The sequence below is a fragment of the Lepidochelys olivacea genome, assembly GCF_965140295.1.
Source record: "Lepidochelys olivacea isolate rLepOli2 genome assembly, chromosome: 2".
NCBI lineage: Eukaryota > Metazoa > Chordata > Testudines > Cheloniidae > Lepidochelys > Lepidochelys olivacea.
Genome location: NC_140412.1, coordinates 134,473,665 through 134,595,560, shown reverse-complemented (window position 1 = coordinate 134,595,560; position 121,896 = coordinate 134,473,665). Strand labels below are relative to the sequence as shown.

Sequence of the window (121,896 nt, the reverse complement as noted above, 5' to 3'; positions counted from 1 at the left end):
TTAAACATGTCTTTGTTGAAATGAAATTGAGAATATAAGAGCTGACATGGCAACTAAAAAATGCACAGCCACTGAGTTTTCTCAGCTGCTCGACTAAACAGTTAATGAAGGACTTGTTTCAGTCACACTTTCTGCTCTTGGAACACACATAGTTATGCCAACTGTGTATACAAAGAGGAGAGGAACACAAGCCACAAAGACTAGAACTGGATCCAGATCCAAAATCCCTAATAAATCAGTGGTGGAAATGAGATTTTGCTATAGCCTATTCCAGAGACAGGAGTTACCAATGAAGTTTGGATGTGAAACTAAAGTCATAACCCAGTTTCCAGGAAGCTTGGGGGTGTCTGTATACAGACATTTGATTCAGGCAGTTTTTCAACAAAAAGCAAATGTCCTGGTAGTATTTTACTTTTCACTGTGTGGGTTCCTGTCACTTGTTTTTACCCTCCTTTTAATTTGCAGATTTTTTCCTGTTAAAATAATTTTGTAAAACATTTGTATCTGAAGCAATGTGAAGCTAATAGCTTTTCCTTGTATCTTTCCGTTGAAAACATCTTGATCTTTTGGTGAAGGTCCATTTTAATAGGTCAAAATTAGAGGACCACCAATATGTCTTGCCATTGCATGGAGATGGGATCCAATTTGTCTTTTCTATTTCTAGGTACAGTACTATTATCCTGTCAATGCTAATTTGGAATTAATTGGCCATCCAGTGCAGTATCCTGTCTCCTACAGCAGCACCTTACAGATGATTCAGTTTGCACAATGCAGCAAATTGTACAATATTGTGCTATGGTGGGTATTGTTCAATACTAGAGATCAGTTTATAACCTGAAGCATAGACTGCTACCCTGTTTTCCTCTTGCTTTTTACTTCTGTTACATTTTATGGTGAAATAATAGCACTCCAGAGGAAGGAAAGGAACATGACATAAAATCTACAGTGAGTTCTAGCTGAGAGAAGGGTGCATAGGGTGCTGAGCATAGAGGCCAAACCATGCTAAAGCAGCAAGCTGCTATATAGGTTGTAATTGATAAGTAAGCCAATCTGTAATTAACAAAGCATTATGTGTCCTTAATACACTAGTTATGCTAAAGTCTTTAGTCTACAGGGGAATGACACTTCTGTAAAAATCTAATGTTGTGTGTGTGCTTACTTACAGCAATTATCCTGCACTAAACTACTGTGGTTCTGAGCAAAGAGAACCTATAGGTTAATTGCATCAGCCTATGTGGCTTATGAGTACAATTAACAGAGCCCTGTTATTTCCCCTTCGGGAGGAGGTGTTTCTGGATGAAATGTGGTGATTGGGTCTTTCGCCAAAAAGCAAATGTAATAAGATGAAAATGTGCAGGAACGTGCCGCATTGTTGAGCTACGGGGACTGGAGGTTGTGGGGAAATGGTAGCATTCTAGGGTCCTGATTCAGACCAGGGCATACTCAGGTACCTAGGTATTTTGTTCCAGAATCTGAGTCTCATTTTTTATTGGCACTATCATAGCAGTGTCTCTTATTGTGCAGGACACTGGTTCCAGCTATTAAAAATGTATAGTGGTAGGTGAAGATGCAATAGGCAGATGTATTTTGAAATATGCCTCTAATACTTAGAATGGTTCATGACTATTTAGTCAGGGATGGGAAATGTAAGGATAAATAGTCAATGCATGAGGAATGACATTCTGGAATCACAAACCCTGTCTCCAAATCTGAGTAAAAATTAAGATGAGAGAAGCAGTGGCATGATCAACAGAAAAACAACAAAGAGTGATGTCCAGAGCACTTCCAAAAAGTGCTACATGGATTAACACCAGAAGAATATATTGACTTTTGACAAAGAAGTTAAAGACCTAAAATTAGACATCTTAATGTCTTACATAAAAACCCCCAAAAGTGAAAAAGGCAATAAAAACTTGGGAAATCTGCCGGTAAAGAGCTACTCAGAGGGGAAATGCTGAAAGTTTGTGATGAGACTTTTGATAAAATCATAGAACTCTTCAACAAAGATTCCAGAAGAATGGAAAATGGTATTATACTCAAACCACAGCAAAAAAAGATCTACATGATTGCAACAATTGGAAAGGTGTTGCATTCCTTTCAGTGATAAGTAGTCTTGTGCAGTATCATCTTAAGGGAAGCAGTCAAGGTGTACCTTACTGAATAGCAAGATGGATTTCGACCCAGAAGATCATATGTCTACCAAATTTTCACAGTAAGTGTAAACACTGAAGAGAGCATTGAATGGCAAAAGCCACTCATTATAATCTTCATAGATTTCAAGAATGCATTTGATAGCCTCCATTGTAATTCACTCGGGATAACCTTGAAGTGTTATGGTATGCCTACAAAATAATTAACATAATGCAGGCTTTATATCAAAGTGCAGCATACACAGTTAAAATAAATGAAGGTTAGACTGAGTGGTTCAGCATCAAACAAGAATGCATTCTGTTTTTTGTCAGAGGAAACACAGATGGTACAATGCAGGCATTGCCTGGCTCAAACAAGAAAGTAGAAAATCTTAATTTTGTTGACATCATATTCTTAAGTGACAGCCCAACCAACATTCAAGGAAGGACCAAAAAAAAAAAAAAAAGAAAGAAACCCCAACCGCATCCAGCATTTAAAAAAAAATGGGGTCAATAAGCATTTATGGAAAAAATAAATCTAATGAGAATCCCAGCAACTCCCAACTCAAACATTACTTTAGAAGGCAAAGAAATAGAGAAAGTCAGTTAATTCACATACTTTGACAGTAACATGCAAGCCAATGGGGAAGCCCAGGAGTAAATAATATCACAAATTGGCAAAGCAGCAGCTGCATTTATCACCTTAAACAAGGCTTGGTCATAGAAAATCTACAATTTAAAGATCAAACTGCAAATATTCAACTCAAATGTTATTTCTATCTTAACATATGGATGTGAACGTTGGAAATCCATGAAAAGTATAAAGAGATGTTTAAATGTCTTTGAAAACAAATGCCTCAGGAAAATACTAGGTATTAAATGGAAGGAATTTATAAAATAATAAGATTTGTCAGAGAATTCAACAACTGCTTATCTCTAAAGATATCCAGAAAAGGAGATTGAACTATTTGGGACATGCACTAATAATGAAGCCAGAGCATCTGTCATGGCACGTGTGCCATTGGGCAGCTAGAGGAAAATGCAAAGGGGAAAAACAAAATAATTCCTCCATCAAACACTGCTTAGAGAGGGTAAACTTGTGTGACTTAACCACATAACTGACATGCACAGAGTGGCCCAGGCTGGAGAGGATGGTGAGCCTTGTTCATGCCTTAAGCAACGTTTGATGGCACGAAAACAATTCAAATTTGATGTAATATAGCCAGCAGGAAGAAGTTATATTAATGGTTCTCCTAAAAGGCCAACCCCTCTAATAGTAAGATCATTACATCCTGAGACAAATAAGGTATCTTAAGAAATGAATTCAGGGTACACTTCAACTTATGGACCTTATTTGTTCTTGAAAGCCATCTTGCCTTTTTGTGTCACTCTGACTGCTTGAAGAGGCTGGAAATTGATTAGCGCTTTCTAGCTGAGAATCTCCCCAGCATAAGGGAGTTGTCAGAAATCATAGAGCCCTGGCTGAGAAGAGAGAGAAGACATACCCCAAGTCCTGATGTTCTTTGGCTAGTCACAGCTGGCAAAGGCCCTATGTGGGCTGTTGCTAGCCGGCACAGGCTAGAGTGGGGCCAACTAAAACAGTTTAGAGTAGTCTAAACTCAAACCATTGCCATAGACCCAGCCTGTGAACCTGGAAATAACCACGGGCCCTGTACCCTGCAGCAGAATATCACGCCTTGTCTCTCTACCTAAGAGATGGTATAAACTCTATACTTACCATATAACTGCAGTTTATTTGATGTGTCTAACTATTACTAAAATCAGATGGGGTGTTCACCATAATAGCGTCACATCAAGAATCAGGATTCACTGAAAAAATATCAGTCAGTGGTATCATTACAGATGGCCTAGTATTGAAATTCCCAGTCCATTTTGGTACATACAAAATGCCTGTGGATTGTCAGGTAACCTGAACCTCCTAGAAACTGAAAATGTAGAACATCTCTCCAGTGATCTGTATCTGCAATGCACAGGAGGGTGACCTCATTCTTGCCCCTGTGGATATTACATTAAAAACAACGGCATCTAGACCTGGTATCTCAATTTATCTCCTCATAAGTCCGCCTACAGTATGTATAAGCATTAACTATACAAAGCTGATTTACACTTGTTGCCTGAGATTCAAAGAACTCCCTCTGTTCCGACAACCTCAGTACTCATTAACCATTATGCCACTAGTTTATCCCTGACAGGACCTGTACCTGGTGTAAACGTTCCAGATAGCAGCTTGATGAACTGATAGTGTTTCACTGTTACATCTTTTAGCAGCTGCTTCAGTTTCTTTGGCAATGTAATCCAAATATTTCCTCTTGTCTCTTCACACACTGCTTTTTATTGCTCCGATGTCTGTTTTATACAGATTGTTTTGCTGCTTCTTTTTCCATTTTTCAGTTTTCTTGTTTTTGAAGAGGAGTTGTTTGCTTTGACTTGTTTCCTTGTTTCACACATTTCCATGAATCCTCACTTATCCAGGCTTTAGGTTCACTTGTCTGGAAACCTGCTACAGTTATGTGATATTGTCAAGCAGAAAAGACCATGATATATCAATGTAACTTTTTGTACTGTGTCTAAGTCTTAGAGCATCGGAAGTCTGTTCTTGTAACGTCTTGCTTATTAGCCTTTTACTGTCCATTTTCTTAAAGCATTTTTATAGATTCCAAGGCCAGAAGGGCCAATTGTGATCATCTAGCCTGACCAGCTGTATAATGCAGGCCATATAACTTCCCCAAATTAATTTGTAGAACATATATTTTAGAAAAAAAATCAATTTTGATAAATACACCTTAGTCTGAATTGATATGTAGCACTGATGCCAAAGAGATTTCCAAAGAATGTGCATAACACCTGTAGCCTTGCTGATTGTGTTTCATGTCAGCAAGGTAACATCTCTTCTTGGGGACAACGAGATGACTAATCCAACTTCTTGTCCATTAGTTACAATGGGTAGGGGTAAAGATCCATCAGCCACTTTCATCAGTTTGGTCATCTTCCAGTTGACTTAAAGACCAAGCTAGCTTACTTCTTCCTTAAATATATTCAGACCATTGATGAGATTAGTTTGTGAGGATGCAGATATAGCTGTGCCATCCACATATTTCATGTCTGTTATGCAGAAGTCATGCAGTACCACCCCTGATATGTGGCTTGTCATGGCTTCCATCATTTGGTCAATAATGGTGTTGAACAGATCAGGGGCAGCCATGCACCTGTGACAGATGCCACAGTTGTACACAACCCTTTGGACACCCTAGTACCTAAGAAGACATAGCTCTCACTTTGGCGATGCATTTCTATGTAAACGTTCAGGAGCTTGCCAGGCACGCCAGAAGCTTGCAGGCAGAACCAAAAGGAACAGTGATCAACAGAGTCTAAGGCAGCTTTTAAATCAGTAAAGTCTATATACACCTCATCTTTCCTGCACCCAAACTCTTGGCTTTTTCAATAATTTGTCTAATGCTAAAAATCTGGTTCAACGTCAAGAGAAAAATCCAGCTTGCTGTAGGCAGCGTAGATTCCTTATGGTGGTCTTAATAAACTCAAGGATCACCCGCATGAAGAGTTTGCTTGGAACAGAATTGGAGTGGAAAGATTCCAATGGAAGCAATGGCTTCTGTCCCTTTATATGGCTATTAAACCTTGGCCAGCATAGAGATGCAACTGTGCCAGCTGGATACAGTCAGCAGAAATCAGTAATGACTTTTTGAAGGCACATGGTGATTTCATCATGTTATGAATGAGAAGGTCATGCTTTGGACCAGCTAGCCTCTGGTGTCTTCCCAAGTGACTCAGTGCAGGCTCTGGTGACTTGGCCATCTGCTCTGTATGTTGGGGTCTATACCAGCATGCCAACTTTATCAGTTTGATCCAACAAAAGCTGGATGGAGAACACCATGCAGATGGCCCTGCACATGCTGGAGAGATGATGTGGCTTCCAACATTGCACACTTCACCCTTAATATAGAGTAGGCTGCAACGTTGGCAGGAGATTGGCATTTCCTTTCTGGAAACAGATGACCTGAACTATGCATGAATGAATCCATTGTTGATTTAAAACCCAAACCCTAACCCTTGGTAATTTATTCCAATAGTTAATTACCATCACTATTAAAAATGCATGCCTTATTTCCAGTCTGAATTTGTCTAGCTTCAAATTGCAGCCTTTGAATCATGTCATATCTTTCTCTGCTTGACCGAAGAGCCCATTATCAAATATTATCAAATGGGTACTTACAGACTGCAATCAAATTACCCCTTAAACTTTTCTTTTTAAAGCTGAATAGTTTGAATACCTTGAGTCTATCACTATAAGGCATGTTTTTTTAATCATTTATTCATTTTCATGACTCTTCTCTAAACTCTCTCCAATTTATCAATATTCTCCTTGGATTGTGGGCACCAGAACTGGACACAGTATTCCAGCAGTGGTTGCACCCATGCCAAATACAGAAGTAAAATAACCTCATTTTTTCTACTGAAGAGTCTCATGATTGCATCAATTCTTCTGCGCACAGTGTTACACTGGGAGTTCATGTTGAGCTGATTATCCACCATCACCCCAAATCTTCTCCAGAGTTCCAGATTTGCATGATAGAGTCCCCTATCCTGTAACTATCGCCTACATTCTTTGTTCCTAGATGTATCCAGTTACAATTAGCTGTATTAAAACAGATATTGTTTGTTTGTTTGCCCAGATTACCAAGCAATCCAGATCACTCTGTATCAACGACCTGTCCTCTTCATTATTTACCATTCCCCTAATTTTTATGTCACCTGCAAACTTCATCAGTGATTATTTAAGTTTTTTTCCAGGTCACCGGTAAAAATATTAAATCGTGCACGGCCAGGAACCGATTCCTATAGGACGCACTAAAAATGCATTTGATGATGCTTCCCCATTTACAATTACATTTTGAGACCTATCAGCTAGGCAGCTTTTAATCCATTTGTGTGCCATGTTAATTTTGTATAATTCTATATTTTTAATCAAAATGTCATGTGGTACTAAGGCAAGCGCCTTACAGAAGTCTAAGCATATTTCGTCAGCACTATTACCTTTATCAACCAAACTTGTAAGCTCATAAAAAAAGATTTCAAATTAGTCTGACAGGATCTATTTTCCATAAACCAATTTTGATTGTCATTAATTATATTACCCTCACTTACTTGAGTTCCTTGTCAGCCTGCTCCATTATTTTGCCCCAATAGATGTCAGAGTGATAGACTTATAATACCCAAGCCATCCCATTTACCCTTTTTGTATATTGCCCATTAGTTTTCTTTAAGACTCGTAGGACTTCTCTAGTGTTCCAAGACTTATTGAAAATCAGCATTAACAGTCCAGTGAGTTCCTTAGCCAACTCTTTTAAAACTCTTGGATACAAGTTCTCTGAACCGCTGGTTTAAAAATGTCTAACTGTAGTAGCTGCTGTTTAACATCCTCCTGAGATACTTGTAGAATTGAAAGAGTATTATATGATGATGTGATGACTACATCATCTGTTTTTCCCAAAGACAAAACAGATATATTTATTGAACACTTCTGTCTTTGCTACTTTCTTATTGATAATGCTACCATTTCCATCTAGTAATGGACCAATACCATGGTTAGGATTCTTTTTGTTGCTTAAAAAAACTCCTCCTTATTGTACTTAACTTTCCTTACCATAGATTTCTCCTTGTGCCCCTTTGCTCCCCTTATTAATTTTCTGCAGTTCCTAGTTTCTGATTTGCATGTATTACTATCAACTTCCCCTTTCTTCCATTTGTTTTTGTGTGTGTCATTTTTTAACCAATAGTCCTGTTCCTTTATTGTGGCTTTTGGGGCACCAAGTAAAATGTTCTTAAATAATCACGTTTTTCTGATTAAATTCACCTGAGCTGATTTGTCTCATAATTGTTTTCAGCTTTTTGAAATTGGCCCTTTAAAAGCAGCAAGTATATTTATTACTGGTTTGGACTTTATTCTGTTTGCACATTACAAATGTCCTCACATCAAGAACACTTATACCTAAGTTACCGCTATTTTTTTAGTTCTGTATTCAATTCCTCTTTATCTGTCAAGACAAAGTCTAATATAGAATTCCTCATGTTGGATGCAACACTTTTTAAGTTAGGACATTGTTTATAATACTTAGACATTTCAAGGATGATTTAGTACTCGCAGCATTAGATCTCCAATGTGTGTCACTCAGATTGAAGTCCCCTAGGATCTCACAATTTTTTCCCTTACACATTATAGATAGGAGCGAAAGGAACATGTTCTCTATGGTGAATTGGTAGTCTGTAGCATACCCCATCTAATACCCCATCTTGTGCTTTATCTGTTAGGACATTGATCCATAAGCATTCAAGATCCTCTTCTTCTGAATGATTAGTGACTCAGAAACTGCTAATGCCATTTTTATATAGAGTGCCACTCCCTGACCCCTTTTTCTCACTTGATCCTTCCTAAAGAGGTTATACCATTGACTTTTAACATTCCTGTCATGTGAATCATCCCACCAGGTATCGGTAATGCCAACTAGATTGAATTTAAGCTCATAAATAAGCAATTCCAATTCCTCATTTGTCACCTTGACTCCTAGCATTGGTGTATAGACAATTGAGTAATTTCTTCTTTCTGTCCTTTGTTCCTTGATTAATTTTGTTCTCAACATTTGAATTTTGTGCTAAATGAGTGCTCATATCTTTCTTTTTACCCTCCCCTTTTTGTCAGTTTAACGCCTTTAGACTACTCAAAGCAACCTGTCCTTGAGGAGATTGATCCCCTGTCTCATGAGATAGAGGCCATCCAAAATATACAGCTCCTTCTGCCTATAGAAAGTGGACCAATGCTCCACAAAACCAAAACCCTACTCCACTTACCTAAGTAGCAATTCACTTCCAGTATCTTCTGCCTTCTGTCTTCCTTTGCTTGTGGCTAAGGGAGGATCTCAGGAAACATTGTTTGAATATTCTTCTTGTTCAGCATACTTCCACTTTCCTTGAAGTCATCTCTTATCTGTGACATATCCCTCAATGCAGTGAATGCAGTGTCATTAGTGCTGATATGAATCATCACTTGGGACCTACCAAATTCATGGTCCATTTTGGTCAAATTCACAGTCATAGGATTTTAAATATCGTAAATTTCATGATTTCAGCTACTTAAATCTGAAATTTCATGGTGTTGTAACTGTAGGGGTCCTGACCCAAAAGGAGTTAGTGGGGGGGCCACAAGATGATTGTAGGGGCTGTGTGGCACTGCTACCCTTACTTCTGCACTGCTGGTGGTAGTGGTGCTGACTTCAGAGCTGGGCAGCTGGAGAGCAGCGGCTGCTGGCCGGGAGCCCAGCTCTGAAGGCAGAGCCGCTGCTGGCAGCAGCGCAGAAGGAAGGATGGCATGGTATATGGTGTTGCCACCCTTACTTCTGCGCTGCTTCCTGCAGAGCTGGGCCCTCAGTCAGAAGCTGCCATTGTCTGGCCACCCAGCTCTGAAGGCAGCAGAGCAGAAGTAAGGGTGGCCTGGAATGGTATTGCTACCCTTACATGTATGCTGCTTCTTGCTGAGTGCTGCCTTCAGACATGGGCACCTGGCCAACATCTGCTGCTCTCTGGTCACCCAACACAGAAGGCAGTGCAGAAGTGAGGGGGGGCAATACCACGACCCCTCTGCAGTTCCCTTTTGGGTCAGGACTTCCAATTTGAGAAATACTGGTCTCGCCAATGAAATCTGTATAGTATAGGGTAAAAGCATACAAAAGACGAAATTTCATGGGGGGAGACCAGATTTCAGTCCATAATGCATTTTTCATGGCCGTGAATTTGGTAGGGCCCTAATCATCACCAATGCATCCTTGCTTGTCAGCTTCAGAAAAATATCCAATCTTGTCTCATGTCTTGGCTCTGGGAAGGCAAAATACTGTCCTGTTGTCTGCCTGTCCCTTGAATAATGTTCTTTCAATTCTTCCAACTATTGAATCCCCAACAAGAATAGCCTGTCTTCCTTGGACAGTTGGAGAACACTTTGTGGGTCAGATTGATTTTCTTACATGTTAGGCCAAGCTGCCATCTACAGGTGTGTCCCATACATTTCTCCATTCCCTTGAACCAGATGGATCTTGCGTGTTAACTTGCACAGTTTCAATGTTGAGGAGGTGATCTTGATTGGAAACTTCTAGTTGTGTGGAATTCCTCCTTGTCCTTTTCTCTCTAGTGGCCACAGCCTACCCATCCCTGTTTGTCTTGCAGAATTCTGCCATGATCTCCTGACTCTGATGGTTACAGAATGCCAGGCCTCCTCTCTGATTTCCTTTGTCTCCAACTCCATGGTGGCCAGCTCCTTTTTTCCTTGAACCTGGGGTACTGATCAACGTTCCCTCTAAGCCGTGCCTGCATGGCCACTCAGCAGTCAGTCAAGTGCTGGGCAATTCAGGTGCCTCTCCGTTCACTGCTGCGCTGTTCCTGCTCTCTACCTTGGAGCCCCTGGCCAGCTGCTCCCGGGAGCTTCCTGCTTGCTGTGCAGAGTGTATGTGGGTGGTTGTGTGTGTGTGTGTGTGTGTGTGGGGGGGCTAATGTCAGGGTATTCCCATCCTTACACCCCTTCCCGCCCATGTACCCCATCTCCACAGAGCAGAGGCAGGAACATGAGAGGGTTCGGCAGTGGGACGTGGAACTGAGCTGCTGCTGTGTCCTTCAGACTGGTGAGTGCTGATCTACTTAAAGGGGCAGCACCTGTCTCTCATACACTCCTCCAGCACACACACACACACTCTCTCTCTCTCACTCACCTCCCAACACAAACTTGTATTATTCTTATTGTTACTTCTTGGTACTTCCTGCAATGCACATATATTCTCTGTAATTTTATTCTTTCAAAGTGCTCTTATTTCAGTTTTTTGACTGGTCTATGCATTTTATAATTTCATTTTTTTCTTATGCTGAAATTTAATTCTTTGAGTAGTGAGTTCTAAAATGCCTAACCTATCCTTGCTGGGGCAATTATCCCCCCGGTAACTTTTAAAAAGTATTTATCTCGGGTTATTTTTGTTTCTACTAGTGGTGCACAGCCACATATTACCTCAATATTGGTACACACAACAAAATTCATGCACAGGAAATTCATTCTGGCTTCAGGCTGGAAAGAGACCATGACATCATCTGTTGCAAATCACCACCATTGTTCCATTGCTGGCCACCTTGAAATTACATGTAGAGCTGACCCAGAAAGGAAAGCCTCTCTCACTCCCTCTCTCAGTTCCCTCCATAACTTTCCTGTTAGCTGCCTCTGTTCACAGTTCTCAACTTCACCTCACAACTGATTTTTTTTATACCAAATCTCTGTGCTCAGCTTAGCTTAGCTCAGCTCTGCCCCTTAGAACCAAGGAGTGGTTAACCATTCAGACTTCAAAAGGTAGGGTAGATCAAAGCTCCAAGGACCAAATCTTTGTGCACTTTTCCAAGGCACCAATAAACAGACCTGCCTCAGGTGCTTACTCAGGGGACCATGGCCCAGCCATGCAGCCCATACACGGAGACCGAACAAACAGTCAAACAACCCACAGATGGACCAAACACGCCACTCATCTAGTCCAGCTATCTCCAAGCACAAAGTCTGCAACTACACCCTCCAAAGCTCTCCTGTTAGCTGCCTCTGTTCATGGCTCTCTCCCCCATCTTTTGGGGTGGAGGGTTTATTTTTCTTGAGTCTGACCTCCAGTCTTACCCTTTATAAATTATGGTCACTTCCAACATCAGTGACTCTGTGTACTGAGACTTTCTGAACAGTTGACATACATTTCCTTCCAATACTTAGTCAGTCTGGTTTCTGGTGACTCCATCTGGAGAATTCCCAATTATTTTATGAATAAGTTTGTGTGGGAATACCAGGCACAGTACTATCAGTCTTTTACTATTCTGATTGTGGGAACAAAGGCCATATTTGCCCATTCATTTCTCCACTCTGTTGTTGTCATCCCCAATCTTGGCACTGAAGTCCCCCACTATTGCACAGATGCCATGCTTGGGAATTTTGCCAGCGTTTATAGGCAACTGTAGAACTGAACTTTGATCTCCACATTGTAGTTGTCTGGTGGTACTTAACATTGTATAATTGTTATTTTCATGTATTGTGTTTGAAACCTAGCTGAGACCAAGCAACTCTTAACTGGCTCCCAGTCTCAGCAATTTGTGTGTTCTTTGGAAGCCATAATTAACTTTATTGCCTCTGAGTGGTAACCATCTTGCCTCCCTGACTCTCATTATTACATCATTTTGCAATCACCTAGCCATAAACATTCACTTACTTCACTTAGTCCACTTTTTGGACTAGATGACCTTCTGGGGTCCCTTCCAACCCTGATATTCTATGATTCAAAGATTTAGAGATTGTGTCTTTGAAGAGCTGAGCAGCTTTTGTTGTTGCAAACATCGTTCTAAAGGTCCAGAAACCTACTTTCATAGTTTGAATCTTTAATAAAGAATGTGGAATGATGGAAGAAATAAAAGGAGTCCTGTGCTGGAGATATGTCTGGGGCTCTTTCAAGGTCTTAAACGTCTAGGGCCCGATTCACTAAATGTGGTGCATGGAAGTATATGTTACATCTTCACCAGTTAGGCCCCCTGTGCTTTGGTGAGCTTCACTTAAGAGAAAGAAGGTATTTCCACTACTGCTCTCCCTTTGAGTTTTCTGCTAGGGGAGGTGCCTGGAGTCCCATAGGAGCTCTTATTGGGGAGAATGCTAAGGGCATGTGCTGAGCCCCTTCCTAGTTTACACTGGCCACTTATGTGGTTTGACCTGCCATTATTGGGGAACTTGATGCCAATTTCCTGCACCACCACTTGCCCCCTTCCCAGCAGAAGTGCTGCCTTTGAGAACCAGTTTAGATACTTAGAAAAATTTAGCCCCGAGTATCCAATTGCTTTCATCTTTGAAGAAGGTAATGGAATTTTTAAGAGCAACAGAATGAATTAATGAGCACCTCACCTCTGCATGTCTTGTGACAGAAAATATTTACTGTGAGGGCACCATGTTATGCGCAGTTGCTTTCCCAGAAGTGACTAAAACTCCTGTCATTTGGGAAGAGATTGTCTATTATATTGCTCATGACTGATCATTCAAAACTTCAAACAAATATACTTCTTTGGTAATTTTCACAAAAACATTTTAAATAAGCTTCTATGCTATTGTCTCTGAAGTTTATTTGCAGAACTAGTGCTTTCTGTGGAAAGTAAATGAGACTGACAGTGTTTAGAAAAAATGTACAAGCTGTTCAAGGATGTGTCAAAATGCAGATTGACACAAATTGAGTCAATATTACAGAAATCATTCATGCAAAACAAGCTGTAATGTTGTGACAAACAATGAGGAGTGAATGTGGAGGAGTGACTGTTTTATTGATAGAGAGGCACATCGTTCCTTTTTAGCAGCTCCACACTAACGTTCGCGCATACCCTGCTAAATGTAAGGAAGAAGCTCAGACATAATTTTAAAATGCAATTTTTTATAGCATAAAATAAAAAGACTCCGAGACTCAGATTTGATGGTTTGAAGTGTGAGTCAGATATCACTGAGCTGATCAAGCTATTATAATATAATAGAATAGAATAGAAATGGAATTGAACATTCCCAAAGTTTCTGGGGTTTCAGTTCAGTCCATCATATAGAAAGGAGGCAAAAATGTGGATCAGAATATGAATTCAAATCTCCTCAAACCTTGGGTCTGTTCAGATCCGAGATTCTTTTGCAGCTGTCTTTGTTTTCTTTGTGTACCTAATTTATGTGTCATCTCCAAACAATGCTGATGCTCAACATCTCTCTCTCTCTCTCTCTCTCACACACACACACTCACACACACACACACACACACACACACACACACAGGGAAGCATAGCAAGTGCATAAAGCAAGGGGGAAATTATATTCACGTTGTATTAAATTATGTTGATTTGAGGGCTGATTAAGAATGGTACAGTAACCTAGCATGTTCCTTCAAATGTCACCAGCTGAATGGTTAGCCAATTTACTTCAAGATCCCACTGGATACATGTTAGTTAGATAGTTTAGGTAGGCTTTAGTTACGAGTGTTCGCATAGTGTTATTTAGTTCAGTTATAGTTATAGGATGTTAGATGTTTAGGGGAGGGGCATTCTCCCTCTAAATGTTCTATTTGATCAACTTTTATTATGTTCCTTCGATAGCTGAGCCAGGCACTTCTGAGCAGTGGGTGATCAGATGGATATAAGAATGACCATACTGTGTCAGATTAATGGTCCATTTAGCCCAGTATCCTGTCTTCCAACGGAGCCCAATGCCAGTTGCTTCAGAGGGAATGAACAGAACACGCACTCAAGTGATCCATCCCCCTGGTGTCCACACTCAGTTTCTGGCTAAGAGAACCTAAGGACACTCAGAGCATGGGTTTGAATCCCTGACCATCTTGGCTAACAGCCATTGGTGGACCTATCCTCCATGAATTTAGCTAGTTCTTTTTTTAATCCTATTTTAGTCTTGGCCTTCGCATCATCCTTTGGCAATGTGTTCCACAGGTTGACAATACATTGTGTGAAGAAATACTTCCTTTTGTTTGTTTTAAACCTTCTGCCTATTAATTTCATTGGGTGACCCTTGGTTCTCGTGTTATGTGAAAGAGTAAAGAACACTTCCTTATGCATTTTCTCCACACCAGTCAAGATTTTATAGACCTCTATCATATCCTTTCTTAATAGTCTCTTTCCCAAGATGAAAAATCCCAATCTTTTTAATTTCTCTTCATACAGAAGCTGTTCCATACCCCAATCATTTTTGTTGCCCTTCTCTGTATCTGTTCCAATTCTAATATATCTTTTTTGAAATGGTGTGACTCGAACTGTATCCAGTATTCAGGGTGTGGGCATACCATGGCTTTATATAGAGACATTATAATATTTACTGTCTTATTATCTATCCTTTTCCTAATGGTTCCTATCATATCTTGAGTAATTCTTTATCATCTACAAATTTTGCCATCTCACTGCTTACCCCTTTTTCCAGATCATTTATGAACATTTTGAACAGCACTGGTCCCAGTTCCAAACCCTGGGGGACACCACTATTTACACCTCTCTCCTTTCTGAAAACTGACCCTTTTTTTCCTACCCTTTGTTTTCTGTCTTTCAACCAGTTACTGATCCGCAAGAGGAACTTCCCTCTGTGTGTATCTGTGTTTCATGGTAGGAGAGAACCACTTTCAGTACAAGGTCTTACCTTTTGGGTTGTCTGTAACATTCAGAGTGTTTACAAAATGCCTGTCTGTAGTGGCAGCATACCTAAGAAGGCAGGGATGTATGTGTACCTGTATCTAGGTGACCACTTAATAAAAGTGTCACCCACAGAAGACATCTTATTACATGTGAATCAAATATGTAACACTTTTTCACTCTAGGAATACAAATACATTGGAAAAAGTAATTTGTAAGGCCTTGATATTTTCCACCTGAGGTTTAATAACTTCCTGGTAGTTACCTAGGCATTGATGGTCCAGTTAGCCTGCATCCTGTGAAAGGTTATACATTCAGAATGATAGCATTTTATATACAAAGTGCAGGGCTCTGGTGAATCATGTCTGGAGTGGTTTGTTTGAATTCCCTTGTCTCCCTTGTCTCTGTTCTGTCAAGATGTCTTTCAACCAATCAGTAAATCATCATACTATATTAGACCTTATATCAGGGGCTCACAGCTTTTTATTAAGGTGGTAGGTATTATCCCCATTTTGAATACAAGGAACCTTAGGCACAGAGAGAATAAGCAAGTGGCCAAGAGTTATACAATGAGTCAGTGGCAAGTCCAGAACTAGAATACAGGACGTCTGATTCCCAGTCCCCTATTCTAGCTATTACACAATTCTGCTTATGCTGTCTAGCTCTTGGATTGCAGGTACATTCACTACAAATATTATTTCAAGTGCAAAAAGAGAACAAAAATACTATAGCACTAATGCATCATTAATATTGAGATCTCAAGCACTCAGGAAATTATAAACATTAGAATTTCTCCTGCAAAACCAGCTCAACCACATTCCATATCATCTCTGTCTGATGGTATTCATTAATAACAAACAATAATTCAGTGCATTATATTTTAAATTTAACAAGGAAACAGGAATAGAATGTATAAGATGCTATGCAGTATGGCCAAGATAATGGAGTGGGAGGAATCTTAACATGAGGAACTTCCTGAGAGCTTGATTTATAATAAAGCAAAGGTGTGTCCTTCCTCTTCCCCATCTCAATTTCATCTCCTTTTGCTCCTTCCTTTCCAAGAAAAAAGAATGAATTAAAAGTTGAAAAATCTGGAGTTTATGCCTCATTGGCTTTTTAGTGGACTTTAACATTCCATGTGTCAGGGTAGTTTAGGTTATCATTCCTGCTTCTTGGTGGTTTCAAAAGCCTAGCTAACAGCCTGATGATATCCATAGCAGAAAGTTACACCAGGCTGCTGAAGAGAGAATCAGCTCCTCACTTATGTGGTCCCTCTGCCAAAATGGATATCAGGCTAACGATGCCTGTGTCTCTAGTCCTATTACAAGATTCCCCCGTCTGAATTTTGTTTGAAATTGTAAAGTCAATTTCAAGAGATGCTGCCCTCTTTCAGTGATGCCCAATACATCAATAACATACATACTCGCATTCTATCCTTACATATACTACAGAACACTTCAGGAACAGAACACATGAGCACAGCTAAAGAAAGTCTCACTACTGCTCTTTCCCAAGGTAAAACTTGGATTTAAGTCAGGTGTAGACAATGGTATGTCTGTCTACTGCTTCTTGGGTTCGTGACCCTTCTTATTCATATGAATTAGTATATTAGCATACTCACCACATCCTTCTTTTAACAACCAAAGAACAAAACAAAAACCTATTCAATCATGAAGAGATGAAACATGATTCCACTGCTGCTCAGTAGCTTTCAATTAGTCTCTTTGGTTTTTGATGATTCTGCCACAGCATGTTCTCATCTCCATTGAGACAGTCTCTTCGACTGGGTGTTTTGAGACCACATCAGTTTCTTATGGTCGGAGTGGTGTGATTCCCAGATAATCAACCTGGGTATCTGATGATCTTGTGTCTGATAGATCCACATCCCTTGTAGTCTCAACAGGCTGTATCCTATCAGTATGTGTTGGTGTTGTTACTGGAATGTCCCTAATTTGATGTGTAGGTGGTCTCACTGCATTACCTGTGGAGGTAGCTCATCTGGGACGTTTTTTATTGGTACCAGTAAGAGATGCTTACAGTTCCGTCTCAACAAAAATTCTAATTTTGTTTTGATCTCATATGATTTTGGAGCACCCAGATGAATTACCTAAGTCTTACTTCCTCAAGAACCATTATTCCAAATTTTAACAGATTCTCCAGTGTGTGGTTCCCTCAGATGCACTGGAGTTTTGCACAGTGGGACTTTGTCTTTACATCTTTCCCTTTCCTTCTGCACCCATTTGTGCCTGAGCTACACCCTGTCTGATCTCCAGCTGATGATGTTTAGTTCATATCTGATGCCCTAGCAGAAATTTCACAGGTGACTTCCCACCTTCTAATGGTGATTCTCTATAATTCAGCAATGCAGTAACAGGATCCTCCATCACATATATTCTTGTTGTTTTTTAAAGTGTCAACAGTTTTACACCACAATCTGCAAGCCCATTACCCTCCGGATACCCAGGACTAGAAGTAATATATTTAAATCCGTATTCATCTGCAAAAGTCTTGAAGTCTCTACTAGCAAAGTGAAATCCATTCTTGGTCCTCACTACTTCTGGAATCCCAAATCTACCAAAAATTAGCTTTGAGTTTCCTGATGACCTGGTTTCATGTGGCCTCCATCAATATTTCTACCTCTGAGTAGTTTGATATATGCAAATATATGCAAATAATCTCCATCTTTTATGGTAAAAATATCTTCTCCCAGTGTGTCCCGAACTTCAGCTATCACATCCATATTTATTCGTGATTCTTTGGGTATGGTTGGCCTATAGATTTGGCATGTGGTACAGGAATTTAACATATCAACATTTGTTCATGCCTGGCAAATAGATTGTTTTCTGTGCCTTTCTTTAGAACTTCTCTATACCCACGTGCCCTTCATGAATGGCCTTTAGCCTGTTTGTTTCTGAGTTCTGCTGGATCATGATGTGCTTATGCTTGTGAAGGACACCATTAACCATAGACACTGAAAGAAAGATACTGTTTAGGCGTGAATTATTTTTTCCATCCTGAATATAAAGCATCAATCATGGACTACAGCATCTCATCCTTCACTGTAGCTCTTTTCAACTGTGCCCACATGCAAGGTGAAATGAGTCCTGAATATTTTACCATGATGATGTGAATACTTATGTCAGATTATTTTTCTGATGTTCGTATATTTCACTACTAAAGTTTTGATACCTTGCAACAAGTTGTGTTCTATATTAAACAGCTTGCATGTCAGTCCCAATTGTTGACTTGATTTCAGGTCCAATATAGATGTTCTCTCTCCTATAACAATAACAAAGCTTAGTCTTTTCTTATGTGTCAGTCTGAGCTGGCATCTGCTCACCACAGAAATAGAGAGTCCATTGTAAGCTATCAGGACACTTGCCTGTTTCTCCAGCAGGGGCTTGTATTTTAAACTTTGCCACACTCATGCTGATAATTATATTGGAGTCAGAACATATATCTATGTTATGTTTCAAAGTAACAGCCGTGTTAGTCTGTATTCACAAAAAGAAAAAGAGTACTTGTGGCACCTTAGAGACTAACCAATTTATTTGAGCATGAGCTTTCGTGAGCTACAGCTCACTTCATCGGATGCATACCGTGGAAACTGCAGCAGACATTATACACACACAGAGATCATGAAACAATACCTCCTCCCACCCCACTGTCCTGCTGGTAATAGCTTATCTAAAGTGATCATCAAGTTGGGCCATTTCCAGCACAAATCCAGGTTTTCTCACCCTCCGCCCCCCCCCACACAAACTCACTCTCCTGCTGGTAATAGCCCATCCAAAGTGACAACTCTCTTCACAATGTGTATGATAATCAAGGTGGGCCATTTCCTGCACAAATCCAGGTTCTCTCACCCCCTCACCCCCCTCCAAAAACCACACACACAAACTCACTCTCCTGCTGGTAAACTAACCAATTTATTTGAGCATGAGCTTTCGTGAGCTACAGCTCACTTCATCGGATGCATACCGTGGAAACTGCAGCAGACATTATATACACACAGAGATCATTACCAGCAGGAGAGTGAGTTTGTGTGTGTGGTTTTTGGAGGGGGGTGAGGGGGTGAGAGAACCTGGATTTGTGCAGGAAATGGCCCACCTTGATTATCATACACATTGTGAAGAGAGTTGTCACTTTGGATGGGCTATTACCAGCAGGAGAGTGAGTTTGTGTGTGTGTGGGGGGGGGGGCGCGGAGGGTGAGAAAACTTGGATTTGTGCTGGAAATGGCCCAACTTGATGATCACTTTAGATAAGCTATTACCAGCAGGACAGTGGGGTGGGAGGAGGTATTGTTTCATGATCTCTGTGTGTGTATAATGTCTGCTGCAGTTTCCACGGTATGCATCCGATGAAGTGAGCTGTAGCTCACGAAAGCTCATGCTCAAATAAATTGGTTAGTCTCTAAGGTGCCACAAGTACTCCTTTTCTTTTTATCTATGTTATGTGACTTGTGAGCCATGAGTGTGCAGAATAATGAACCAGTCCTTGTCTACTGGCAGCAGTTGCTCTATGTCATCAATATATACCGCCTCCTCATTGAAGCTATCGCCATATTTCTGGATTGCATCCACGGTTCTGTTGTCTGGTTCTGTTGTCTGCATTGGTTAGCAAAATGGTTGTACTTGTGACACACTCTGTACTTTTGTCCAAATGCTGGGCATTGTCTGCAAGCAAGTTTGGTTCCACACTTCCCACAGTTATCTGGGCTTGGCTTTCTATACTTTTTTCCCCTTCCTATATAGACTGTTGCCCATGTATTGCTTTCTTTTGTGTATTTCCTTCTTGTCTTGCTGTGCAGTTACTTCCTGTGCAGTGTCCCCATCATCCTCTTTGCTTAAAGCCTGCATTTGCAGTTTTGCCTGTTCTGCTGATTTTCAGATGTTTATGGCCTTTCCCGAAGTTAAGTCAGTCCCTCAGTAGATGCTCCTGTACCTTTTCATCATTACAGCCTACTACCAGTCTTTCTCTAATCAAGAAATATCTTATGGGCACAAAGTTGCGAGAGTGGGTCCTGTGCTTCAAATCTGTGATGTAATCCTCAACACCTTTATGGTCCTTTCCCACTCTTGTGTGGAAAAGAAATCTTTCATAAGTTTCATTCTTTCTATGGATGCATGAGTCTCAAACTGTGCTAAGATTTTATCAAAATCTTCACTTTTGTTGGGGAGAGCTGGGAACTCTTAAAATATCTTGAGCTTCCCCACCAGCTACAGACAGCAGTAAAGGCTACTTTGTAGTCTCTCCTCAAGGTGCCTTCATCTGTTGTCACCATGTACACCAAAAAACCCACTGTTTAAACCTCTTCCCGGATTCCTCTACATTCCTCTACATTCCAGTGGTGGCTTTATGCTATCCTTTTTTTTTTAAACTGTATGTGTTTCTGGAGCAGGGAGGGAAAACTTTTCTGGTCTTGTCTCTGGTGTAATGGCTGCTTGAAACTGTCCCACTCTTTGTTACATGCTTCCTTTAAATGTTCTCCAGACAACACTCTCCCATCTGGCAACTCCTGGTACCGTCTGTTGTTTTGCCACTCATGAGGTATACACAGTTTTATACAAAGGATTTTCTTAAACAGTTATAACTTTACTGTTAATGGTAGCTGTGTTGCTGATCCTGCACTGTGTGCTGGTCTTGTCTTGCTCTTCGTCTCTGCAAAATGTCTGACTACTGCTTCCTGGGTTTGTGACCCTTCCTGTGTATATGGATTTGCATACTCAGCACATTATTTTTTGCTAACCCCTAGACACCAGACAATCCCCATGAGAAGACGACACCCTTGTGCACCTCTGCTGACTCAGTCTACAGAGCTCAGTGCTGAAATAAGGCATACTTGATCCTTCAGAGTACACATGCACATCTCATCATAGTGCAGTGACAGCTCTGTGAACCTGCTCCAACTCATCCCTCCTCCATTTGGTACAGCCATACCTAGTGTACCTAGTACAGTTGGAGTGCACACAGATAAATGCTGGAATTGAAATCTGTGGAACACAACAAACAGCGACACATTCCTGGTTCTTATTATAGCAGCCCCCTTATTGAATCATTCCCATGTGAGCTCCAGGGGACAGTGGGGTAGGAAAGGGGAACAAGGATTAGTGTGGGCGGCTATGGGGGAGGATGAGTACAGGGGGATTGGGGCAGTGTGCAGGTTGCATTCTGAAGGTGGTATGTATCTTAACTTTGTATTTCCTGACTTTGACGTTTAAGATTAGCCCTTCTTCACATTCTGGAAGGACATGAGGCTGCACAGAGCAACCTTAACTCCACATTAATGAAGTTTGGGGGCAATTAATATTGGCGACGTAAGAGCAAAACCCAAACTTTACCTGAGCTGCTAATCTGAACTTTCCATAACATTTATAATAATAATTAAGTTCAACAATCAATACTTTCAGATTAATTATAACTGAATTTCTTTAAACATAGCCTATGCAAGATTTTAATTAACTTTGACTATATGGAAAGTCTATAGTGTCTGCATTATTCCATTAAGATAATTCAGAACAAAGAAAAATGATATTTTTAATAGACCCCTTTAAAAATAATTGTAGCTCCTAAACTCATTAAGATTTGCTTGTAAATTCTCAAAGGGATGTACTTTTGGGGAGAATACACTATTTTTCAGACATGACAATGAGGTTAAATCCTTGCTGTAAGTGGAGAATGCAACTCGACCAACACCTCTATAATGTAATGTTCAGTTAAACACAGTAAGTAGGAGTTAAAGCTCTGTGTTTGTTTAGGATCATAGAAATTGCCAGATTGGAAAAGATCTGAGTCTATCTAGTTTAGTATCCATCTCCCAAGAGTAGCCAGTACCAGATATCTCAGACCATAGTAGGCAGGATTAATGTGAGATAATCTGTGCCCCCCTTCTCTCCCCAATTTAGTTTTTATCCTGATCTCTGGTATCTAGAGATTGATTTAAACCCTGAAGCAGGTGGTTTGATGGTCCTTCAACAGCATTTTTGTTATCACTATCATTAGCTATCATCATTCTGGATATCCCTATAAATGTTCAATCCCTTTTTCAATCTTGTTTAGTTCTTGGTGTTCACTCCATTGTCTGGCAGTGAATTCCACAGGCTAATTGTGCATTGCATGAAAAGATATTTCCTTTTACTTTTTTTGAATTTCCCACCTTTTAATTTTACTATGTGTCCCTTTGTCAGACAGGAGAATGGCTTTTTCTAATGGATTGTGGACTTGTGTTTTGCTAAAAAGTTTCATCTTTAGGGGTAAATTCTGAGAAAATAAATGATTGAGAACTCGGAATGCTGGGAAATTTGTGACATTGATTCAGCACAGAACAGCCCCTAATGGGGAAATTAGACCAATGGAAATTAGTGGGTGCTGAGATCTATGAAAATCTGCCTTCTCTCTCACACACTGCACTCATCTTCCCAACCTGCCACTCAACCCCTAATTCATCCTCTGCCCCCTTCACACCCTGCACCCACACTAATGCCCCTCACATTCACCCCTACACACCCTTTACTTGCACTCATGCCCTCACACTCTGCAATCCCACCCACACCACAGTCACCCTTATCCCGCTCCCCTCCATGTACTCATCCCCTGTCATGCTAACCCCCTGGACCCCACTCCACCACTCAGCCTTACACTTGACCCCAACCGCTCCACACTTATTCCCCACTCACACCTCCTCCTCACATACCCTACAGACATCCCTAACCCCATTCATACTCTGCACCCACCCCAGCACACTGACCCCTGGCACTCACACCCCAGACACCTGCAAACTGACTCCATGCACTCAGTCCCTACAGGACTGGTGGGCAACCTGCGCAGCTTCTTCCCCATCTGAACCATTCAACACCTCCACACCCTAACACACATTGTACCCACCCTTTAGCTCCCCTCACATTTGCCCTTCCATCTCCTCTCTCACATACCCCAAACACCCACTCCCTCACACACCTGCACACTGCCGCAATCCCCCTGTACTCATCCTCCCTCATAGCCGCCCACACTAATCCTTGTTCCCCTTTCCTACCCCACTGTACTTCCACCCTGCACTCATCCCAACATATTTACCCCCTGCCTCTTCAGATCACGCACCCTGCACTCTCCAGCTCCTTTCTATAAACCCTGCACTCCTTCACTGCCCCTGCACACACCCTGCCCTCAACACCTACCCTTCCACACAGACCCCCACACATCCTGTACTTCCCACACACACCCTGTACTCACCCTCGTCCCCTTTGTTTTCATCCACTAGACCCCATTTCCCTCTAAGAACTGGAAATAGAACCCAGGAATCCTGGGTTCTATCAGCTCCCTATGTTTAGCCCACTAGCCCTCATTTCATTTTCAAAGTTGAGTATAGAACAAAGCAATCCAGACTCCCACAGCCCCATCTCAAATGAGTAGACACCACATCCCTGTCAGAGCCAGGAATATAATCCAGGAGTCCTGACCCCCAGCCCCCACTGCTCTAAACTTTATATCTCATACCCTTCCAGTTTCTCCCAGCATCCATGCATATTCACCTGCTGTTCTCCCACCTTGATTTTCAAACATAAAATAAGCAAAGAAAGAGACATAAGCAACTTTGACCAGCAAAAGCAATTTTTTTGCTATTAATAATCCTTTAATATTTCATGCCAAGTGTCTTAAATCCTCTTAGACTGGGATTAGAAAATTAGAGCCAGATTTTCAAGAGCTCAGCTCCCATTTAGGTATCTAAATGAAGTGGTCTCAGCACCCTTGAAATCTTGGCCATTTCACTGATATTCCTAAATAGGAGCTAGACCCTTTGAAAATCTGGTCCCCTTAGTGTGTGTCACTAGCATTCTCTTTTTCTCTGGCTTGCTGATTACAGTTTACTTATAAGGTCTATGTTCACATCTTTTTACAGGGTTCTTTCCCAGCATAGTCGTCCTCTGGCATTTGGCACTTTTAACCCAAGAGAAACAGCCATCTGCAGCTCCTAAAGTGCTCATTTTGGTACTACCTACCTACTGGCTTCTTGTATTCTGCAACTCTTTGAATTCCAGACAGTAAAAAAAAAAATAAAATAAAACAAATCACTAATGTTTCTCTTTTCTACTTGCCAGATGCTAGGACTGGATGACAGGAGATGGATCACTCAGATAATTGCCCTGTTCTGGTCATTCCCTCTAAAATATGCTACTGCGCTAGATGGACCATTGTTCCAACCCAGTATGGCCATTCTTATGCTCTTTCTTATTAGGAGTTTTCAGAGTATTTTTAAACCATTATCCAGCTTTCTCCATGACTTACCAGAAACTCTAGACCTCTGATCTCACCAGTAAGTCCTTCTATATTCACAGAAGAAGAACAGAGAGAAGTACCACCAGGGAAAAAGAGAGAAAAATTAAACATATTTTTACTGAGCCAAGAGCTTCTTCATGCCTGGCCCTACCTTGGTGCCGAGAGGGAAGATAGCATGCAAGGAAGCTTCCCTCTTTTGTACTTCCCACACATGGCCCTCTCACAGTTGAACTCACTGTTCTAAGGGGAGTGCGGGGAGGGACAACATATGTGTGTGTGTGTGAGGGGGAGGTAAGGCAGGGACTGATGGGGAGGGAGGATGGTTCATATCCTCTCTGGAGAGAATCCCTCCTCAAGCTCTTCATTTGGCTAGAGTAGCTCCAGTTCTCCCCTTATTCAGGCCAGTGATGAAATGCCACAATTTAGTTCTAAATATTATCGCTTGGGGGATGTATTTATAAGCAGGTTTGTCAGGATAAAAAGGCACAACACTTCTTATCTGCAGTAGCATTCTGCTCAAAATGAGTCTCCTCAACCTTCTGGAAACATGTTTGCACAGGACATGCTCAGTTTTAACGCAGCTGTTAGCACAATCATTCCCCTACTTGCAACTTGATACCACTCCTTGCAATACTGAGTTCAGCCAAAGATGGCAATCATCTCGCTACATGCTTCTCTACAGAAAAGAGTTTCCATCCTCTTCTCTGGCTCCTGAGAAGGACGAGCCTTCTCTCATCCTCCCATCCCCCAGAAATGTCTCCTTTTATAATTTGGCACAGAAATCTGACCTTTCCAATTGAAATTACCTTGTGAAAGATGCCAAATTACAGAACAGTGTTTTCCAGTGTTAGTAACATCTTTTTTAAAAAATCAGAGAAATAAGGTAGAAGAAACACTGTAGGGCATTTTTAGATTCATTCCACGATGTGATGCTTCTTTTAGAGACATTTTTGTGTGTGTATCAAAACAACTGCAAATCGTAAATTGAGTGCCTGTTTTTGTTAAACTAATTGTACAAACAGCTTGACAATTTATTTCTAATATGAAAAATAGATTTAACTTTAGGTAGGCTATACTTTTTAATTAAAAATGAATTATGTACTAATTTGGTTAATTATACCAGACTGAGAAAATTCTGATTGCTGTGTTAAAATATTTTTAAGTGTATGAGAGAAACTAGCAGTATAAATAAATTTATGCTAACAAAACTGAAAAGAACATTACTGCACTGATGTCATTTAACTTTCCTGAGATATTGTAATCATCATTGTAGACAACATCTGTGCCAGTAGATAGTGATGTATTTTTAACTTCATGTTAAGGTGTTGTCTCGTATGTTACTTTGTTGATCTGACCTGGGAGGTTAGCAAGAAGTTCAGTACTGCCTGTGTATACTGGAGTTGGTACTTGAAATGTTCCAATAAATCTCTGTGCTTCTATAAATTAGTATTAGGGGCAGTGGATTCAAGATGGCAAAAGTACTTTTGCCAGAGAAGAAATTTACTGGTCATACAAATGAGGCTGGGATGGGTGAATACTTGAGAGATGTGGAGCTGATGCTGTCTTTGAATGAGTGGTCTGATAAGAGAATAGTACAAAGTGTCTAGCGGTGTTTTTGGATGGTTATGCCAAAGCATTTTACCAGCAGCTTTCCAGTGTGGTTTGTGAGTCTTATAGATAGTTACACAAACACTTATATGCCCACTACGAGGGAGGATTGGCCCTTTTGCAATAGTGTACTGCAATGTTCCCTCAATATTTTTCCATCTATGGGAGAAATGAATTTTGTTATATGCACCATATCAAGGTAATGTGTGGATCTGCAACACCAGTAGAAACAAAAATATATATTTTTAAAAGTTAACATAGGGATAATTACTCCAGCCAGGACAAGTTAGGCATTTTAGAAATCACTACTCAAAGAATTACATTTAAGCATAAGAGAGAAATAAAAATATAATGCCTGGATCAGTCAAAAAACTAAAATAACAGCACTTTGACAGAATAAAATTACAGAAATATATGTGCATTGCAGGAAGTATCAAGAAGTAACAATAATAATAATACAAGTATGTGTTGGGAGGTGAGTGTGAGTGTGTGTGAGAGACAGACACAGACAGATAGATGTGCAGGCCCTTTAAGTAGATGGGCACTCACCAGTTTGAAGCCTGCTTGTTCAGACACAGCAGCAGCCTCCAACAGGCTCTGGCCCATGTCCCACTCCTGAGCCTTGTCATGTTCCACCCCTCCCCCACACACTCTGCACAGCCATCAGGAGGCTCTTGGGAGTAACTGGCCAGGGGCTCCAAGACACAGGGCAGAAGCAGCATGGCAGTGTGGGGAGGGACACCTGACAGACTGCTGGGCAGATGCACACCCGCGCAGCTTAGAGGGAACCTTGGTGTACTGGAAGAAATGGCAAGCCAGGAGGGGAAGACGAACGCCTCCATAGTGTTTGTTGCATTGAAGAGACTGTTCAATAGGGCTTTTCCATTCTCACCCTGTCCAGAAGATGTCTTGAGTGAATTACAACCTAATGTGCTGAATCTGGAACTATGAATACAAAGAGGGTATATGTCACGTGGCAAGACATTAGAAAATCCTATGTGAAAAGTTAGATGATAAATGGTTTAACAGGGGAACTCCATAACCTTCTGATGAAGGAAGATAACATACTGGATAAATCTGTGCACCAGATTATATGCAGAGTTCAGAATGTGAAAGAAGAAATTGGTGTTTAGTGCACTGGATGAGGTGCATAGAACCCCCACTTATGGCCTTCGAACAATCCCCCACCTCGCCAAGGTCATTGTCACACGCAAGCTCCCCACACAGACCAAGACACAGCAATTCAAAGCAGCAGAGACCCTTACATTACAGCTGATGCAAAACCTGCAGACATATCTCCACTGCTGTGATAATTACTTCATCCTACAATACATTTTTCAGGATCTTTGGGTCCTATATATGCTGTTTACAACATGTGGTGTACCTTATCCAGTGAACTAAATGCCCCAGTGTCATAAATATAAAGGGAAGAGTAAACACCTTTAAAATCCCTCCTGGCCACAGGAAAAATCCTTTCACCTGTAAAGGGTTAAGAAGCTATGATAACCTTGCTGGCACCTGACCAAAATGACTAATGAGGAGACAAGATACTTTAAAAAGCTGGAGGGAGGGAGAGACAAAGAGTCTGTCTAAGTGATGCTTTTGCTGGGGACAGAACAGGAATGGAGTCTTAGAACTTAGTAAGTAATCTAGCTAGATATGCGTTAGATTATGATTTCTTTAAATGGCTGAGAAAATAAGCTGTGCTGAATAGAATGGATATTCCTGTCTGTGTGTCTTTTTGTAACTTAAGATTTTGCCTAGAGGGATTCTCTATGTTTTGAATCTAATTATCCTGTAAGGTATTTACCATCCTGATTTTACAGAGATGATACTTTTTTACTTCTATTAAAATCCTTCTTTTCAGAAACTGAATGCTTTTTCATTGTTCTTAAGATCCAAGGGTTTGGGTCTGTGGTCACCTATGCAAATTGGTGAGGATTTTTACCAAACCTTCCCCAGGAAGTGGGGTGCAAGGGTTGGGAGGATTTTGGGGGGAAAGACGTTTCCAAACAACGCTTTCCTAATAAATAAACCCAGATAAACGTTTGGTGGTGGCAGTGGAAGTCCAAGGGCAAAGGATAAAATAGTTTGTACCTTGGGGAAGTTTTAACCTAAGGTGGTAAAAGTAATCTTAGGAGGTTTTCATGCAGGTCCCCACATCTGTACCCTAGAGTTCAGAGTGATAAAAACTATATGGGTGAAACCAGACAATCACTATGCTCTTGAATGAACTCACACAGAAAAACATGATAAAAGAAAAACAACATATCACCTCTAGGCAATCACTTTTCACAGAACAATCACTCCATATCTGACCTCTCAGTCCTGATCCTCAAAGGGAACTTGCACAACACTTTCAAAAGACAAGCTTGGAATCTTAAATTCATAACTTTTCCAGACACTAAAAATCATGGTATTCATTAAGACACTGGATTTATGGCTTATTATGACAATCTGTAACCCACTATTCCTCTTTTTCTATTCTATGACTGCAGTGGTCTTAATGGGTCACTTCATCTTGAATGGTCCCTCAAAGTATGTGCTAGATATTTCCACTAAAGTATCTGTTCCATCTTTTATTTTGTTGTGACACTCTCAGTACCTTTCCCTGCCCTGAATAAAAGCTCTGTGTAGCTTAAGAGCTTGTCTCTTGCCCCAACAGAAGTTGGTCCAATAAAAGATATTACCTCACCCCAGCAGGGCCGGAAGCTCCCTAGAAGTGTGGGGACATGATAACGTCTGTTCTCACTTTCAGGTGATGGAAACAAGAAGCAGGCAGCATTATCTACTGCAAATTGTAACCAACCTTGTTTGTCTGAGTGATTGGCTGACCAAGAAGTAGGACTGAGTGGACTTGTAGGCTCTAAAGTTTTACATTGTTTTATTTTTGAATGCAGGGTTTTTTTTTTACATAATTCTATATTTGTAAGTTCAACTTTCATGATAAAGAGATTGCACAACAGTACTTGTATGAGGTGAATTGAAAAATGCATTTTTTGTTTTTTTAAAGTGCAAATATTTGTAATAAAAATATAAAGTGAGCACTGTACACTTTGAATTCTGTGTTGTAACTGAAATTAATATATTTGAAAATGTAGTAAACATCCAAAAATAGTTAAAATAAATGGTATTCTATTGTTTAATAGCACAATTAATTTTTTAAATCTCGACAGCCCTAGTAAATTGTTAAAAAGCCACTAACTCTCATTTTCAATAGGGACTTAGACACTCCATAGCCCAAGTCTCATTGAAAGTCAATGGGACTTAGATTCCTAAATGCCTAGTTGACTTTTGAAAATGGGAGTTTAACTCCCAAATTACTTAAGTGGTTTTGAAAATTTTACACAAGATGCATGGAATTATGTAAAATGTATCTTCTGAACTAATTTTGTGCAGGTTGAAGAATTTAGAAAAAAAATCTATTTTGATTCTTGCTATTTCCTAAATGAAAAGGGAATACTAGCATACTTGACATAGGAACTAGTTATGGGTGCATGTCTCTAATGCAAACAATACAGCCTTCATCTCATGTGCTGTTAAGAACATAAGAACAGCCATACAAGGTCAGAAGAATGGTCCATTTAGCCCAGTATACTGTCTTCTGACTGTAGCTAGTGCCCAATGCTTCAGAGGGGGTGAACAGAACCGAGTAATTTATCAAGTGATCCATCCCTAGTCATCCAGTCCCAGCTTCTCGCAGTCAGAGGTTTCGGGACACCCAGAGCATGGAGTTGCATCCCTGACCATCTTGGTTAATGGCCACTGATGGGTCTATCTTCCATGACCTTACCTAATTCCTTTTGTAACCTAGTTATACTTTTGCCCTTCACTGGGTTCATGGGGACATTACTGAATACAGTTCATGGGGGTGCTACTTTCTCTTGTTCAACCTTGTAAGCTTCTAAGAACCATACATTATGCTTGTTGATTATTTGTCAGTGTTTGTAGTCAACAACTTGCATTTTCATGTGCTCTCATGTACTCACTTCATAACTGTCAAAATTCATCCCACATACTAGTGTATTTGCAGTACATACATTTTTTTCTGCATCATTTAACAAGCTATGCATCTTTACTGTTTGTGACAGAGATGACAATTTCCTGCAATATCCCTGAAAGACCTTGTTGTGTTCAGTTTATGTATTATTGAGGTCTGGAATTGTATGTAACCTTTGTAAGGGGGAGATGTGATGAATGTAAGACCAGGGAGTTCAAAAGTTTATATTGAAAATATGCAGAACAAGTATGGATTTTTGGGTCAATATGTGACAAGTAGATTTCCTGAGGAATCCCTAGGGAGAGATTAATGCAAATTTCCGAGTCCAGTTATGCAAAAAACCTAGCCTTTTGAAACTACACCCTGAAAAGAGGATCATTGTCTGCTGATTACCTGTTAGAAGGTGGAGATCAAAGGCCCAAGTTGTATAAAAGAATAGTTGATTTGCCAAGTCTATGTTTTGGTTCTGGACCTATGATGGATGAATTTGTAACCACAGTAAAAATCCAGTTGTGGCTTTTGAAGTACTGAAACCTACCAAAGCCCTAGGTTAGAGTTGTAGGAGATATCTGGTAAGCTTCTTTGCATATAAACAGGATCTTTTTTTGTTTTAATATGGTTTTCCTGTCATGCTTTTACCTTAAAATTAAATATGCTTGCTTAGAAGGATCTGGGTGGTAACTTATGACTATGGGCAATATACTGGTCATAGCACTTGGAGAGAAAAACACAGGTGCTGACCTTTTGAGGCAATCTGGCTTGTGGGGGCATCACACTGTAAGGCAGGGAGCTGTGTGGCCTTAAAATCCCCAGTCAGGAGGGAGTGAAACATGGGTCTGCATCCAAGACATGACATCTGGGAACCAGAAACCTTTAAGTGGGAGCCATTGAGGGACTAGAGAGGGGGAAATACAGGTGCAGTTACCCTGAAACTATGACATATATGGTGGCAGAGGAGGATGATCCTCATTAGGTCCACCATCTCTTGGTGCACCAGAGTTATTTAGACCCTAGTGTCCCTTCATCCACTTCCAATGGGAAACAATGTTTAGTTGATTTTTCTTTGGGGTCTGACTAGGTCAGGTTTACAGGTGGGACTATTGAGACTGGTTCTGGTTCCACTGATGGTGGGATCACTTCCATTTGGACCCATTATGGGTTACCACAAGATCCTGGTATCCCTAAGCATTGGGCATTGTCTTGCCTAATGACCAGTATTGGGGTAATAAAAACAGGTAAGTTCCCCTGGTTCCTTTTTTGGGGATCCCGTTAAGATTTGCCTCCCGTGCAGGTCTGGTTAAGCCTCCTTTTCCTTCTGGGGCAGTCATGTTTGTGGGGGTCAGCTCTATGCTCATCTCCCTTCCTTTTCATCTCAAACTTGTGCAGATGATCATCATATTGGTCAGCCTGCTTCCCAGTGATGGTCACATCCCTAAGAGCTTTGTCTGTTAATCACAATTTCAGGTCGGAAAGTGTGTGTGTGGGGGTGGTGGTGGTGCAGGGAGGACTTTATAGAATTGTTCTAAACCCATTAAACAAACTCTTGGACCATGGTAAACCGCTAACTAGTTCTCTATTGTTTTATGTAATCGCTAATTTGAGCTGAAACCTCATCAATCGGTCATGTGCCCTTTTTACTGAACTCCCTGAAACCTTGACCTGTGTGTTTCAGGGGTCAGTTTAACATTTTGCAACAAACCTTGTTTTCATAGCCTCTAATCAGATATCATTATAATCCTCTCTGCCCATAAGGGTGAAGATGTCCAAGGCCTTAGTCATGGAAAGTAGTGGAGCCAGACACTGGATCATGTTCCCATGCCCCATCTTGTTCAATTCACACTCTATTTCAAGGGCATTGAAAACATAACCATTTCATCCCCTTCCATAAACAGAGGAAATAATTTCGTGTCTATGCCACCCACTGGGATAGGTACATGGAGTTTGGATTCACCTACCCGATTAGAGTTTTGCTGTGCAGTCTTTCCATCTCAAGCTGATCTTGATGCTTCTTGTCCTTCTCTCTCTCCTAATGTAGCACTGCTTCTCCTTCTCCTGTTGTCTCTTGTGCTGACACTGGTATTCCTCATGCTAGTACTGGAGCTCCCAGTCTTCAAGCACTGTGTTTTCAGACTTAGTCTGTCCCTCTCCAGCTGTATCCTTTCTTGGTCTACCTGCAGGTCTGTCCCTGATAGATAATGACCTCAAGGTGCAGCTTCAAAAGGCTGAATTTTTGTATAACTGGAGTTGGGGAATTTGGATTAACCCCTCCCTAGGGATTCCCCAGGAAATCCACTTAACCATGTATTGTCCAAAAAGTCCATACTTGTCTGGCACATTCTCAGTATAGTCTTTTGAACTCTTACATCAGTCTTATATTGGTCACATCTACCTCCCTCCCCCAAGAGATTACATGCAATCATGGACCACAATAAAGCATAAACTTACAAGAAGGTCTTTCAAGGATATTGTAGAAAATTGCCATATCTGTCACAGTATTATGTTAAGAGTATATTATGGATATACGATTGGCAGAAAGACGTGCATTGTACTTCCATATGGGTGCCTTCAATACTAATAGTAAAGAAACTACTTACAGGACAGAAGGTGAGCTATTTCAGCATGTGCCCCATGTTTCTGCTAATTTGAATTGTTCCTGTTAGTAAATTTGCTCTGTGTGTGTGTGTTGTCTTTTGGCCTTGCAATTAGCTGCAGTTGTCTGATACGCCTTTTGTCTTTGCAGAATCGAAACAATGTCGAGATGAGGAGATTGACAACTATACTGGAAAGACAAACAAGAGGTGGGAGTGAAAAAAAATGGCCCTTTTCTATAAGAGGGCACTTCTTTCTCCTGTTTTCAATGATGGAAGTCTGAGATTAGGTTATTGTCTGTTACAGCTTTATGAGGGTTGGTCGATGTCAAGTCATGAAAGCTCAAAAGCAGATCTCTGGTGCACTGGAGAGTAGTTCCAGGCTAATCTATACAATTTGAACCTTCAGTGTCATTAATAAATGGATAGGTAACCAAGGACGCACATCAGTCCGTCTTAAAAGGTACAATACATTGAGAAACTGAGTTGTTTTCATTAATATCTGAGACCAGTTTGGAAATTTAAGCTATGATAAAGTAACTTCTTTTTATCTGCCTAAAAGGACATCCCAAGGCTTCTATAATTATTATTGGATTTCAGTAAAGCTACAGTTACTCAAACTCAATTCCTGATGGAGTGCTTATTTGTGCTGTGCTTTGGGCAAGTAATGTGGAGGGCTCAGTGATGCTTGCACTGTTTCCTTAGAGATATGTGTTAATGAAGCTGAAACTCACAGGAGGGCAAATAGTACGTAACTTGGTTTATCCATTGTACTAATCAATGGATAAACCAATTAAACAAAACAAATGTGGAAATGTAGAAACCAGGCATGGGAGAATCAAGCTGACCCTCCCTTATCAAGGAGGCCTCAGAAAAGCGGTTCTGATTTAACTGTGATTTAAATTTTGAACTACAATTGCCATAGAACAGAGAAGGTCAATTTTACTCTCTCAAATTCTCTTCCATGCTATGCTACCATTTCTACTCCCTTCTTCCAATTGCACAGAGGGCTCCTCTTATTCCTAAAGTCCGTGGTCTATTGGCCAAAAGATTCCAGTGTACTTTAATGGAAGTCATGTGACTATACCTCCATCAATGTTCTGAAAATTGCTTCTTGGAGCACACATTTTATCTGGTTGCTGTGAAGTGACATTTGTAAAACTTCTGTCCTTTTCCACTCCTTTGCACCCTTCCTTTCTCTTGCTATAACTAAATTGATTGTCTAGGAGAAGGGCCGCAAAATCAGTATGACAGTATAGTCTCACCCATTGCTATTATAAAAAGAGAGCAATTACCCTTAGTTGTCTCAGGTTTAATGTCTAACCATTTTTTAAGCTTTTATGTAGGTATCACATCTTTGTACTGCTGAACATGGTCTGGCCTTTTTTCACATTTTAAATATATGTTATACAGAATGTACAACTCAGGAAGATAATCTGTCATGTAGCTTTGTGTGAGCTACAAATTAGTACAGTGTAGTTGGTTGGTAGCCAATGTGGTGCATAAAATAAACTGTGTGTAAAAAATATAGCTCAAGAATGGGGTGTGAGAAGAAAAAAAGAATTAGGCGATAATAGGGTCAGATTGCAATATCTGCGGTAAAGCAGAAACAGTTCACAGGAGTAAGAAAGCAAGTAATGGAACAAAAGGAGATAGAGATTGAATTAAATGGATAGTGAATTGTAGCAGGAAAGAGAAATTAAATTTCGAGGCTATGGAAATCAAAGGGTGAAAGATAAAAGGAACAATGGAAGATCAAGGATATTTCTTCTTGGGTAATCAGAAGAATGTGCCTAAAACAATGACTTTTTCATGACCTTGACAAGGAGAGTACTAAGAATACCCTCTATCATCATTCAGACATTGGGCGGAAGAAGCGCTGCCACAGTGAAAGACAGGTTCAGATCCTCAGAGTGAGTGAAGCACACCGAATATGAATGGTGCAGCTTGGATTAGAGTAATCAGTTACCTAATTTTGTGCACATCCCAGGTACATTTGAGTTCATCAATCAATATATATCAAGCTTCACTCCACTGTTTAGTGTCGTCTCTGGGCATTGCACCTACTGTGCTCCGCAGTCCAGCATGCAGTCATCAATTTGTAGAGAGGAAACTCATTTTTTCCCTTCCCAGGGAGAGTACCTGTAAGAGAAAGAAATCTTGATTTGTGAAAGACCACAGTAGCTATCACTGTTGTGATTTCTTATCTTGTAGTTTTCCATTTTCTAGACAATTTCATGACAAGGAAGGGAGGAGTGCACAGGCATAGCATGAGTAACGTGTATGGCAAGCTGTAAGCAAGCCACCTTAGTGACCGTATAACGTAGAATCTCTGAATAAATAACAAATATCAAATGTGGATGAAGACCACTAATAGTTTCGGCTACCTTTGAAAATGAGGTATGGCAATTTCACTCCAGTGCTTCTCTGTTGCTCAGAAATTTCTGCTCTGTGCTGCCAAGTGCATGGTCTATCTCTAATTGAGGAGCTCCATAAGGTGTTAGATCAGAGTATGGTCATAGTGTGGTGGGCAGCAGGGAGATGTTAAGGTGGCTGGACCACTTGATAAAGCCAGCTGCTATTTTGGAAAGGGGAAGGAGAAAAGGCCATACTTCCTTCCCCCCATATATCTTTTACTGCTTCTAGGTGGGGAGAGAGAAACACTACCACCAGCTCATTAAAACTAGGCAGCCTGGGGCAGGAATTAAAAGGCAGAGAGCTAGGGGAGCATGACAAATTTGTGAATTACATTATCTATGAACTACATGTCTATGCAATGTACTCAAATCCATTTAATGAATTCAGCATCAAAACAACCCTAATCTTAATCAGTTATTTTGGAATTTATTCAAATAATTTCACTTTTATCTCTTTGTACTTCTATGTACACTTTAGATTGACAATTCTTAAATGCATCACAATGAAAAAAGAAAAGAAAAAGAGCAAGAAGTAGTAATTTCTCTGTCTGAGATAGATTTCATTTACAGAGCATTATTCAGCTGCTGTATTAACTATGCTGTACACTCTTAAATTTAAAAATCCAGGATAGTTAAGTTCTTCGAATTTGTCTGTTCAAAATCAATTAATTATCTGCACTTGCAGCACCTAATTTTGAATGATTGTCAAGAGAATTAAGTAGCTATTTGAAGCAATATTTTGTGTCCATGTCTCGATACATGATTAATTTACTATAATAGTCTAAAAAAGGAAAGAGGTTGATTTCCTATTAAGCTAATAAGTCTTATTACCATTAACAAGGAAGACAAAAGTACAATAGTCACTGATTTTATTGCAAATTAACTAGACATGCCTCTAGACAATGACATTTAATAATCTTTTTTTCTTGAGTGATGGCTTGATCTATGAAACACATTGGGGTCTTTAAAGTCTCTCTATTTTACTCTGGTAACTGAAATGATTCCTTTTAGTTCTGCTTCATCTGCAGTCAAGCAGATTCTAAAGCTGATGGTGTAATAAGGGGCTTCAGGATCAGACACATGTAGAGAATTTTGGAATAATGTTCCTTCAATTCAGGGTTTAGAGAAAAAATAACTATTATCCTTCAGAATATGTTGTTGTCCCATGCCAATGCTTGAAATAATTCATAGATCTAAATTTAAATGCATTTGGCTTGAACCATAATTCTGGTTCCAAACACCTTTGCATGTTTATAAAGTACGTAATCTCAATACAAATAGGGTTACCCAGGGAACCCTGAAAATATTGTGGTAACACTATTTAGCCCCTTAAGGCAATTGCTAACTTTAAAAGTAACCACTGGATAATAATAGAAAGTCTTGACTTTAATAGGTACAACACCATTGAAGCCAACAGAGTTATATGGAAAATAAATTTGGCCTAATAGGGTGAACCTGAGAAATGCAAGAAAACTGTCAATTAAAACTATTTTTTTTCAGTAACTCACCTCACTATACCTAGATTTTGCAGCGATCTCAGTGCAATACATTATTCTATGGTTTCCTTAATTAGTTACTTGGGTTGACCGTTTTACATCAGTTAGCAATTATTAAGTTGTCTGTGTGATGTTAACTTATATTTAAGACTCAATTCAAGGTGATGCCAATGCAAAACTTTCAGTTGATGGCTCTGTGCACATGGACAAAGGTTTTTTTTTTTTTTTAAAGATTTACAAAATAAAAATCAGTGAGATGACAGAAACATTTTTTCCTGACAGTCTCTCATACTCTTTGGTGTGTAGTATTTAATGGGTTAAAACTAGAAGAATATTGGTAATGTATTGTAGTATAAATTTTAAAAGCCCTATTAAAATAAAATTGAAGTTCTAATATTAAGCTCACAAAATCAAAAAAGTTCAGTTTACCAATTGTGCCATGTATTGTCATCTCTGGTGGAAATGAGATTTACTAATATCTGTTACTGTACCTTTTTTTAGACTTTTTCTATGGCAGACAGTAGTGGAAGAAAAAATACAGATATTAAAGTTTGGGTGAATGCTTCCTGAAAATTCTACAAATACTTCAAAAATTTAAATCAATTTATTTGACTGTTTGTTCCTCTTGTGTTGTTTTCCTGCAACTATTCATTGTTAAACTTTGACATAGTGACTAAATGCCACTGGCCGGGGATATTCATGGAATCTGGATTTTTAGTTAATATTGATAAATTTAATTCTCACTTTTCATGAGCAGTCACACGAAAAATTCTGATTCTGAGAAAGTGATAAGTTTATTCCGTGATGGACAGAGACCAAACCATATGATTTAGACAGCCAACTAGAGAGTTTTAATTTCAAATATCCATGATGAGTGATCACAAGGTTGCTGTACACCAAGAACTGTTTATTGGCGTTGATGTATAGTTTCCAAGAATAATTTGGAACAATTATGAGACAATTATGGTCTGTTCATGGGCAATTCATGAACAGGAAAAGCAGCAACATTTTAATAAATTTTTTATTAAGACTTATTCATTGAGATATAGTAATACAGGATGACTGATGGGAAAAGATGTTCAGTGTAACCAGGATGATTCATGTGAAGATATTCTGCATTACTATATACATTACTTTGAAGAGTCCACTTCTACCATGAAGCTTCTTAGCCTTATCTTCCCATTAACATTATCTCCCCATGCTCTTGCTTTTAAATTTGTGCCACTGTGACATACCAGAGTGCGGTTCCAGATCATTGAGGGCTTATGTCACCCTGCGTGGCAACTTTGGGTGCCTTACAATACCTTTCTGATAAGAGCTCCCACCCCAGGCCACTCACAAACAGCCTTCCAGCATGCAAGTCACACACTTTGGGTGAAGGGTTCATGTTTAGTTATTCCACCTGGAAGCAGGCAGGGCATACCCTGACTGTTTTGTAGAAGCAATGCACACATTGCTCTATCCAAGGACAAGGGCTAGATATGAACCATGAGAACTTGATTGTTGGGACAGTAACTGTGGGAAGCTTTCTTAGCCTGGGCTCAAGGCCTGAGAACCAGGATTGTAGTAGATAAAAGATGGTAAATAAGTATATTAATCAACGTCATACATTCCTTTGTGTATCTTTTTGTGGTAGCAGTGTGTAATGCTTAGGGGGGAGAAATATAATAAAAGGAGAAGGTGGAAGGCGGGGGGCAGAACAGCCCATCTCAGCTGACCAGCCTGCTTGCTTGCATAAAGCTGTGTTCTGTCTCATCATTGAACTGCCACACTTTGGGTGTCTGTGTAACTGCAGCCTGCCACCACTCTCTGGCTCTCATCATCCTTCGTTGTACTTTAGGGTGACCCCAACATGATCCCAGTCCTGGATTTTGTGTATATCTTGTACTGCCAAACCCTATACTGGACAGTCCAAATATATTAAGTCTACTATTCCTTTAAGGAAATAATATACACTAGGTTGTTATCTTAACTAGAGTTAATTTAAACATGCTGGGATTAGATTAAACAATAAAAAATATTAACTATCAAGAGAGAGATTTTAAGTGAGTACAAGCAATGAGGCATAACAGTCAGAAATGGTTACAAGATAAAATACTTTCTAATGCCTAGTTTAACAAATTATACTAGATTCAAAGCAAAGTGTCTCAACACACGCTTCCAACAGCATTACTCACCAAACTTTCAAGTCAGGACACTCCTCCAGAGTCCAACAGCTGTTTCCTTTTTTCTTCTGAGATGCATGAAGAGAAAGAGGGGTATTTTGAAAGTTTCAGTCCCTCTTTGAAAAGCATTTCCTGCTGAGAACCAAGAGATGGGGGGGTTCTTCTGCTGTTTCTTTGCCCCTCCCACACTTTCTTGCCAGAGAATGGCCACTTGATAGGTGATGGCCTATCTGCTTTGTTGACACTTGGTTAGGGCATCAGCTGCTTCCCTTTTTCTTTAAGAAACTGACTTAGCCACTCCCAAGACTTCTCTGGGAAACACACTTCAGTCATGATTTCAGTATGTGTTCATAACTTTGCACCTAATATTGCTATATGCATTTTACCATGATACTACTGATGAGCAAAATAAGTTTTCAAATGATACCTCAGAAGGCAGACTCTGTGCAAAGATTACTACAATAGTGCATAGGGTGTGAACACAGTGGTTCTCCCATGAGACTTTGGATTCTCCGTGGTTATCTGGGCCAGTCACCTCCTGTAGCTCCTCCAGTTGCTGGAGTTCAAGCGGGCCCAGGGAGGTTCTGATTCCCGGCATAGTCAGGGGCTCTGGCTAGCCCTCCACAGGAGCTTCCCAGACAGGTCCTTCCCCTGCAGCCTCCAGCCCAGAATGAGCTGGGCTTCCTCCCTTTATACTGCTTGGGCGTTTGGAGCATGCCCAGTCCCACCAGGGAGGCAATAATATGGGCTTAACCCTGCCTGGACTAGCGCGGGATAAGCAGACCCCATCGCACACTTCTTAAAACAGGATAATTTATAGCAATAATCCTCCACTGCTGGTAGCCCATACTAAGGTTCTCTGCTCTCTATTTATCTCATGAACATTTCATATTGTTTCATTGTCTGGCTCTATTGCTTGAATATAATTCTTTCCCAATTTCCATAAACAAATAAGATTTTTTATTAGGCCATTTGAAAGATGCCTAATACTTTAGCTTCTAATGTACAAGATCTCTCATTCAGTGGAGCCATTAGTCAACAATGAAGCAATTATTTAATTTGCAGGGATAAATGAGATTGCATAATATTTACATAACTAATCCATATAAAAGGAAATCATTTCATGACAGAAATATTATGGGTTTGATAGTGATAAAGAACACAAACATACTTTGTTTTTGTAAAACACCAAGTACATAATTAAAGTACTTACAAGCCTGAAGGTGAGATTGTTGCTTGAGACCTAACTTATTTACCACTGATGAAATCAATACTTTAATTGAATAACATTTGATAACATTGCATTAATGTATTACCTTTTCTCTCTATGCCTTCTCCTTTATTGGTTAATTATATAGTGGCAACTTGAAATGTATCCTCCAAATACGAAGAACTGTGTTTGAATAAGAAGACTGTTAGAGCTGTGCACCTTCTATTGTATACTCACAGGTAGCCTTTGAACATGCATATTAAGTGGAAGAGCAGTTAACTCCCTTTATTGGGAAGTTCAAATGCCATTGGCCCATGTTAGAACAGGTTTTTATACAGATAAGCAATTGGGTGGTCAAAATTGGGGACACAAATTTGGAGGTAGCCTTCAAAAATGTGGTCCTTAAATGTCCAAGGAATTTTCATAAAGTAACTGATCAAAATGTTGGAGGCATTCATGATGTATTGCAATTCCAGCCTAGCAGTTACTCTTTATTTAATAATTATACTTTGCACTCACTTTCCATCCAAGGACCTGTAAGCACTTTTTAAACAACAATGAAATAAGCCTGAATGAAATTTCCTCTGTAAGGAAAAAATGAGGCACAGATGGCTTCTCCAATGCCTATGGCATAGGTGGAAATCAAACACACATCTTACCTCTTAGTCCCGCGCATTAACAATGAGAAGAGCATTGCCCAGGGGAAAGAAACATTGTATTTTTGAATGATTTAACAGGGAATACCTCTATGCTATATGATGACAAGGCTACACAGGTATAATTTATATAAACATATCCAAAGGGCATCCAAATTATTAATATTAGATTTTAAAAAACTTGGCATCATTCAACTCTTTGCAAGCTTCACAAACTTGCATTTTCAAACAGTTAGTGACAACCCATGTTTTTTAAATTTGAGAATATTAAATTAGGCATTTTAATCCATATTTAAGATCTTTTATCTTCACAGGTGTCAAGCAGCTATAGAAAAAAATGGGAGTTGGGGCCAAAGAAATGAACCACTTTGATGCTTAAATAGGGTTTTAGGTACCTTATGTTAGGTGCCATTTTTTCCCAACAAGATGGTGAAGGGTAGGGTTCTTCCATGGTGATAGCTTACATGACAAGGACCATGTTATTCTTATATAATGTCCTAACTGACGTATTTGGATTTAGGATCTTTAATTATTTGTAATATTCAAATAAGTAGGTTTTCTTGATTGTTTTGTTATTCCTTGTCTGGTCACTGTTCTGTGAGTGAGCTTTTTTACAGCCTGGGATAAAGATGATAAAATCACAGTGGACTAACTAACCATTCCCCTGAAATTAGGGTGCCTAGTTAAAACAAGAAACCATTTGGGGCAAAGATGAAGGTGTGAAGCAGTACGGAGCGGGGTGGATTGACTGGGGAATGTCGTCTAGTTCTACTGGGACTGTTTGCGTTGGGGATGGGATAGCAGGGGATGAGCCTGTAACCTGAGCCAGGAAGGGAGTGGGGCCAGGTGACACCTTTGCCCAGGAAACTGGACAAAGGCAAGAGGAGAGAGCCTGCTGGAGGGGTTTTGGTTTCAGTTTTGTGCTGGGTGGTGGAACACAGGGAGCTCCAAGGCTGGGGTCTAAGCTCCCAGCTTCCCAGAAGAACTTGACTGAGGTTCCTGGTTGTACCTACAAGCTCTGTTTTAGACTGTATTCCTATTGTCCAATAAACCTTCCGCTTTACTCGCTGGCTGAGAGTCACTGTGAATCCCAGGAAGAGGGGTGCAGGGCCCTGACTCCCCCACACTCCGTGACAGAAGGATAAGTCACAAACAGTTAATCCCAGGCATTTATCTTAATGTGCCTTAGTTGTTGTCTATTTCGTTAGAGAGTGATGCATTGTTTCCAACAAGGGTATGCTTATCTGTGTAATTATGTTTTGGCAGATTGACTTTCTAAACGGCCAGCAGCTCTGCTTTTTGTGGAAGCAGTCTGGATCTCTGGTCTATTATGTTTCCTGCTATGCCAAATATCTATTCGGAATACACAGTTGTTGGCAGGCAACATAACAATTCAAGAGCTGAAATGATAAGGTCAAGCCAACAGACTTGTTTTTCCTTTCCAGGATTCTAATGGACAAGTCTTATTAACCTTAAATGGCTCAATGAGGTGGTAGCACAGTATTAGAGGCATAGATTGCTCCGCCTGTGAATGGCATTACAACAATCTGAACCACATTTCTCAAAAGGTTGATGCCTGTGATACCTTCAGTCACAGAATTGCTGTTGCCACTGCTGTGAAACCCTGGAGTACAACAAGGAAGTAAAAGTTGCTGAAGCAGCTGCCTATGCTCTGCCAATTGTTCTTCTATCTTTTTTTATGCCCAAATTTATCTATGTATCATTTCACAGAGGATGGGGGATACATAAGTCTTGAATGTTTGATCTATTAGCACTGCAAGCACCTGATGTATCTCTTATCTGAAACGTTCTGCTGGCACTTGTTGCTTCACATATATTTAACGTACCCATCCATACTTTTGTAATAAGTATTTTATCTTCCAGAGGCATTTTAGTTCTATGATCTGACTTGGGAAGGAGGACACAGCAGACAGATTTCTTGTGTAGATCTCAAGTGTCATACATCAGGTTCCGGGTAGCTGGTGGGCAATATAGGAATAATATGGGCTCTAAATTTGATATTTAGGGTGTCAACAGAACAGAAAAAATACCTTGAGTGACTATTGTACCGTGGTTCTGCATGCTGAAGGAACACCCAGACGCTGGAACTTTTCACTCTGGATTATGGCATAAATTTTATCATGTCCATTATTTGCCTCTATATTGACAAGATTCCTTAGTTACATAAATTACACCTGTAACTGAAGCTACAGCTTTCTCAATTTTTTGGCATGAATGACATACTGTATAATCCCATTGTGTGTACTGCTGGCTGATGTCTAGGACTTTCTCATATATCACAGAATTTGATATTTGTTTTGACAAGCGCATTGCTGAAATTGTCTTTTGATCTGTCTGCTCAGGTTGTAGACTTCTTATTGAAAGTATAGTTGCCAGCCTACTTCTGCTTCCATCCCCATTACCTATATTAATATTGTTTGCTGAACACAGGTAGCATGCATAGGTCTGTATAAGACACAAAGGAAAATGTATGGTTCCTGCCCTGAAGAAGTTGTAAATATTATCTTTGGGACAACCAGTAATGCTGATGGTAGCCACTTTCTTAACAGGTTTGGCTCTGCAGAAAATAGAGGGGGAGGTGGTTCTGCAGAAAATTTCCTTCAAATTTTTGACTTTTCATTACCAGAAAAAAAGAGAGAGAGAGAGAGAGGTCCAACCCCAAAACATCTGGGCTTCCAGTTTTCTGACAAAAAATAAAAATCTTTAAAGGAAAGCGGACACTTTCCACAAACACTTATATAACTGAAAAAAAAAAAAACAATTTTCCAACAAACAGAAAAAGTTTTGACAGAAAATTTCCAGCCAGCCTTTCTGAAATCACCACAGTCTTGAGGATATCCTAGAAAATGCATCCCCACAACTACTGAAAGCCCAGAGAGTAGGTAGGTGCTCTTGAAGATTGATTCAATCTATGGTTTGCTAGCGGAAAGTTTCATCTGGCAAGAAAGAATATGTAACAAAGGACATATGCAGTTTGTATAGCATAGAGACACAGATTGGGTGCTGCTACTCTGTCTCCAGAAGTGGGAAAAATAGTGTATGTATCAGCTGGATGTAGCTATTGCACATAGTTTTGGAGGGCACTGTTATTTAATGGCATAAATATTTCTTTAGTTTAAAAAGTCAAGACAATGAAAGAAACTTCTCATTTCAGTGGAATGAGTGAAATGTTTTCCACTGACTATAGAATTAACAAACTTTCTAGTTAGTTTTTCGTATGGACCTGAATCCCCAGTGTCTCAAGATGCATCCTTTACCAGAGAGAATCAGCGCAACTTCTGATCTAATTGACTTGTGTTCCCCTCAAAAGCATACTCGGCCATAGGTAATCCAGCATTCTGTGTGTTTCTGATGGATGGCGGATGTTCTTAGAAATACATTTTAAAATGCAGGCTCATGTAATCAATATATTCCTGCTATGCACACATGTGGTTATGAAATGGACAACTTGTTTAATGTTTACAGAAAACTGGTATTTACTGTTAATTCTGTGGACACTCATCACTGTAGTATCGAAATACCTCACAAACATTAATGATTAAGTCTCAAAACAGTATTATCTTTAATGTATACAAGAGGAATGTAGTAACTTGACCAAAGTCGCACAAAAAGTCAGTGACAGAGCACAGAATAGAAACCACATCTCTGAAATCATGGTCCTTTCACCTTAAACCAGCCTTTCCCATGTGGTGTGGTATGTCCTGACCTACCAGTATGTTGCAGGAAGGTTCTAGGTAGACCATTATATCCAGGGCCAAATTAAGCAGTCACTATGCCCAGGCCTATGCAAACATATACCTCTCCCAGCCTGGTACAGTGGGGAAGCCCCAAAGGAAAAGGAGATTGGGAGAGCATGCTCATCTCACACTCACTTCACAGCAGTGGCTCCTATTCCATGGGTCCAGCTCCACATGCCAAACATTGTGACCTGGTGCACAGGGTCACAGCACCACTCAGGTTTGGCCTGGCCATCTCTCTGTTATAACACCACTTACTTAAATTTGCCCCCTGCCCAGCGTGTCCCCTGTGCACTGGGCTGGGATTAGGGTTGCAGTGTTGGGATGGAAGATATATGTAACCATGGGCTGCAAAAAAATGAAAAAATGCAGTTGGTGGATTGCCTTGGAAACTACTCCCTTAACCTAACCATCCTTCCTGTGTAGGATAACTTAATGCAGGGGTTCTCAAACTGGGGGTTGGGACCCCTCAGGGGGTCGCAAGGTTATTTCATGGAGATTGAAAGCTGTCAGCCTCCACCCCAAACCCTGTTTTGCCTCCAGCATTTATAATGGTGTTAAATATATAAAAATGTGTTTTTAATTTATAAGAGGGGTCACACTCAGGGGCTTGCTCTGTGAAAGAGGTCACCAGTATGAAAGTTTGAGAACCAGTGACTTAATGGATTTTCCAGACATAGATCAGATGACAAAAAACTAATTTGTAGCATATCTCAGTCTCTCTCAAAGTACAATCTCTGACATTCAGGTAGGTGTATTAATTGTCAGAGATAAGGGCAAATTGCATTTCTTTTTTCAGCAACACTGTTGGTCAGAGACCATGGCGATTGTTAAAAAGAGGTCTCCAAACATGAGTACATTCAGTTATAAATGGAATGGTTGAAAAAGTTCAGTAGCTCTTTCAACCAGAATTTGTATAACCCCTCATTAAATAGAATTAAAATAAATATACTGAACTGCAGGTGGTAGTTTCCAATAGATTAAAACCAGTAAAAATTATCCATTTGAAGAAGGTGTTAATTTAAAATTCAAACAAGGGTTTACTTTCTCAAGTTATATTCTGAAATTAAAAAGACACATCAAGTTCTTCAGTGACTAGAAATTAGCACTTCTTTATGCAGGATCTAGGGTAATGTCACATTTAAAATGTTTAATCATTTAGAGATTAACTACACACATACACACAAAACAAAAAAGTTGTACAGTTTCAGGATGATGATAGGCAGCCTTAGGTTTTTATTGTCTAGTTTCTGTGGGTTTTAGACTGTTAGGATGTAACTAAAATATTTGTCATGGTGATAGTGTTAGCTTGTAGGGAACATTTATAAAATGTGGATATAATTTTGATAGAATATTTAACGATGGATAGTAATATTGTATTATTGTACTGTAGTATTTGGTGAAGATTGTGACTATTTGGCCATGCAGGCATTCCCATCCTCCTTTGTGACCTACTTGGATCATGGCTCTGGCCACAGAGGAGCAGGGTAGAGCTGGTTCCCTCGGACCACTACTCCCCCTGACAGCAAGTGAGAACAGAGGTTACAGAGTGGGTGAAACCTTGAGTCCATTTTCCAATGTGCCTGTCACAAGAGCTGAGCTGCTTGGAAGGCGCTGTAGTAAATTACTTTCCTCCTCACTATCCCAGCCCAAAGAAAGGGGAGGGACACCAGGGAAGGAACTAGGAGTGAGTCTTAATTCCTTCCCTGGGCTATTTTTGAGAGGGGGCAACTTTAACCATGATTCCAAGGGCTACTTTCCATTGCATCAATAGTCAACAGTCACTTAAAAAACTAGCCCAATCTATTTATTTAACCTTTTTTTAACAGGTTGTTCTGTACCTTTAAAAAGAATCACTATCGAGTATAATTAAATGATGGATGTTAGCAAATGTTGGCAGCCAAATCTTACAAATTGTTCAGATTGGCTTGGATTTCTGTTCACTGAAGAGTTTATACAAATAGTTATGATAAATACAAAGGATTAAGTTGTAAGGAGGCTTCTAGTGTGTTGCTGTAAGGATTTGAGAGAGTAAACAACACTTCAATGAAATTCACGGATGGTACTCAAGTTTGTGAGACTGTCACCCTCAGAAATATTAAAGAGTAAGTACAGCAGGAGCTAAGATTACTTCCCAACTGGAAAAGAAGGACATGCAGCACAATAGACACACAGCTCTAACATGGCTGCTTGAGGGGAGCAGTTGCTTATATCTGCACATATAAAGGACCAGCAGTTCCTCAAATGGAATTCTGGGGAAAAGGTCCTAGAAAAGTGCAATCCTGGGGTGACTTGGTAAGATCAAGGCATTCACAGAGGATTCAACATTTGTGTGTAACAGCCTGTATGGACCTACTTGGTAACCCGACCCAAAGCCCATTGTAGACAAAGGAAAGATGCTCACAGACAAGTGAAATTAAATGGCAGAATAAATGGCCACACTGGGGTACTGCCATACACTAAAAAAATTAGACCATTGGAAAAAACGGGAAAGTTTTAAGTTTAATTTAAACAATATTTGTGGTGTGACAGCACATGCTTGTTTCTTCACTGCAGGGAAAGATTACAGGTGGTCATTCTTCAGCCCTGTTCTTGCAGCCTGAAACTTCCAAAGCTTGGATGTCTGTCAGGATAATTATCCCCTGAATGTGCCTGGGGCAGCAGCTCCCTCCCCTGACTGAGCAGCCCTGTGTCTACTGGTGCATATTTGCTGAGCAAAGAATAGGCCAGGGAGGGGAGGAGGGAGAGGAGCAAGTGGTGTCACTCCCAGCTGGTGGTATGAAACTTGGCGGGGGGGAGGGGGGGGAGGGTGGTCGAGTCCGCCCTGCCCCTCCTAAATGGTGTCCCTGGTGCATCTATGTAGAATGTCTGTCAGGCTGGGCTAGAAGTAAGGGTTGCCTTTTAGGGTTGCCACTCTGAGGTACAAAAAAGGGACATATCTCAGCTGATGAAGGGGAGCACAAAAAGAGGAGGGAATAGAAGATGGCTCCCAGGAGTGGGAGCAGGGCCCCAATGAGCAGGAACAGCAGCCACCATAGTGAGGAACAAGGTGCATTGTAGCTGCTGCCTTGAGCTCTTTTCCCTGCCCTCAGCGGCATGTTGATCAGGTATGAAGTAGGGGCTACTTCATGGAGCCTGCTGGGGGGTCACAGAGCAGATGGGAGGGAGGAGGAGCAGTAGCACTGTGGAAGACCAGGAAGACAAGATCCCCAGGAGCAGCCTGAGAGGTGATTCAACTGACAAAACCCAGGACTTTTAAAGGTCTGGGAAGACTCAGAGATTTCCCTGGACAGCTATGTCAAAAAAAGGATGATCCTGGGAAAACCAGGGCAGGTAGTAGCCCTAGTCTCAATTTACAAATTTAATGAATAAAAAAGCATTTCTAGCACATGGGTATAGTTTTCTATGGGTATGTCTACACTACAGAATTAGGTCGAATTTATAGAAGTCGTTTTTTTAGAAATCGGTTTTATATATTCGAGTGTGTGTGTCCCCACAGAAAATGCTCTAAGTGCATTAAGTGCATTAACTCGGCGGAGTGCTTCCACAGTATCGAGGCAAGCGTCGACTTCCTGAGTGTTGCACTGTGGGTAGCTATCCCATAGTTCCCGCAGTCTCTGCTGCCCATTGGAATTCTGGGTTGAGATCCCAATGCCTGATGGGGCAAAAACATTGTCGCGGGTGGTTCTGGGTATATATCGTCAGGCCCCTGTTCCCTCCCTCCCTCCCTCCGTGAAAGCAGCAGCAGACAATCATTTTGCACCTTATTTCTTGACAGGTTTCAGAGTAACAGTCGTGTTAGTCTGTATTCGCAAAAAGAAAAGGAGGACTTGTGGCACCTTAGAGACTAACCAATTTATTAGAGCATGAGCTTTCGTGAGCTACAGCTCACTTCCTCAGATGCATATCGTGGAAACTGCAGCAGGCTTTATTTCTTGAGTTACCTGTGCAGATGCCATACCACGGCAAGCATGGAGCCTGCTCAGGTAACCGTCACCATATGTCTCCTGGGTGCTGGCAGACGTGGTACTGCATTGCTACACAGCAGCAGCAACCCCTTGCCTTGTGGCAGCAGACGGTGCAGTAGGACTGGTAGCCGTCATCGTCAAGTCTGAGGTGCTCCTGGCCACATTGGCCAGGAATGCCTGGAAAGACATGGGTGCAGGGACTACATTAGAAGTGACTTGACCAGGTCATTCTCTTTAGTCCTGCAGTCTGTCCTACTGAACCATCTTATGGTGAGCAGGCAGGCGATACGGATTGCTAGCAGTCCTACTGCACCATCTTCTGCCGAGCAGCCATGAGATGTGGATGGCTTGCAGTCTTTCTGCACAGTTTGCTGCCAGCCAAAGATGTAAAAGATAGATGGAGTGGATCAAAACAAGAAATAGACCAGATTTGTTTTGTACTCATTTGCTTCCCCCATCCCCCCTCTAGGGGACTCATTCCTCTAGGTCACACTGCAGTCACTCACAGAGAAGGTGCAGCAAGGTAAATCTAGACATGTATCAATCAGAGGCCAGACCAACCTGCTTGTTCCAATAAGAACAATTACTTAGGTGCACCATTTCTTATTGGAACCCTCTGTGAAGTCCTGCTTGAAATACTCCTTGATGTAAAGCCACCCCCTTTGTTGATTTTAATTCCCTGTAAGCCAACCCTCTAAGCCATGTCATCAGTCGCCTCTCCCGCCGTCAGAGCAACGGCAGACAATCGTTCCACGCCTTTTTTTTGTGCGGAAGGCAAGCATGGAGGCCGCTCGGCTCACTTTGGCAATTAGGAGCACATTAAACACCACACGCATTATCCAGCAGTATATGCAGCACCAGAACCTGGCAGAGCGATACCTGGCGAGGAGGCGACATCAGCGCGGTCACATGAGTGATCAGGACATGGACGCAGATTTCTCTCAAAGCATGGGCCCTGCCAATGCATGCATCATGGTGCTAATGGGACAGGTTCATGCTGTGGAACGCCGATTCTGGGCTCGGGAAACAAGCACAGACTGGTGGGACCGCATAGTGTTGCAGGTCTGGGATGATTCCCAGTGGCTGCAAAACTTTCACATGCGTAAAGACACTTTCATGGAACTTTGTGACTTGCTTTCCCTTGCCCTGAAGCGCATGAATACCAAGAGAGAGCAGCCCTCACAGTTGAGAAGCCAGTGGCGATAGCCCTGTGGAAGCTTGCAACGCCAGACAGCTACCGGTCAGTCGGGAATCAATTTGGAGTGGGCAAATCTACTGTGAGGGCTGCTGTGATGCAAGTAGCCCACACAATCAAAGATCTGCTGATATCAAGGGTAGTGACCCTGGGAAATGTGCAGGTCATAGTGGATGGCTTTGCTGCAATGGGATTCCCTAACTGTGATGGGGCCATAGACGGAACCCATATCCCTATCTTGGCACCGGAGCACCAAGCCAGCGAGTACATAAACCGCAAAGGGTACTTTTCAATAGTGCTGTAAGTACTGGTGGATCACAAGGGATGTTTCACCGACATCAACGCGGGATGGCCGGGAAAGGTACATGACACTCGCATCTTCAGGAACTCTGGTCTGTTTCAAAAGCTGCAGGAAGGGACTTTATTCCCAGACCAGAAAATAGCTGTTGGGGATGTTGATATGCCTATAGTTATCCTTGAGGATCCAGCCTACCCCTTAATGCCATGGCTCATGAAGCTGTACACAGGCAGCCTGGACAGTAGTCAGGAGCTGTTCAACTACAGGCTGAGCAAGTGCAGAATGGTGGTAGAATGTGCATTTGGACGTTTAAAAGGCTCGCTGGCGCAGTTTACCGACTCGCTTAGACCTCAGCAAAACCAATATTACCACTGTTATTACTTCTTGCTGTGCGCTCCACAATATCCGTGAGAGTAAGGGGGAGACATTTATGGCAGGGTGGGAGGTTGAGGCAAATCACCTGGCTGCTGACACCAGGGCATTTAGAAGAGCACAGGAGGGTGTGGTTTGCATCAGAGAAGATTTGAAAACCAGTTTCATGACTGGCCAGGCTATGGTGTGAAAGTTCTGTTTGTTTCTCCTTGATGAAACCCCCCGCCCCTTGGTTCACTCTACTTTTCTGTAAGCTAACCACCCTGCCCTCCTCCCTTCGATCACCGCTTGCAGAGGCAATAAAGTCATTGTTGCTTCACATTCATGCATTCTTTATTCATTCATCACACAAATAGGGGGATGACTACCAAGGTAGCCCAGGAGGGGTGGTGGAGGAGGGAAGGAAAATGCCACACAGCACTTTAAAAGTTTACAACTTTAAAATTTATTGAATGCCAGCCTTCTGTTTTTTGGGCAATCCTCTATGGTGGAGTGGCTGGTTGGCCGGAGGCTCCCCCACAGCGTTCTTGGACGTCTGGGTGAGGAGGCTATGGAACTTGGGGAGGAGGGCGGTTGGTTACACAGTGGCTGTAGTGGCAGTCTGTGCTCCAGCTGCCTTTGCTGCAGCTCAACCATACACTGGAGCATACTGGTTTGATCCTCCAGCAGCCTCAGCATTGAATCCTGCCTCCTCTCATCACGCTGCGGCCACATTTGATCTTCAGCCCTGTCTTCAGCCCGCCACTTACTCTCTTCAGCCTGCCACCTCTCCTCCCGGTCACTTCCTGCACTCTGACATTATTTGCCTCCTTGCATTCATCTGTGCTCTGTCAGTGTGGGAGGACAGCATGAGCTCAGAGAACATTTCATCACGAGTGCGTGTTTTTTTCTTTCTAATCTTCACTAGCCTCTGGGAAGGAGAAGATCCTGTGATCACTGAAATACATGCAGCTGGTGGAGAAAAAAAAGGGACAGCGGTATTTAAAAAGACACATTTTATAAAACAGTGGCTATACTCTTTCAGGGTAAACCTTGCTGTTAACATTACATACATAGCACATGTGCTTTCTTTATAAGGTCACATTTTGCCTCCCCCCACCACGTGGCTACCCCTCAACCCTCCTCCCTTCCCGTGGATAACAGCGGGGAACATTTCTGTTCAGCCACAGGCAAACAGCCCAGCAGGAACGGGCACCTCTGAGTGTCCCCTGAGAAAAAGCACCCTATTTCAACCAGGTGACCATGAATTATATCTCACTTTCCTGAGGATAACACAGAGAGATAAAGAACGGATGTTGTTTGAATGCCAGCAAACATACACTGCAATGCTTTGTTGTACAATGATTCCCGAGTATGTGTTACTGGCCTGGAGTGGTAAAGTGTCCTACCATGGAGGACACAATAAGGCTGCCCTCCCCAAAAAACTTTTGCAAAGGCTTTGTGAGTACATCCAGGAGAGCCGCGAATGCCAGGGCAAATTAATCCTTTCACATGCTTGCTTTTTAACCATGTATAGTATTTTAAAAGGTACACTCACCAGAGGTCCCTTCTCCATCTGCTGGGTCCAGGAGGCAGCCTTGGGTGGGTTTGGGGGGTACTGGCTCCAGGTCCAGGGTGAGAAACTGTTCCTGGCTGTCTGGAAAACCGGTTTCTCCGCTTTCTTGCTGTGAACTATCTACAACTCATCATCATCATCATCTTCTTTGTCCCCAAAACCTGCTTCCGTGTTGCCTCCATCTCCATTGAAGGAGTCAAACAACATGGCTGGGGTAGTGGTGGCTGAACCCCTTAAAATGGCATGCAGCTCATCATAGAAGCGGCATGTTTGGGGCTCTGACCCAGAGCGGCCGTTCGCCTCTCCGGTTTTCTGGTAGGCTTGCCTCAGCTCCTTAAGTTTCACGTGGCACTGCTTCGGGTCCCTGTTATGGCCTCTGTCCTTCATGCCCTGGGAGATTTTGACAAAGGTTTTGGCATTTCAAAAACTGGAACGGAGTTCTGATAGCACGGATTCCTCTCCCCATACAGCGATCAGATCCTGTACCTCCCGTTCAGTCTATGCTGGAGCTCTTTTGCGATTCTGGGACTCCATCATGGTCACCTCTGCTGATGAGCTCTTCATGGTCACCTCTGCTGATGAGCTCTGCATGGTCACCTGCAGCTTGCCACGCTGGCCAAACAGGAAATGAGATTCAAAAGTTCGCGGTTCTTTTCCTGTCTACCTGGCCAGTGCATCTGAGTTGAGAGTGCTGTCCAGAGCGGTCACAATGGAGCACTCTGGAATAGTTCCTGGAGGCCAATACCTGTCGAATTGTGTCCACAGTACCCCAAATTCAACCCGGCAAGGCCGATTTAAGTGCTAATCCACTTGTCAGGGGTGGAGTAAGGAAATCGATTTTAAGAGCCCTTTAAGTCGAAGAAAAGGGCTTCATCGTGTGGACGGGTGCAGGTTTACATTGATTTAACGCTGCTAAATTCGACATAAAGTCCTAGTGTAGACCAGGGCTAAGATTTGGTCCACCTCTTTCTGGTTGGAATTCAGGTAATATTGTGCTTTATGTACTGGGTAGAAAAGAAATGAGTCTCTAGCCTGTGAGTAACAAATATTAACAATATAAACTATTGTTCAGTACTTGTATGTATGGTAATGCCATGGAGGATGATTGGGTATGTGTGTGTATAAGTATATTAAGAAAACAAAACAAAAACCACAACCACCCATGAGGGCACTACCTTAGATAAAATTCCAGACAGTAGTTTAAAATGTGTGAGGTAACCAAATGATTTTCCTGTATGGACACCTTTGAGGAAAAGAGTGGTGTCCTTTTTAAGAAAGAAAAAGATTAACCCACACTTGGCAATTCACCCAACAAGACTGGCAGTTTAATGATGAGCTCTGCATGGTCACCTGCAGCTTGCCACGCTGGCCAAACAGGAAATGAGATTCAAAAGTTCGCGGTTCTTTTCCTGTCTACCTGGCCAGTGCATCTGAGTTGAGAGTGCTGTCCAGAGTGGTCACAATGGAGCACTCATTTCCAGAAGTCAAGAGAAACAGCCAAATCATTAGTGTATGCTTGTTAACAGATGTCACTGTCTTCTCAATCACATTTCCCTCAATTTTTAATTAGCAAATGTATGTAACCAAGCTGAAACAATTATTGCCATATTAATCTGAGTTAATTTCTTAAGCAGAAATATGTGTCTGGAGTCTTGTATCAGATTGTATGCTACAATAGTTATCTGCAGTAAATTTTCTGATGAAAAGACAGCCAGCCAGATTAAAATATATGCTACATATTGCCCTTACTGGGATTTTGATTTTGATATATTGCTCTATCTCAGGCTAGATATTTGTTTTATTTCCTAGGCTGAGTTATTTTACCATTGTATAGTTAATGAAAATATTTAAGGAAGATTCAGTGAGATTTAAGAAGCTGAAATAATAGTCAGGTCAAAGTTTGAATAGGGGACTTCCATGATTAGTAGAGATACATACTTTATGTTGAAGGGACACAAACATACACTACATTAAAAGTGATCTGCAAGTGAAAATTTGTTATGCCACAGAAGATTAAAAAATAGTACCCTCAATATTTCTTTTCAGAAAATTGGATTAAAAACATAGCAATAATTAACAGAAAAGCAGCATAAAAAGTAAAAACATTAATTTCTGAAATGGCCCGATGGTATGACTGCTCCCATCATCATTTCACTGTCAGTCTGCCGCCCTCAAATGGAACTGCAGAACTCTGCAGAATTTTAGGGTCATATCTGATAATCTTGTAGGTGTTCGCGAGCATGTTGTCTCACTACTTTGCTCTTGGTTAACTTTTGTAGTGAAGAAGCCAACCATAACGTTTGTGGCAACTACTTTATGTACAACAAGCAACTCACTAACTACCTGAGATTTTCCTCCGTAAGAATGTTAATGAAAAATTTTCCACTGTGGGGGTTTACACCTTTTTTCTGAATCATTTCGTACTGGCCACTGTTAAAGGCAGAATTATCTTTGCTAGCACAAGGCTTACTCTCAGAACCCTGACTAGTGTGCCAATCCACTCTTGATAACTCACTATGCATAGTGATTGTCATCCATCAAAATAGTGGAAGTACTCTTTTTTCCCCTCTGCCCCTTTTCCTGTGTTTCAGTCTGAGCATGTATTGATGAACTGTTGCCATATCCCTGGAGCTGTTCCTATTCTTGGGAGCTTGTTTGTTTAATCTGAGCAAATGACCCAAATTAATTTCCATTGATCTCTCCAAAGCATAGATGTGGTATGCTACATGTGGGAGACTTGAGAGTACAAGACAGCATAGCAGCAATTGAGTTGTAAATATTTACCATTTCCTTTCACCCAGCCAAATTTCATTGACTATCATCTGCTCTCTCAAAACCTGTGACCGTTAACCAGGGCCCTATGTGTAATGCAGCCATACAGATGGCTACATAATTGCCCTTTTATTCTAAAGTTGTTGCTTAATTATGCTTCAGAATCAAAAGCATCCAGTGCCTGGGTAGGCAAACAGCCTGACACAATAGCTCTGAGTAAAGTATGTATTTAACCCATTCATCACAATGGGGTGTCAACTCTGAATCCAATAGATAGTTCAAATATGAAACTTGTAGAATATTTCACTGCTACTTGACTTGACCACTCTAGTAGAAACATTAAGCTAACATGATTATCTTCTATTATCAGATAGACGGGCATACACAGAGGAATGGCGTGGCTGGTTGTTGAGTAGATGGGATGGAATTCAAATTTTTGTGCCCTTCCCAACCCCAAATTTAAAATTACCTTGAGCTCTGGCAAAAATGGGTGTGGCAAAAGATATGTATGAAGAGACTCCTTTCCCGTACCAAACATTTCACTGCCACCTGGATGCTGAAATTCCATATTGTCTTCTAAATTTACCAGAGTGCCAAAGTCCTCACCAGTGAAAATGCCAGGTTTCCCATGATTTCTACAAAGCAGTTTTCACATGTTCACTTCTAAAACCTGAGATAAATTTTCATACTTGATTGAGTAAATCCTCCATTTTTTTTTCATTTAACTGAAACTGCCATAGAATTTTCTATTGTATACAGTACCCCATATTCACCACTTTTATATGGTTATGATATATGTTGTAAAAAATATGTTTTGTGAGGTATCATTTGGAAACTCATAGTTTTCCAAACATCATTATTCTGTTAAAATGTATATAACAATACTGTGTGTAAAGCCATGACATTTGACTATCTGTTTGCTATTGAAATATGTAATTTTGGGGAATGCTCACTGACTAGCTCCTCATAGACAACAAAGGATTGACAACAGTGTTAGAAAACTATTAACTCCTGAAAAAACCCTTTGCCACCAGGGAAGACTGTAAACAAAAAATTTACATGTCATTTCTGAGATGGCTCAAACTTCACGTATACGGAAGGTATAAGAAAGTGAGCCACAATTTACCTGAAAGGCGTTTCAAATTTCATGTATATAGGAGACTATTTTGTCTACACCCCAGCTGCAGGTAATCCTCAAAGAGGGGGAAAATGTATAAGAATTGAGAACTCACAACACACAAATTGCCTCTTCTCCCCCATCTCTACTCACTGCAGCAAGATTGTTTGAAAGACATAAGATGCATCATTGAACTGCGGGGGAGTGGTCCTGGTCTGGAGGTTTTTTCAGCTAGTACAGACCGGTAAAAGCTTTTGGGTGAGAGAGAGGTTTTTGTTTTGAAGCTTATGGGTCTTGATAAAGTTTAAGAATTAGCTTGAGTGTTTATCTTTTTATTTCTTTTGTAACCAATTCTGACTTATATGTCTTATCACTTAGAATAACTCAAAATATATCTTTCTCTAGTTAATAAACTTGTTTTTTTCTGTTTTGTCTAAACCAGTGTGTTTCACTGAGGTGTTTGGGAAATCTCTACTCAGGTCAATAGGGTTGGTGCATATTTATTACCCTTTGTTGGAATGACAGACTAATTATGAACTTGTACCATCCAGTAAGCTACTGAACAGTACAAGATGCACATTTCTGGGGGGTAAGGTTGGGACTGAGGGATAGGCGGGTGTTGCCTGTATCTATTCATGGATGGTTGGGTATAGCATTCATGTCTTCAGCTGAGAGTGACTTTACATGCTGGTGACTGTGAGTGAACAGAGCCTGGATGGCTCACTAGCAAAGCAGCATAAAAGGCACCCCGGGCTGGAGAGTTAAGGGGACACAGCAGTTCAAGTTGCACCCTGGGGAATGTCGCAATCTTAAAATGCTTAGGGCCAGGACTGTCCTATCAACCTCAGGAAGTCAATGGTGGAGGTTGGGAAATTGGACGGGACAAGGGGACTACAGAGGAATCAAACCAGAGACCATAAGGGGCCTATAGAAAACCCCAAGTCTCTCACCTTAGGATTTTAATATAAGTAACAATTATACCTAGCTCTTAAATAGCACCTTCACCTGTAGATTCCCTAAGTAATTTAAAACAGGAAGAAAATACCATTATCACCATTTTATAAATAGCAAAGTTACAGTGAGCTTATCTGAGGTGTCACAACAGGCAAGGAGAGTCAGGGATAGAACCTATGTCTCCTGAATCCCAGACCAGTAATCTAGCTATTGATTGATAGATCTTTCCCATCTTCACTTCTTGCACTTCAGCTGGCAATGTACATTGGGGCAGTGAATCACACATTGCTGTAAATGCAGAAGAGGACTTTTGAGTGAAGGAAATACCACATTCATCCGAGATACCTGGCATGTTATTTACTCATAGACTTTAAGGTCAGAAAGGACCATAATGATCATTTAATCTGACCTCATGCACATTGCAGGCCACAGAACCTCACCCACCCACTACTGTAATAGATCCATAACCTCTGGATGAGTTACTGAAGTCCTCAAATCACGATTTAAAGACTTCAAGAAACCGTACACAAAAAGTAATGATCAATGATTCACTGTCAGACTGATAAGATGTATCTAGTGACGTCTTATAGGGGTCTGTTCTCAGTCTGGTACTGTTCAATATTTTCATTAACGACTTGGATAATTGAGAGGAGTGTATGCTTAATGAATTTGTGGATGACACCAAGCTGGATTGGGTTTACTAGCTCTTTGGAGGATAGACTAATATCATTCTGATATGTATTGACAGGAATGTTGTATGTAAGACATGAAAGACAACTGTTCCCCTCTACTTCATACTGGTGAGCCCTCAGATGTGTCTAGTTTTGGGTGCCACACTTTTAAAAAGTTGTGGATCTATTAGAGAGTCTCCAGAGAAGAGCAAAAGAAAAAAAAAGTTTAGAAAGCATGACAAATGAGGAAATATTAAAAAAAAACCCTCAAAAACATCTGGACATGTTTAGTCTTGAGAAAGGAAGACATGGGGTGGGAGGAGAGATTGATAGCCTTCAAATATGTTAAGGGCTGTAATAAAGAGAGCAGAGATCAATGGTTCTCCTTTCCACTGAATATGACATCAAAAAGTAATCTGCTTAAGTTGCTGGAAGGGAGATTTAGGTTAGATGGTAAAACAATTCTAACTATAATGATAAGTACTGGAATAGGTTACCAAGGTGGAATCCCCATTATTGGAGGTTTTAAAGAATAGGTTAGACAAACATCTATCAGGGATCATCTAGATATGCTTGGTCCTGCCTCCGCATGGGGAGTGGATCCAATGACCTCTGGAAGTCCTTTCCAGTCCTACACTTCTATGATTCTATGCCCCATAGAAGGACAATGGGCCCTAGCTGATAACTCTGATTGATATACTGTGTAAATTGAAAATGTTAGGAGAAGCACAGCCAGAGTAACTGTTAGGATATCGATATTCAGGCCTGTCTGCAAAGGCCTGTACTCTAAGAATTTAGGTGTATTCTTATCACTTGGCTAGTGATAGAGGTATAAAAGAAAGAATCAAAATCACTGTCTGCTGGTGTAAGGGCCTTCTCTTACTGTGACAGTTTGTGGCCCTGTGCTTAGGCTCAGGCCTTTGGCTAAGCAGCAGAGGCAGCCATAAGCTGGGAAGCGAACGATCACATCCTCACATTCCAAACTAGTCACATTGAAATAAGGTGCTATTGGGCTGTTAGGCACTATCAGGACAGGATTGTATTCCTATCACCTCCAGAGAAAGGGAAGTGCCTAGAAAATGTAAAAGGAAACTTAGTTTGATAGCATCCTGTCTGGCAAGAACTCACTTATCAATAGCTGGGATGTGAAATCCTCACTTCTGCATTGTTTTGTCATTATAGTTCCCACTTTGCTGTTGTTTGTCTGTATAATCTGTCTGGTTCTGTGATTGTTCCAGTCTGCTGTATAATTAATTTTGCTGGGTGTAAACTAATTGAGGTGGTGGGATATAATTGGTTACATAATCATGTTACAATATGTTAGGATTGGTTAGTTAAATTTCAGGAAAAGGATTGGTTAAGGTATAGCTAAGCAGAACTCAAGTTTTACTATATAATCTGTAGTCAATGAGGAAGTGACGGGGTGTGGGTGGGGGTAGGCATGTGGGTGTGTGAGATGGGAACAGGGTGTGGGTGTGGGTGGGCATGTGGGTGTGTGAGATGGGAACAGGGAATGGGGGTAAGAAAATTGGAATCATGTTTTGCTAAAGGGGGAGATGGGAACAGGGAATGGGGGTAAGAAAATTGGAATCATGTTTTGCTAAAGGGGGAGATGGGAACAGGGAATGGGGGTAAGAAAATTGGAATCATGTTTTGCTAAAGGGGGAAATGGGAACAGGGAATGGGAGTAAGGAAGTTGGAATCATGTTTGGCTAAGGGTAGGAATGGGAACAGGGACACAGGTGTAAGGCTCTGTGGTGTCAGAGCTGGGAAGGAGGATACTAAGGAAGGAAACTGGAATCATGCTTGCTGGAAGTTCACCCCAATAAACATCGAATTGTTTGCACCTTTGGACTTCGGGTATTGTTGCTCTCTGTTCATGTGAGAAGGACCAGGGAAGTAAGTGGGTGAAGGAATAAGCCCCCTAACAGTAACTGTGAAACAGTAGGAAATTAATGAGGAAAGCATGTTGTCATGGTGTAAACTGCTTAGAGCAGCTCTTAATCTGGCTTTATATGTTGGAAGATTGTGAGTCTGGAAAGGCCTTTGTAAGCAAGAGGATTGGGAATGTTTTCCATTTTCCTAGAGACAAGATGTTGCCTCTCTAATTTCATGGGACCAGCACAGCTACAGCAAAATTCTGTTGTCCTAGTCATGTGTAGAGAGCCATAGATAATTGAGAGAGAGACCAGTTGATAGCCCTGACAGTCATATTGTATTTGATAATGTCACCAGGCCTATGTGAGTCATAACTGAGAATACCAAATTCAGGACAAACTGTGGAGAAATAGGGCAGACACACCCCAAAACTGGTAGTTATTCTCCTGTAAGATATACCAGACCAGCAACAAAAATAAAGTTCTGTCTGACAACACTGGCTAACTAGAAGTTAGAAATGCAGCCTCCTTAGGTATTGCAGTCCTGGATTCAATACCCAGATGCTAGACTGAATGCGTGGTAATTTAAAACCATATTCATCAGCCAAAGGGTTCTTCAGATCCCAAAGGACCAGCCACATATCCAGGTCAATGTACAACTCAGAAATTACCCATTAATCATGCTGTTGCCAGTCCTTTAGTATCTAATATCTGAAGGTTTATTTATAAAAAGAAAGAAAGGTGTGAATTAAAATTGGTTAAAAGTATCAAATAAATACACTAATTGTAAAGTTCTTGGCTCAGGCTTGTAGCAGTGATGGAATAAACTGCTGGCTTGTTAAGTCTCTGTTAGCTTCCAATCATTGGAAAGTCCTCAGTCCCTTGGTTAGAATGCTCCCATTAGTAAAAGTTCATAGGCCAGAGGTCTGAGCAGGAAAGACGCAAAATTGAGATGTTTCCAGGGGCTTTTATAGCTTCTGCCATGTGGAGAAAATCCCATTGTTTCAGTCAAAGCCCTCCACACAGCTTGTAGAAAAATACAGGTAACAAGATGGAGTTTAGTGTCACATGGCCTCGTCACATGCCTTTGCATGCTCTGCTGAGTCACAGCAGGGGACATCACCCATACTCTATTAGAACGTTCACATAAAAGTCCATCAGGTGTGGATGGGTGTTGTCCATGGTCCATAGTGAGTTACGTGTTCCTTGATGGGCCATTTAACTTCAGTAGTCCCTTCACGTTGTGCAGGCTAAATACCTTGTGAGTGTTACCACATGAGCAAACACATTTGAAATGAGGGTACCTAGTCAAGATTCATAGCTTCTGATACAAAAATGACACATGCATACAAATAGGATAATCATATGCAGCAAATCATAACTTTTCCATAGACACTTTACTGACATACGTTGTACAAGATTTGTTGCAATTATATAATAGTGATCTACATGATGATATTTTAAGCAGATAATGTCACAGATACAATTGCAGAAAACCATAACAATATGTTTTGCAATGAATGCCATGAGGTAAGTTCTTGCAAATGTACATATTCTTGACTTGTTATTAAAAAGGTGCAGGGTAGGATTTTCAAAGGCACTCTCTGTTGGCCTAACTTTCTTCCCATTGACTTCAAAACCACATCTGCATACGATTAGCAGTGAGAGGCAGTAGCCTATGGGTCTTTTTGAAAAATAAAATATATTGTGATGTATTGGAAAAAATCCTTTAATTATAGAGTTAATACAAACTCAGTGTGATAAATTATTCATAAGATTTCAGGCATCTCTAGAGAACAAGTTCCAGACTGCTCATGAGTTCAATATATGAAATGGAAATTGTGTAGACACTTTTATTTATTGCCCAATGGTTGTAGCAAAACCTTTCATAGTGAATTTCCTAACATGTTAGCTGATGGTAAAGTTCAGAAAACAATATATAATAGCTTCTGATTAATGTTTTAGAACTCAGAATATTTTAAATATAAATCAAAGGCTGTCTTAATTTTGACAATGATAAAGCAAATTTCTCATTACACTAATGAGAGAAAGAAAATCAGGATTTGGGAGATTATGATAAATAAACCACCCAACTTGTAAATTCTATCTAGCAACATTTAAAATTACTAAAGTGCAGCCTGACTGCACACTGACTAATAACAATCTGACTGTAAGATATTGCTCAAAGTAATCAATGAGAGATTTATGGTGTCCATTTTTTTGGCAATTAGGTATACATATGCAAATAAATGGGTTAGTGATACAGTTCGAGAACTATGTCCCCAAACAAAAATAAAATATTTTTAAATAAGTTAAATTTGTTTAAAAGAAGTTCTGGGTTGTTCTATACTGCAGTATGACCTATTTCCACAGGAAAAAGAACATTAGCTACGCAAAGAAAATATTTGCTTCTGCCACATTCTGAAAGAAATGCAGTATTTGCATATATTTGTGAAGAACAATATGTCTGTGTGTGCTACCATAATATGAGTAGCACAAAATCGTTGATTGAGTGCTTTGCACAGTATCCCACCATTTCAAGTCATTCATGTCCCCACAGAATGTGACCACTGACAATGTTTTGCCAGGTGTCATCAACTTTTTTACCTACTTTGTAAAACCCTTGGCAGTCCAAGTTATCTCATATTCCAAAGAGAAGAAAATTAGGCATTAAAGACACTCCTGTTGTGTGATGACTACTTGTAAAAGTTGACTTTAAATGGTGACAGCACTGATAAAATAGAGTGATCATATTTTTTATTTTAATACTTATTAATTTACAGGCCAATATTCAAGATCTTACTCAGGCAAAACCCTTGTTGAAGTAAATGAGTTCTGCCAGAATAAGAGATGAGTTTTAAAAAAAAGGTAAGGTGTATAGAATTTGGACTATTATTTTTCAGTGTATTATGCAGTAGAGTACATCTACATTGCTTTCATCAGCAATTCGGGTCTGAGCAGAGAGGCTTCCAGGGTTGCTTGGCTCTTCAACTGGTAAGATTTATGGGCAGCATGTGATCACATAATTAAAGACTGTATAATGATCATATGCACAAAGGGGGGAAATTAGGGTTGCACAGAAAACTTAATTTATGATTTCTCTTAAATTCGGAGTGGCTTTACTTTGCAATTGTAGTGTTCTTTTAATGCTGTATTTGAGCATGGATTAAATACCAAGTTGTATTCATTTCACTAACAAAATATTTCTTCAGCTAGGAGGCTGAGACAAATTGGGGATATGTCTGTGAAACATGTTTAAACTCCATTTTGTTACTGGGGCTGAGCTTTGTATTGTATCTTTCTTTGTGGATTGGACCATTCATTTTTTGTAGCAGAGGCTTGCTACTTAGTGGAAAGACTATGTATGAGAAGCTATTAGAGAGGCAGGGTGGGTCAGGTAATATTTGGACCAACTTCTGTTGGTGAGAGAGACAAGCTTTTGAGCTACACAGAGCTCTTCCTCAGAAGCTATGATAGAGCTATCAAGAGTCATCAACACTGAATGAATGTTCTACTGGAAAAATGGCCTTTCTGCTGATAGGACAATTGACTTTGAATTTCTCGCTACATAGAAACTGGTGAGTGATGGACTGGAGCATGGAATTCCTTCTGTAGAAACATGTGCAAAGAAGGGGAACAAAGACTTTTAAAAGAGGGATGCTTTTCTAAGGAAAAGATTCAGAGTTCAGACCACCATGACATGCAAGAAGACCAGGTCCTGGAGGCAGAGAAGACTCCAACAAAACCCAGGACACAGAAAAGGTGAGATCATAGAATATCAGGGTTGGAAAGGACCTCAGGAGGTCATCTAGTCCAACACCCTGCTCAAAGCAGGACCAATCCCCAAATTTTGCCCCAATCCCTAAATGGCCCCCTCAAGGATTGAACTCACAACCCTGGGTTTAGCAGGCCAAGGCTCAAACCACTGAGCTCTCCGTCCCCCCTGAACCTAGAATCTTCTGATCCATAGTCAGACGTGTTATCCATTGCGCCACTGGCCCTGCATGTACAGATCAGACCAGGGCGGTTGTGTTCAGGACTTTTCATAGATCTGTAACTCTTTAGTGCTTGCAAAAGTGTCTGTGGTTATAAAATTACTTTGCTAAGCCTGGGTTCCTTGCTTTCCTGCCACATTTCTCTGAAAAGTTTAACTAGAAACCACAACTAGATGGACTCTGGGGGGAACTGCTAAGCAACTGAGGGTTCAGGAGGGCTGTAGCACAGGTTTTGGGGTCTGAGGCTGCAGCATACCATTTCCCAGGAATGGTTTCAGACACAGGGTTTCCACCTGGCTGGGTACCTGAGAGACCCAGAGCTAGGAACAGTGACCAGTCACAGCCCAGTAGCAGCTGGGTTTAGAAGCAAACGGGCCTGGGATTGGGGTTCATTTACAACAGAGATTGGGACTGAGCCAGGTTGTAACAGAAGCCATTCAAAATGTCATTGTTGTTGTCATAAAAATAAAGGGAAGAGTAACCACCTTTCTGTATACAGTGCTATAAAATCCCTCCTGGCCAGAGGAAAAACCTTTTCACCTGTACAGGGTTAAGAAGCCAAGATAACCTCGCTGGCACCTGACCAAAATGACCAATGAGGAGACAAGATACTTTCAAAGCTAGAGGGGGGGAACAAAGGGTCTGTCTGTCTGTGTGATGCTTTTGCTGTGAACAGATCAGGAATGCAGTCTCAGAAGCTCTGTTAAATTAGTAAGTAATCTAGCTAGAAATGCATTAGATTTCCTTTTGTTTAATGGCTGGTAAAATACAATGTGCTGAACGGAATGTATATTCCTGCTTTTGTGTCTTTTTGTAACTTAAGGTTTTGCCCAGAGGGATTCTCTATGTTTTGACTCTGATTACCCTGTAAGGTATTTACCATCCTGATTTTACAGAGGTGATTCTTTTACTTTTTCTTTAATTAAAATTCTTCTTTTAAGAACCTGATTGATTTTTCATTGTTCTTAAGATCCAAGGGTTTGCATCTGTGTTCACCTGTACAAATTGGTGAGGATTTTTATCAAGCCTTCCCCAGGAAAGGGGGTGTAGGGTTTGGGGGGATATTTTGGGGGAAGACGTCTCCAAGTGGGCTCTTTCCCTGTTCTTTGTTTAACACGCTTGGTGGTGGTAGCATAGGATTCAAGGACAAGGCAAAGTTTGTACCTTGGGGAAGTTTTTAACCTAAGCTGGTAAGAATAAGCTTAAGGGGTCTTTCATGCAGGTCCCCACATCTGTACCCTAAAGTTCAGAGTGGGGAAGGAACCTTGACAGTTGTGTACTAGTTTTCTAGGTGTTCTGTTCAAGATCAGTGAGGGATACTTGATAAGCTCAGTTTGATAGAACTTCTGGTCTGCTTTACCAAATAGCAAGGTAAATAACCACAAGCCCAAAAAAAAATCTGTATTCTGCTCGAGTAGAATAACCCATTTATTAATATCAAAGATAATGTTTTTATATACTTTCCAGCACTGATTTTCCAGTCATGATCTATCATGCTTGTTTAAGCCATTTTATGACCTGGATACCGTGTTGTTTCAGAGCTCCAAAAATGCCATAAGATAAAATCGTGGTTCCCAATACAGCTCAGAGGACCTAACAGGAGAGGATACATTTTTCTAATTTCCTTTTAACAGAGGGAAATCAATACTGAGTGATTAGAAGAGGAAAATGGGAGTAACTAAAGGGAAGTGAGCTGAAAATCAGCCGTTCAATGACCATGGTGCCCCATAGGTTAGCCTATGCTTCAGACATTTCCCCCTACCACACATATTTTTATCCCAAGAGTAGAGCAATAAAAATGATTTTACAGACCTTTAATTAGCCTGTGTTTTTAAGTTCAATAGAGGCTCAGATGTTGTATGCCTACATTTGTCATAGTTGGGATGATGATTTCACTGCCTCCCCCTCAAGAACTACTCCAGCATCTGTCCCCCTTGAGCAGACACTGAATTACCTTTTGTTGCTTTTCTGAGAATAAGAAAGGCAAGGGGCAGACCCCCTTTGAAGCCAACAAATCTGTGCAATTTTTGAAAGCAAAGGTGCATACATTGCCCTACTACCTGTAGGGAGTGGGGAAATTCAGGTTCTGTGGAATCTTAACTACCCAGCAAACCTGCAGGGGTTGGCGCACTTCCAAAGCCTTTGAAACCTGTCATAAAAATGTCCTGTTCTTTTAGTCCATGTGAACCGAACCCTGCAGGATTCACCTACCTGTACTCAATGAATTTCCATTTTACCTTTCAACTCCGAGACAGAAAAAATGACACCCTAGTAAGCCAAAAGCTCTACTATAGTTCCACAAAAAAATAGGACATTTCTTATGTTCCAAGAATCGCTAAATGATTCTTTCATCTGTTGTTCATTAGGGTCTAGTAAAAATAATGCTAAGTCTAAGAAAGAAAATTATTTAATTTGAATATCATACATTTGTGTCCATCTCTATTTATAGAATTACTCATATTACTGCTATACTTATTTTAGTACACAAATTGTAATAAATTAAAACAAATTAACGTTTATCATTTTATAATCTCACTAACAGGAAGTCAGTGTGAATGGTAATAGTATTTGACGAATCAGGGTAGATAAAATATACTGATAGCTGTACACTGAAGGTAGCTCAGTATACTCACTTAATTCCTACTTTCTTATTAGCTTGATATCTTTGTGCATTATAGTTTTTGCAATGAATTATGTTGTAACTGATTATTGCTGTCTCATTCTTAGGCATGATTTATGTTGATTGATAATAAATTAGTACAGTATCATACAGCTGTTGCTTATCATTCTCTGCCTTTTTGGCCAGCGTTTATTACAAAACAAAATCAGTACAGAGGACTCTTTACAGTTCTGTACATGCCACAGTGTTGTTGCTATGTGGTGTTAAACAGGTTGTCAGCTGCTCTGAAGAGAATCTGCACAAACTTAATTGGATTTTTCAAAGGTATTGAGCACCTGCAGCTCCCTTTAACTTCAGTGGGAGTTGTGGTCACTTGAGCACTTCTGGAAACCAGTCCCCAGCTGTTCTGAGTCCAAACATGCATTCCACTTCTGGGGAGCTCTACAGTTGACTTAACAAAAACATAAACCTCAGCTGAAGCTTTCTACCTAAACTTGGCTCTTCTTAGGACTCCCTTGCAAATGTCTTCCTAACCCTGAGTTTCCCTCCCTACAGCAAGCCACTCCTAGGGTGGAGACAATGAGCTCCATGTGCCATGAATGCGCAGAGCTTCAGAATTTATATGTATGGTTATAATACCTGCCAGCAGGGAGGAGAGTAAAAGAATCTGTCCACTTCAGCCAAAACCCATTTTGAAAGCAAAAAGCTTCAATCTAATACTAAAATACAGTTTTATGTGATGAGAAAATATGGCTAATTGTATCTTGCTTTTCTCTTATACATGTAGTCTCACCAAAGTCTGTCCGATAACTGATTTTGTTGAAGCTTGGTGAGTTGTATGTTGCTGGTCTTGTCATTTTTGTATTGACTGTCTATTTAGGAATGTTACAACTCCTTTTTATATAGATACATAAATTAGAATAATTGATAAAAGTTGGACATTTTAAATTTCAGCTATTTTTAAATTAATTTGATCACCAAAGAGGAGTCCCAAAAATACAGAAAATGGCTGAATGATGATCAGGAAAGGCTTTCTTGGCTGCATGATGACGGCTTTCTATATAAAGCTTTAGTGACCCAAATAGTCTGTTTTCCAATTAGTAGTAACATATGGAGCTATGATTGTGCTTACAAAGTATTATACCTTAGAAATCACGAGATTCTGATTGTATTTGAAATAAAAGTGATCAGCTCACAAGCACTCTTGGGTTGTTCTCTGTGGACTAATTTGGACCAAAAGTGGTTATCCAGGGAAAATCCTTCAGGCCACAAAGCAGAACTTATCTGCAATCAGTCCTGTGCTTCAGAATTGCATTAGTGCTCCCACCCAGAGAGTACATTGTGTCAGTGGATCTGCACAGGTGCTTGATGCACTGGCCCTGCATACTTAAAGGCAAGAAGCCCCCATGTATCTCAGCTCTGCCTGGATCTCATATTTAAGCTTCCAGAATTGTGCCTCCAGTGTCTGTTGTGGGACCACACCAAGTAACATGTTATCTAGGATGGTCATTATCCACAGGGAATGGAAGAGAACTTTAATGAGTTTTAGAAGTCCTTATGTCTACAGTTTTACTAGACTTTTCCTGAGTCAACAGCAACTTCTTTCACAAAAACTCTTACCTCCTTTATAAGTGATTGACATAAATATTTTTATATGTGATGGTTTGCTTTCCTAACATCATATCTTCCTCCCCACAACTTACACACCTTTTCCCTACTTTAATTAAGACTTCACACACTCATTCAAGTGCCATGCAGGACAGGGGGTGACCCTGATTCAGTATGCTTTCGTAATTGGGGATGCAAGCCAACTGACCTAATTTCATAAACAGATGTCTTCATGACAGATTTCATGTTTATGTCCATGCTATGTAAATTACTTTTTAAAATCAAAACGACCTTTCCATTTTCAATTGTTGATCATTACATACTTTAGGCCAAGAGCTTGTAAATTAATTATAAACATCTTCTGAGTGATGAAACAAAAAAGTCAGAGTAATTATCAGTATTCCATCAATGTCAGCCATAAGTATCCAGAATGCAGTATTATGTGGCATTTTTTTAATAAGGGAAAAAAGAAATAGTCATATGGCTTCAAGGATGGTAGTTTGCTATAAATTCATTTAGTTAATTTCAAGGAATTTTACATTTTATCTTAAAAATATTTTATCATCTATTTAAGCATTAAGGAATTTCATAAATTAATATATCACTATAGGACTGTTTTTCACAACATACTATACTTTCCTAATAAATGTAGATTTTAATTTTGAGTATATACAATACACGTCAATTCTACATTTTCTCCTCAGATGTTTTGCCAATAGGGAAATGTTTGACTTAATCTCCTTTAAACTATCTAAACCTTTAGCCCTAAAAACACTTTTGTTTGTAAGTGGGGTTCTGGCACATCAAAGCAGTCATCATTAGTGCAAGAGATGCACTCCTAAACAGGATGAACCAGCTGCATGGACACCTTTTTGTTCTTGTGCTGGGTTTAAATAGAAGCTGTGAAGCAATCGGGACCCCCAGCATTCTGCCAATTGGTTCCCAGGACTTTGTCAGGGTTCTGCTCCTATTCTGACAACAATTAACAGGTCACTGGGTAGCAGGTTGGAGCTTCTTATCACTGAAGAGCTTTGTGGTCCCTGATGAAAGGATAATAATATTTGGCTGAAAATCAAAGATCTCTCCAGAGAGAAATAAATAGTTGAAATAGAAACCTGAAGATGTAAAAATAATGGAGTGAGTCAAGGTTGATGTACAAATGAAAGAAAAACTTGCTAGCCCTCAACAAAGTTATTGGGTCATCCCTAAGCATAGTGATGTAATAAGAGTGTGTAGGAATCAGTTTCAATCAGTATGTGTAGTATGTGGGACATACATTATTTTCATAGGCCTTCTTAAAAATGCTAAGGTTGGCTCTCATTAAAATGTTTAGCCCTCTTTGATACTGGGATTTAGCTGGCTGCTGCTCAGTCTATTATAATATGGGTGTGCCCACAATGGGCCTGACTACCACTGCTGCAGGAATTCCTCTTCTGCATCCATAGGAGTACATGGATGCCACAATATAGTCTCCCCTGGTATGTTAGGAGAACATGGTGTAAGACCAACCTGCTGCTGCAGCTCCCACCAGTGGATGGCTAAATACCCAACCCCAACCTGGAGCCTGGAGACTCTCTCTTCCACAGTCACACAACAGGGATCTTCTCTTTCTCTCTCTCACATATCCCCACCTCCACCCCTACCTCAGCTAGGGGAAGCATGCCCATTTCAAGAACAAAAGTGGGTATGTTCCCAAACAATCATCCAGCCCACCACAAGAGGTTCTCTCTTTACTTCTTTAATTGAGCAACCACCCAACAGCAAAAGGTCACAGGTTAACCTGGCTGTCACCACTGTCACAAGCAAAAGCCATAGAACACTAGTCTACCACCATCATTCTGGATGTGAGGAACAGTCATGCAGTAGGGGAACTACCTGAAGAAACCTCCCTAATGCTCTGCAGGAAGGGGAAACAGTGTGAAATGAGAAAAGCAAGAATGGAAGGATAGATGGAATTAGTGTGATGAAAGAGTATGGAATTAATTATTTTTTATGTGGGGGTGAAGAATGTCTTATTCAGGGAATGTCCTTGGCATCACTGACTAAAGTAGAAAATTTGAGGGATCCCTTCTTTAAGATGTTGGCAGTGAGAAAGTTTTAACAAACAACAGAAGCAGGAAAACTTCAATAACCTTTAGTGGCCCCTATAGTTTTGTCTGCACTTAGGAAATTTGCAAGAGCAGGCAGAGATGGAACAATGTGTCTTTTAGGACTAAAGGAATAACTTTTGAACTATCACAGACTTTCCTGGAAAACAGAATAGGCACTGAGTTTATGATATCTGTGAACACAGGAAACTTTATTAGTGATTCAGAAAGGGCAAAGTGTTAATGTGTTTGGACCGAGAGGAGGAAGGTTGCTGGAAGTCTGTAGAATAAGGCAATTATTTTTCTATATACCCAATTTATATTTGGAAAGAAACCTCCATTATCAGAAAGCTCAAAGGATTTCCCGAAAGTAACTTCAGGAAAGTGGTGGCTATTGGGACTTATCATGCCCTGGGCTGTTATGAATCAAACTTCTCAGAGCTATGGGATGGAGATTCAGTAGTACAGCATTGAAAGATTTATGTATCTAAGACAGGTTCTTACAATGGAATCTGCAATAGTTATGTCTTATCATTTAACAAATAAGATATCCAGTGACACTGGAGATTAGATAAATTAGTTATGGAGTCCATACATACCCTTTGAATGTCTAATGGACTGTTCCATGTCTGTAATAGGTTGTTCATCTCAATCCCAAATTAACATAAACTTTCTAAGTAGTAAAAAGAAAAGGAGTACTTGTGGCACCTTAGAGACTAACCAATTTATTTGAACATAAGCTTTCGTGAGCTACAGCTCACTTCATCGGATGCATACTGTGGAAAGTGTAGAAGATCTTATTATATACACACAAAGCATGAAAAAATACCTCCTCCCACCCCACTCTCCTGCTGGTAATAGCGTATCTAAAGTGACCACTCTCCTTACAATGTGTATGATAATCAAGGTGGTCCATTTCCAGCACAAATCCAGGGTTTAACAAGAACATCTGCGGGGGGGAGGTAGGAAAAAAACAAGGGGAAATAGGTTACCTTGCATAATGACTAAGCCACTCCCAGTCTCTATTCAAGCCTAAGTTAATTGTATCCAATTTGCAAATGAATTCCAATTCAGCAGTTTCTCGCTGGAGTCTGGATTTGAAGTTTTTTTGTTGTAAAATAGCAACTTTCATGTCTGTAATCACATGACCAGAGAGATTGAAGTGTTCTCCGACTGGTTTATAAATGTTATAATTCTTGACATCTGATTTGTGTCCATTTACTCTTTTACGTAGAGACTGTCCAGTTTGACCAATGTACATGGCAGAGGGGCATTGCTGGCACATGATGGCATATATCACATTGGTGGATGTGCAGGTGAACGAGCCTCTGATAGTGTGGCTGATGTTATTAGGCCCTGTGATGGTGTCTCCTGAATAGATATGTGGGCACAGTTGGCAACGGGCTTTGTTGTAAGGATAGGTTCCTGGGTTAGTAGTTCTGTTGTGTGGTATGTGGTTGCTGGTGAGTATTTGCTTCAGGTTGGGGGGCTGTCTGTAGGCAAGGACTGGCCTGTCTCCCAAGATTTGTGAGAGTGTTGGGTCATCCTTCAGGATAGGTTGTAGATCCTTAATAATGCGTTGGAGGGGTTTTAACTGGGGGCTGAAGGTGACAGCTAGTGGCATTCTGTTATTTTCTTTGTTAGGCCTGTCCTGTAGTAGGTGACTTCTGGGAACTCTTCTCGCTCTATCAATCTGTTTCTTCACTTCCGCAGGTGGGTATTGTAGTTGTAAGAATGCTTGATAGAGATCTTGTAGGTGTCTGTCTCTGTCTGAGGGGTTGGAGCAAATGCGGTTGTATCGCAGAGCTTGGCTGTAGACGATGGATCGTGTGGTGTGGTCAGGGTGAAAGCTGGAGGCATGTAGGTAGTAATAGCGGTCAGTAGGTTTCCGGTATAGGGTGGTGTTTATGTGACCATTGTTTATTAGCACTGTAGTGTCCAGGAAGTGGATCTCTTGTGTGGACTGGACCAGGCTGAGGTTGATGGTGGGACGGAAATTGTTGAAATCTTGGTGGAATTCCTCAAGGGCTTCTTTTCCATGATGAAGATGATGAAGATGTCATCAATATAGCGCAAGTAGAGCAAATTGGATACAATTAACTTAGGCTTGAATAGAGACTGGGAGTGGCTTGGTCATTATGCAAGGTAGCCTATTTCCCCTTGTTTTTTCCTACTCCCCCCCCCCCCCAGACGTTCTTGTTAAACCCTGGATTTGTGCTGGAAATGGACCACCTTGATTAGCATACACAATGTAAGGAGAGTGGTCACTTTGGATAAGCTATTACCAGCAGGAGAGTGAGTTTGTGTGTGTGTGTGGGGGTGGGGGGTGATGAGAAAACCTGGATTTGTGTTGGAAATGGCCCACCTTGATTATCATACACATTGTAAGGAGAGTGATCACTTTAGATATGCTATTACCAGCAGGAGAGTGGGGTGGGAGGAGGTATTTTTTCATGCTTTGTGTGTATATAATAAGATCTTCTACACTTTCCACAGTATGCATCCGATGAAGTGAGCTGTAGCTCACGAAAACTTATGCTCAAATAAATTGGTTAGTCTCTAAGGTGCCACAAGTACTCCTTTTCTTTTTGCGAATACAAACTAACACAGCTGTTACTCTGAAACCTTTCTAAGTAGTAATAGTCTTACTGACTGAGAAATTGTGACAAAGAAAAAACTGGATATCTGTGTATGTGTGTGTTTGTTTATTGCTATAGAGGTTCTTAAAAATAAAAAAAAAATTGAGCACAGTGTTAAATTGTTTTCCCTGTGGAGGCAGAACACTCTGGAGACTGTTGTTGGTTGCCAGGTCCTCTCTGAAGGGTAGCGAATGATTGCCATCTCAGCCTTCCTCCAGTAAGTTGCATTGAAGGACTTACCTACTTTTCCCAGATAGGTGAAGATGCAATTTATAAAGAATGTGGGTGTTGCATGCACAGGTGTGATTACATACATTTGCACCCAGTTTCATGGGTATAAGTCAGCTTCCATTTAATTAAGAGGGAAAAAAAAGAAATGGACCCTAGAGGTCTATGAAATCCTTAGATTTCACTTCACAAATTAATATGAAAGAAACCTACAGATTTTTGCTTTTTATAAAGGTTGATATTCATTCTGTGAAACTTTTCAGTTGTGATATTTCCATCCTACTCACTTGTACAAGCGCTCAGATACGTGAACACAAATATCTATAGCTAGACACAAACATATACACATTCTCTTTTAGGCTGTCATGTTCCACCAAACAGTATTGTGCCTATTTTGTAAAATCCAGTCTTTTTAGTATGCTTGAAACTTGTTTAAATAATGTGGATTAAATCTGTAGAAAGCACCCATGGCTGAGAAGATTAATAACAATTTGATCTGTAACCACTCTCAAGACATATCAATGAAGCCACCCTACTAGCTGAATAGAGTCAGTAATATCTTTGTGATAGGGGATATATTATTAAAAATATATGACCAATTTAGTTATTCCAGATATACACCAGTGTAAATGGGAACATAATCTGGCCACTGTTTTTTTACAATTTTAACAGCAACATTCCGTATTGTAAATATACTGCTATATCACAGTCAAAATAAATGCTTTATATTTGCAACCTATTACTGTCTGTAAATGTAAAATGTACTTCTCTGTTAGCTCCTTCATTCTTCACAATGCTATGTGTATCATTTTAATGAATATTATATGCACCTCAGTTTACCTGTTCGATATTCTCCTGCCTGACTGCATAGAGTTAAATGAAAAAGGGAGGAAACCAGCAGGAAATGAAACAGTGAGAGAGATGAAGCACCTTAAGGGAACAATGAGAGGAATTATTAGCTGGGGAATGTCCCTGACTGGCTCCAGCCAGGCTAGCAAGGTTTATTCTTCCCGGGTCTGAACCTAGGATCAAAAGGAATGGGAAAATCTTAAAGCTCTCAGGCATAGGCAGGAAGGGAGAAGAGGAAAGGACTGAGTGGTCTGTCAGCAGCTGCCCAAGGAGGAAACTCTCACAGACACATAGAGGGAGAAGCTACAATAAGCAGACTGTCATTCCCAGCTCAGGAGTGAGGATGCCTGGGCTGAGGAACTTACCCAACACTTGCAAGGAAAGAATGAAGTCTAGGTAAGACCCAGCATGTAGGTCTTTGTTGTTTTTCCCTTGCCTCTGCATACTGTCTCTCTTCAGTTAAACAAATAATTTGTTTTGAAGATCCTGTTTTTGAGTCACTTTACTCAGCTGCTGTCACAGGCTCCCAGAGGAAAAGGTGCCAAACCCATTTGTGCTTATTATGTTAACACGGTTGGTATGTTGGGAGCTGCAGCCCTGAGACCCAGTCTGGGAGTGGTAGGACTGTGTGGTTCCACCCTAGAGAGAGGTGAAGGAGTGAAGACTATCACCTGAAGGAAGCACTGGAGAGGCACGAAAGGGGGATCTAAAGCACAGCTTGCCCTGTAACCATGACACCAACACATTAAACGTTGCTCTGAAAATGACTTTTAAGAAAGTCTTTTTGATGCTTTGTCATTTTGATGCTACATGTCAACCAGTTACTAAATAAATAGTATACCTGCTGACAACCTTTGATACTGATAAAAAATCAGCCCTGGAGCTACTGAAATACTGGTTTCTGCTAGTCATAACTCCAGGGAGTTGTTACCTGACACTTCCACTTCCAGCTTTCAGTCACAACAAAATCTATCATTTCTGCGGCATATTAATGATATGGCTGATTACGTATGTCTGGAAGATCTCTTCAAATAATAATCAAAAACTACATTAACTTTGACTGCTTGGTATGCAAAAATCCCAAAGATTTATGAGTTTGTTGTTTAACTGGTAAACACACTGGTTGTAATCAAAGATAAGGAGGTAGCTTATTGATGTCTGGCTTATATGTGCAATAGACCTTTATAAACTGAACAAATCTTAAACTGTCAGTCAAACATTCCAGCACCACTATATATTTTCCCATATAGCTATGAGCTCTCTTTCACGACATTGCATCTTCCGGTCTCACTCTTAGAGTCTCATACCCGGTCATGTGCCATGCAAACCTCTCATGTTCCTCAGCACAAGAGTTCTGTAACAGTTTTCTACAAACATCCCCATCTCCTCGTTGTCTCTCAATTCCTCTCCATTGGGTGGTACAGTCACAGAATGCAACTCTCCCCTTTTGTAAGGCAATGTTAGGGTTTTGGAGTTTGGTTCAATTGTTTAAAAATGTTAGTAGTTATCAATGTTGTTTTAAAGTTTGCTGCTTTCTCAATAGCTTGTTAGGGCTTTTTCCTCCAAGGATTAGCCCATTATGATAGATGTTAAGAGAAAGTGGCATTTAAGAAAAGCTCCTCTTGCCCCAACAATATGTCTGCTTCTGACCATTGTATTTATATTAAAAAGAATTATTCTTCTGTTCCTTAGGCTAGACTGAATGCTCAGTTCGGGAGAGTAGTCAATGGGACTGTCGCTCTTTACAAAGCATGGTTATGTGTCAATGAGTTCTTCGATGGCTGCTAAGTCCGATGCGCAAGTGACAGTCCTATTCACAGGTAGGGCAAACCCATGCCCTAGCAATGCTCTGGATCTGAGCAGCACGTTATTCCCTCCTCTGACAGCGGTCATCAAAAATCCAGTCTGCCTTGCAACACCTTGCTCCACCAACGAAAGCAGCATTCTGCATTTCTTTCCCAATCATCCACAGAGATGTCAAAGGATACTAAGTCATCTTTGCAAGCATCCCAAAATCTGCACAGCAGTCTGCCTCTCTTTCTTGACCTTTGCGAGCTTCAGAGTACAGCATATTCTTTGGGATCCTGTAATCCGGCATTCGCTTGACATGTCTGTGTCATTTGAGTCTTTTCTTACTAATCAACATTCCCCTGAATGACATAACAGTCCAATATAACACTTCCACATTTGTCACCCTGTCTTACCATCTTATCCGAATAATTGTATGCAAGAAGCTCATATGAAAGCTGTTTAGTTTTTTGCTACATTTGGCATAAATTGTCCATATTTCTGAGCCACACAGAAGAATGGATAAAACATGTCTCATACATACGGAGAGCTAATAAGGGAAAGTAGTGCTTTAGGTTTTAACCAGTAGTACTCTTTCTAAGGACACACGCTACTAGATAGCTTTCTATACAAGAAATATGAAGAGACAACATAATGCAAGGCAAAGGTTTTTCTCCAGTAATTATGGTTCTCTGAATCTATCATGTTGTCTTTGCAACTCCAGATTGAACCTGACCCTGCATCCTCCAGTGTACTTGAGAGATTTAAAGGATATGTCCAGAGTCAGAGAAAAATTGATGGATAGTTAGGGTGCAGGGACTTTTATACCCTCAGTTGATTCATAGTGGATCCAAGGAAGATGTTTGTGTCACTTAATCATTTTCACATTTCTTGTGGTATAGGTAGCTTACTATATAAGAACTACATACCTTATTATCATCACTACTGCTGGTTTTGTATGACAGGGCATAGAACTCCATTTGTGGGGATTTGCAGAAGCAATACATTTGGAATTTGGAGATGAACAGTTACAGATGAAGTTGTCTTTCTTCTGATAGCATAAACAACATTTTTGGCCACTGTGAAATTATACAATGCTCTGTTAAAATGAGAAATGTGCTGCCACTGGATTCAGTGCATTTTAATTCAATATTCTGTTAAAATACAATACAGATAAAAAACATCAACATTGGTATACAAGTGAAGAACATAGCAGCATGTGAAGTCATGGCAGAATCTTTGCAGTTCACTCTTTTATAACTACTCTGGTAACTAGGTATTTGTTAGTCAAATCTTCAAAAGGTGTGTGTTAACATGTGCTGTAAATCCATGACTCCTCTCAAAATCCCTAAAAATGTAATATGTATGGATGGACAATTTTATTCACTTCACACAATTCCAAGTTTTCTCCTACACGTGTACACACACACACACATATTTATATATAACACATACACACTCACAACACACACCTAATCTCTCAAAATGCAAACCAGAACCATTCATTTGTACAATCCAGCTGAAACTCTGTCATTTAGGGAATTTATGTGTCCATTACATTAAATGGGAATCCTCTAGGTAGTGCTGAAAATCTTAGCCTCCGATTATGTCCTGTTCATATTGAGGTCAATGGCAAATGAAAGCAAACTCCCACCCTAATATAGCATTATACAGAGTTGTAGAAATTAAAGATGACAAAGAAAAAAAATATTTACTTTACTGTAGTCCCCACCTTCCCAAACCAGGACTGTGTACCTGAGGCCTTCTGGTTATGCCCTTGGCTTAAATATGGAAAACTCACAGGTGAAAGGTGTACTTTACTTTGTTCTAATGGAAGAAGCTCTGTTATGACAAATCGGGATCATGTAAATACATAACATAATAATTTTATCTTGGAGAGAAGCTTAGAATTTGCAAAAGTCATTTGTTTGGGATTTTGGGGAAGGATGAGGGTAAGATTTGGAGGTATGGGGCTTTCCTGTAATCTTTTCATTTTTATTGTTTCCTGAGGTAAACTGGTACCTCTATTTGATTCTTGAATGCTCCCTCCTTGTTGGGAGTTAATTTATTTGTTTGTTGTGGTGTGGTAATTATAATTTGAATTATTGGCAATGCACTTGGAGCTTTGTATGGGACAAATGAAATCTATTAACAAAACAGACAGACAGGGATATCATAGAGGCCAAAGGAAGAAAGTTTGATACATGAAGACAGTTGAGGTGGGGCGAGGATAAGGTGACTTATTTCCTTCCCAGGTTCTGTAGATGTCTGTGTATGATTACATATTTATAAAGCAAACCAAACAAGAACACTTGCAGGAAAGAGAAATCAAAATGCATTTCCTCTTGGAAAGCATAGGCCAAACTCACCCACTCTAAGTAGCTCCATGGAGGAAATCTGGGCTGGAAGCAGGCTAAAAAAAATCAGTCATGTAAAAGGAATAGAAAGCACTGAGAGGAGAGGAGCCAGGGGTTGGGTTCAGTGCCCGGGTAGCTGTCTGAATCCAGCTGAATAGTACTGTTCATGACTTTCTTGAAGTGAATCAGGTCAGTGGAGATGTGTTAGGGATATTTTGGCCCAGTAAACTGGTATATCTTTCATTCTGCATTATAGTGATTCTTTTAACACCAAATTTAAGAAGTGTGACATAGAAGTTTAAAACGCCAACAGTTCTTCAAAATATCCTGGGCATTTTTCACCAAATCTTTCCTTTATTCATAGTCTTTAAATTCTATAATGCTAAAGCTCTCCTTTCTACTAGGTATAATTAACCATAGCTGTATTGTTTTACAATTAGAAATCCCAAAAAAGGCAGTGTATCTTAACATCTGCAGTGTCATAAAAATTTTGGTGAGATTAATATTTACTAGTGTGAGTGTTTAAAATTCCAACATTTTTAATTATTGGCATGTTAATATTTAATTCAGATACTGCAAAATATAAGGTCTGAAAGGCTCAAATCTTCACATAGAACAAAATTAATATTTTCTTTCAGGGTCTATGAATCTAACATAAGACATCATTGAGAATGAAGCTTGGGATTTTAGCCTTGGAGTGGTACGTGTCATAGTTTCTCTAGGATTCTCCAATTTTTGTTTCTTCACTTCCTACCTACAGCTCATCCATGCAAGACTTCATACAGTCTCATGACAGGACATCAGTACCTATTCTTCCACCTAGTCCAAGGAAATAACTAGAAAGCAAAACAGACATTTATTTCCCTCCACCCCTCTGCTAGGAGCAGAGAAGCTGCCTCCAGGGCACACACAGCCTCTGCCAGCCTGGGGAATAAGGGTCTGAGCCTGGGAGTTTATTTTTAATGGAAATGTTTCTTCCTACTGTGAAGGCATGCAGTGAATAAAGTAAGGGCTTGAATTCTTTCTTCCTTCATTATAAAGTTCACAGTAAGTTAAGCAGGAAGCGATGCCTCAGTCAGTCATTGTGCATCTTGTAAGGTAAAAGTTATCCATATACTAAGGTTGGCAGGATAGTGTCTCCCTCCTGTAGAGCCCACAAGGAACATGGAGAGGGACATTCCATGATGTATAGTCAAATAGTTGTACATTATGGAATCTTTTTTTCCCTTTAAAATAAATCCCAAGAAAAATCATTTTAAAAACTACTGTAGTATGAACTACATACATAGTAAGTATGGGTAAAGGTATCAGAATCTGGCCCTATATAAATAAGTATACACGATTGTGTTGTGAATGTTGTAGCAAAGGTCTTAATCTTAGACATATCACTTTAAATTTGGAGCCATGGAGCCTAGTCATGCAATGCGCAAGGAAAAATCCCATGGCTTGAGATGGCAAATTAATGACATTCAAGTTTTCACTAACGAACTGTTTAGTTTAATTTCAATTTTTGTATTGCTTTTCTCGGTTGTCACATGAATTATTAGAAGGGAATGTAGTTTGATAAAATTAAATTTGTGCTGTACTGGAAAGGGTCTGTATTTGAAATCAACACACATAATTAAAAGAAACATGACAATGTAGGTATCTTTCTCACATGGGAATGCAATTCAAGGTTTTATGTTATTGCTTCTTGCTATCTTTCTATTTACTCATCTTATACCCCCAACTTAAAAATGATTGTTTGCAACCTCCATTGATAGAACATTACATTTTTCACATCATGTCAAATCATAATAAGTTGTAACCTGATGTATCATATATAAGACAAAGGAGAAAATGAGATTGGCACTTCTGTTCTCACTATAAGTTCAAATAGCAAGTACCAGATCCAGTTTTATTTCTAAATCCACAAACATTGTGTGTAGTAAATTCATACAGTATTGTGTAACAGGACAGATTCTTGTCTTCAGACTAACTGAATTATTTTTCAGGAGTTTATTTAATCTCTCATTCATAGTTGCATTTTTCTTGTTGCTCTCATCATATTTGGTCAACACACAGTATGCTTTAGTAATGTGCCAAATAGAGCATCTGCCTCTTTCTCCTCTTGTCCACTCCAACAAGACTTGGCTGTTTCCCAGATAGTAACTTTTCAGCGTTTGAGAGATAACAGTGGATAGTTTGCATTAACAACCATTTTGTGTTGCACTGGATGCCTGATTTTATCCCCCCAAAATATAATTATCTTTCAATAAGTTGCTATCCCTGCCTTTCTGCTCCAGTCTTGACTGTTGGAGAAGCAAGAGATACATCAGCCTTGTCTGACTGGAAGAGCAAGTTTAATGAGTGGTATGTCATCTTCCATTTCTTCTGGCATATGAATCTTATGTTTCGATAGCCGAGCCTGGAGAAGAGATATGCCCTTAATTATTTTGGAGGCTGGTCACTGTGGATTTCAAGGTCTTGCCTCTGATACATCTCACAGATATTCTTGAATATTCCCCTTTCCTTTGCTAACTGGATAATGCCATTTACCCAAACCTCTGGGGCTGAGGATATCTCTAGTTGAAGAGTCCATGTTGCTTGGATTCATGACTACCACTGACTGGAACACCAATAAGATGAAGAGGCTCTCGAGTATTTGCTTTGTAAGAAGCGTTGGACAGAAAAATCTGAGTATTCTTCTGAATTGTCTAATTGATTTGGCCTACCTCTGTTCATGCTCTTTGTGTCACTTTCTATGAATATTCTAGACAATGAGCTTTGCTAGTGTGCATTGTTGCACAAACAACTTTTAACTCAGTATTTCCAAAAGCAAAATTTGATATAGCGATTTTACACCTGAATATGCACCTCAACGTGCATTTAGCTGTTTAGCTATGTTACCCAATGAGAGAAGATAAAAAGTACCATGTGAGCTATGTAACTGACCAACCCATGGCTGCTGATAGATCACATGTTCCATGTTGCAAAGGGAGTTGGTGGCTTTAATATTTTGTGCTCCACAGTATAAACACTGAGTACAGAATGTTTTAGGAGTGCCAAAGCTCTCCTATAAATGACATAGTTCCCCATAAATGATTCTCAATGCAAAATTGAGGTTCAGACTTTAAACCCTTGATAATTCTAATTTCAGTGTGATCCATTCCCCACATTTTCCTCTGATCTTTGGCATCTCCTGGCTGACCCTTCATGACCCCCTTGTTCACTGGCAAGAACAGAAAGCACCTTCCCATCAGAACTCTGATGACAGAAAGGCCAGGGACCAGCTAAAATTGCTCACAGACCCAAAAAGGGCTCAAGTAGGGTAGTTGCCCACATTGAAACACCTACTGGGGGAACTACAGAACTTCCTCCAAAGTACCATGACTACACAGATGTCTTTGAAAAGAAGAATGCAGAAAATCTCTCCCAACACTGGGACTATGACTGCCCCATAGAGCTCAGCCGGGGTGAAGATACTGTTTGGACAGACATATACTTTCCTGGAATGAGGGACAGCAAGACTGATGTCTTGTCCGGAAGAAATGGCCCTTACCCATGAGGCCTCAGTTAGGAACCAGCCCAAATTCTTAAATCCCATAATTTTCTTCACACCACTAACAACCAGGACCTGCTTACACTCTATCTCCAGAATTTTATCCGACAAGTTGTCCATTGTAAACCAAGAACTGCATGACATCTGGGAGAGGATAACATTGTGAAGGACCGCATCTAAGTTCCCCCCAGTCCTGTGGAGGTGGTGGTTCTCCAACTGTGCCACAACTCCACCTTGGCAGGACACTTAGGGTGATATAAAACCCATCCATTAATGTTCCATTTCTTCTGGTGACACCAAATCTGCTCCACAATATAGACCTTTATAGCTTCCTGTCAGGTGTGTGCCCACACCAAAATCCCTCATCAGAAACCCTGAAGTCTCCTCCAACCTCTGGACACCCCATCTCAGCCCTGGGAAGCCATTTCCTTGGACTTTGTGGTGGAACTACCATAATCCAGTGGTTTCACCAGCATCCTGATAGTGGTAAATCATTTTTCTAAAATGGCACACTTTATTCCCTGCACAGGTTTATCCTCTGTGGAGGAAATAGTCCAACTTTGGATAAACAACGTCATGTGTCTTTGTGGCCTCTTGCATCATATCACCTCCAGCTGGGAACCACATCTTACTGACCACTTCTGGCATGAGGCCCTATGTTTATTAGGAGTTCACATGCACCATCCTTTGCCTACCATCTGCAGTCAGCCAAATGGAAAGAATCAACCAGATCCTTTAACAATACTTATACTGCTACAGCAACCATCACCAGGATGGACTAGTCTTCACTGGTACCATATGGTTCTCGGACAATAATGCAGACCACACAGCTACAGGCCACAGCCTCTTCTTTATCAACTCTGGGCACCACTCCTGATTTCATCCACAAGTACCCACATCCTCCCCAACCCATCTGCCTTGGACCTAGTAGAACATATCCATCACATCCAAGAGGAGGGGAAGAGACACCTTGAAAAGGAAAAAGAGGACTACAAAAGGCATGTGGATAAACACAGCAGGGACCTGCCTACTCTGTAGGACAAAAGGTATGGATTTCACAGAACACCTTTGCACACACAGACCCTCCCAGAAATTAGACCATTGATTCCTTGGCCTATACTGCATTCAGAAGCAATCAACCCAATCATCTTCAAGCTTCAGCTCCCTCAATCCCTTAGAGTCCACCCTGTGTTCCACATCTTACTTCTGAAACCATACACTGAGAACACATTTCCCCATAGAACACAATTACCTGTCCCACTGGTACAGGGTCAAGAGGAATACATTCTAAGATCAAATTAGGAAAATTATGGTACCTGATCATTTGGGAAAGTTATGGCCCAGAAGAACACACTTGGGAGTCTGGTTCAGTCTTCCATAGGAGCCACACTGAGAAACCTGGACCTAAGTTGCCCAGGAGAAGGGGTGATATCATGACCCACAGGTCTCAAACCTGGCTCTACAGGGTTTTGAGGAACATCCATGGTCCAGCCCTCCATCTGGCAGCTCACTGACACTTGCACACCTGGGGTCCATGAAGCCCAGACCCAGGTTGAGTCTCCATCCCTGCAGTCGTATTGGCAGAGTTCCAGAGCAGCTGATTTTCAGCCAGCAGCAGGAATAGAAAGCTATCCAAACAATGGGGCTCCATCCTGTTTTGGACTGTGTGCCTTGTGCTTCTTGATCCCATATATTGATTTCCTGGCATCCTGACCTGGCGTAACTTCTGGCATCTGATTTGTGGTTCTGATCTCCAGTTTGTATCCTGACTCTGACCTCCTGGTAGCCTGACCTAGCTGACTCCTGTCTTGCGACCGTGGACTCTTGCTCTGACTACTAGGTTTGGCCCTCCATGACCCAGCCATGACAACAGCTTCCATATCAGGAGGGACTAAAAAGAAAGGGACAGTTCAGCTTGTAAAAGAGATTACTAAGGGGGGATCTGATGGAGGTCTATAAAATCGTGACTAGTGCGGAGGAAGTAAATAAGGAAGTGTTATTCACTTCTTCTCATAACAAAAAAAAAAAAACCCAGGGTCACCTAGTGAAATTAATAGTCAGCAGGTTTAAAACAAACATAAGAAAGTATTACTTCACATAATGCATTGTCAATCTGTGGAACTCGTTGTCAGGGGATGTTGTGAAGGACAATTGTGTAACTGGGTTCAAAAAAGAATAGATAAATTCATGGAAGATAAGTCCATCAATGGCTATTAGCCAAGATGGTCAGGGATGTAACTGCAAGCTTTAGATGTCCCTAAACCTCTGACTGCCAGAAGACAGAGCTGGACAACAGGGGGTGGATAGCTCAATAATTGCCCTGTTCTATTCATTCTCTCTGAACTGTCTGCCACTGTTGGAAGACAGGATTCAGGCTAGAAAAACCATTGGCCTGACCAACTATGGCTGTTCTTATGATTTAAAAACAAAAATAAATTAATAATCTAAACTAGCGAAACCAAAACCGCTATCCCAAGCAGAGATTTTGTCCCCTAAAAGGGAGAATTGCCATATACTCATGTACTCCAATGGGGACTTTGCCATTGATTTTATGGGAAAGGGGCTCAGCTACTAAAGTGATGGGCAGAAGTCCAAACCCTGAGATAGATAATGATGTCAGCCTATTGCTGCTGTTAAGGCTTTTTTCCTGGGACGACTTCGGTAATAGAATCATAGAATCATAGAATATCAGGGTTGGAAGGGACCCCAGAAGGTCATCTAGTCCAACCCCCTGCTCGAAGCAGGACCAATTCCCAGTAAAATCATCCCAGCCAGGGCTTTGTCAAGCCTGACCTTAAAAACCTCTAAGGAAGCAGATTCTACCACCTCCCTAGGTAACGCATTCCAGTGTTTCACCACCCTCTTAGTGAAAAAGTTTTTCCTAATATCCAATCTAAACCTCCCCCACTGCAACTTGAGACCATTACTCCTCGTTCTGTCATCTGCTACCATTGAGAACAGTCTAGAGCCATCCTCTTTGGAACCCCCTTTCAGGTAGTTGAAAGCAGCTATCAAATCCCCCCTCATTCTTCTCTAGTGCAGGCTAAACAATCCCAGCTCCCTCAGCCTCTCCTCATAACTCATGTGTTCCAGTCCCCTAATCATTTTTGTTGCCCTTCGCTGGACTCTCTCCAATTTATCCACATCCTTCTTGAAGTGTGGGGCCCAAAACTGGACACAGTACTCCAGATGAGGCCTCACCAATGTCGAATAGAGGGGAACGATCACGTCCCTCGATCTGCTCGCTATGCCCCTACTTATACATCCCAAAATGCCATTGGCCTTCTTGGCAACAAGGGCACACTGCTGACTCATATCCAGCTTCTCGTCCACTGTCACCCCTAGGTCCTTTTCCGCAGAACTGCTGCCTAGCCATTCGGTCCCTAGTCTGTAGCTGTGCATTGGGTTCTTCCGTCCCAAGTGCAGGACCCTGCACTTATCCTTATTGAACCTCATCAGATTTCTTTTGGCCCAATCCTCCAATTTGTCTAGGTCTTTCTGTATCCTATCCGTCCCCTCCAGCGTATCTACCACTCCTCCCAGTTTAGTATCATCCGCAAATTTGCTGAGAGTGCAATCCACACCATCCTCCAGATCATTTATGAAGATATTGAACAAAACTGGCCCCAGGACCGACCCTTGGGGTACTCCACTTGATACTGGCTGCCAACTAGATATGGAGCCATTGATCACTACCCGTTGAGCCCGACAATCTAGCCAGCTTTCTACCCACCTTGTAGTGCATTCATCCAGCCCATACTTCCTTAACTTGCTGACAAGAATACTGTGGGAGACCGTGTCAAAAGCTTTGCTAAAGTCAAGAAACAATACATCCACTGCTTTCCCTTCATCCACAGAACCAGTAATCTCATCATAAAAGGTGATTAGATTAGTCAGGCATGACCTTCCCTTGGTGAATCCATGCTGGCTGTAATAATAATAATAATGCTTTTAGTATGCTAAAGAAGATCCAGATTTTACATTTTCTGGTGAATACTACCTGCTTTGTACGATTAGGGGTAGCTTTGTGTTTAAGCCTAAAATTTTATTTAAAAAAATGATATTTTAAATACAGTGGGTAAAAACATATATTCAGTACTTAAAAGCCAAGGTAATGGGGCCTTTAGCACTATGAGAAAGAATGTAAAGTTCATTCTGTCCTATTTAAGTCAAAAGAAAAAATCTCATTGTTTTAAATGGCAATCCTTACATTGACTTGATTCAAAGCCATTTCTGGGAAATGGAAATATTTGGCCAAAATATCTTCCAATTTCTAATAGTATCCCTCATATTGCAGTTATCAAAAAACACCTCTTAGCCAGCTACAAAATTACTGGAAAGATACTGATGCTAAATAATGCTGAATACAAACCAGTGTGCTTTATAATTATACATTGAACATTGATCATTTGTGTATTTATCAGAGGATCTTATTCAAGAATATCATGAATTGCTTCATGTAGTTCACCTTTAAATAAACCTGTTTTTTTATTGATAATGTGCCCAGTGTTAATTGTTAAGTTTCCATTTCAGTAAAGCTAGGGACAATACATCACTGCAACAAAGAGTCTTACAAATAGAACTGCAATGAAAACATTGGAAAGTAAATTTGTAGCAGCTGTGGAATTCAGTTCCCTTTCTCTTAGACCTAATTCTATGTCCTGCGGTTTACTCACACTTTGGCATTTGAAATGTATGGCAGAACCTGTGCAATTATATTTTAAATATAACTCTTTCTTAGTAAAGAGAAGGCTGAATCTCTGGGGAGTCAGAGATGCAATTCTCTTTCAGAGCAAAATGCTATATTCTGACCCACTGTATTTGTTGGTAAAAACATAAAAGTATAATTAGTGATTATTCTTCTATTTACTGTTCTGTTCCTGTTGCAAGATAGAATAATAGCCAAAGGTCAGAATTTACTTCCAAGTGAATTTTTCATCCCAATCCTTTTTTCTGTCTTTGCTTGAAAAAGAGAATCTGTTAATGAGATCATCTAAAAAAAATAAACTTACTTGCAAGTTGTTGCATTCTCCTTCCCCTTGTTGTTTTTGGTTTTCTCTTTAGACAATTGGCTGTTCAGTGCCTCAGACTTCCTCTATGTTTATTTAGTGCTTAGCATATTTTAGGGGGCTATTAAAATGTTGTCAAGGTTCCCCCCCACTCTGAACTCTAGGGTACAGATGTGGGGACCTGCATGAAAATCTCCTAAGCTTACTTTCACCAGTTTAGGTTAAAACTTCCCCAAGGTACAAATTAATTTTATCCCTTGTCCCTGGATCTCCACTGCCACCACCAAACTCTAACTGGGTTTACTGGGAAATGTAGTTTGGACACATCTTTCCCCCCAAAATCCTCCCAACCCTTGCACCCCACTTCCTGGGAAAGGTTTGGTAAAAATCCTCACCAATTTGCATAGGTGACCACAGACCCAAACCCTTGGATCTGAGAACAATGAAAAAGCATTCAGTTTTCTTACAAGAAGACTTTTAATAGAAGTAAAGAAATCCCCTCTGTAAAATCAGGATGGTAGATACCTTACAGGGTAATTAGATTCAAAACATAGAGAATCCCTCTAGGCAAAACCTTAAGTTACAAAAAAGACACACAGACAGGAATAATCATTCTATTCAGCACAGTTCTTTTCTCAGCCATTTAAAGAAATCATAATCTAACACATACCTAGCTAGATTACTTACTAAAGTTCTAAGACTCCATTCCTGGTCTATCCCCAGCAAAAGCAGCATACAGACAGACACAGACCCTTTGTTTCTCTTCCTCCTCCCAGCTTTTGAAAGTATCTTGTCTCCTCATTGGTCATTTTGGTCAGGTTCCAGCGAGGTTACATTTAGCTTCTTAACCCTTTACAGGTGAGTGGATTTTTCCTCTGGCCAGGAGGGATTTTAAAGGGGTTTACCCTTCCCTTTATATTTATGACAAATGTAAATAATAAAACTGGTAGGTGGATATTTAGATAATCTTTGTGTAACCTTACTTTTCCCCTCTGCTCCATTTTATTCTCTATTCTTCTACAGTTAAGAATATGGATTTGCTGTACATATTCTCAATAAGGTCTAATCCCCTTAAAATTAATAACAGTATCTCTGCCGTAGTTTAGAAATGAAGTTGAACAGGGTGCAGCAGCAAGCACTATTTGGTCCTGGTGAAATCGTAGAAATGTAAGGTTTGAAGAGGCAGTGAAGTCATCAAGACATACATCATCCTACACTAAGGAAGGATCCCTGACGGGTGTTGGTTGAACCTGTTTTTAGAAACCTTCAGTGTTGGGGATTCCACAATCTCCCTTGGAAGTCTCTGCCAGATATCTAATATGTAACCTAAATTTCCCTTGCTGCAGATTATTCCCCTTGTTGCTTGTCCTACCTTCACTGGATATGGAGAACAATTGATCACAGTCATATTTATAACAGCCCTTACAATATTTGAAGACTTTTAATTAGGTCTCCCTTCAGTCTTCATTTCTCAGGACCAAACATTCCGATTTTCCTTTAATATTTCTTCATAGGTCCATTTTTCTAAGCTTATAATTTTTATTGCTCTCCTCCGGACTCTCTCCAGTTTGCCCACATCTTTCTGAAAATGTGGGGCCCAAAATTGGACACAGTACTCAAGCTGAGCCTCACTAGTGCCAAGTACAGTGGGAGAATTTATCTCCCATGTCTTTCATACAGCACTTCTGTTAATGCACCCCAGAATGTTGTTAGCCTTTTTTGTAATTGCATCACATTGTTAACTCATAATCAACTTGTCATCCATTATAACCCCCAGTTCCTTCTCTGTAGGACTACTGCATGGCCGGTTATTCCCCATTTTGTAGTTGTGCATTGATTGTGCCTTCCTAAGTGAGGTAATTTGCGCTTGTCTTTATTGAAGTTCATCTTGTTGAATTCAGACCAATTCTCCAATTTGTCAAGGTTGTTTTGAACTCTATTCCTGCAACCCCTTGAACACTACTGCAATATAAAATATTAATAATATAGTCCACTGGAAAATGATGCCCTTTGAAAGTAAATGTAAATAGTTCAAAACAGTTGTGGACGACAGCAGGAGGGCAATACCATAGTCACCAGCACTGTTCCCTCTAAGCTGTGCGCGTGTGCATGCATACACAGATCCTAAACCCCGCGCACACGGCGAAACACCGAGTGCACAAAAATTTGCACAGAAGCACAACAATTTGTACAGAAGAATTTTTTTGCGCACACGGCCTGTCAAAAATTAGAGGGAACATTAGTCACCAGATGGAGAAGGCAGCAGGAAAACATTACTGATTGGTGCTAGTTACAGCTGTTGGGATTCAGTACCCTGGGCCCTTTCTTGCCAACATGGATGTTGTAAAGAATCGTGCAGCTGTCACTATACCTACAGAGAAGGAACACTTGGTGCATGGCAAGCCTTAGCCCACTGATCATACATTTAGGAAAGGAATGTAAGCAGCATTTTACCTTTTGAGGTGCCAGTATTGAAGCCAGTTGTTTCCTATCATAAAGATTCACCAGACCCATCTGACTAGATTAGTTAGATTCTGTTGCTGCTATTTGTTACAGGGAGTCTGTTCTAAGAAAAGAAAGAGCAGCAAACTCATACGCGGAACCAGTGGGGTACTTGATCAATTTGAAATGTCAGGCAGTGACCTGATATCTAGTGAGTCCTCTTTGCCTTTCTGCCAATTCTGAGGATTAAACAGTAGGTACTTCTGTCAGGAGAGAGCAGAAAGACACCCTGACACCCATTCCCATAACTGCTGCTACTCTTTGACCAGAATCTGCAAGATTTACATCAGTTTAGCATGTATATTTAATGTTAGCATTTGCGCCTTGCAATTTATATTATTGTACTATGGGCTAGAGATGGATTTTAAAAATTATTCCTGCTCCCCCTTACCCTACAAACTCATTCTCTGCAGACCCCTAAAATAAATAATTGGTATCATAGATGAAGGCATGAATAATCAGTCTCACTAGCTGAAATGGTCTTCGCTCATATATTATATGGGATTTAAAAGGATGCTATCTCTGTAATTTTAATTTTTCTGTGATAGTTCTGCTTTTCATTTTAAACTTTGTATCTAACAAGTCTGCACAGCACTCTGAAAAAAATTTTGCAGTAATTTCTACAAAATGGCAACATACAGGAGAGGGAAAGAAATCAGAAAGAGAACTGTTTATATGAAAAATATGGCATGTTTTGTTCTTCAGGATAGCTAATAAAAATTAATACATTATGCTGGTATCTTATTATAGAAAAGCGATCCCTAGTCTTGAACCTGTGATGATGATCAAAGAATAAAAGACCAAAATATATGAAAGCAACAGAAGCTGAATATTGTCATAAAATAATTTTATGTGCTGGACGGGTCTGGAATCTTCTTTTCACAATGCACTGTTCAGGATTAATATATGTATATGAAAAACCCTCTGAGATAAGAGTCAAAGTGCTTTGAGGCATGTATGACAGAAAAAAAGATTTTATCTAAAACAGTAAGAAGATTGAAAAAATAGACTATATATGTGAGAGAAGCCTGTTATCTCTTTAGAGGGAGAAATTTATCTTTATGACACACAAATATAAAATAATTAATATGTTCTTGTGTAACCTACATGTCCATTATAAGAGCACTAGTACAGAAGCTGTATTTTAAGATGGAGGTGACACTTCCATTATCAACCCCTATTTTCAGTAAAATAATTGTCTCAATAAATTATCTCTTGGGCTGAAATTTCTCATGCTTGGTCTCAGCCATGAAATTAGTTTAAGTTCATAAAGGTATATGAAAGTTTCAGACAAATGCATTTACCATTTTTACGTTTCCTGGGTATCCAAAATCACCATTATTTTCCCTATCAGTTAAGAAACTTTTGAAAATCCTTTTCTGCCTCTGAATAACTAAAAATGGTTTTGTGCAGATCTCACACCAAATACCAGTAATCCTTCATGAGGTGGAATACCTTTAATATATTTGTAAACATTTAGCTTTGAAAATGAGTAAGGTTCATTCTTGCAGGTACCATGCAATATATATTTGGCCACAAGGTTTCATTATGGGGAAAGGCTTAGCAGCGTGGAATGCTGTGGGGTATGATTCCCCACTGGTAGTTAGGCTGGTGGTGGGCTGGATCTGATTTGGGTAGTGGGGAGTATAGAACCTAGTGGATGAAGTGTTGAATAGCTGAATATCAGGGTATGAGACTGTCCTCAACTAGTGGGGGTTGGACTTTTTACTCTAGTAAGCCAGATGGATTATCGAACAGGTTTTTGATCCATGTCCAGCTGTGGAAGTTTCTCCCTCCCCTATGGGAGCCTGAGGGAGCCTGAATCTGTTGACTTTGGGCACCTTACACTGTTCCCCTTTCCCACATGCTCTGGGAAAATAGCTGAAGTCCAGTTACAGTGGGTGTTTGTGGGAGGTAGGCTAGTAATTCCTATTTGTACATTTATTATGGCTTATGTTTTTGAGGTTAGGTTTCTAGATTCTTGTTCATGTGTGTTTTTAATATCCATTAAAATTGCCTAGAGTCTAGAATGTTTTTTTAAATCAGAATTTTAAAAAATAAAAATAAAAATGGAAAGGCTTCAGAAACAGCAGGGAGAACCTATGGTAAGAATATTTCTCAGCACTGGAGTCCGATTTTTTTTTAAACAATGTAATCTATAAGAGTTTTGCCACTTTCCTGGCTCTGTGAGAGTAACAAGCAACTATAATTTAGGCTGGGAGTATCTCCTGGGAATGATGCGTGGAAATTCTTGTACTTACCTGAATCCTCCTGTCCGATCACTTTTAAAATCATTATACTGACTGGTTTGGGGAGCTTCACCACCTGTTCCATCAGGAGCTGACTGGAAGGTTACGAAGACAGTAGTTAAACTAAAAGTGCATGGCATGCTTTCAACCAGCACTAGAGGCTGACTTCCTTTCCATCCTACTGCAATGACATGTCGTTGCAAAGCATGCTCTACTATATCCCTTTGGAATCAACAGTCTTCAAGATATTGTAGAGTTGCCAGTCTATGCTAGGGAGCTGAGACATGAGTAAGAATGCTGTCACAGTAGGGTGTTATTTCTGATTTATTATTAAGGACTTTTGGAGTGAAAAATGCCAGGTTAGCACAAAGTTTATTACTAAAGTAATAAAGGTGTAGTCTGTGGCCATAAAGCTGTTTTTATTTTCTTGATATACAGAGTCCATTGGCAACATATGGAGTAGTTATATAATCCAGACATTTAGGTTTATATATCTATATCTATAGGTGCCATGATCGTATCACCTTTAACACATACTAGAAACAGTTTCTAATACTTCAGCACCAAACAGTTGTAGAGAATGCCATCCATTTTACAGAAGAATGCTGAAAGCTCTTGACCTGCATCCAGTCACCTTAGAAAGACAATACAGATTAAAACACAGTTGAAGACAAAAAGACAGGATAGTTCAACAAAGACCCCATAGAGATTTTGTGCCTGACTGCAGAGTTTGTCACTTTATTTTAGGCAACATGTATCTAGGTTTGATGGAGAAAGTGCCTTTAACTTATTACAGACATTTATACAGGATGTTATTAAAGGAGGCAGAGATGAGTCGGCAAAAAGCAATGCCAAATTTCTTTTAGGTCATAATGGCCAAATTTGTATAACACAACATATAACTAATGAATGATAGCTACAGGGATACAACTTGTGCCAGGAAGTTTAGAGAGGGACAGAGAATTAGAAGTTCCAAATGGAAAATATTTGGTATATTGTGGGGAAAGAAGTTTAGTATGAAATGTAACTTAACAGTAAACTGATTTTCTTAAACTGAGTATCACTGGCAGTGTGAATGAAAGAAAACACTCTCTTCCCACTTCGTTTGTTTGTTTTTTTTTTTTTTTTGGTAATTGTCTTTTGGTTTGGGAAATTCCTGACTTCCCATGTCTGAAAGCACTTCTTCAGGGAAAGGGATAAGATAGGAAAGTTAAATCTTGAGCAAAGTAAGAAATATCTTCTAACAGCTTTACTCTCTCAATGGAATTTATAGATAAATCTCAGTCAGCACTTCAAATATGTCCTTGTCAAAGACCCCAATTACAGCAGTTTTCCCTGAACTGGTTATAAACATAGTTTCAATTTGTAGTGGAGGCTAGATTTTAATCTTGCTTATAAAACATCCTCAAGTTCCAATCTCCACTACAGTTCAGAATAATGTTTGTAACCAGTTAAGGGAGAATAGTTTAGTAGCAAGGTTCCCTGATGGGGTTTTATAGTGGCAATTTAGACAAGGTCTAAATTACTTTTTCACACAACTCTCATGTCTACCCCTTAGAGCTATTCTTTGTATGACCCAGAAGGGTTTTGAGCACACACAAAGATAAAAGCAATTTAGTGTTGATCAGTGTCAGTTCCTCCTCTTGTTGTTCATATAGACAATAGTCTTTATTTGCTATGATGAAAGGACTGAAACTAAAACAACAATACCGGAAATCAAATTGTCAGAATTGTGCATGCTCGCTTTCATCTGAAAATCAGGCCTCTTATTTAGGTAACTAATACGGCTCTAAGTGTCTAATTTCAGGCACTCACATTTGAAAAAAATTCCTTTAATTTTTTCTGCTAGCTGTTTTTGAAAAGCTATTTTAACCATTGAGGAACACAAGAGGAAAAGCTATTTTAACCAATGGAAAACTGCTTATGCTCATCATAAAAACTATTATTGGGATTTTTAAAACATGTGGAGGAAACTAAACATTAAAAAAAATGGGTTAAAATTAGATCCAATGATTTTTTTCTCTTTAGATTTAATTGTCCAACAGTGAAATATCAAGATGTCAGCTCCATGCATGTCTAACGTTGATACCCAAACTGTTGCCTGCGGTTTTCAGAACCCAAAGCAATGGTAACTTAACTGTTTCATTCCAGGCAGTGGCAGGAATAAATCAATGGGAACGCAAGCAAACACACACACACGATTTAAGACATCCCAGATATAGTTACCCCCAGTCTGAGATGGTTTCAAGTGATCACCAGCTGGGCTTCCAGGGGCCCTCTTTCTGTCCAGCTGATGGGGAGTTTTGATGTCAGTTTCTTGCCCGAAGAAAAGCTCTGAGGTATTTACTTTTAGCTAAACTTTTATAGCTAACTCTAACAAAATACATAACCTATAGTCACTCCTAGTGGGTCAGCATAATAACTTCTATTGCATCACTAATTTTCTTAATTTCAACAAACTACTCATCTCAAAATATTTCTAGTATTTCTAGCCAAAACAACAATATGTCAGGGGCACATAAACACTCACTCTCTTCCATCATTTTCTGTCCCATCCTCCCATTCTAATTCACAAACTGCAAGTATGCAGTTGTCTGACCTTGTCTCACAAAGGCCTAAGATCCCCGCTCCCATTCCAAGTCCTTTTCTTTCAGAGCTTCTCTTAGGTGTTCTGTTGTGGGGGATTGAAGAACAACAGACAATGGCACTCCCTGACTTATATAGCTTTTAGCATATGATTTCCTAGTAAGTGGTGATTTCCCTTTGAGTTCTTGCAGTGCATCTGCTGTGTCAGACACTTTCTACGTATCACATTTGTGAGTGAGGTCTCACTGGAGAAAATATTCCTTTCATTCCCCATTGTTCTGTGATCACACGTTCTTTTGATCTTTGTCTTCACCTATCTCACATTTTTGATACCAGATGAAGAGGGAATCAGCAATGGGAGATCAAACGATTGTTGAAGCAGTAGAGCTAGAAAGTCAACAAAACAATGGAACAGTGATGGGATGAACATAGGAATAGGTATAATATTTCATGGGTTCGACAATCTTAAATACAACCTTTTAGCCTTCTAGCTTTGTTTACAGAAGTTTTCAAAATAGAAATGTTCTTTAATACAAACAGACCACTTCAAGGTTTGAGTGAGTTCAGTTAATTCTGAATGTTTCCATTGTAAGTCAGTATAACATTGACGTGATTTCACCTTAAGTCATAAATGTATTTCTACTATTTCCTTTCACAGTACATTCAAATTCATTTATGTATGAACTTTAAAAAGATTAAGTGTCTTCATTTTAAGAAAAAAAAAACCCTTAAAATGCACATAGAAAAGAAGGAACTCACTAAAAAAGACAGTGAGTCATCATGAAGCAATGATTCATAGTTCTTAATATTTCACTTGACAATCAAAATTGGCTTTTTTCTTTGATAAGACTGCTATATAGAGACAAACAAGGCATGTGTAATTAAACAGGTAAGATAAACTGTTTTATTCAACTGCCTGGAATTTCAAAGAATCATATGCACATAAAGGAGCAAACTACTTTTAATCCACACCAGTCTGTCTGGAAGAAAAATCCAAATAAGAAATACATTGAAAACCAAGAAGGAGGGATTATTTGTCAGTATACATCTGACAAAGAGTTTGACTGCCAACCAGAAAAATGTAAGATAGTTAAGAGCGGGAATAGATGGTGAGTTTACAACACCGTAATTAGAAGATTATAGCTGAATACAAACCTGAGCGTTTGGAAAAGCCAAGAAATCTGAGTCAAGATTAAACAGAAGTTGTGAAGGACCAAAACAGAGATGAACCACTTCAAAGATGGGAATGGATGGTTTTAAAAGTTGGCCTCTTATAGATGTACTGCTTTCTGTAGGTTTGGTGTTCACATCCAAAACCAGACAGGGTCCTGTTTTCCAGCTGCAGAATCTACTTAGATCTTTCAAGAACCATTGCTGATACAGAGATGTCCAAATTGAATCCTCTTGAGCCAACAGGATTTGAAACACTCCAGGCTGAGTGAGGATTCATTCCTAGAAAATGGCAAGCAATATTTGTGCCACTGGCCTGTCCCCAAGGCTTCACAATGTGACTGCTCACCGTAAAAAGCATTACACCCAGTAATGCCAGTTGCTCCAGGCCCTTAAATGCCCTATTAGCTAAAATAGTTAGTTCTTTCTAGTGTACTATCTGCACGATACTGTTTGAAATAAGCATATTTGCTATAAAAATTATAAGGTGAAGTATTTGCCATAAAAACAGGCAACATATATCTACCTCTGGCTAAATATTTACATGTCCGCTTCCTCATGGTATCAGAATACCTCAGAAACATTCAGACCTTTATCTCCACAATAGTTCTGAATATGGAAGTATTATTAACCCTTACAGATGTAGGCTGGAGCCAGGGAGAGATAAAAGACCTGTCCAGTTTGCATGATTAGTCTGCAGTAGAGCCAGGAACTCAACCCACATTGCCTTACCACAAGAGCATCCTTCTTTTACAAAGATCCAAATATATTTGGATTATAACAAATGCATGTTTGTTGTTCTTTATAAGGCTCAATCTTCTATCTATACAAATATCACAAGATCTCTAGTATTAATGCTCAATGTTCTGCTTTACTGGTTCATATGTTTCTCTGCCGCTCCATAATTGTGGCTTAAATGACCCTTTCATTTATCTAAATTTACCTGTTAATCAGGGAATCTGCCCATACAATTCAGTTTTCACTAGAAAATTGTAAATGGGTAGCTAAACAGTCATCCACATATATTCATTTTTTTAACATACCATAATGTGTTCAAAAATCCTTAAATGATATGCTGATCTTATTCTTTTATCCATTTCTGTGATCGTGCTCATTTTTCAATTTTTAGGCAAAAACGTGATGCTCAAAAGTAAGGAACTAATATCTAATACATCAGCCTAAAGTAAAGGGCATGTTTTCAATTTTCCTTTTCTTGCACTAAACATCAGTATATGTGAGAAGAGAATATAAAAGAGAAACTTAATGTTCAGAGAATTATCTTTTGGTCTGACTCTCTTTAGTGAGAGACACAGAAGGGTCTATACTGGTTTGGGGGTTATCTACTCTGCAGCCATCCATTCATGAAGGAAACCAGATTCAAGTTGGTCAAGTCGCACATGTGAAATGAAGGCATTATATCGCAAAGAGTATGCTCTGGATACTAATGGTAAGTGATACAGAGTACTGCAATGCAGGATTTGGATCAGTTATGGACCACTTACTATCCAAATATGAAATTTTTCTAAGGCCTCCTCTGGGTATCCATATAAAATGATATAAAAACAAATGTTAAATTCTAGGAGCCAACTGGCATGCAGCTACCTGCTTCAGTTACTACACTGGACTCAAAGAAGTTCTTTGACTCATGTAGGTTTAATCTTGCCCGGTGCAGAGCACTCTGGACCTAATCCTACAAAGCATTTAAGCATGTGCTTAACTCTAAACTTTGAAATGGATGCTTTGTGGGGTTAGGGCCAGAGGGCTCAGTGTCCTGCTGTTTTGAGTTCATTGTTTCCCATCAGATGTTAATGGCTTTTCAGGACTTCAAATAAATTTGAGCTCAGTTAAGAATATTGTTGATCTTTTTTCCTTCTTTCCCTCCACCCCTTAATCTAATACTATGAAATGGGTGCAAAGTATCCAAAAGTTCTCTTCCTTTTCTTGTTTACAACAGCTACCTTGTTTTGTTCTCTATTTGCTGAGAGCCCTGTGAAGGGGAAAAGACTTCTCTTACAGTTTTTTTAATTATTATTATTTTTATTTCAAGCTTCTCAGATGAACTGAAAATGTAAAGCTCCCCAGATTAATTGTATCTGATATTAAACAATTAACAGAAACCAACCATTTGCATTTTAATAACATTGTAACCGCCTGGTAAATGAATCCATTAATCTTGATTAGCTTGGTATCAGACACTGGCATGTGGAGTTCACTGATGTGTGTACTATTAAAGGAGATTTTTAAGTCATGTTTGGCATAATTTTCTCCAGAAAAAGAGACTACAAAGACTAAGCCAGGCTTGGCTAATATGTTGTAAAATACTGATCTAAAGTAACAGTTAAAAACTCTGGTTTCAGAATAGCAGCCGTGTTAGTCTGTCTTCGCAAAAAGAAAAGGAGGACTTGTGGCATTTTAGAGACAACCAATTTATTTGAGCATAAGCTTTCATGAGCTACAGCTCACTTCATCGGATGCATCTGCTACAGTGAGCTGTCGCTCACAAAACCTTATGCTCAAATAAATTGGTTAGTCTCTAAGGTGCCACAAGTCCTCCTGTTCTTTTTTTAGTTAAAAACTCTGTTTAACATTGAGATTATGATGCAAAACAACAAATGCTCAAGTATTCAAAGTGAAGCCTGACACTTTCATACCTACATTTAAAATGCCGCTTTTAAAGAAAGCGTGGCTATATAAATTAAAGAGGCATATCAATATAAGCTTTGAACATCCTGGTGTTACACCAGGGCTGAATCCAGCTAAAAATAGCTGCTGCTTGTCTAGCTGGGGAAGGTCATGGAGTTAGCTCTTGGCTCCTCTGAGCAGCACAAAGGTCAGCCTGCTAGGGATCTCCCACACAAAATAAATCAAATAGCTTCACAGCTGAACAGTCTAGAGCTCTCTGGGGAGAGGAGATGTGGAGAGCTCCTGTAGATTCTTTTTATTGTCCTATAAGTCTCTGTGCTGGATTCTCATTCTGTTTTAGATACCCCACTCGGGATTGCACAACAGAGATCTCACCTGGCTGAAATCTCCTTTAATGTCACAGGTAGATGATCTCAGCAGGTCATTCTCTGATGCTTAGAGTTTGTTTTTTTTTAACGTGTGATCATGAGGTCTCATGCCTTTCATTATAATTTTGCTCAGCATCTCTAGATCACTTGTTTACTTCCTTTTGAAGGGAAGTGGAGTGTTACAATAGTGTCAGAAAAAGCATGACATCTTTAGTATTCTACCGTAGCTGATGCCTCCATTTCTGTGATCAGTAGTGCAATTTAAGACCCAATCTTGCCGCCTTCCTCACCACCAGTACTAAGGGACAAATCAGGAAATGCACAATAATGCACCTTCTAAAACCTTTTCCCTGGCTCACTGAAGTAGAGTCAGCCTCAAAAAGCCTGCCTTCATCTAGAGAATTTCTAGCTTCAGTCTGTGGGCTATATTGTGCCTATTATGTGCTGGGTGAACCCTTGTTATGGATTGAGTTAGAGTCCTATTGCAATTGATAGGTGTGAATTCACCCTTCAATTAATATGACTGTCAGCATAACCCCCCCACACCTAAGACAAAAGGGGTGGGTGGGTGTGTGCGCGCACACCCAGGAAGGCACTTTTGGCTGAGTATTGTTTTGGGCAGAGGGGTGTGTGGAGAGAGAGCACCAAAGCCAAGCAGGAGCCTGTAAACACTGACCCTAGAAAAATCTAGAGAGGGTGGTTTTGTATGTGGTGTTGGCCCCCAATGAGGCTTGGGGGCTGTACACTAAGAAACTGCTCCTTTCATTCTTGGTTCCTTGTGTGTTTAGAGACCAAGGACTTTCTGCAGTCCTTGTAAATAAACAAGATTGCATCAAAGAAAATATCACTCTACCAATCTCTACTTCCAATTGGAACATCCCCCAGGGCCCCAAACTTTGAGCCTTTTGGGTTGAAAAGGGGCAACACTGTTAAGACAAAGCCCATAGTAATGGGTTGTACAGAGTTGTATTGCTTCAGGGAGTACACTAGGAGGACGACTTCTGCTTTGGGAAGCAGCCCTTTGATGCTTTTTATTGGGAGGAGGGAGCATATTTGCTGCTTATGCCAGTTTTTGGGGTGAAGTTCACTCCCCTTGTGCTGCTGAATCATTGCTTTGCCTCTTCCCTAACTCTTCCTGCTCCCCTTTGGGGTGCTGTGTGCCCTCAGAGCATGGATGGAGAGGTCCTTGCACTCCACCAAGTACAGGGACTGAAGTTTGGCCTGACCCTTATGCAGTATGCACTAGGGCCTGGTCTATACTAAACAGCTTGGTTGACCCAGATATGTTGCTCGTGGGTGTGAAGAATCTGTCCCAGAACAATATAGTTAAGCTGATCTACCCACGATGTAGAAAACTCTCGGTCTACCTAGCTTCTGCTTCTTTTGGAAGTGGATTACATATGCTGATGGGAAAACGCCTTCTCTTGGCGTAAGTAGCATCTACACTGAAGTGCTGCAGCTGTGCCACTATAGCGTTTTAAGTGTAGACAAGTCCTAGGAGGGATAAAGCTACTTGAGTCCCTTTTCCCCTTCTTCCTCCACCCCACTACACACCCATGTAAAAACCAGGAAGCATCTGGTCCATAGGTATTTGCTGTATCTGCTTCAGAATTATCTACTGAAATGGACATACTGATTTTGTTTAAGTATATGGCAAGATTTTCAACTCCATTAACTGCATTCAGTATTTGTATTCAGAACAGAGCCATACAAGTATCGTGTGATTGATAGCGAACTCTGTTGCTGCTCTTACACAAATCACTGATTTGTTTTTATACAAGGGGATTTTTCTCCAAAAGCATATGGCATTCCGACTGCAATTGTTTGTGACCTCAAACAATTAGGAACAGCAGATGAATCTGTAGCAAGAAAAATAACCAACAGGACAGGCCAAGAAGTCGAAAGATAAACTAGGAGGTGTCAGTTCTCTTAAGATTTCTTGAGACATCCTATGCGTTGCTTTTCTTTCCCCAGCCTCACTCTTGTGACCCCTCAGCATACTAATTTACACCATTCACACCAATGGAGACTGACTGTAATTTAAATCACCATTTGTTACCGCTGCATCTGGCTCATCAAATGTCTGTATACAATTGCACATTATTTACACGTTCATAGGCTCAGTTGTGTGGGCCATTTGGCCAACTGTGCATCAAATGCAGCATTTGTACTTGTAAATGTGGGATTTGTACCCACAAATGCCCAGTGTATCTAAAATCTGTGCTTACACGTAGCACAAAATCCAACAGTGCGCAGGCCCAGAGGCAGAAGTTAGGTGCCTCGGCCTCTTCAATGTTTGAAATTTAGGTGTCTAGGATTTTTAGGTGCTTCCAAAGTTATGTGATGGTGCCACAGGGGGGTTGAGAATCCGTGGAGCCTACATTAAGACTTTGGTGCTTGAAGTGGGAGTTACACACCTAAGTCACTTTGTGGATCTGGGCTTGAATGACTTCCCAATGTGACATAGCAAGACTGTGGAACTGACTCTGAGGGCTGGTCAACATGAGCAGCACTGCACTGGTGCAGCGCATCTGGTGAAGATGCTGTACGCCATCGGTATAATTACTTCGCCTCCATGAGAGGCAGCAGTTGTGTTGTCAGGAGAGCATCTGCTGCCAACATAACTGCTGTCTACACCACCGCTAAGTAGCTGTAACTTGTCTCTCAGGGGTGTGTGGCTTTTTCACTCTTCGAAGTGAAGCAAGTTATAGCCACATAAGTGGTGGTAGACTTGCCCTGAGTCTTTCAAGTCCCAGGCTAGTGCCCCAACCAGGGAGTTTGCCATCCTTCTTCTCTTATTGACTTTAGCAAGGGCTGAATCAGGCACTTTGAGGCTTCTTTTGAGAAGCTGAATAAGAGGGCTGCATTAATAGAACAGAACAAATCCCAAAATTGACTCTCAGAAGTCATTTACATTTTAATTAATGAAGTACTTCGTGTTTTAAATTCTTTTTCCAAAATCTCTCATCACTGTTATGCATGTTTTGGATCAACAAGCTGCTAAATATAACTAACCAAAAGAGTTCTGTTGGTGCGTGTGGTTTTTTGTTGTTGGTTGTTGTTTGTAATAAGAAAAAAATGAACCAAATAAATAACAAGCTTCAGCATGGAGGATAATGTTTCTGCCTGAGACACAAACAGGAACATCTTATTTGTATCGTACGTGCTTATTTATGTGCAGGGATCCTAGAAATCCATTTGCCATAGAAAAAACATGGAAAAATGCAGATTTTGTGTGTTTTACAGAGAATCTTTAGTCTTTACATTTTGTGGAAAAAATAAACATATTAACTGTCAACTAAATTTTACCAAAAGTATCCGTATCACTTATTCAGTGTGTACAACCTTCCCCTCTTGTGGTTGGTTTTTGACTGTGCTTTAAATTGACAGTAGAACCCCATTTATCTGATCCAATTGGGACTGGGGACAGATGGATAATCAAAGATTGGAATAATCAGGAGAACTGGCAAAAAGCTTTCTATCCCTTATTTTAAGATGTGGGGCAGGGGCTTGGGCAGTCAGCCCTGCAGGGCTAGAGCGGTGAGCCCCAGCTGACCGCCCGAGCCCTGCCATTATCAGCTCTGGGCGGCTGGTGGTTCAGTTAATACAGTGAGCTGGATAATGGAGGCTCAGATAAATGTGTGTGTGTGTGTGTGTGGGGGGACAATAAAAATTGTGTTCAACTGATACCTAAATATGGCTAAGGAAACTAAAGTTGAGCATTTCATTTTAATTCTGGGAAAATGTGGATTTTTGTTTTGCTGTTTTAATCAGAATTGTGTTTTTTATCGTGGGAAAACTAGGATCCCTACCTATGTGTACATAAAGAGACAGAAGGTATAGTGCATATAATGTGCTGCAGTTCCACCATGCTGCTATTGAATCTGTTGCATTGACATTGCTATAAAACCAAAACACACACTCCTTTTTCCCTATCCATGTTTTCTACTTCTGTTTAATATTATCCCAAATATAGCCTTATCTGGATAATTTTCTACCTAACTGGTAAGTTGTTAGGTTTTGAATTTTCTTTTTTTTTTAGCAGCACTTTTGTATTTTCACACCACAGAAAAAGGCATTTGTTTTTGTTCAAAACAGTGACATGCATTGTGGAGTACATAACCCCAAATACCCTGCTGCACAGGACTGGGGACTGGGATGAATTCTGGCATACAGTCTAACTTGAGAAATTAGATGCACCAGAAAAGCCAATTTCCCTAAAAGTTCTGAAACTCTGAAAGAAAATGTGAAGCTATTTCATGTTGTATATTCCCATCTAATCTTCTCCTTGTCATTCATATTTCATTTCTTGAAGAAATGAGTGTCGTAACTGCATCAGTGTAATTTAACATTGGCTGCCATTCAAGTTTTTGTAATTCAGTAGACAAGTATAATTCAGTTTGAAGACAAAGAACTAAAGCTATTTCCCTGTTATTAAGCATTAGCAGCATGTAATGTGTACGCACACACTAGCATGGACAACTGCAGTTGAATCTATTTCCAAAGCAAATATAATGCTTGGCTGCATGCAACCTGACACGAAATCTGCAGTGAAATTAAAAACTCTTGTGAAATCTGATCATTTCAGATTTCAGAGCTTCTACAGACATGCAGTGCTTTGAGTGGAATTTTTCTGTCCATGTGAAAATTTCATATCAACTGAATGCAAACCCTTCTTCAGTAACTTTTTTTTTCACAGAGCATTTCTGAATGTATTAAGCTGTGTTGATTAAGACAGGTTATGTAGTACTGATTGTAATCCTCTGATTTGTTAAATTTAACCAGTACCTTTGAGAGGTCAGCAGGAATGATTTTGACACTCTTACAGGGAGTTAGTGTTACATTGCTTTCTGTTAGCTCCAATGGCTACATTGTCATAGCCACGGTGAAGCTCTAACAGTTTACACCAGCTGGGAATCTGCCTCATAGTCTATGACCAAACCTTAGAATCATGGAAGCCACTTTTAATGGCTCACCACGTGCTGTGCTGACTTCTCTCCAATCTGCTTCTTCTTCCACCACTACTCCCTCCTCACTGCTCCCTCTCCCTTGCAAACATAGGGTATGCAATCATGGGGTGTTGCAGCTTCAGTGTTTACATATCCAACCTAACTTTAATCTAGTATACTTGGGTACTAGGGGTGTGAAGCTGCAGCAGCATGTGCTTCAGCATTGACTAACCCCACATGTAATGACCCAGCGTTCTGAGCAGGCTCTTACAGCCCATGATGAAGCCCATACTGCCCTGGCTTCAGTGTTCCAGTACCTGAGCTAGCTAGATTAATGTTGGCTTGGGTACATCTACACGAGCTACAGGCGCATACCATGATTGCAGTATAGACATAACTTCAAAGGCTCTTTGTTTAACTCCTTGATTCCAGGATATTTGGGGGGATGAGGAAATCAGTGTAAGGTTATCATGGGTCTACAAAGGGTCTGACCTTCACAAAGATATTTTTGGTCAGTTGGGAAACACTTGTAGATTTTCAGCGTTTTCGTGTGCTCTGAAATTTTCCTTTCTTTTTCAACCAAAGTTGTATTTCTTTGAAACACCTTTGAATCCGGTAAGATGGGATTTTGCTTCTCTGCTGTCTCGTATTGCATGTAAATGAATCTTTCCTCGCTGAGAGACAGTTTAATAAACTATGTATGAAGAAAATGTTACAAAGTGGAAATTAATGTACACAATAAGGATGATTTTGGCAATTAATTCATCTTTATCTATTCATGGTAAATAGGCCCAATGGCCTGTGATGGGATATTAGATGGGGTGGGATCTGAGTTACTACAGAAAATTCTTTCCTGTGTATCTGGCTGGTGAATCTTGCCCACATGCTCAGGGTTCAGCTGATCGCCATAATTGGAGTCGGGAAGGAATTTTTCTCCAGGGCAGATTGGAAGAGGCCCTGGGGGTTTTTCGCCTTCCTCTGCAGCATGGGGCACGGGTCACTTGCTGGAGGATTCTCTGCACCTTGAAGTCTTTAAACCATGATTTGAGGACTTCAATAGCTCAGACATAGGTGAGAGGTTTATTGCAGGAGTGGGTGGGTGAGATTCTGTGGTCTGCATTTGCAAGAGGTCAGACTAGATGATCATAATGGTCCTTTCTGACCTTAATATCGATGAGTCTATGTGAAAAATTAAAACACCTGGGCTTTCTAAGGCACGAAGTTTTAAATAGTTGAATCAGAAAAAGGCTTAAATCAAACTTTTTTTCAGAGACTCTCATTATATAAAAGGCATATATGATGGCATACGATGAAAGTTTTAGTGGCATGAATTTGGGATGGTCACATTACTCATTAGTGGACTCAAAAATTGCACCCTTCCTGGCACATCAGGCCAGTGAAATTATTTTGGTGAGGAAGGAGAAGTTCCATATTTGATGGGAAGAGAAATATCGCTATGGTAAGTTTTTGCTTCTAAAATGGTGGTTGTTTGAAGCTACTTGGAGGTTTTAATATTAAAGTCCTGGGAAGGTGACTAGTGGGCAGAGCATAGGTGAGGCAGTCAAAAGGGCATAATTTGTGTAATTTATCATGGGCATCATTCTGCAATTAATAGTATGTATATCACCTAAACATGTGTTATAATAGGCAATAGGTTTAAGCCAAAGTTTAAGCATGAAAATACACTTCAATGACTTTGGTATTCCTTCAAGATCTTTAACACACACTATATCACAAAACACAAGCGATTCAGTATGGAATGGGTCTCGTTCTGCATTCCTCCTCGGGTCAGCAGTCCTGGCACTAAGTAAGTGTCTCAAGTGCTTTGTATCCTCCTGGTGAAACAAGAACCCAGAATTGTACTGCTGCCTCAAAAGACTAGAGAAGTTCATTGATATTTAGTGACCGGCTGGTTCACCAGCCCACAAAAGTATCTGTGAAAGTTGTTCATCTCCTGACAAACCTAAAAGCTCCCACAGCCTCTGAAATGCTTTCAGGATCTGAGATTTCAGCAGTTCCAGTGTGTGGGAAAGTGAACATTTCTCTACTTCCTTTTTCCACAGTGGGCCATGTAAAGCCTACTGGGTTAAGCCACTAACACCTTAAACGTTTAGCACAAGGACTTTGCTCCACTTGTCCTATATAAGGAAATATTTTTAAACAGCTCTTTGGCCCCCTAGAGTGCCTATTAGGCTTATAAGAGGGGGTTACTTTTAAGTGTTGATGACATACATAAAACAAGCCAGGTTTGAAATGACAGTGCATCTCCTCCTCCCAGCCCCTCGTATTCAAATAACTCAAAAGGCATCCCATCTGATTTTGCTCCTCCTCTTCATGCCTTTGGGCCAAGACCAAGCATAGCAAATATCAGCCAAAAGGAATTTATATGAGAAATGTATAAGTAGATGAAAAAGTGGTATTGCAATTGAGGTTGACATTCATCCTTCCTACAGCAGACACTGCCTGCATCTGCTATAGTATATAATCTTTATAGCTGAACTGCACTTGCCTCAGAGATGTTACTTTTATTCTGAAGAGTTTAGTGCTAATTTAATTTGAGAGGAAACAATCCCAATGCGATATTGCTAGTTTTGTTCTGACTACCTCTGTGTACATATTAGAGAGAGAGCCAAATATAATTCTCTCCAGTCACCATTAAAGTGCACATGAGATGGGTTAGCAGCGCAGTTTCATTAGATTGCTTTGCTAACAGGCAGACTAAATAGTACATTAATGACTATTAGATTTGTTGAGGATGTTGTATAACAAAGGCTTTTAAATGGCTCTTGACTACCCTTTACATGATGATCAGTAAGGTATTACAAAGTGGCTTATTTTACTGTTCTGATCCTACGCACAATCAAGTAGTAAATCCAGCACAATCCTGTGTCTCTCTTTTCAATTAGTTAATATCACTGATACTAGAGTATCTTACGCGTTGTACTTAGGCAGATAGATCTCGTGCACAAAGGTCAGACATTCTTCACATTTGGCCAGCATGATTCAAAGTCAGCAACAGTAGAATTTTTCTCATCTGTTTTGATCTGATGCAATGCTCTGCTTAAAAGTAAAAGGGCCAAGTTATGTCAGGGTCCTAATTTTTCTTGCATAAGTCAAATTTGTTTTAAATCAATTCATAAGATACATTACTTTCCTTTTAGCTATTGATAAGCATGGTCTAGTGTAGTGGTGGGTAACCTGAGGTCCGCACGCAGCAGTTAGGGTAATCCGCTGGTGGGCTGCCAGACAGTTTGTTCACCATTCCTGGTCAATGGGAGCTGCGGTTGGCAGTGCAAATGTAAACAAACTGTCTGCCGGCCCGCCAGCGGATTACCCTGGTGGGCTGCAGGTTGCCCGCCGCAGGTTGCCCACCACTGGTCTAGTGACTGGGAGAAGTGTGGTGTTTTCCATGCCTTTTTCTATTGACTCACTGCGTTAACTTGGGCAAGGCACTTAGCCCTTTTGTGCCTCAGTTTCCCCATCTCTAAAATAAAGCTGGTCAAAAATGTACAAAATTTGCAAAATTTCAAGAGTATTAATGAGAAATTTTTTTGAAAATTCCCAAGCTTTCAAAGATAGCTAAAAAAACATTTCCCACCCAAAACAATTACATTTTTGGCCAGCTGTAATAACATCTACCTTTGTAAAGTGCATTGTAATCAGTACATGAATGGTGCTCTAGAAATACAAAAAAATAAGTATTACATTGCTTACTACTGTTCATTATTTATTATTTCTCCAGTATGGTGTACATATTTAATTAGAAAAATTATTACAAAAGTTTCTACAAAAATTATTCTTCCACGTGGTGAAAACAACTCGTATGCTTTTTTACATAATTTAACCCTTAGAGGTGGTGTCCATATTAGAGAAAAAGGTGTGTTTTTTTTTAAAAAAGTGAACTAATATGCTAATATATTAAAACGCTAGTGTAATCTGAGCAATTTGTATATTAATACATATGATCTGGGTAGGGGTCAGGGTTGACCTATACCCAGCTAATACATGTTAAAATACAAATTACTCAGACTACACTAGGGTTTTACATGTGTCAATTAGTTTTAAAGACACACCTTTTTCCTAGTAAAGATAAGACAATAGAGTAGGTATAGACCTCTTAATTAATCCCTGCCACCATAATTACCCATACAATTTTTGCATAAAGAAATATCTTGACTATTATCCCTACATGTAACAAGTTGTTGGGCATATATAATAGCTCAGTAACTCCTATGCATTGTACAGTTAAATACCTCAGGAGAACATTGAAAAATGAGCCCTGTGTGTCTGAAGATAAGATTTAAATGTCTGACTCTGCTTTCTACTTTAGTAGTAAATTCAGAGATTATCCTTGGACATTTGTATTGAGAACTAGTGAGAAGAATGCAGAATTTTGAGCAAAATCTGAACCTAAACTCAGACTCTTTGAATTACAATAGTAAATGAAATCATTAAAATAATACACTTTGATATATATCACATTTTATTTCTTAGACATTGTGGGACAGATTCATCCCAGGTGCTGCTCAATTGAAATGGATGGAGTAACATCAGAGAACATTATGGCTCTGGATTGCCTATGTAATACATATAGGAGGATTAATAAATTGAATTAACCTGTGGCATCATGAAGGCTGATATCAGAAGCACTTGTATTTCAATATGGATGTTATCAGTCTTTTATGATTTCATTGAAATGAGGGCCATTCTTCTTCTGAGCAGTGGTTTTTGGAATTACCCCTCTATTAATACTTCTGGCTTATATACTTATGGATATTGTACTTTTGCCAGACTGTGGTGCTGCTGAAAATACATTTGCTTTGGCGGACAGGAGCACAGTCAATTTTAAACTAGTTGCACTATTTTGCACAGAGATACCCTTACATGAGTAACCTTATTTAATTCAATGAGACTCATTGTTTGCTTAAGTGTTACTAAGCATGAATAAAAGCTGTAGAACTAGACCCTAAGGGATGTTTGGTATTTTACCCAAAGCATTCATTGATTACATTTTTTTGGGGGGGGGGACAGAAGGGACCTCTATGATCATCTAGTCTGACCTCCTGCACAACACAGGCTATAGAATTTGATCCAGTAATTCCCGCAATGGAGGGAATTATTCTTCCCCATTGTGTGTGACCAGTATTGGGACCAATAACTTGTGTCCCTCCAGCCCTAATTTTATACTGTAATTGTAGTAAATCTTTTCAACTCTATGGACATTTTCCTATGAGTTATTTGATGTACAACATTTAAGAATGCAAAATATCTTCTCTCGCCCACAGGTGAAATGCCTTATTGTTATGGCTTAAAATATTGGATGTGCCAGGAAGAATGTATTTATACAGCTGTATGTCATATGTGTACTTCTCTAGTCAAAGCTGTGATATGTCAGATGACTTTGAAATATCCACATATAATGCTAGTCAGGGCTTGCATATTCTAGATTTTCCATTTAATGTCAATGATATAGAGTGCCAAATAACAACATTATTTTGCTTAACCACGTGCAATAACTGGTGCTTTAACCAGAAATTAAACTGCTGTCATTAGCAACAAAGTATATAATTACATAATGAGGTTTTAATACTCTTATTCTTCTGTTGTTGATTTCTGTCAATATGCAATAATCTGTTTTAAGGTGATTCCCTAGAAGACCAATTAAAATGCTATTTTCACCAGGAGCTCATTCTACATCTTACTCTGTGGGGATTTTATAATAAATTTACTGCCATTCAGTAAATCACTTCTGTTGTTTGATCTCTGCTAGTGACCCCAAATAAATACCCAGTCAACAGCACTATGTGAGTAGCATAAACAGTCACATACAAAAGGAAGAGAGAAAACAGTGAATAATTATTAAAATATGAAATTTGTGCTTATTTTTTAAAATGTTGACTTATATCAAGTACAATACAGTAACGACTAACTGGGTTCCTCTGGTATAAGTCCTGATGAGCTATATAGTAATACCTTTTACATTTGGTGTATAGTAACTGGTTAAATTTAAGGGACTGTCCCCAAATAGGTGAGGCATTCCATAGCCATGGGACACTAGCATGGACTGACATGGTGTAATACAGTGTTTTATCACATAGACAATGTAATGAAAGAAGAGGAGGAAAAGTACTGTATTCAGTTGACATGGCGGGGAATTAGAATAGGGAGAATGTTACTGTGATTTGACTAGAAGGAAACCAGAGATAACACCATGCTTCTTAGAAAAATTGCCATGTGTCTGTAATGGGGTGGTCTGTGACTGGGAGTGGACAACCAGGGATTGGTTGGTTTAAGTTAAATGGGTTATTGGTATTAGTTTCATTTTCGTCCAAGAGAAATGGGGAGGTAACCATGCTTCAATGTGTGCTCTGCAGAACTGGTGTTTCCTTTCCTCCTAGCTCAATAGGTTTACCTTGAGGGAGCTGTACTGGTAAAGTTCTCCTGGAGCTGTAGGAGTCTGTAGTGTTTGCTGTTAGTTGGGAGAGACTATTTTGAGTTTGGTGGAAAGGAAGGATTGGTAAAGTATACTGAGAAAGGAGCTAAGGCACTATGAAGTCTGCTCCACTCCTTAAAGATTCAGTCAATGTCAGAGTTTAGCTTAGACAGGGGCCTGCTCCTACTTTGGAGAGTGAATAAGCTTAAATTGAATTATGGCCTCTTTAATTCTGAATGTGAGTGCCCACACAGGGATTTAATGTAGTTTAACTAATCCACTTTTAATTCACACCTGTGGTTAATTCAGATTACTTTTCCTCAGTGTCCCTCTGTAGACAAGCCCTTAGTCTACCCTGTGACTGAAGTTAGCCTAGAAACCTAGCTTAGGCGGAAGTGTGTTCCAGCCTGGATGGACTGAGGCTAGCCTGAGAGTCTGGCAGAGGCCAGCACAAGTCTGAAGATTTTATTTAGCCTGGAAAGATTTGCTGTAACTGTTGTGGTTTGTCTTTTCTTTTCTTTTCTTTTCTTTAACTGGAAACTATATTTAGAATTTCCTATGGCAATTTTTTTTAACCTTTGCTATTTCAGTTCCTACAGTAGTGAATATTTTTAAAAAATATTTCCCCCCACCCCTCTATGTATTTTTAATGTTCCTGAATCTCCTTTTGCCTCTTTTCCCTTTAGGGTACATGACTTTGACCAACAATTCACACACCAAATCATAGAAATCCAGAGCTGAAAGGGACTTTGAGAGGTCATCCAGTCCAGCCCCCAACACTGAGACAGCTCAGAGTATACCTAGACCATCCTTGACAGGTGTTTGTCAACCTGTTCTTAAAAACTTCCTATGAGATTGCCATAATCTCCCTTGGAAGCCTATTCCAGATCTTAACACTTATAGTTAGATTTTTCCCTAATATCTAACCTAAATCTCTCTTGCTGCAGGCTAAGCCCATTACTTCTTGCCCTACCTTCAGTGGACTTGGAGAATAATTGATCTCTGTCCTCTTTAGAACAGCACTTATCATAATTGAACACTGTTATCAGGTTCCCACTCAGTCTTCTCTTCTCAAAACTAAACATGCCCAGGGTTTTTTGTTTGTTGGTTTTTTTAAAACCCTTCCTCATAGATCAAGTTTTCTAAACCTTTTATCATTTTTTATTGCTCTTCTCTGGACTCCAATTTGTCCACATCTTTCCTAAAGTGTAGCACCCAAACTGGAGACCATATTCCTGCTGAGGCCTCAAAGTGTGAAGTAGAGTGGAACAACTATCTCCCATCTTTTATATATAACACTCCTGTCGATACACCCCAGAATGGTAATAGCCTTTTTTTGCAACTGCATCACATTGTTGGCTCATATTCAATTCATGATTCTCTATAATCCCAGATTCTTCTAATCAGTACTAATGCACAGCCACTTACTCTCCTTTGTGTAGTTACACATTTTGATTGTTCTTTCCTAAGTGTAATACTTTGCACTTCTCTCTATTGCATTTTATCTTGTAGATTTCTGATCAAATCTCCAGTTTTCAAGGTCATTCTGAATTCTAATCCTGTCCTCCAAAGTGCTTGCATCCCTTCCCAGCTTGGCGGCATCTGCAAATTTTATAAGCATACTAAACTTCTGAATGACAATAATCTTTAATGACTATAAGTGGCCAGTTTTAATTCTGATATAAAACACCTTCAACAGTGCTCCATTACATTTTTCTGAAACCTTTGTTTAGTACTGATGCAGGGGGAAAGTGTCTTCAGCTGAATCAACATAATTTTCCTCTAGTACCTAAATATTATCATAAGTGTCTATTCAAGGACTAATTAAGCCCATACCTGCTTAGATTGGAATCTAATAGAATTAGTTCATATATGATATGGTTGCAGACATGTGCAGAACTTGGGTCTCATCCCATTTCTGTTACAAATATCTGACATGCTGATTCCTGAACAGTTGCAGATAGCTATGAAATGATTGCAGAACACTGGCCAGATCCTCTGCATATAAAGGCAGGGCAAAGGTACATCAGTTAGAAACCACGTGCAATATGCTACAGGAGTTTGACAGACTTCTTTAAATCTTAATGAGAATGAAAACATTTACTTTTAGATTAGTGAATATTTTGATATGAAGTAAGTTGTGTTGAACATACTCTGTGAATAGTTTTTGATGTTATTTGTAGTCAACATTCACGATGTCCTGTTCACTTCCTGCATAACAAGGAGTCAGTTTTAGTCAAAATCCTAATGCTTAGTTTTTGCCAAATAACTTTTAAAACACACGTTTGAGGCTCAATAGTGAGGAAACACTAGTCTCTCAGTGCAGTACCTGTGGGATGACCAGCAACTGCTACTTCCATTTTCTGCTTCGTGGCCAGTTCTGGTGGTGTCCCAGAACAATTTGGGTGAAAGAGGGAAGTCATGAATAGCCTCTTCATCCCCTCCACAGCACCAATTGCTATTGCTTCCTTTCTATTTATGAGCAATCTATGTCAAATGCTCATAAATACCATTTTCCCCTCCCCAGCATAAATACAAATCCAGACCCCTACTCTTCCTCCCTCTTCTTCTGACTGTCACTCATCTTCTACCCCTTTTCTTTCAGCAATGACTTCAGGGACCCTGGATAACTGCAGGCTTCAGGGGTCCCTGAAATTGCTTGTAACTGTCTTCATCCCTCACTCTAGTTTATCTATACTTTAAAACCACCTTGCAGCTATCACTGACCTTTGTTTGAGGCTGATTTGAAGATCAGCATTTACTTATTGCCTTTTCTCTCTGTTCATGGTCCCCAGGAAACTTTCTACTGATCCACAGGATGCTGGTTGGTTCCTGGAAACTGTCTTATTTCTAGCTGCTCAGTGGTACTAAAAGACATCTGAACAACATATAGAATATTTTCATAATGTTACTTTTCCATTCAAGCTATCGCTGTGTAAAGGTTTTGTGACTGTGAATGGGATGATAAGTGGTCTATGAAATTATCTCTTGTAAAATGTGGGTAACTGTATGAAGTTTGAGAACCTATGTGTCCATAATATAGGGGAAAACACATTCTGAGGAAAGTTGCTAAACTTTCCAGAATTAGTCCAATTTTTTTAGAATCAAAAATGTTCATAACTTTATAAAAAAAACCCAAAACAAACAAACAAAAAAACACACATAATCCTTACAGAATAGATCTAATTGCCAAGGTTTCTTTATTATGAGAATAATATGTGTTATCATTAGGGATTCAGTACTTATATTTCAAAACACCTGCCTAAATCAAACAACTCTGCTGAAGCATTCTTAATACATGTTCAAATACATTCAAATAACAAATTATTAACAAAATATAATGGAGAAGAAAGTATCTAATGTGATTTGTTTTGTAGCGTTCTATAGATAACTGTTTGCATTGGGATTTTATTGCTAACATCCTTTTCCAACAAATGATCAAACACTGATGCAGCTGCGCTGATGTAGCACATCTGGTGAAGACCTATGTCGACCAGGAAGTGCTCTCCTATCAATGTGATTACTCCACCTCAATGAGAGGCAGAAGCTATGTCAGCAGGAGAGCATCTCCCATTAACATACCACAGTGTGGACATTGCTTAAGTTGATGTAACTTATGTCACTCGGGGGAGGAGGGGTTCACACCATTGAGCAATGTCAGTTACATCAACTTTAGCAGTGTAGACAAGCACTGAAGAATCTGCAACTATGACACAAAGGGATTTTATTTTCATGTTTACACCAGTTTAATGTTTTTTCTCATAGAATCACACACTAGATTCTACAGGAAAAGTGTGGAGTTGGAGTCAACATGGGAGAATCCCTTTTCCTCTACAAACTTATGTCCTGACTTTGCGGTCAGATCTACGTGTGCAGATTGCAATAGAGCTCCATACGTCAATAAGTGCTGTAAAAGAGGGTCTTAGGTTTGCCAATTTATATTTCATGACAAGGAAAAGTTGATATGAGGAATTTAAAAAGAGGTAAAGTCATGCTACCTTCAATCAGTTAAGCTAGAAACTGGATACATGCAGCACAAGAACATGATCTAACTCTTATAGCCAAGAACAATGGACATACACTCAAAAATCAATCAGCTTGACTGGTGTGAGGTGTCTGAGGAAGTGGAGATCAAAGGTGTCTCTGATATTTTGGATTTGGAGACAAGAAGGGGGGGGATTTCCCATAGATAGTGAGGTAACAGTGGTCCTTATGTTGGTCTGGGGAAAAAATATGCATTTCCTTCAGTTAGTATTCTTGATTAAACAGTACTTTTTGGAAATGTTAACATATCAGGTTGAGGTTATGATGATGAGCTCTAGGACTTGGTGAGCAGCACAGGCAAATAATATGGGAGACCTTCTCTTAACCTCTCTGTGCTGTCCTCAGGTTGACCAGAAAGTGGTCAGAGGGATTGATTTCTAGAGCTGTAAGACTTTCTTTTCTCTGTATGCAGATTAAGGGAAGCCAACCTCACTATGCTTAGCAAAGTATTCAGATGAGATATGTTGGGCAAACTGTATCTTACCATTTGTCCTCTATTCTAAATACATCCTGGTGTGAAGAATACCACTGGGTAATTTCACACAGTCGATCCCAAAGAGATGAGGCCTCCAAGGAGAGGTGCTGAAGGATCTCCTGGGTTCCTGGGGTCTGACTCCCCACTCAAGGCTTCAGTCAGAGGGGGCACAGGCAGAGGTAACCTCTTAAGGTATATTGCAAAAAGCAGAGACAGGAAAATGCAGAGAAGACTAAAAAAAACCTCCAGGTTTTTATCTTTATAACTTTGATATATTACAATTGGAAAAGGCATGGAGAAGGGCAACAAAAATGATTAAGGGTATGCAACGGCTTCATCTTAGGAAAGATTTAAAAGACTGGAACTTTTTAGCTTAGAAAAAAGATGACTAAGAGGGGATATAATAGAGGTCTATAAAATCATGAATGGTGTGGAGAAAGTGAATAAGGAAATGTTGTTTACCCCTTCACCTAACACAAGAACCAAGGGTCACCCAATGAAATTAATAGGCAGCAGTTTTAAAACAAACAAAAGGAAGTACTTGACTCGGCATTGTGTGAACAACCTGTGGAACTCATTGCCAGGGAATGTTGTGAAGGCCAAAACTATAATGGGGTTCACAGAAGAACTAAATAATTTCAGGGAGGATAGGTCCACCAGTGGCTATGAGTCAAGATGGTCAGGGATGCAACTACATGCTCTGGCTATCCCTAGCTTCTGACTGCCAGATGCTGGAAGTGGACTACAGGGGATGGATCACTTGATTGCCTGTTCTGTTTATTATCTCTGAAGCACCTGGCATTGGCCACTGTCGTAAGACAGGATACTGGGCTAGATGGACCATTGGCCTGACCCAGAATGGCTGTTCTTATGGCAGTGAAGCAGATAAAACTGCAGGATCAGGACCGTGGATACACACATGTAATATTTGCTTATTATGTATTAACATATGTATGTCAAACAGTCCATGAGCTTGTATACAAGCAGAAAAGGATCCTCACAGGGTCCCCAGATGAAAAGCAGACATCAGTGTCTAAAGCTGATTGCACTGCCTGGGGTTCTAGTGGTTGGGAAGGAAATGCTGGTAGAACAGTGACTGGTTTACTCCCACTGCTGAAGAAAGCCTGGCCAGCTCTACCTCCCCAAGGAGAGGAAAAGGATACATTCTTGCCATCTCTTCACACCTGTTTTCACAGCTGCAGTGAGACTTGTGTCCTTGGCCCTGACCTTGGGAGTGCAAAGGGAGAAAAGCAGCAGGAGCACTCTAGGCAAACACTGAACCCAAATTCAAAAACTGAAATTATCTTGAATGCTTGGCACCAAACATATCCATAGCCAATACCCTTTGCTCTCTGTGATGCTGCAATCCCACAATCTTCTCTAGCCTCTTCACTGGCTTCCCCAGTATGTTTCCAATATGTTTTTATCTGGCTTTTCCAAAACATATAAAGCTCTCATCAATACTCCTCTAGCCCAACAACATCGGATGGTCAGAATAAACCGCTTTCCTGGCCTTTTTCTGTACTTTTCTGGATGCTCCCCATATTGCTATGCACATTTCTTCTGCTCCTCCGTGTGCCACATGCCCTGACTCCAAGCCCTTGCCCTCACTCTTTGGGGCATGTGTATTCACATGTTGCCAAACAGATTTCAGACTTTTTTTCATATTTCTGAATTGAAATTTTCAGAATTTCTCTTCCACAAAACCAAATTTTGCTCAGCTCTGGTGACGTCTTATATTTCCCAAAACGTTTTCAACTGACAGTCCCTGGACATATAGCAGAATATTACAATGGAATCCACTTACTAGCAAATTAATTAATCTCAGATGAGGATATTGGTGCTCAGTGAATATAAGAGTTAATATAATGATTCATCACATACTTTAAAGTGTTGCCTTTGAATAATTTCATTGTACTCATACAATCCACCTTGTCAGTAATGCCTGCTTCTCTTCTGAAGCAAGAAGGCATTTGACCTTTCTACACTGACAATATCTATGCAGGCCTCTCAGGATTCGTGAGAAATAAATATAAACAAGTGGCTCATAGAATCAAGATGGAGTCAGTGAGAGCACTTGAAGAAATTTTAGATTTATGAACATATTATTAATGAAACAAAATGTACCATTCCCTAGCTGCTGGTCTCAAGGCAGATGAATCATCTGACATTTCATAATTTCCATTATAAAGTAAACAAGATGCTATATCAGATCCATGCTCAGTCACCTCATTGGTTTCCTATCAAGCTGGGTTTAGTTTGACTTTGCATGTGTTTTTCAAAACACTCCATGGTATCTCTCCATATTCCCTCTCTGACCTGTAATCCCCCTACTTCCAAACCACCATTTGATTCTTCCAGTCTTGTTCTCCTCTCTGACCTTTCTCCATGAATCTTGAGGGGTTAGTAAGTCACTTTTTCATTTGTGCTGTGTTTTTATATGGCTGGAGGTCTCCCTCCTGGCCACTGTGTCAATAGCTTTCTATATATCTGACCTTTAAAAGCTTCACATTTTTGCTTTTAATCTAGTTTATGATTGACATTAACTGTATAATATGATGGTTTGTATGGAAGATGCTATAGAAGGGGAAATTATAATGTATTATACAGTATCATTAATGCCTCTGCTATACACTCCACTTGAGAAACAATTTGCTTCTTCTGTTGGGTTTATCACGTTCATCATAATCTATGGTGCTAGTTAGACAATGGGAATTGTATCTGTGTGACTTTGGGCATTGCAGTCCACTCCAGGCATCCTTAAGTTGTATTCTACGATATTTAAAAAAAAAAAAAGAAAGTGGATATTTCTTCTCCTGGTGTTTGATCAAATAAAAGCTCTGTGGAAACTACACCAATTACTACCCAGCACTATTACATGTCACAGTAGGACCTCTTATCCTATTTTAGCTTCTTTTAATGGGATGCATTAGCTGGAAAGAGGAGGAGAGGCACAACCATGTGATCAACTTTGCAGACCACTGATATCTCTTAAATTACAGTTTGGAAACAACTGTCCTAACCCAGAGTTGGTCACATATACAGCACGGTGGGTTCATGGTCCATACTCCATCTTCCTCTTCCTCTTAAATTCATTGAGTCGAATGTGCAATGGGTAGTAATGCCAAATTTAAGGTCCATTTTGATCAATATCCCGGTTGTGGGATTTTAAAAATAGTTAGATTGATGGTTTCAGATGTTTACATACAAAATTTCAGTGTTGTAACCATGTGGGTCCCTGGGGTGGGTTGCAAGGCTATTGTAAGGGGCATTGTGGGATTGCAACCCTTACTTCTGCGTAGTTGCCAGCAGGGGCACTGCCTTCAGAGCTGTACAGGTGGAGAGCAGTGGCTGCTGGCCGGTCACCCAGATTTAAAGCCAGCACCATCACCAGCAGAAGCGTAAAAGTGAGGGTTGTAGGGTACAGGGGGTGGGTGGCCATATGTCCAGGTTTTCCCGGCAGCCTCCCACCCTGGTCAAGGACTGACAGCTGGAGCCACAGCCTCTCCGCACTGGGCAGGGGGCAGCTCGAGCTGCAGCCTCTCAATGCAAGGGGGCTGACAGTTTGAGCCACAGTCCCCTCTGGCTGACACTCACCCTCACTTCTATGCTGCCTTCAGAGCTGGGCTCACATCTAGCAACCATGGAGCTTCCTGCAGCCATTGGAAGTTCCTGGAGGTTAGTCTGACATGGCTCTGGGAGCAGCACCTGCAAATGAAGAGGAAGTCCCATCTCTCCCCAGCCTGGGCCAGGACTAGCAGCTGGAGCTCAGCACAAGGTAGCAGCCCCTGGCTGGGGCACCCCCAGCTCTGCCCCTTCCCAACAGTAGCCAGATTTTATTGGGGAAATCAGATTTCATGGTTTGTGACATGTTTTTTCATGGTCCTGAATTTGATACGTCCCTAGCAATAGGTATATGGGAGCTTCAGGTGGGACAGTGTGGCTCCAGAACATACTCCCTGCTTTAGACAGTAGCTTCCATGCCACAATGTTATCCCTGTCTTTCTGAATACAATCCAGAGAATGAGGAAGGCTCATGTGACCCTAATGTGGATTTGCACTATTTCTCTCTCAGCGGGTCCATGGTTTCTAGTTTCCAAAAACTAGGCTTTCAGTGATGTAAGATCACAGGCTTTTATGAACTAAAACATAGGCACGTCAGCCTAAAGTACTGTAAATCTGCTGTCGCAATGCATCTGGGGGAAAGTATCAATACTGAAGTACTTTCACCACCCATTTCCCTCAAAAAACATAATTAGTGTGAATTCTTGATGCATTGAATAGCTTATATACTCAGATTTTCCTTTTCTATATAGTTAATGAAAATAATCATTGAATATTGTATAATTCATGCATTGGGCCAGATTGTGCTTGGTGCTAGCACAGGGGCAAGGAATGGGGATAGGGCTCTGTCAATAAAAATTCTCCATTGCCTCGTTTCTCCCACTCCTTTTGCACAAGGTTTGGGTATAATGACAATCCCTATACTAAGGAGAGCATGGAAACTGGCACCTCAGAGGATGCAAATTAGCCAAAGAGGTGGAATAAGATGCGGAAGCATAGCTCCACCGCTTCCTGCACTGCTAACTGGGAGTGTTACTGGAAGTAGGCTTTACCAAGCCAAGGGACAGGGGAGCATGCATGCTCCATTGTAGGCCTGGGAGTGTGTTCCATGAGGCACCCTGTCTTTCAGAGCTCTACCTGAGGAAACCGATGGTGGCTATTGCTTACAATGGGTCCACTGCAATTCATTTTTGGTGTGCCTGGTTTGTTTAAGTATCAGCACACAGCAAATCCAATTAAACAAGAGCAAAGCAGGCACCTGCCTGAGAACTAGAATTAGTCGAGAAATGGTTTTCTTTCCACTGACAAAAACAGAAACAAACAAATGTTATTTTCAGCAATTTATGAAAATGTTTCTGATTTCAGCCAAAATTAAAAAATTCCAGCTAACTCTTTGGACTTTGTTGAAAACAATTCACCTGCCTAGTGAAATTTTTCAGTGTAGGGTTTTTAAAAACCAAACAACTTTTGACATTTCCTATGTACATTTTCAATTTGATGAAACACTTTGTCCAAAATAAAAATCTGAATGAAAAATTTTGACCAGTTGTACGCTACATCTCATTGAAATTCTATAATACAAAGACTGTTCCCTTGTCATCAGGACCAGCAAGGGAAGAAACAACTTAGGAAACTCTCTCTCTCTCCAGCAGCAGAATGAGAGGCAGGGAAATAATTCAAGGCCTGGTTGTTCTCCTCCAGGAAGCCTGGGATGCTTAGAATTGCAGCATTGCCAACCCAAAAAATCACAAGTTAGGTCCCAGAAAACTCTGGGATTGGCTTAGAAATCATAATATTAAAATGATGATGATGTGAGATTATTTTTCCTTGCCATCTGTTTTTTGAGCATGTAGGGCACGCTTAAATTATATTGTCAAGCCTTTCTCAAACCGTGAAGGCCAGTAACATTATTTTAACAGAAAGCTGAGATGCTTATGTGGTCTTCAGACTCCAGGAGCGGGGAGCTTTAAGAAAAGTTAATATAAGCACTGGCATCACTGAAATTATAAGTCTGGCCCAGCAAATGACCAGTAACTTTCACCATTTTTAATTTTCAAAGCCGGACTCTGTCTGGCTGTAGTATAGGGGAGAAGGCAGGGTAGGGATGCATGGGATCTCTCCCTTCCCTTTGTCTCTTACTTCGTGAAAGCACAAGGCATGCTCCTTTCTAGCAGCGCCATGATCCCAGTGGCCCCCTTCCACACCAACATGCAGAACCGGCCAGCAGCACAGCAGGGAGCATGCTTCAGTATTGTGATGGGGTGTTCATCCCACATTGGCCAGTGAAAGGGTGAATGTAGACTGAGCAGGGGACTAATACACTTGATGGACCACAGCTGAGAGGAATCGGGTGGCTAAGCAATCCCCAGATTCAGTGAGGGAGCCCAGCTCAGGAGGAACTAACTGGGCTGGATGTAGGATGACAGGAAATTGGAAGCAGAGGGGGCAGCTGGGAAAGTCTGCAGTCACTCCCTGGGAGAAGAGAAGTGTGTTTGTAGGCTCTAGAGGCCAATAACCAAAGAGGGGGAAACCAGAAGGCAGGAGAGGGCTCAGGGAAAGTTAGCAAGGTCTAAGAGGGGATAGACCTTGGTGGCTGATTTAGAGGGGCTCTGAGCTGGAATCTAGAGTAGAGGGTGAGCCCAGGTTCCCCTACCAGCGACTGAGGACTTGGCATGAGGGTGTAGTGAAATGGAAGACTGTCTGAGACTACTGGTGAGGAGGAACTTTGATACACCATTCTGAGGTGCATATAGTGACCTGGCTGAGTCATGAAGAGGTAGCAGCAGCTTGTGGAGCAAGGTGGGAGGTGGGGCTGCAGACACAGAGAGAGAGAGGTGGAGAGACAGCTTAAATTGTGGGAAGGGGTGTTGTGAAGCTAATCCCCAGAATGGCCAGGAAGAGGTGCCATCCTAGCGATAAATCAAGCACCCCTTCACAAGTATCCACAGCAAATGGCTCCTGCACTTTGGTGAGTTCTGGGAGCACCTACAGCTGTATGGCTCTCAGGGCCGGGTCTACCTTTTTTGCCTCCCCAAGCAGCAAAAAAAAAAAAAAAAAAAAAGGCCGCCAAAGAAGAAAAAATGAAAAAGTTGCCGCTGGAGTGCTGCTGAGGGAGGCGTGCTGAAGCGCCGCCCCTGCTGATTTGCTGGTGCCCAGAGCTGGCCCTGTTGGCTCTGCACCAGCCCTAACTGAAGCCTTTGTGTTAATTACACAACTGGCACTGAGAGAAGTCAGAGCATATCCAGCCTATAACACACTCTGTATAGACAAAAAGGCACAGAATTTCAACATGTGCTGGATTTGGTCATCTGAAAATGACCGAGCAATAACTTTTTAAAATAGCCTCACACATGCCATATTTCAGTTCCAGTTTCATCCCATATTCTAATTCTTCTTATCTTCTTTATCACAGAAGCAAGGTATTACCAGAATGCTAATGACTGAAATGCTCATTATGGAATCCTGTGCTCATTCCAGTGCGGGGGTGGGGGGACTTAAAGTAAGCATAAAATAGCAATGAGAGGAGGGGTAGAAAGTCTATTCTTCTGGCAGTAGTAAGGAAATCTGAAAATGCTATGAAATTAATCCACTGTCATGACAATTTGAAGATTGTAAAGTAATTTCTACCTTGGATTTAAAGCTAAAGATAGTCACATCCAGAACATTTTTACAAAAATTAGAATAGCAGCAAACATTTCTGAGTCTCTCCCAGTGTCTGATTATTCCTCCCTTGCATAGAATGAGAGCTTTAGGCACATATGACCATATTCTACCTTCACTAGGTTTTTACCACTTAATGGACAGAAACTTGACAAGTTTCCGTGCATGTTGTGTACTCTGAGTTTGGCTGGGAGGCAGGTTTAGGCCCCCTGATAGTGCAGATCTCCTGATTTCTGCATAGATGTTCAGTATCTCTGCACTACCTCCCGCCTCTGCCAGCCACCGTGGCTCCTGAAGGAAACCCTGCCAAGTATGCTACTGTCTGACAGGCAACTGCTCCTGAGCTCACTAACTAATGGAATGGGAAATCCACATAATAAAATGCTGACTTAGTGCATTGACACTGTCTGGTTGCTACTCTTTAACATAGTGTAGTCCTTGCCTTCCTGCCTGTGTATCTGTGCCACAGAACAGAAGAAAGTTAAACAATATTATGGAACTGGAAATATTATTATCCTCAAGGCAAGATCTGGATCTGTCTTACTCCTTTTTTATGGCTGCCTATGCCACTCACCCTATTGAGGGCAAGATTCTATGACATCACTTCTTAATGTTTCTTTTAATTGTTACTAATCAAGGTTAAACACAATTGTACTTTTAAATAATTGTACCAAAGTTCCGTTTCAGTCTAATGTGTAACCTCATGGCTAGCTATGATTGATTGATTGTAAATGAATCCACCAGCTGCAGGTTAGAAACAAACTTCAGGTTTTTTATTATTTTCCTAGAAAGATAGAAACTTGAGACAACTGTTGCTATTAAGGTAGACTATTAATTCTACAGCAAGTCACAGTGAAGACCATCTGCCTATCTATGGTACGTGTATAGCCCCCATTACTATGGTATCCGAGCATCTCACAATCTAGAGTTGTTTATCTTCACAACAGCCTGGAAGTAGGGTAAGTGCTATTATTCACCTTTTCCAGATGGAGATCTGAGGCACAGAGAGATTTAAAGTGATTTGCCCAAGGTCACACAGGAAATCTGTGGCACAGCTGGAAGTTGACCCCAGTTCACTTTAGGGTTGCCAACCCTCCTGGTTTTGCCAGGAGCCTCCTGGAATCAGGCTTGTCATAAATATAAAGGGAAGGGTAAACCCCTTTGAAATCCCTCCTGGCCAGGGGAAAGCTCCTCTCACCTGTAAAGGGTTAAGAA

At 40.4% G+C, this 121,896-nt stretch overlaps 1 long non-coding RNA gene across 1 annotated transcript; it reads left to right on the top strand.

Moving 5' to 3' along the window:
- The first annotated feature begins 725 nt into the window (after positions 1–725).
- LOC311515466 lies at positions 726–63,034 on the top strand. The gene is made up of 4 exons (XR_014710149.1): positions 726–798; positions 32,989–33,046; positions 62,101–62,185; positions 62,890–63,034. It is a non-coding gene; the product is annotated as an uncharacterized lncRNA (long non-coding RNA).
- The last annotated feature ends 58,862 nt before the right edge of the window (positions 63,035–121,896 follow it).